At 49.1% G+C, this 131182-nt stretch overlaps 3 protein-coding genes and 2 non-coding genes across 22 annotated transcripts; 3 read left to right on the plus strand and 2 right to left on the minus strand.

The window, feature by feature from the left end:
• The first annotated feature begins 8100 nt into the window (after window positions 1-8100).
• On the plus strand, window positions 8101-34825 carry IL15RA (interleukin 15 receptor subunit alpha). 2 transcript variants are annotated; one of them, XM_053572209.1, is made up of 7 exons: window positions 8101-8420; window positions 24485-24679; window positions 26220-26315; window positions 28398-28496; window positions 29291-29323; window positions 32972-33047; window positions 33903-34825. In XM_053572209.1, exons 1-7 carry the CDS (start codon window positions 8333-8335, stop codon window positions 34009-34011), a joined length of 696 nt encoding a protein of 231 aa, XP_053428184.1. In that variant the 5' UTR covers window positions 8101-8332; the 3' UTR covers window positions 34012-34825. The 2 variants fall into 2 exon arrangements, with proteins under 2 accessions (XP_053428184.1, XP_053428185.1); XM_053572210.1 differs by lacking the exon at window positions 28398-28496 and having other exon boundaries at window positions 8104-8420.
• A 4522-nt stretch (window positions 34826-39347) lies between these two features.
• Window positions 39348-87903, minus strand: FBH1 (F-box DNA helicase 1). Of its 9 annotated transcripts, none has more exons than XM_053572217.1 (24): window positions 81158-83675; window positions 80125-80259; window positions 79562-79589; window positions 77075-77242; window positions 72425-72580; window positions 70302-70900; window positions 66084-66214; window positions 65866-66001; window positions 63678-63868; window positions 60524-60616; window positions 59881-59972; window positions 57992-58160; window positions 56794-57016; window positions 55997-56084; window positions 55829-55915; window positions 55132-55268; window positions 50721-50820; window positions 50505-50626; window positions 48261-48336; window positions 47514-47711; window positions 46898-47023; window positions 45812-45918; window positions 40317-40448; window positions 39348-39842 (listed from the first exon to the last, which is right to left on the minus strand). In XM_053572217.1, coding segments are annotated over exons 4-24 (3135 nt in total). In that variant the 5' UTR covers window positions 77076-77242; window positions 79562-79589; window positions 80125-80259; window positions 81158-83675; the 3' UTR covers window positions 39348-39671. The 9 variants fall into 9 exon arrangements, with proteins under 9 accessions (XP_053428192.1, XP_053428189.1, XP_053428190.1 ...); XM_053572214.1 differs by having other exon boundaries at window positions 79457-79589; XM_053572215.1 differs by lacking the exons at window positions 80125-80259; window positions 81158-83675 and adding an exon at window positions 87268-87295 and having other exon boundaries at window positions 79457-79589.
• On the minus strand, window positions 59293-59404 carry LOC128573195 (U6 spliceosomal RNA). Its single transcript, XR_008376358.1, has one exon. It is a non-coding gene; the product is annotated as a U6 spliceosomal RNA (small nuclear RNA).
• On the plus strand, window positions 87634-99649 carry ANKRD16 (ankyrin repeat domain 16). 9 transcript variants are annotated; one of them, XM_053572225.1, is made up of 8 exons: window positions 87634-87763; window positions 87908-88451; window positions 90019-90239; window positions 91695-91737; window positions 92887-92995; window positions 94092-94253; window positions 96038-96116; window positions 98389-99649. In XM_053572225.1, exons 2-8 carry the CDS (start codon window positions 88138-88140, stop codon window positions 98526-98528), a joined length of 1068 nt encoding a protein of 355 aa, XP_053428200.1. In that variant the 5' UTR covers window positions 87634-87763; window positions 87908-88137; the 3' UTR covers window positions 98529-99649. The 9 variants fall into 9 exon arrangements, 5 of the variants coding, with proteins under 5 accessions (XP_053428200.1, XP_053428198.1, XP_053428201.1 ...); XM_053572223.1 differs by having other exon boundaries at window positions 87638-87748; XM_053572226.1 differs by having other exon boundaries at window positions 87684-87724.
• On the plus strand, window positions 91869-91975 carry LOC128573286 (U6 spliceosomal RNA). Its single transcript, XR_008376428.1, has one exon. It is a non-coding gene; the product is annotated as a U6 spliceosomal RNA (small nuclear RNA).
• Window positions 99650-131182: the final 31533 nt, after the last annotated feature.

A 131182-nucleotide genomic window follows, 5' to 3' on the forward strand; every position in this document is an offset into this window, starting at 1 on the left:
CAGCAAGATCCCATCTCTTAAGGAAACAAAAAAAGATCTATTAGCCTTGAGCTACAGTTGTCCAGCTTTCTCATTCATCTTCTTGGTGGCCCAATCTGACATCTATGACCCCTGGCCTGGCCCCTCCCCAGCTCTGAGGACCCTCTGTCTTCACCCTGCCCACCCAGCCTATGCTGGAGACCCTGCTCCCAGGCCCTGTCTTTCCTGCCCACAGAGACACTTTCTCAACCTCAATGCTGCTCCGAGTGCTGACTACTGAGCAAATCCCACCTCTGCACAGGTCTCCTGAGAAGAGCCCAGAACAGGCTCTCATCTGGGTCTGCCCCAGTGGTGGGCATTCTGCCTAAGAAGCCAGCTGTTCAGAAGGCTACTCATTTCCCTTGGGCTGCGAAAATGGATGTTGGACTTTGTTCTCAAAAACAAAAATACCAGGGCAGCTCCTGTAGCTAAATGGGTAGGACGCCAGCCACATACACCCAGGCTGGCGGGTTCAAACACAGCCTGGGACTGCTAAACAACAATGACAACTGTAACAAGAATATAGCCGGGCCTTGTGGCAGGTGCCTGTAGGAACAGCTACTTGGGAAGCTGAGGCAAGAGAATCGCTTGAGCCCAAGAGTTTGAGGTTGCTATAAGCTGTGATGCCACGGCACTCTATTGAGGGCGACAAAGTGAGACTCTGTCTCAAAAAAATATATATATATATTGTTATGGGTTGAAATGTCTCCACCCTAAAATATATGTTGAAATCCTCGCCCCCAACCCTCAGAATGAGACCTCATTTGGAAAGAGGGTCTTTACACAAACAAGTTAAAATGAGGTCATTAGGATGAGCCCTAATCCAATGTGACCCTTGTCCTTGTAAGGAGAGGAGAGAGGACACAGTGGGAAGGCCCTGTGAAGAGACAGAGGGAGGCGCAGCCAAGTGGCTGGAGCAGTGCATCTGCCAGCTGAAGGATGCCAGGGATTTCCCACAAACCTCACGCTGGGAGAGGCCAGGAGGGACGCTCCCTGGAGATCTCAGAGAGCATGGTGCTGCCCGCAGCTTGATGTCAGCCTTCTAGAACCATGAGAAACCAAATCTTAGTTGTTTCAAGCCGTGCAGCTTCTGGTATTTTGTTAGAACCTTCCTAAGGTGCCCCAGAAGAGGAATACACACAGAAAGACACAGGGTTGTTGGGCTGTGGGTAGCAAATTCCAAAATTCTAAAGAGATACATTGATACCATTCATAAGAAGGAGCAAACAATTGATACATGCAATAGATTGAATGAATCTCAGGGGGATTACAGGAAGGAAAAAAGCTGACCTCTAAAGGCTACAGACTGGATGATTTCCATAACATTCTTTTGTTTGTTTGTTTTTTGAGACAGAGCCTCAAGCTGTCACCCTGGGTACAGTGCTGTGGCATCACAGCTCACCGCAACCTCCAACCCCTGGGCTTAGGTGATTCTCTTGCCTCAGCCTCCCATGTAGCTGGGACTACAGGCGGCGCTCTGCCATGATGCCTGGCTATTTTTTGGTTATAGTTGTCATTGTTGTTTGCCAGGCCTGGGCTGGATTCAAACCCACCAGCTCTGGTGTATGTGGCTGGCGCCTTAGCCACTTGAGCTATAGGTGCTGAGCCCATAACATTCTTGAAATGACAAAATTACAGAGACACAGAGCAGGTCACTGGCTGCCAGGAGAGGAGGGAGAGGCCGACAGCTGTACAATGGCAGCAGTGCTCAGATGTTTCAGGAGATGTTAAAAAGAAAACAAAACAACAACAAAAAAGATAACATGGCTTGTGTGACAGCTGTTCTGTATCCCTGATGTAGAGGCACCTTGCCCATCTACACATATGACCAAATTGCATAGAACTAAACACAAAGGGCAGCGCCTGTGGCTCAGTCGGTAAGGCGCCGGCCCCATATACCAAGGGTGGCGGGTTCAAACCCGGCCCCGGCCAAACTGCAACCAAAAAATAGCCGGGCGTTGTGGCGGGCGCCTGTAGTCCCAGCTACTCGGGAGGCTGAGGCAAGAGAATAGCTTAAGCCCAGGAGTTGGAGGTTGCTGTGAGCTGTGTGACGCCATGGCACTCTACCGAGGGCCATAAAGTGAGACTCTGTCTCTACAATAAAAAAAAAAACTAAACACAAAAATACGTATGAATGCGTGTCAAATGGGATAAGGGTTGTATCACTAGCAATTTCCTGGTTGTGACATTGCACTACGGTTACTCGAAATGTTTCCACTGGGGGAAACTGGGAGAAAGATTTATAGAATCTCTCTGAATCATTTCTTACAACTACAGGAAAATTTACAATGACATCAAATTAAAAGGTTTTATTTTTTTAAAAAGACATCAAGCTATATTAACATAATGCAAGAAAGTAGTCCCACAGAATATGAATGAAATTAAATGTAATTTCCAACTAAATACGATTGAAGGTGTTGGGTCCTTTTTTTAAGAGGTGGGGGGAAATCTGAAATAAAGTGTCCAGAATTAATCATGACCCCAAAATAAGAATATCCTTTGCAAAGAAAATTTGGGGGAAACGTCTTATGGGGCAGAGTAGCCCTGCCAGGGGGAAGGCATTCCAGAGCTACAACAACGGAAACTGTGCATACCGGTGAGAGACAAGGGTGGAAAACACACAAGAGAGTAAGTATCCCAGCAGCAGACTCGGTTGTCTAAAAGGAAGGAATTTATGGCAAAAGCATTTTTTTAAAGGTCACTACAGGGCGGCGCCTGTGGCTCAGTCGGTAAGGCGCCAGCCCCATATACCGAGGGTGGCGGGTTCAAACCCCGCCCCGGCTGAACTGCAACCAAAAAATAGCTGGGTGTTGTGGCGGGCGCCTGTAGTCCAGCTACTCGGGAGGCTGAGGCAAAAGAATCGCTTAAGCCCAGGAGTTGGAGGTTGCTGTGAGCTGTGTGAGGCCACGGCACTCTACCGAGGGCCATAAAGTGAGACTCTGTCTCTACAAAAAAAAAACACAGTCAAAAAAAAAAAAAAAGGTCACTACAAGCATATAAGTTAAAGATAGAATTCTAGATCAATAATTTGACTGACTTCTTTCTAGTTTCCTGTCAAACATTCACTTTATATAAAGAAAGAAAATGTGGACCCAGCACTTAACAACTCCCTGCAACTCCTAAGAGTTACAGCAGAAAACAGCAGAGTGCAGAGCGCAGGTCACCACCCGTGCAAGTCAAGGACATGCCACTGCGTGTATCCAAAAAGATCAACCTCACACACTTAGTGCTAGAGAAAAAAACAAGTTTTGGAATGATATTCTAGAACAAGTTGAGTATGTCTTATCTGAAATGCTTGGAATGAGAAGTGTTTGGATTTTAGATTTTTTTCAGATCTTCAAGTATTTGCATATACATACATAATGAGGTAAGTAGGGGATGGGCCCCAAGTCTAAACATGAGATCCATTTATGTTTCCCATGCACCTTACCCGCATAGCTTAACAGTAATTGCATACAAGATTTTCAATAATTTTGTTCCATAGAACCATTTGTGTACATTGAACCATGAGAAAGCAAAGGTGTCCGTCTCAGCTACCCGTGTGGACAGTCTGAGATTATTTCAATCATTCCTGATTCTGAATTTATGTATTTTCTTACATTTATTCATACAGAGGATCTAACAGTAAAAAAAAAACAAAAAACCATGACATACCTTCAATGTAGTGAAAAAATACTGTGTCCAGGGTGACTGGGTGCAGAGCAGCAGCCAGGAACACCTGGATGACCTTGGGGCAACAACAAAGGGCCCCACCTTCCGACTCCACCCACCAGGCTGCGCTGAGACTGAAAGGTTATTGTACCTGTATTTTTTTTTTTTTTTAGGTTACAAGAAACAACAGAAGCAATTGAGGGATCAGGAAGTGGGTCCTCTAGGAGGAGGAAGTGCTCTGTCGGCTTTTCAAAATATTTCCTCCCAGTCATCTGCCTCATTGACAGTGGCGTTTGTCTTTTTTAGAAGTCACTCCAATTATTTATAAATTGATATGATTTCTTTTCTTCCTCTTCTTTTTTTTTTTTAGACAGAGTCTCCCTGTCGCCCTGGGTAGAGTGCCGTGGCATCATTGTAGCTCACAACAACCTCAAACTCTTGAGTTTGAGCAATCCTCTTGCCTCACCCTCCCAAGTAGCCGGGACTACAGGCACCTACCACTACACCCTGCTAGTTTTTCTACATTCAGTAGAGACAGGATCCAGCCTTCACTCAGTCTGGCTGAAACTTCTGAGCTCAAGCAATCCACCCACCATGGCCTCCCAGAGGGCTGGGATTACAGGCATGAGCTACTGCGCCTGGACAACATGATTTCTTGTTCTGCGTGCATGCTGTCCCATGTGTATGCCGTTCCGTGTGCATGCTGTTACGTGCATGCTGTCCACTGGCCTGTGTGCATGCTGTTCCATGTGCATGCTGTTCTGAGTGCATGGTATTCAATATGTATGCTGTTCTATGTGCACAATGTTCTGAGTGCACACTGTTCCATGTACACACTGTTCATAGTGCACACTGTTTGAGTGCATGCCGTTCCTAGTACACGCTGTTCCAAGTGCACACTTTCCTGTGTACACACTATTCCCTGTACATGCTGTTCTGGGTGCACACTGTTCCATGTACACGCTATTCCATGTGCACACTTTCCCATGTACATGCCATTCCATGTGCACACTGTTCCATGTACACGCTGTTCCATGTGCACACTGTCCAGTGCATCCTTTTCTTCTCGCTTGACATATGGAATTCTTCAAAGTCACCACCTTTTTCATCATCATCACTGAACATGGTTGCAGGACAGAGGTTGTGTCAGGCATACACAACTGTGTCATTGGCCAGGGAGTTATAAGCCTTGAGAACAGCATGTCTGGCATCCTTCACACTGACTCCTTTTCCAGGCCTTCCACACTTATGCCTCTGTCCTCTGCTGCTCAAGAAAGTGTTTTTATGTTTACTCTTCACTGGTCTAAGGATACAACAGTCACATTGTTGCAGGAAGACAAGGCCCAATGGAGAGAAAGAGCACCCAAACACCACGTTTTTAAGAGGAAGGGCTTTATTCACCAGCTGGGAGCTTATGGCATTGAAGAATTCCAAATGGCCATGCTCCCTGACTCCTTTTTATTGACAGTCAAAAAGTTCCACGTCACAGGTACCCTTCTCATTGGCCAGTTTGAATCAAGTGGGAGATGCTATTCCTGCCCCCACAGAACTACAGGATTTCATAGAACTTGGAAATTTCCAAGTTTCAGGAAGTTGAGTTTACAAATTCCCAAGAGCTGAGTCACCATGGAGAGGACCCTGCAGGTGTATCCTTGTGGTCTCCTTGAGAAGACCTGTTCTTCTAGACCTCACCCTTCTTGGCTATCCTCTTTCAACATCGCTAATGAGGTCACATTTGAAAGAAAGTACATAGTAGAAACATTATTTTGGATGAGACTTTCAGCTGGAGGATGAGCGGAATAGCTGCTGAGAATAGACAGAATCTCAAGTCATCATCCAGTCCAGCTTCCCTGTTTTGAACATGAGCTGCTGATAAAAAAAAAAAAAGTTTGTGAAGCCAATCAGAAAAGATGTCCCTCGTAATCCATGCCTCTTTGTTAGCCTAACAAAGACGGGTAAGAAATTCACTCATTGAAAACACAAATTCTGCCTGTCACAGGAGCTTACTCTTAACCTGTCTGCTATACCAGCAAGACCCCACACCGTATTCTGTCCCTGGTACCCATCAGCCCCACGGAGCTGTCCCCTCAGCTGCAGTCACTGTGTTTTTGGAGCATTAACACAAAACAGTGATGCTGCCTCAGCATGACACACTTGTTCCGGTGTCAGATTTTCATCAGCGACGACCTTGGCAAACTCGTCGATGAATTTCTCTGCTGCTTTGTGATCAGCAGCTGCTTCATCACCACAAATCTTTAAAAATGGAATGCCGGGCGGCACCTGTAGCTCAGTGAGTAGGGCGCCGGCCCCATATGCCGAGGGTGGCGGGTTCAAACCCAGCCCCGGCCAAACGGCAACAAAAAAATAGCCGGGCGTTGTGGCGGGCGCCTGTAGTCCCAGCTGCTCGGGAGGCTGAGGCAAGAGAATCGCGTAAGCCCAAGAGTTAGAGGTTGCTGTGAGCCGTGTGACGCCACGGCACCCTACCTGAGGGCGGTACAGTGAGACTCTGTCTCTACAAAAAAAAAAAAAAAAATGGAATGCCGTGTCTTTCCTTAAATTCCCGCAACCAGCCTGTGGAACACCTACAGTCTCTTTCCCTTTTCAGCTCCTGTGATAAATGCTGACTTGCTTCATGATCACTTACCACGAAGGGGCATGTGCTCGCCCGGTGCCGACAGGTCCACTCTTTCAATACGTGCCCGAGAGCTTCCTTTTTTAGTTTTTATGCAGCGTTCTTCTAGCTTTCCTGAACATCTTATCAGTTTATCTTTCTGCTTCTTCAGGTCATGTTGACACCATCCTCTTCTCTAGGCTGTTTCACACTTAGATCGTCCTCTTTTCATCATCACTGCTACCCATACAGGCAACTGCAGCTCCTCTTGATATTTTCTTTTCTTTCTTTTTTTTTGCAGTTTTTGGCCCAGGCTGGGTTTGAACCTGCCACCTCTGGCATATGGGGCCGGTGCCCTACTCCTTTGAGCCACAGGCGCCGCCCCCACTTGGTATTTTCAATAATACCATTATACCACAGAGTAGAGAATAAGCAAAAAACCCAGGGAGGAAGCAGGGTGGTGGCTCATGCTGTAATCCCAGAACTCTGGGAGGCCAAGACAGGAGGATCGCCTGAGCTAACAGGTTGAACACCAGACTGAGCCAGAGCCAGCCTCCATCTCTAAAAATAGCGAGGCGTTGTGGCGGGGGCCTACAACGGGAGGCTGAGGTAAGAGAATTGCTTGAGCCCAAGAGTTTGAGGTTGCTGTGAGCTGTGACGGCATAGCACTCTACCAAGGGCGACAAAGTGAAACTCTGCGGAAAAAAAAAAAAGTAAGTAAATAAATACACTGAACCTGGAACACAGTGCTATGCACCTGTGTATGGAAGCATTTCTAAACACAGAAAAGGTGCAGTCAAAACACCTGTTGCTGCCTCAGGAAACCGCCAGGTGCACGCATGGGCTTTGGTCTCTTCCCACCGTATGTGAAGGGTACAATAACTTCCATTCTTACACCACTAAATTCCTGCGAAGAGAATTTTCAAGTATTATCTCACAGAGGCCTCACAGTAACACTGCGGTATTTTACGAAGCAGCAGACTGAAGCAGAAGACTCTCTGGCTGCGGTTGCTGGGGACCTGCGCCCGGGCAGAGCCATCGCGGATCCGGGAACTTCAGGCTTGATTTGAGATTGCAAGAAAGAAAATCCCCACCTGCCAGACAGGCGACGGAGGCCTGGGAAGACTGAAATGAAGCGGAGAGACCAAAGTGACGGCGGGTTCCTGTCCTCCTCCCCGCCGGCACTGTCTCGGGGAGGAAGCTGACGGGGGTGGGCAACCTGCGGCCCTCTGATTTCAAGATTGTTCTTTTGTAAGCACTGAAGGAGGCCCCCAAAAGCTTCATCTCTCTCTGCTGCGCCCCTTTTAATAAAAAGATTTGTTCCGGAAAATTGGATTCGGCCAAAAGGCTGTATTTGAGGACCTAGAATGCCCCACGGAGCCTTAAGGCCGCAGGTTCCCCACTCCCGCCCGGGAATCAGGCGAAGCGGCTCGGGCGCAGACGCGGGTGGCTGCCACGCGGGAGCGAGCAGGTGGCTGCGCCGCGCTCCTGCCCCAGGCCTGAGCGCACCAGGCAGGTGACCAGGCGCACAGTCCGCCAGCCGCACCGCGGCGACACCTCCGTGGTCACCACCCCGCTGGCCTCCGTTGGGAAACTTGGGAAGTTGCAGTGGGAGTTAATGGAGGAGACCAGCAGGGGAGGTGACAAGCGCGCGCCGAGCGGTAGGATGTCCTGGGAAGGCTGCTGTCGACGGCTGTGCCCGCTCCCTCTGCACTGGGGACGCTGGACACTAGGGACACTGGGGAGACTAGGAGCGAGGACGAGCACGGGGACGATCCCGGGCTTGCGCTGGTGAGGGCCGGGGGTCCCCGCTGAGCACGGCCGGCCGCGCGCCCGGGTGGGACGGGGTGGACTGGTGGGGCTCCCCCAGCAAGGGCGGGGATGCTGAGTCACGGATCTGTCACTGCTCCGCACCTCTCCGCAGCCCTCGGGGGCTAAAGCAAAAGTGAAAGTGGATGCGCCTGGCGGGGCGGCCGGTCCCACAGCCGCGCTCGCCACCTCCCCTGGTCCTCGGCGTCGGGGTGTCGGGCTGGCACTGCGGGGCGCGCGGCCATGACCTGGCTGCGGCCCCGCGGCGGCCCGGCCGACGCGCTCCCGGCACTGCTGCTGCTGCTGCTGCTCTGGCCGCCGGCGACTCGGGGTAGGAAGCGGCGCGCTCGGGGCGGGGCAGCGGGAGGGGGCCGGGGCGGCGCGCAGGACCGCACCGAGCGCCGCGCCTCCAGCGCCGGCTGGAGTCGGTCCCCGCAGGACCTCCGTGCGCGCCCGCTCGGGCTCGGGAGGGGCGGGGGATACGTGCGGTGGACACGTGCGGGGAGCCGGGCGAGGACAACTGGAGCTGCGCCGCCTGCGCCCGGCTCAGTTACGGTAGGGACCCGGGCGGCGGAGCTCGGACTCCGGCAGTCCGGGCGGGACCGCACTTCGGGACTTATGAGAAGCCGGCTGAGCCAGGTGGAGGTGCGTGCGTGCGCTTCTCCCCGCGCGCGGGGACAGCTGTGCGCGTGTCGCGCGGCACGCGGACCAGGGGTGGGCCCGGGAAACCCTCCGGCAAAGTCAGTCATTATAAATGGGTGTCTGTGAGGGTGGGGTAGGCACTGCGTCCCTGAGGAGAAAAACCCGAGTGGGGCAACTTGCACATCAACGGCGTGGAAACCACGGCCGATCCTTAAGCGAGCGGGGGACCCGGAGAGGGCGCGGAGACGGTGGGACAGCCGGGAGTCGACACTCTCAGGGAAAAGGGGAAGAAATCTGGTGACCGCCTGGTGTATCCCAAGAGGACTTGGGTCAAGGAGATGTCATCTCAATAGGGCAGAAGTGAGAATGACTCCTGCGGTTTGTCTTGGGAGCCAGGGGAAGGAGAAAGGGTAGACGGGTCTGGCTACCTTCTTGCTTAATCTTTTACAGCCAAGGAGCTCTTTGAGGGTCTGATGAAAACTATGAACCCTCTCCCTAGATAAATGCATGAATTCGCAAATGTACAAAATGCGCGCGGGATTCTGGGCACTGAAGTCCGTCCCTGGGGTCGCCATGACAGCATCTTCTTGCATTTTTAAGCAAGACCCCCAGTAATTTACATGCAGCTGGGCCAGTCTACCAGGAGGTGGTTAAAGCCCACTCCATCCACAGCTGCTGCTGCCTGGCCGGGTCAGAGCCTCCTCCATCCCCAGGGTTCCATAAAGTTTCATTTTCACCAGACTGATGCTTGGATTTCCCCAACTTCTGAGAAGCTGAGTTATGCCTGTGACCTGGTTAGTTCCTCCCACTAGCTGGCCAGGGTCATGCAGGAGGACAGGGACAGCTTCCTACACAGCAGGAAAGTGAGATGAGGTGTCTCCCCTGCAGCGCAGAGAGCCCAGAGGGGGATCTCCGGAGTGCAGGCTCCAGGGCCACACCAGTCCTGCTCTTCACCTTACAGAGTGTTGATGCCACCTGGCAACTCTGGTGTCTGGTTTTGGTTTTCCTTAACAGCCTTATTGACGTGTAATTGTCACACATGACCCCCTGAATATATTTAAATTGTACAATGTGATGAGTTTAGAGGTGAAGGCATTCACTCCTGAAACCATCACCACAACCAGGAGAGTAAACACACCTATCCCTGCCAGAAGTTGCCTCCCCCCCATTTCATCTTCACCATCCGTCTGTTTTCTGCCCCTGTAGATGTGTGGCACTTTCTAGAATTTATATAAATGGAGTCATACCACATATCCTCCCATCTCCTCCCTCTGTTTGGATCCTTTCCTTGTAGGAATTAGAATGTATCCAGTTTGTAATTTGTGTTCCTTTCTGTGGCTGGGTAGTATTCCCTGGTTTATGGACACTTGCCTTGTTTCCTGGTACCGGGATTGTTGACCAGTTTAGCTGTTACGTAGAAAGCTGTGATGAGCGTCTGCCTGCAGGTTTGGTGAGGTCACACACTGTCACTTCTCATGGTGAATGGTCAGGAGTGGAGCAGCCGGGTCATGAAGGGGCACGTTTCACTTTTTAGGAAGCCATCTCTCACAGTGGCCGCCCTATTGCGTACTCCCGCCTGTTCCTCCACACCCCGGTGCGCTCAGCATGCTGGATGTGATGCATTTTCTCACCTTTGCCCATTCCATTAGGTCTGCAGGGGTCTCTGATCATTTGTGTTTGTGTCTCCCTAGTGACGCTGGTGCTCAGCATCTTCTCCACGAGCTTATTTGCCATGTGTGTTTCTTCCCTGTGACGATCTGTCCACATCCTCGGCCCTCTTGAAAATACAGTTTTGTGTTACTGAGTTTTGAGATGTCTTTATTCTGGATACAATGCCTTTATCGGATGTATGATTTGCAAATATTTCCTCACATCATGTGGCTTGTCTTTTTGTTTATAAGACACCGTTAGGACAAATTTGTTTGTTTGGTTTTTGAGACAGAGCCTCAAGCTGTCACCCTGGGTAGAGTACTGTGGCATCACAGCTCACAGCAACCTCCAACTCCTGGGTTCAAGTGATTCTTCTGCCTCCGCCTCCCAAGTAGCTGGGACTACAGGCGCCTGCCACATGCCCAGCTATTTTTTGGTTGCAGCCGTCATTGTTGTTTGGTGGGCCTGGGCTGGATTCGAACCCTCCAGCTCTGGTGTATCTGGCTGTCACCTTAGCTACTTGAGCCACAGGCACTGGGCCAAGAGCACAAGTTTTTAATTTCAATAAAGTCCAATTTATTAATTTGTTTTTCCACGTCATACTTTTGGTGTCATATCTGAAAAACCTTTGCCTTACCTAAGTTTACAACAGTTTTCTGCTATGTGCTTCTCTAGAAGTTCTAAAGCATTAGGGCTTACATTTACGGCTGCAGTCCTTTGTGAGTTAATGTGTGTATAATGTGAAGTGTGGATTGGAAGTCATTTCCATTGACTTGCTTTTTACATCCGCTTATTCCAGCAGGATTTATTGAGATTATTTTCACTGATTTGCTTAGGCCTTTTGAACATCAGTTGTCCGTCATGTATGGGCTTATTGTAGTATACAAAGTGTTAAATATACAAAAACAAGTTGTATTTTTATGCACTCACAATGAATAATTGAAAATCAAAATTTTAAAACATCATTTGCAATAACACGAAAAGTATCAAATACCAAGGTATAAGCCTAACAAAAGATGTGAGATATTTGTATACTTAAAACCACACGCCACTGCTTAGAGAAATTAAAAACTAAATCAGTGGAGAGCAGCATCAGGTTCACAGGCTGGACAAATCAACATCACTAAGAGGTCAAGCCTCCCCAAATCAAAATTTTAACGGGATTTCTTTTTTTTTTTTTTTTGGTGGCAGTTTGGCCGGCGTTGGGTTTGAACCCGCCACCCTCGGCATATGGGGCCGGTGCCCCACTCACTGAGTCACAGGCGCCGCCCTTAACGGGATTTCTTATAGAAATTGACAAACTGATTCCAAAGATCACATGTAAATGCAAGAGACCTAGAGAGGCAAAGCGCCTTTTAGAAAGAGTAGAGCAAGAATAAGATTCGCTGATTGCAAGACTTATTATAAAGTGACAGTAATGCAGGTTGGTGTAAAAATGGACAGGGAGATCACAGAGCAGAGGACTCCTGAGGGTTTTAAGTGAGTTTGGAAGGGAAGTGGACCCAAGCTATAAATCTACCACTTGGTAGAATGAGAAAGGCTCATTCCTCATCAGTCACTGGGTAAATAACATTGTCTCCACTTTGTTCAAGCTGGTTCACCAGGTGGGCAGTGCCGCTAAGCACAGGAAGTTAGGAAGTTGTCCCGCCCATTCATAGTCAAAAGGCCTGATGTGAAGAGAAGTTAATCGTTTGAAGCAGAAGGTCATTTGCTTCCGGACATCAGTGAAATGTGAAAGGTCATTTGCTTCCAGACATCAGTGAAATGTGAAAGGTGATCTGGCCAAAAGCAGCTGGAGAGGATGACACGTGTGGAGGTGAACGTCGCAGTCCCAGTTTGGGTCTGCCTCTGTTGTACACAGCGTCATGCATTTGTGGGTGTTTTCACTTGATGTGTCTCTGTAGCATTTTTTTTTTTTTGTAGAGACAGAGTCTCACTGTACAGCCCTCGGGTAGAGTGCCGTGGCGTCACACGGCTCACAGCAACCTCTAACTCTTGGGCTTACGCGATTCTCCTGCCTCAGCCTCCTGAGCAGCTGGGACTACAGGCGCCCGCCACAACGCCCGGCTACTCTGTAGCATTTTTAAACCATTTTTCAGCATTTTGGAGGCTTTGCCCAAACCTTTTATTTTTTATTTTGAGTCAATTTTATCTAGATATTGCTATTTCTGTGCTGCTAGTGATAGCAAAAAAAAAGAAAAGAATGCTTAAAAACTTAAATGTACAAAATATGGGATTTGTTGAAATCAAATGTCTCAACTCAAGGATCAAACGAATAAAACGGAATTGCTTTCAAATAGTACACATCACGTGATTCACTTTTTACTAGAAGATCTGGGATTGATTAACAAGGTTTGCTCCAGGCACGTGTGCACGTATGCAGTTGTCTGCCTTTTCTGACCGTTATGCCATAATTTGAATTATTTTTTAATAAGAAGAGTAAGTGAATAAAGCCACAAAAGAGATATTGCAATCATGATCTAGAATTTTGCAGTTTTTTCCTAATTCATCTTTAATTAATTATAGCTGAACTCCCTGATGGGCAGTGTCTTCGTGACTTTGTAAGTTTTGCGAATTGGTCAAAATAAAGTTTTATTTTTACCTCTAACATTTGTACTTTACCAACACTTTGTAATCATGTACAACTTTTTTAAAGTAACTGTGTGGTTGGAGTTGTGGGCAGGCTTTCCTTAGCTCCTGATTGTTGGGTGTTTGTTTCAAAATGTTTGATGCTCTGAACTGCTCAGAGTGGGGTAAATGGGCGAAAGTGAGCCGTACAGAGAAGGGAAAAAAAGAAACGAAAGCAAAAACAAAGGGGAGCCCTCAAGGACCAAAAAAAGACTGATGTGTTTCTAGGGATGTTCTTTTTCAATCAATCATCATTTCAACTAACTTGTTTTGGGCTCTATCATGAGTGCCAAGCTGACCTTCTCAAATGGCAAGTAGCTCAATGAATAAATACACAAAATCCCTTGGTATCCAGTCCAGGAGTTGGGTCACGTGGTTGATGTGATTTGAACTTGGAAATTCGTGGTTCTCTTCTGTGCAGTGGGAGACCGCTGAGGGGTTCTGTGCAGGGAAATGTGGAACCGCATGGCGGGAAGGTTGTCCTTGTGAGGAGTGTGAGGAGGGGACTGCCACCAGGATCGCCTCAAGATAGTCCCCGTGAGTGAAACCCCATGCCCAGACAGTGTTGATGTAGGAGGCGGGAGAGGCCCGATATCTTCCCCAGTCCTGAAGGTCTATGTATTTCATTCTTTTCCTTTTGTTTGCTTGCTCTTCAATCTACGGCCCCTCAATTCTTTTTTTTTTTTTTTTTTTGCAGTTTTTGGCTGGGGCTGGGCTTGAACCCACCACCTCCAGCATATGGGGCCGGTGCCCTACTCCTTTGAGCCACAGGCACTGCCTGGCCCCTCAATTCTTGCCTCCAAAAATCATTATTCACAGATTCGAGCTGTGATGAAATTCATGCAGCGCGCACTCGCCTGGGTGGGGATGCTCAGATAAGCCTGAGAGGCAAAGAAAGGGATAGAAAGGGATGGATGCATTTTGGATTATGATCTGTGACAGTCTGTACTTAACGGTAAGCTGAAAAGGGAAGTGTGTTGGCTTGGCCGGCTTTTCCACTAGGAAAGTAAGGAAGGGAGGTGGGGGAGAGCCTTCACAGTGAGCTTCTGGAGCGCAGGAACAAGCGGTCACACTGCCTAGAATCCTGCCGCCCTTGGCAGGTGGCAGGCATTTGAATGGTGGAATAAGTAAAGGAACGCTGGGATGATTTCGGACTCTGCTTAAAAACAGGAGGGACACGCTAGCCTGGCTGATTCCGAACTGTAGGTCTGAGACCAGGCCGAGGTTGCTTACTCATGTTAGACTCTGTAAGTCAACCTGACAGGTAGATAAGGAAGTCTGAATCACGGGTGCTGGGAAGCAGAAAGGAGTGTGGCCCTGCCCACTATTTCGATGACCTCATTTGCATAGTCGTTAAGACTTGTTGCACATGGTTTTTGGCTACTTAAACGTTTTGAAAATCCAGAGTGGCACCTGTGGCTCAAAGGAGTAGGGCACCAGCCCCATAAGCCAGAGGTGACAGGTTCAAACCCCGTCCCGGCCCAAAACTGCAAAAAAAAAAAAAAAAAACTTTGAAAATCCAAGAACCTCACTTTACTCTAATTTCCAGTACTTCATCATTTCAGTGTATGTGTTTCATAAGCCACTAACTTCAGAAAATGCCTGTTGTGTACCTGGCTTAGCAACAGAGAACTGGGAAATATGCACGCTAACTTCCAGGGCATTATAGTATTGTAACCAAGGTGAGACTTGTTGACAGAGAATATCTAGGGAACACGAAAAACATACATAGAAATTATAGTTGAAGTATTGAAAGAGGCGATTAAGGTGTATGGAAATGAAAAGTTACTGCCATAATCGGATGTGTTATCTCCAACGTAGTTCTGAGATAGTCTAGCTTTGTAAACCAAGCACGGGCTCTGTTTAGCAGGTGGCTTTGGCTGCAGTATATCCTTGTCAACTCTGCATGGGTTTATCTTGGGTTAAGGACAGTTCACAGGGGAATGACCACTAGTAGACTTCCTTTATCAGCAAAATGACAAAAGAGGGTATTAAGAAAACCCTCCTGCTACAAAGTACCCAGAAATGATGGCTCATATAGCACAAATATCTTTTTAAATCCACAGGTGACAGAAGATAATCGGAATTTTGTTATTCTTACTTAAAGCAAAAATAATAACAATGTGTTGTGGGGGTGTATAACTTATGTACAAGAAAATGTGTGGCTACAGTGGCACAAAGGCTGAAAGAGAGGACGGAAGTCTGTTTTAGGTCTTACACCTTATATGTAAAGCAGGCGAATATCCCTTAAATGCTAAAACACTAAAGATATATTGTATGAGCCGTGAAGTAGCCCTCTAAACAATACAATGAGTTACAGTCACTAAGCCAACAAAGGGCATTAAATGGAATCATACGATGTAGTCAAAAATAACTCATGATGTGATTATCTTCATAGAAAATCATGTGGAATCTACAAAAATACTGTTAGACTCAGTGAGCTTAGCAAGGTAGCAGAATACACAATCAAATATACCAGAAAAGGAAAAATCAATATACAGAAAATTAACAACAGAATATTGAGATACAAATAATGCCATTTGTGTTGGCATCAAAATGTGTTAAATACTTAGGACTACATCACATCTGACAAAAGATGTGCAAAGCTGTCTCCCTGAAACTGAGCAGCATTTCTGAGAGAAACTACAGAAGACGGATGAATCAAGAGACAGACTGTGCGTGAGGGCTTGGACAAGACTCAATATTATTAAGGTGACAGTTTTTCCTCATACCAATCTGTAGATTTAATATGATTCCAATCAAAATTTTGGCAAGCTTTCATTGTTTTGGTAAAATCAATATCCTGCTTCTAACATTCTTCAGACGAGGACCTGGACGAGCAAACTCGACTTCTGAGATGACGCAAAGCAGAAGGATTTCCAGAACCTGACTTACGACTTCCTGCAAAGTTGTAGTGATCAGAACCAGGTGGTGCTAGTGTCGAGACACCAGCGGACGGGTCGCAGGCATGGAACGGGGAGTCCGGACATCCACTCACGCACACTCGGTCCTGGTCTCAGGGTCCTACACAGACACTACTGTGACCAGTGGCTGTTGGAAGAGGGCAGGAAACTTCCCCGACAAAGCTTGCTAAAGATACAAGGGAGGGAAGCAGCGAAATAACCAGAAGCTCAGACGGGAAACTGGCCCTGCCCACCTGCCCCCACAGGCAAGTGAGCACCTCATACCAGCGTGGCCGCCTCGGACCACAGCAGGTTGGGGAGGGTGGGAGAGTGTGGAGAGAGAGCCCTCTGTGGTTTAGACACGTGGAGGGCAGAAGATGAGGGAGGGAAAGAACATGGTGAAAAACCCTCTGAGCCCTGGCGGGAGAGCCTGGTGCTCCAAGGGTGACCATAGCAATGGCAACATCCAAGCCCATCCCCACAGCCCCCGCAGCCCCTGCACTGCCCCTCTAGCTGAAGACAGGTCCACATGGGGATGGGGAGTGGAGGTGACAGCTGTTGGACAACAAATGCCTGAGATGGAAAATGAACAGCGGACCCCCACTCTGACAGCAAAGAAAGCGCTGGGATGGGGGGGGTAAGGAGTGGGGGTGTTGAATTGGAAGAACAATCTGGAATTGGCGATTTCTCCCCCACCATCCCAGATTAAAGGGTATGCACAGCCCTCGCGGGAGTGGGAGGAGCCCTGGGGTAGGACCCTGAAAGGTCAGAAGCAAGAGCAGAGTCCACAGACTTGGAACAGGGATGTATTAGTTTCTTGTATGAACACAGGTGTGGCTTCTTGTGTGATTTACCTGTCATGTGCACTTTGCCCACGTCTGCCAGCGGTGGCTGCCTTTGTGTTGATTTTATAGGAGTTCTTTACATGCTGAAAGTCTTAACTCTCTGAGATTGGTTGCAAGTGTTTTCTTTGACTTGTCTTTTATAACTCTCTCATAAAATTTAACTCTTCCATTTACACCATTTTTTTCTTTATGGTTTCTCACTTTTTTATTGTGCCAAGAAAAGCTTTGCCCACCTTAAATTATTACTGAGACGTGTCTCCTGGATGTGCAAAGCTGTGACAATACGCTCGTCTCCCGTTTTGTGCGGCATTCCTGTACACCTGATAGGCACTCTTGCTTGCCTTTTGGTGAAAGAGGGGAGACTTGTCCCCAAACAGGCCTGGAGATTACCCATGTAGGGTTAGGATGGGAATGCGGAGAGATGAATAACTAATATTTAGGAAACCATGCCAGTACTAGGTTCTTGAAAAAAATTATAATGTTTTTAAGCATCATAGTGTGTTGTAAAACCAGGTGCAAGAGGTGAGTGGAGAGAGGGAAGAAGGCCTGAGGCCTGGAGTCTGGAGGGAGGGAGGGAGGGCTACAGGCAGGGGCTTGCCCCCTCTGTGAGGAGGACAGAAAGCTGCAGCAGGCCTCAGGTGCGGGGCCGCAGAACACGGGCAGAGCCAAGGTGCCGGTAGTGCACACAGAGAACAGGAAGGAGGAGAAAGCCTTCTCCTGCGGCCTCTGTCATCCTTCCTAACCGTCTCAGGCCTTCTGCTGGGCGGGCCCATGTGGAATGAGGTTGAACAGCCTGGATTCTGCACCATGTGTCTCAGGCAGTTGGTGGGTGATCTTGGCTATGACCCCTAAGTTTCTCTCCTGCGTTCTCGTACCCCCCAGCCACGGTGAGCACGATGATCATTCTCTGCAACCACTGGTCTGTGGCTGGCCATCGCTGGCCACCAACATCGCTGGCCACCAACGATGTGGTAGCACCCAGAGAGGGCCAGAGGTCCCAGATTAGTTCAGGCTCCCTGAGAAGAAAGAAACATTCTATCACAGAGCAGAGTCTAGTGTTTTTATGGGACTTTTCATTCCAATCTCTTGTCAGATGTTTCTAGAGCAGATTGGAGTTGATTTTTATGGTCATCCCTCTTAACCCCACCCAGCACTCCATCCCTATGTGTTTTCCCAGCCTTGTTAACGTAGGACAGAGCACCACAGATGCAGAGGTAAGGTTTTGGTGACGTGGCACTTAACCTATGTTGCTGCTAGGACAAACGCTTACACACACGCACACATGTACCCACACACACACGTGCACCCACATACACACAGGCACACACCTGCACATACACGGAGACGGGTTTGTGAAATAGAAGCAGGGGAATTAGATCCAATTAAAAATCATTAGGATAGGGCGGCGCCTGTGGCTCAGCGGGTAGGGTGCTGGTCCCATATGCCGGAGGTGGCGGGTTCAAACCCAGCCCCGGCCAAATTAAAAAAAAAAAAAAAAATCATTAGGATAACAACTTTGAAGAGTGTTTTCAAGAACGTGTGAAAGAAATCCTCACTGATGGCTGAGCCAGTAGCTCCCACCTATAATCACAGCCCTCTGGGAGGCCTAGGCGGGTGGATTTGTGACCAGCCTGAGTAAGAGTGAGATCCCATCTTTAAAATAGAAAAACTAGCTTGGCATGGTGACAGGCACCTGTAGTCCCAGATACTTGAGAGGCTGAGGCAGAAGGGATCAGTTGAATCCAAGAGTTTGAGGTTTCTGTGAGCTGTGATGATGCCCCTGAACCCTACTGAGGGTGACAGACTGAGACTCTGTCTCAAAAAAAAAAAAAAAGAAAAGATGGAAATCCTCATTGATGGATCAGTACCATGACCTAAAAAGGAGGTGAACAAGTTGTTATTGAGAACTTCAAAGAAATTTTAAATGAGTTCTAAAAAGTCAGTTGCTGTGACTTTGGCAAGGGTGGTGCCAAGAGCTAGGGAAAGCGTCACAGCGATTCAGGCAGTCATCCTGTGACATCCAGAGGAAGCCAGCACTAGGGAGTGCGGTGGGCCAGGCACTGCTCTAGGGAGGGACGATGGGCCACACCTGGGCAGTGAGTCTGGGTTCTTGTCCAGAAAACTGGTGCTTCTGACCAGAGAAGGCCCATCCCCCCAGAGCAGGTGAGCAGGAAAAAGCAAGCTGCTACCGGGGTCCCAAGCCCAGACACCACACACCGGAAGAAGGTTCGGATTGCCAGAAAGCAGGCACCGGAACCGCTAGGGTAAATCAAATAGGATCAGCTCATCTAAAAGATACAGAAGGAACCCAGCACCACAGGACACCCAGCTAAAGGACAGAGGCATTGCCAGGGCAGATGGGGACACTGGTTCCTACACACTGAAATCCTCCCCAGGACGGCCACAGCTGCGGGTAACCATCAGATTTCCCAGAATCCGCCCCCTCCAGCCCTGGCACAGTCTAACCTGGAAAGGTGTTGGACTGCCCGCGAGTTGTGTGTTCATAGGACTCTCTGGTCGACACATCTTGGGGGAGGATGCTGGTCCTAGCGCATTTCTGAGCTCCTGATGAGAGCCCAGAGGGAAGGCCCCACCGGCCCTGGGCTCTGGGCCGACAGGGTGCTCGGCCAGTCCCGGGTGTATCAGCAGGTGTACTGAGCACCCATCTGAGAAGGGGCGCCCCCAGAGTGGAACAGGACATGATCGGGAGGGCACCCGGATGGTGGTTTCAGCCATTAAGCTTCATATCAAAGAAAATCTTGTTCACATCTTTCAACTTCTAATTAGAAGGGGGAAAGGTTTAATAGTTTCATAGGTTAAAGAAAATTTCAATCTGATTCTAGATCTGGCTCTTAGCTTCTTTTGGTAACATTCTTTCTAATAAAACCTTTTTTTGTGTTTGTACCCGACATGCGCCTTTTCACCTGCACCAATCAGTTGGAGGTGACTTATGGGTTGTTCTCCAGAATCCTACCCGATGGCCTCACAGACCTTCTTGGTTTTGTTTTTACTCCCAGCTGTCTTCACTTGCTCAGAGTTGTTGTTCTAGGACCCCCTGCTTTTCTTAGTTTTATTTAACAGGAGACACCCAGTAATAAAAGCACCACACACCCTCTCCTGGCACAATTTAGTCCCCTCTCTGCCTGAGCGCCTCTGAGCTTGCTGACTTCCTTTAAAAGCCCCCTCCACCTTTTTTATTACAAAGAGTTTTGAATGTTAAAACATTACATAATCACATATGCATGGCTCTCACCAGTGTGGCCTGTCACCCTCCCTGGCATAGGGTAAGGCCAGCATTTACTGTGACTGCTGAGTTGAGTGGCACAGACTGTCAAATATTTTTATTTTATTTTATTATTATTATTATTTTTTTTTTTTTTTGGCCAGGGCTGGGTTTGAACTCGCCACCTCCAGCATATGGGACCGGCGCCCTACTCCTTGAGCCACAGGTGCTGCCCTTTTTAATTTTTTTTGACTGTCAAATATTTTGATTTCCACCCAGCACACATGTACTATATAAAGAAGAGTAATAAATGCCCATGTACATAACAGCTTAAGAAACAGAACATTAAAAAAAAAACTTTCAAAAGCATTTTTATTTTTATTTTATTTTTTGAGACAGAGTCTCACTCTCTAGCCCTCAGTAGAGTGCCATCATCATAGCTCACAGCAACCTCAAACTCTTGGGCTTGAACAATCCTCTGCCTCAGTCTCTCAAGTAGCTGGGACCACAGGCACCCGCCACAACACCCGGCTAGTTTTTCTATTTTTAGTAGAGACAGGGTCTCCCTCTTGCTCCACCTGGTCTTGAACTTGTGAGCACAAGGGTTCCACCTGCGTCGGCCTCCCAGATTGCCGGGATTGCAGACTTGAGCCACTGTGCCCAGCCTCAAAAGCATTTTGAATAGGTAAAACATTTGCACCATTAAAAATTCAAAGTAGAAAAAGGAATCTGGTGAAAAGTCATCCACCTGTGCTTTCAGCCACCCTGGCCCAACTGCTGTGAGCCTGGATCCTCTCAGAGATTTATGCAGAGATGAAAAGTTATATATACCTGTTTTTACTTTTTGCACAGATGGTAGCACAGGTGCACTGTATTCTGTTCCTTTTTTTTTTTTTTTTTGCAGTTTTTGGCCGGGGCCAGGTTTGAACCCGCTGCCTCCCGTATATGGGGTGGGCGCCCAGCCCCTTTCAGCCACAGGTGTTGCCCTCTGTTCCTTTTCTTTTCAACTTAACATTGCATCTTGGAGATCCCTCCACTTGGGTGCACAGAGAGCTTTTGAAGTCTCTGGTGGAACGCTGGGTTGTCTGGCATGGTGTGCCTGCACCATAACTTACTCAGTCTTCTGCGGATGACCTGGGAGATTATTTACAGAAGCCGGCTGTTATAATCGATACCTGTGGACAAATACACTGGTGTCTCTGTGAGATAAACTCTTAGAGGGGGAATTGCTGGGCTGAAGGGCACAAAGTGTAACAGTGTTTCCCGGGTATGCAGATAGATCTTTGAGATAGATTGCTACAAGGAGCGTTGTGGGGTCGGAAGCAGGTGAGGCTGTACTCTCTATAGAGAGTGAAAAATACACCCCACTACTGGTGCCTCGGCGATGCGAAAGTGCCTTTTGACCTACAAGAAATGTGGCTCAACTTTCAGTTCTTTTTCAACTTGGCGGCTGAACGTGCTGTCTCACGCAGCTTTATTTTACATTTCTTCCATGACCAATGTGCTCGAGCATCTTTTTCTATACTTACGAGCCATTTGTATTTACTTTTCTGTGAACTGCCTGTTTATAGCTTGTTCTTGTTTTCCCCCTGGGATTTGGTGACTTTTCATTGATTTTCAAGAGCTTTTGACATAGAGAGGAATTTGCCCTAGATGATACGAGATGCCATTTATTGCCATTTGATCCTTTGCCGTTGTTCTCATGGGTTTTGCCGTGCAGAAAGGTTTTTGTTTTCATATGGGCTAGATGACCTTCGGTAACCTCAGTTACCCTGTGTTCTGGCACCAGGTCTGTGCCGATGGACTGGGCAATTGGTCTCACTGACAAGTAGGACAGTTTGTTTAAAGGCTTCACAGAGCAGGGGTGGGCAGATCGTAAGTATTTTAGACTTTGAGGGCAATCAGGTCTCTGCTGCCACACACCTCTGCCACTGCAACGTGACAGCACCATTGACAGGAATGAATGAGTGAGGCTGCGTTCCAGAAACACTCTGTTTACAAAAATAAGTGGTTGGGCCAGGCACAGTGGCTCACACCTGTAAACCCTGCACTCTGGTAGCCCAGCACGGGTGGATGGCTTGAGCTCACAAGTTTGAGACCAGACTGAGCAAGAGAGAGACCCTGGCTCTAAAAAAACTAGCCGGGCGCTGTGGCGGGTGCCTGTAGTCCCAGCTACTCAGGAGGCTGAGGCAAAAGAATCACTTGAGCTCAAGAGTCTGAGGTTGCTGTGAGCTGTGACAGCATGGCATTCTACCCAGGGTGACAGAGTCTCACAAAAAAACATTTACAAAAATCAGTGGCGGGCTGGCTGGATGGGCCCATGGGCCATGGTTTGCCGACCCTTGGTGTAGAGGCAGTGAGGGGTCTTCCTCCTCCAGCCTGTGACTGCCATTGTATCGATCTGGTCTTCCCCTTAGTCTACCATTCTTGGTGGCAGAAAGATGGCTTCACTCAGCGCCTGGTCTGGGCTCAGGCCTTTCGCCTGCTGGTGTGCTGGCCACTGAGCAGGGACTTCCCAGAGTTTCCTAAACCCACAGATCCATCCCCCTGCAGCTGTGGGCAGGCCATTGACTTTTATGTTCTGCAGCTGCCTTGGTGACCCCGGCCTCTGCCCTGTGACCCACGCGGCACAAACACACACATGAATCATGGGGTCCTGGACACGTCCTTGCGGCCACCGGGACCACAGAACATGCTGCATTTCCCTCCAGAACAGGCCACCCTGAATCCCCTCCCTGACCAAACCAGGTCCTGCTCATCTCTCCTGTGCACAAGAAAACCTAACAATGGAGTGAATTAATAGGGAAAATAGGTTAAAAGGAAAAAAAATGTCATCCTGTTATTTCAAGTGCCTAAAGAAAAGTCTTTCCTTGTAATTTTAGTTGCAGTAGAACCTTTCCAGCATTGGCCAGAATCTCATCCTAGGCAAAGATGGACCAACTGCATTGGCTTGAAACATTAGCAGGCTCCTCACCTTTTAGGAACTAAGGACTCTTTGGGGGTTTCTTTATATGTGTAGAACCCCAATCTGCAGAACTGGTGCCAAATGGTGTCATTTTAACTGTTAGAGAAACTTGGAAAGAGTGTCCCTGGATCCTTCCCATTTCATATTGGGTGTAAGGTCAGCAGGAGCCATCTGAGTCATTTTTGTCTAGTGGGGGGAAAGTCAACTTGTCTTTTTTTTTTTTTTTTTCACAAGTTGTGTTGTTGCGCGGTGCCCCCGAATGGAAATGGTCGAAGTTTCACTCCCTCCTTTTCTTCTTAGGTCAAAACCCACTGATAGGGGTATTAACCTGTAAAACACGTTTCCACAAAGCAGAGCTCGTGCACCCTCTCCAGGTTTTTTAGCTCAAGTTTAGAGTCTGCATCTAGTTCCAGCTATCACAAAAAGAGACCCATCTGGGGCAATTCACCTTGCTTCTGGTTTCTTCTGGAAAGGAGAGAATCACCTGATAAGCTGGCTGCATGTGTAGAAAGAAACTGCATCAAACTCACTTAAAGGAGAAGCCAGACTCCAAGTGGCTGAGGAAGCTTCCAACCATCCACCCATTTGTTCCTGCAGCCTGTGTGTCCGGAGCACCTGCCGTGCCCACACACCGTGCAAAGCTTGAGGTGTCCCAAACATGGCCCCTACAGTGGGACAATTGGAAACTATAGCTAAATCTTCCTTTATTTGCCAAATATTCCTTACAAAATTTTACAAAGAGGTGGCCAGCACGTAGAGAATATTTTGTAAAATTTTGTAAGGAGTCCATTTAGCTACACTTGCCGTTTCCCTTATATGTGGTGACTTGAGGGGTGCTGTCCGGGACAGCCTGTAGTGTCAGCCAGACAAACTTGGCCCCTACTCTTCAATGGCTCAGACGCAGCCGTGAGACACACGTTAATTACCTAATCTCAACATCTTAGCTACTTAGCTACCAACCGCGGAAGAGGCCACACAGGGAGAGAGCTGAGTCTCGGGCCCTGGTCTCCTGGGGGAGGGTGATGCCGTGAGCTTGCGGGTGGCTTGTGCGTGAAGCGAGGGTGGGCAGCACAGGGGGTGGTGTGGGGGAGCTTGAGCCTGGCAGGAAGCTGGAGGGCCTGGCAGGGCCTTAAGACATCTTTAAAATTTCCGTTTTTATTATAAGAGCAGGGGCCAGGAAGAGCGATGTGGTCAAAGGTGCATTTCTAGAGATGGTGCTGGCTCAGATGGACAGAAGGCCTGTGGGGTGAGCACGCAGGTAGCCACATCTAGAGGGTGTTGCTGTCCAGCCAGAGACAGAGGCTTGGTCCAGAGCGGAGAGGGACCGAGGGCACGGGTTTCATCGCCATCTCTAGTTGTGCTGGCCGGCCCCACGGGCAAGGCTTCCCAAGCACAGAACTTGGGGGTTGTGCTAAAAGGCCGCTAGGATGTTACGGGCCCAGCCCCAAGGTTACTGACCACTGCCTCCACGTCCCTGGAGAACACCTCTTCATAGCAGCAGTCTTTTCACTTTCCCACCCTTCCCTTGCCCCTTTGTAGGCATGATCTGCCCTGCACCCACATCGGTGGAACACGCAGACATCCGTGTCAAGAGCTACACCGTGCACTCCAGGGAGCGATATGTCTGTAACACTGGCTTCAAGCGGAAAGCCGGCACGTCCAGCTTGACTGAATGCGTGTTCAACAACACAACAAACACCACCCACTGGACAACTCCCAACCTTAAGTGTATCAGTAAGTAGCCGGCCCCACACTGCCCGCCCCACCGGGGCTGCACAGACAGCAGAGAGGGTGTCAGGGGACCCTAAACAACTCCTTCTGGCCTTGGTACACGTGGGTTAGTGCCACATGATCCTGGGCTCGAATCCTGGCTCTGCCACCTACATCTATAAGGCTTTAGGCAAAGCCCTCGACCTGTTGGAACTTGGGTTGGTCATCTAGAAAATGGCCCTGATGCCAACACCGTGGGCTGTAGGCGGATAAGTGAAACCCGGTAACTACATGTATTAACCGTTATTACCATCAATGCTTACTTCTGAGATGATGGTGACAAGACAGCCTGCACAACATAGTGACACCCCACCCCCATAAAAATAATTAGCCGGGCATGATGGTGCACACTTATAGTCCTAGTCACTTGTGAGGCTGAAGCAGAAGGATTGCTTGACCCGGGAGTTCAAGGCTACAGTGAGTTATGGTGACACCATTGCACTCCAGCCTAGGTGACAGAGTGAGACCCTGTCTCAAAAGAAAAGAAAAGTGACAGTAGCAAGAGAATTTGGCCAGGCCCAGGGCGTGTGCTCACGGCCATGCCTGCATCCCAGAGAGCCTTCCAGACCCCTCACCAGGAGGCAGGTGCCGGGACCCGTGTGGAGGCCCATCAATGCTCAAGAGGAAGGATGAGGGAAGGTCAAGAATCCACGTCTTAGTTTAACCCTCCACAAGCAGATGGCATCCCAGAAGAAGCTGGACGCGGCCAGGCTGGGGCCATGCAGGGCTGTCTCCAGGAATACTCAAGCCCTCTCCCACGCCCTTCTTCCTTCTCAGATCATCCCGAGAACTCCCATCTAACAGTCTGTGTGCTCCCCTGTGGCTGCACTGTGGCCCTGCTCTGGCTCACCTGTCCCTGTCCTCCCCACCTGGGCGAGTCAGGCAGGGAGGAAGCCCTTCTTGAGGCTTGGTGGAGTTGCTGGGCTGAGGACGCAGCTCCTACCCAGGTGTGGAGACAAGTGAGGGGTAGCAGGCGTGGCTGGCTGACAGCACCCATGGGAACCAGGGAGTGTCTGTCTGTGCTCAGCCCTGATCCCTGCTGGAGCCCGAAATCCCTTTCCACTGTGTGGGGGTATGTCTCTGCAGAGCTCACCGGGCTGTCGGCTCTGCACAGGGCCAGGAGGGAGGCAGAGGACGAGAACCTGGAAGCAGGTTTTAGAGCCCAGCACCTGGGCAATCTTCAGGTTTCAAGTGGTCCAAAGGCTGAAAACCTCTGGCCACCAAAAACGCCCTTTATTTTTCCCCCAACCTCTTGTGCTTTGAGAGATTTTTTTTTTCTGCTAAACAAACAGAATCTATTGAGTGATCATTGGTTCTCAGTCTGTCTTTGCCCTTGGATCGGGAAGCATTCGCTGTGGATTATTTCCCAAGCTTCCCACCTCTCCCAGGAAGCCTGACCGCTCACTGTCATTTACGTGTTGATGTGGTCTACGTGTATCTAGTTTTAAGCTGCCCAGGTTCCACGCTCAGGATCATAAATGCTATGTGCTTATCCTCTCTCTAGGGGACCCCTCCCTGGCTCAGAAAAAGCTACCACCCTCCACAGCAGCAACGGCAGGGGTGACCCCACAGCCAGAGACCCCCTCCCCTTCTGGAAAAGGTAGGAATGTTGGAAACTTCTGAGGGCTCCTGTTCCCAATCCTCCCACTACCCAGGCGCGCCCCCCAATGCCACAGACCGACGGACCACCACTGGTGTGCCACTGCAGATGCAGGCACCGGCAGGAACTTTTTTATTAAAATCAAGAGTGGCTTAATTTTTGTTTTCAATCAAAGTTATTTGCTCTCTTCATATGAATATAATTCGTAGTGGCCTAAAATCCACTGTTAATTCATCAGATCATATTTAGTTGTAGACTCTCACCCTCAGGAAGAACCGGAAGTGATCTGAACTTTGACCTGACTTTGACCTGACTTACCCGCCACCGTTTCAAGCATCAGCGTATTTGTGTCAAGTCCCTCAGCCCCAAGACTGCAGGGGCAACGCGACTGGGCCTGGACAGATGCCTGACGGCCCAGCGGCTGCATTGCAGGAGAGGGAACCTGGGCTCCGGGCACCGGAATGTTTTATCATGGGCAGTGACCACAGCTGCTCTTTGCTCCAGAGGAAGGTGTCATCCCCACCTTCCCAGGCACTTCCCAGAAGCACCCTTGAGAAGTGTCCTGTCTGCAGAATGTGAAGGCCCGCAGAGCCATCCCCACCAGTCCTGCACACTAGCAAATTCATGGTGACTGCCCTATCCTAGAAGCATTGCCTAAAGCTGCCAATGTCTTAAGTGATCTTCTATCCCAATTTCCTCAGCACTTTCTTGATGTTAAGGAAATTTGAAACCGGGGATGCTGAATATCCTGAGATAATACACCTTGCATCCCCGACACCTTGTTAGCTTACGGTTTTCATGCCACGTCGCCAGATCTGTGGCTCTTCCAGGCTCTGAGTCTCCTGTCCCCAGGTCAGGCACACCTGTTGCCATCACTCTGCCACTCAGCTGGCCTTCCTGGAGCACCGGTTCCCAGTCTGCGTGTGCCCTGACATCACCACGGGTGTCCAGCTGGCCTGGGGATCTTGCTGGGAATCAGGGCCTCTCACAACCTCCTAGTTACTCTTGGGTGGCTGAGGCTGAGGATGGCACTTGAGGGAGGAGGGAGAGGCTGAGCTGAGGTTCCCCCTGGTGAGCGAGTGGCCCACATGCAAGGAACGAGGGGACTCAGGTGCGGGCTCCATCTAAACTTGGGACAATGTCAAAACTCTGAAGAGATGGAAACATCTAGGCAGCCTCTCCCAGCCCTGCCTCCATATCCTAAATACCTGATCACATGTCCCTTGCTGAGACAAAACTGCTATCAAGAGCTCAGATGTGAGAGAGCAGCCTTTCACAGGGGCTGGTGTGACCATGGGGACACTCTGTCTGCAGGGTGCCCCGGAGGGCTGGCAGCTGGGGTGGGGTCAGGTGCCTGGGGGGGTGACAGGACTAGGGAGTTGAGGGCTTCTCACAGCGTGTCTGGCTGGGGGGCTGTGGGAACCCCAGCTATGCTGGACCTTACACTCCCTGATTCTGGGTTTGCCACAATAGAAGGCCCGTTTCTCATGGAAAGGACACAGCAAGCCATTGTGCCACACCTGACAGCTTGGGGTGGCCACCTGCTGGGCCGCAGGCAGCCTCCCTTCCTGAGGTCGGAGCTGGATCAGGCTACTTTCCTAAAATACACCCATACACCCCATAAAGTTCAGGCGGGCCAGGTCTCAGACTTCCTGGTATTTCTAAAACATTGTGCCAACATTTAGACAATATTGTCAGCATCCGAGCTGTCTTCAGTGTCTGATGCACCTTCTCCAGCACGCAGGCCCGACCGTGCTCAGAGCTCCAAGGTCTTCTCTACACCTGCCGTGAGAAATCCTGTGTTCTGAAGGGCTGTCGCCGGTGCCCTGACCACTCCAGATGGGTGGATGTCTCACTCTTTTAAGGCAGCAGTTTGCTGGGGAGGGCTGGCCAGGGTGGACTCACTGGACCGGCTCCTGCGCCCTCCCTCTGCAGGAGTGGAGAAGAGACGAGCCAAACATTTATGTTCTCGCGTCTTGGAATTCCCTACAGAGCCAGCAGCTTCCTCTCCCAGGCCAGAGGCCACAGTGGGTGCAGAGACGGCTGTGGCACCGGGCACCCCCTCCAAACCTCCTTCCGCAGGACCCACGGGCACGGGCAGGCACACGTCCCCCCAGGCTCCCTCTCAGACAACTGCTGGGACCCCGCAAGGCACACCCTCTGCCTCCCACCAGCCACCAGGTCAGCATTCGCTCTGCACCAGGGAAGGCCACTCCCCAGGTCTGGGCCGAGCTGCAGTGCAAAACAACTGTGCCAGCTTCATGCTGACAGTGTCACCCCTAGTCAGGACTGGCCTTGCCTAGCCACCTTGCTGCTCTCTCTGTGCCTCACCACGTCTCTTAGTCCAGCAGGTAGCAAGAAAAGAAAGCCCACCCCCAGATATGAGCCTCCAGATGTGACCTCATGCCAGAGGCTGCGCCCAGACTCTGGGCACCATCTGCGTTCTTCCTGGTGCAGCGGACTGGAGTGCTCTGCAGTCTGCAGTGGCAATCTAGACCTTCCCTAGGGCAGATCCAATTTTTTTTTTTTTTTTGGAGACAGTCTCACTCTGTCACCCAGGCTAGCATGTAGTGGCAACATCATAGGTCACTACGACCGTCCTGGGCTCAAGCGATCCTCCTGCCTCAGCCTCCTGAGAAGCTGGGACTACAGGTGCCTGCCACAACACCTGGCTAATTATTCTATTTTTAGTAGCGACAGGGTGTCTTGCTCAGGGTGGTCCCAAACTCCTGGCCTGAAGAGATCTTCCTACCTCTTCCCAGAGTGCTGGGGTCACAGGCATGAGCCACTGCACCCGGCCTGATTCTTAAGTGTGACTCAGCACCTCAGTGAGTTACTCTGCCTATTCTGTGCTAAAATAAGTTTGCTTCTGCCTGCTGGAAATCTCCCAGGGTGCTAAGATGGGACCCAAGTTGTCCGGGATTTCTCCTGCCTCCGACCCTAGTTGTGACCGAGCTATTCTTTCTCCTCCACAGACGCTAATCCTTCCAGCTCCAGAGATGTCATCAGTAAGTATTTACCTTGGTCTGGTGTGTTTGTGGTTGGTGTGACCACTGTCCCTGATTTAATTCGATGGAAAATGGTAAACAATATATGCTCAAATAGTGCGTGAGTGACCAAATGAGTGACTTGGAAGGCTTTGACATTTTAATAAATTCTTAAGAAACCGAGGTCATAGTTTCGCCACTTGGCAGCCCTTTTTATGAATAACTTTACACAATTATTCTAATGTCTGATCTCCTGTCCCTCATGAGGCTGTCCTGGAGGACCAGATTTTTTTTTTTTTTTAAGAGACAGAGTCTCACTTTGTCCCCCTCCGTAGAGTGCTGTGGCATCACAGCTCACAGCAACCTCCAGCTCTTGGGCTTAGGCGATTCTCTTGCTTCAGCCTCCCGAGTAGCTAGGACTACAGGTGCCTGCCACAACGCCCGGCTATGGAAGACCAGATTATAAAATAGAAGGCAGGACGCTGTCCCCAGTGGCATTGACATGGCCATATCCATAGGGTGCTCCGGAGTGAGGAGCTCCCCAGTGCAGACAGGTGTCAATGTCTCTGGTCTTCCACATCTGAAATAAGTTTGCCTTGGTTGCTGTGCTCAGCCCTTGGAGGGAGCTGCCTGCATGTGGTATCATTCATCCCTCCACCAGGATTGACTTTGTCTTCCATCCCAGGTGCGGTCCTGAGCTCATGAGAAATGCAGATTCTTTATTAAAATGCAAATGTCACCTTAAGTTCACTACAGTTTGTGGTTTAATTCAATCCAGTAAGTACTTTTGAGTATCTACTCTGATCTCAGCTCTTAAGAGATAAGACAAGCAAGAAATCGCTGCTCAGAGTAATGACTCCATGCTCTTCCTTCAAAACCGCCTTCATCTGATGCCAGCCACAGTGATGCCAGGGCTGCCACCCCTGATTGGCCTGGTTGGTCAGGCTAGTGCTTAGGAATGGTCCCTGCTCGTTCCTGGAGGACAACTGTCATCCCCTGTACCAAGTATTGGCCACAGCTGTCTCTGCTGCCGTCTTTGGGTGCAGTGTTGCTGAAGGAGGAGTGGCCCCGAGAATAATCAGCCTAACTCCTCCCCTCCACCCCTCTTCTCGGTCTCACCAAAGCTCTCCCTCTGCCTTTTCCTCCAGTCTCTAACCTCATCCCCAGGAAACACAGAAATTCCTGCTGGGATTAGAGGGTCAAGGTTGCAAAGTGCTCTTGGGAAAGGGTGGAGAGCTGGGCAGGGATGTTAATTCGCGGTGGTGGTGACTCTGCTTTCAGTTTCCTTTCTAAATTGGACTGGATATAGTTGAGAAAGAGGCTAAGGGCTTGAATGCAAGTTGCTTTGTGTTGTTGGCAGGGCTCTTTTGATTCTGCAGTTTCTTATTCTCACTTAAAAAAGAAACAGGAGGGTGGCGCCTGTGGCTCAGTCGGTAAGGCGCCGGCCCCATATACCGAGGGTGGTGGGTTCAAACCCGGCCCCGGCCAAACTGCAACCAAAAAATAGCCGGGCGTTGTGGCGGGCACCTGTAGTCCCAGCTACTTGGGAGACTGAGGCAAGAGAATCGCTTAAGCCCAGGAGTTGGAGGTTGCTGTGAGCTGTGTGAGGCCACGGCACTCTACGGAGGGCCATAAAGTGAGACTCTGTCTCTACAAAAAAAATAAAAAATAAAAAAAAAGAAACAGGAAAGCCAGGCACGGTGGCTCACGCCTGTATCCTAGCACTCTGGGAGGCCGAGGTGGGTGGATTGCCCTGAGCTCAGGGGTTCAAGATCAGCCTGAGCCAGAGTGAGACCCCATCTCTACAAAAAATAGCCGGGTGTTGTGGCGGGTGCCTGTAGTCCCAGCTACTTGAGAGGCTGAGGCAAGAGAACCATCTAAGCCCAAGAGTTGGAGGTTGCTGTGAGCTGTGACCATTGCACTCTACCCTCTACTGAGGGCAACATAGTGAGACTGTCTCAATAAAAATAAATAAATAAATAAAAGAAAAAGAAAATTAAAAAAAACTTCAAACTAAGACAACTTAAAGCCAATTGAAAGCAAAATTTAAAAAAAGAAAAAGAAAGAAAAGAAACGAAGCAGCCGTGTGAAAGCACTTGCCCTTTCCAGTAAATCACGCCAAGGACGGCCAGGGCCCGCCACGCCCACTGGCTGCTGTCTTCACCTACTTTACCAGAGGGTGGATCTCAGCTAAAAGAGAACTCTGTTTTTAGTGATAACGTTTAAGGTTAATGTTAAGTCTGAAAACAGAATATTTTCCATTAATTTCTCATGTTTTCTGTTACTTATTTGACAATGACTTCTCGTGCATATTTTTATTTACTTCCCTACCAGTTGTTTTGTTTCATTTCTAGAATTTTACTGTTTTTTCTAATTACAATATCATGGCAAAAATATGAGAAAAATAGAAACATTTCTAAAATTGAAAATAAAGATATTTGGCACCTGTAGCTCAGTGGTTAGGTGCTGGCCACATGCACCAAGCTGGTGGGTTTGAACCCGGTCCAGGGCCTGCTAAACAACAATGACGACAACAACAAACAAAAAAGAAATAGCCGGGCATTGTGGCAAGTGCCTGTTGTCCCAGTTACTTGGGAGGCTGAGGCAATAGAATCACGTAAGCCCAAGAGTTGGAGGTTGCTGTGAGCTGTGATGCCACTGCACTCTGCCGAGGGCAACATGGTAAGACTCTGTCTCAAAAAAAAAGATTATCTACATGTACCCTATAAAGACCTACAACTATCTGTGCCATAATTAAAAGAAATATATATATATTAAAAAACTAAAGATTAAGGTGGCGCCAGTGGCTCAGTGGGTAAGGCGCCGGCCCCATATACCAAAGGTGGCGGGTTCGAACCTGGCCCTGACCAAACTGCAATAAAAATAGCCGGGCGTTGTGGCAGGCGCCTATAGTCCCAGGTACTCAGGAGGCTGAGGCAAGAGAATCACCTAAGCCCAAGAGCTGGAGGTTGCTATGAGCTGTAATGCCGCGGCACTCTACCGAGTGTAACAAAGTGAGACTCTGTCTCTAAAAAAAACAAATAAATAAAGATCATATAATCCCACCACTACTTGACACCTCGGTATGTATTTGTCAAGACTTTCTGTGCCTATGGTCACAAGCACAGTTTTTTTGAAGATTATCTTGGGTTCATTTTTATCTCAACCACCTTTTTTCATTTGTAATATTCATTTGTAGACTTCTTTCCATGTTAATAAATGTAAATCTTTTTCACAATTTTTAATTATCGGATAGTTTTCCATTATAGGGATATATACTACATTGTATTTAACTAGTTTTCTGTTGATACAAGAGTTAGATTAAGATCCTGAAAATTATTTCTCTGTATATATTCCTCTGTTCTCTTATGATATATTCCTGCTGGGATTAGAGGGTCAAGGTTGCAGAGTGCCCTTGGGAAAAGCTGCCCTAGTTCACGCTCCCAGCCTGTTCCCACACCCTCACACCCAGCTATGTCCAGCTGGAAGGCTGAGCGCTGGGGCAGTTATCCTAGTAGCTGCAGGAGGTGTGGGCTGGCTGCCTTGCACTGAAGGTCCCCCAAGCCCCCGTGGTCCAGCAGTGTGAGCATCAGGAAACGGCTTGGGAAGAGCGTCGGTGGTGAAGGACGTCCCCGCGCCGGGCTCTCAGTGTGGCCTGTTCTCTTATAGTGTCCTCCATCTCCGTGGTCATGCTCTGCGTGCTGATTGCAGTCCTCCCGCCACTATGTCGCATGATCAGATCAAGGTGAGTAGCACAAGAGGTGTGAGTGGCCAGAGCAAAGAGCCAGGTGGTGCTGATCCCAGGTGCTCCCTTGTCCCACAGCCCATCCACCAAAGGCCAACTCAGAAGGAAGATGGTACCAAATGTCTGAGGTGGTGAATGTGTAGCTGCGTCCACGTGCTCTGCCCGTCCACCGCTCTTGTTACTCGGGAGCTGATTCATCTATTTATCTGTGTATTTATTTAACATTTACTAAGTACTAAGAGCTGTTTTAAAGGCTCCAAGAATCCTAAATCATTTTTTTTTTTTTTTTAGAGACAGAGTTTCACTTTGTCGCCCTCAGTAGAGTGATGTGGCATCCGTCATAGCTCACAGCAACCTCCAACCTCCAGCTCTTGGGCTTAGGCGATTTCCCTGCCTCAGCCTCCTGAGCAGCTGGGACTACAGGTGCCCACCACAGCGCCTGGCTTTTTTGTTGCAATTTGGCTGGGGCAGGGTTCAAACCCGCCACCCTTGGTATATGGGGCTGGCGCCTACCCGTGAGCCACGGGCGCCACCCCTAAATCATTCTTATTAAGATGATCAAGTCTGGTCTGGCCAGGCTCCTGATCACTCTTGCCTCACTCATGTGTTAGAACATGTTTTGGGGAGAGGTTTGGCAGAGCCAGGTGTGGGGGGCGAGTTGCTCCCACGCACTGGGAAATCATTGGTGGATCCCAAACAGGATCTAGGCATCTAGATCTTCTCCACCTCTGAAGACAAGGCCTCTGTGTGCTAATGGGATCCACATGGTGCTGGACACACTGTTTAGGGGGAAGTTCTGTGACGTGTGGGCAACCGGCTCCTCTTTCCTAAGCCTGTGAATCATCTCCTTTGCAGGCAAACTCCCCGGCGGCGGCACAGTGTTGAAATTGAAACTGTGGAAGCTCTGCCAATGAACAACAGCAGAGAGGAAGACGACGGGGAAACCGGTCCACACAACCTCTGAAATGCAGGGAGACCAGCCTGCCTACATCTGGGGAGGAGCCGCCTTCACATTAGCTGCAAAGAACTGAGAAGACAGGCAGGGAGGTGGTACTGGGAACACGCTCACCAAGACAAGTCAGACACCTCTGGTGTGATCTTGCCAGCTGCGTCCGGCCCAGGCGCCTCTTGGGTGAGCAAAAAGGTTCTTCAGTGTTCGGGCAGATACCATCTGCCCACCTGCCCAGCACAGGCGACGGCTTCCCAAGGTTGAAGAAGCTAAAGCTCCCCCAGGAGAGGCTGAAGGTTTCAGGGCACGTTTTATTTCAGTGTGGAGAGGCTGAAGGCTTCAGGGCACATTTTATTTCGGTGTGACATGTATTCAGAACAGCTATCAGCATGCCTTGGTTTACAGAGAAAAGTAACACGTGTGCACCAGGCTCTCAGTCAGTTCAGAAGCCCCACCGCAGCTTGGGAGACGTCTTCAGGGAAGACCCAGGCACTGGAGTGCGCACCTTGCCCCCCACACCCCCACTGTGTTCAGCTGCTCGGTGTGCGCTGAAGGGGAGCCAGAGAGGCAGAAGAGACTCGGAGCCCAGGGAGTCCAGATCCAAAGGTCAGAAAGAACAGAAGGGAACTCACTGACACTTTGGATACATGCGCCTTTATATTTATACTTCCTTCTCTACAGTATCCACGTGTCGTGTGTGACTGGCATTTTGCAACTGTGCCTTGTGAAAACAAAATAAAGTATCTATTTTCAGTATTAAAAAAATGCACCGAGAGAATCACCAAGGAGAAATGTTCCACAAAGAAATAAAGAGGAGAAATCAGGAAACCAGAGCCGGTCATGACTGGGCCAGTCGGGTCTCTTTCCAGAAGCAGAGATGGTCTTGCCTGACGCTGGCTCAGACCACAGTTTGGGGGCATTTCCAACAGGATTTCCATGTGAAGAGAAGCAACATGGTTTATTCCATGCCGTGGCAGAGTCTGGCCCAGCTGTGCCTGTGCTGTCCCTTCCTTTCCTCTGCCTTCTCTTTTTCTTTCTTTGCTATTTTGACATTTATTTCTAAAGCCATAGGCCCTGTCCCACCTCCTCAGTTTACAGATGAGAAAATTGAGGACTGGAGAAGTTGAGCTGCCCACGGAGCTCAGTTGATGGCAGAACTTGATCAGAACTGGGGGGCGGGGGAGGGGAGCTGCCCCTACTGTGCACGACTTCCCCTCATACACCCGAGGTGAGGGGGAGCCCCCAAGAGCTCTTGGGAGGTGGGGCGTAGGCTCAGCGCCCAGTTAATGCCGATTCTCACTAACTTCTGCAAGTTGTCAGTTTAGATGTTTTCATCAAAGTCAAAGGAAGCTTCTCAAGTGGCTGCTTGGGCTTCCTCCCAGGATGGTGGTCTCGGACTAGTCAGAGAGACTGAAAGATAGAAACTGCCAGACTGCTGAAACCTAGGCTAGAAAGAGGTCTGCATCACTTCTGTGGCATTCTGTCCAAAGCAAGTCACAAGGCCAGCCCCGATTCAAGGGGAAGGGGCACAACAAAAAGAAAGGAAGGGCAACCAGTTTGATGCCCCTTCTCTTATATTGGAAGCTTTCCTATCTATCCTCTATAAACTATCGCTTTTGCTTAAAAAAAAAAAAAAAAGAGGGAAGGAGTGACCACTCTGCTGGTCCTCAGGTGGGAGCAGAGCAGCTTGGGGCACACAGGGTTCTCGGGAAGGTTCCTGTCATGGCGAGCCCCACCAGATGTCCAGCCCTCAGAGACTGTGTCGCCTCCTTCCTAAAATGGTACGGGCATGAGAAACACAACCCAGGGATGGGGGGCTCCTTTTAATGCCACTGAAACACTTGCAAAGAACGACAAGCTCAGATCTCTAAAGTCTCCGTTCACCATAGGCCGACACCAGAGACTTCCTCCAACAGGAGAGACCAGGACCAGGAGACTCGTAAACCCCCCCCACACTCCCACCCCAACTCTGAGACCTGAGCCTTCCTGCTGTGGGTGTCAGCCCCACCTGCTTCCCAGCTGAAAGGCAGGAAGCGACTGGACAGGGACATGGTCCCAACACTGGGATGAAAGTGTAGGGAGTCTAGAGGCGACTCAGCATCCTTTAGCCCTGCTCATCCTCGGAAGCAGCCCCCACCATTTTGTATGACGACATCCCTTCCTGGGCTGTCACCTTGCTAGAGGACAGGGAAGGGAGCCCCTCCCAAGTCTCCCAGTGAGACCCTCAGAGTCCCAGAAAGCAGCCTGTTCCTCTGGAGCGACACTCCCCACAGCCACACAGGGCCCTGCCCCATGCACCTCCACAGTGCTAACTCCCTGCACCCCAGGGATCGGCCATGGCCTCTTCCCAGGTCAGGCCCATGCGTCATTCCTTCACCATCCTCACTACCCCCAGCCTACCCTTTGAGACCCAGCTGCAGGTTATCTCCTCGGGAGCGGCACTAACTACTCACATGCTAAACTGTCCACCTCCAAGCCTCACCACATGTATTACCTGCTCTGTTAACGGAGCACCTGCTAGACATGCCTGGTGCCGTGGGGAGAATACAGGACTTAGCCCGGTCCATGCCGAACGTCCTTCTGCCACTTGGTGGCTCTGGGACGAGGCAGTGTCCGTCCATGTAGCTTGTCTCTACTGTGGGGGTGACCAACCAACCACATGTGACCTTTCTTCCAAAGGCATGAGATTGCATGAGACACTGGCAAGTGTGTCTCCATCTAGACAAAAGCAGGGCTGACACTTAAGACCGGGTACTTACCCTCAAGAATACATATCAAAACAAACATAGAACAAAACCTGACCCTACAGGTTAGCTGACTACATAGGGCGTAGTCTTGCATCTAGGTGGAAATCACTGGGAGGGCTGGATGCTGGAGGAGCAGTGATGGAGTGGGAAGGGCGGGTGGAATTTAGGTAATGGCGAGGGAGGGGTCTGCCTGGGGGGCCACACAGGCGAAGTGCAAACTGGAAAGCGAGTGGCAAGTCCAGGAAGGTGAGGGGTGTGGCCGTCGGCCCTCTGAACAGCCCGGCAGAGCCAGGCAAAGAAGCTGGCACTCTCCTGAGGGGCCCCAAATCAGTAGTTCTGGGAGGACGGCCCAGTAACTAGGTGTTACCCACGCCTGAAACAAGAGCAGAGGCTATGGGACAAACCCCACTCCACCCAGCCCCCCCCTCTGGTACATGTCCTCCTGGGGACATGGTGCTTCTCTTTCTAGAAGGCTGTTTCCTGTTTCTGGGCAGAAAGCCAAAGCCCAATCACAAAAGAACATGCTCTCCAAAACCCGGCTGAGGTAACGCAAGCCAGAGGCTGCCCAGGTGTCTCCAGGGCTACCCGGACTGCAGGTGGCCGTGCTGTTCCTGGGTGTTCCAAGAAGCTGGGGAGGCTCCAGAGACACATCAGGGCCTGAGGACAGCATGTGAGTGCCGGCCCATCCGGAAAAACCACAGCAGCTCACTTTTGAGGGGGGACAGAGGCTCACTCTAACACCCTTGGTAGAGTGCTGTGGCATCACAGCTCACAACCACCTCAAACTCCTGGGCTCAAGGGATCCTTCTGTCTCAGCCTCCCAAGTAGCTGGGACTACCGGTGCCTGCCATAATGCCTGTCTAGTTTTTCTATTTTTAGTAGAGACAGGGTCTCACTCTTGCTCAGACTGGTCGTGAACTCCTAGGCTTAAGGGATCCTTCTGCCTCAGCCTCTCAAGAGTGCTAGGATTACAGGTGTCAGGCATTGTGCCCAGCCAAGCACACTTTTTAATTATAAAATTTCGTTTAAAGAATTCCATGGCTAAGGACATCTGGAAGCTATGTTTTTTTAAAAAAAACATGATTGTTTTGAAGAGTTCTAATTCCAACTCTTTGCATGGTGGCAGTGGACACACCAAGGGTTTGGGGACTGAACATGGGTCTCCCCTGTGTGGTGCTGAGGGCGCTGTGCTGCCAGCCCAGCCCAGCCTCTTCAGAGGCTCTGATGCGTGTCTTTCTGTACAAGTGACCGATACAGCCAGAGTAAGTAAGGTATAGAGAGCAGCGCTCTGGAACCCATGCCAGAAGACTTCCTGGGGAGCTGGAGTGAAGAAAACACAGGCAGAGGTGGAGACAGGCCCGTGGGAGCCAGAGGCAGGGAAGAGGTCAAGAGCTATGGCAAATCTGTAACACTGTTGTTGGAAGCACCACCTGTCTCCAGCCTACCACTCAAGACCAGGACACAGGAGACAAAATACACAAGCCTCCTGATGGGGAGAAACACAGGGACACCACCTCCTGGACTTTCCTGGTGACTCACTTCCAGGGTGAACAATTGCCCCCAGGCCCCGGTCCTGGTGTCTACTTTAGTGTTTGCTGTCTGGGGCTGGGACTAGAAAGCTCTACTCCTGGCCAGGTCCCAGGTGCTGCTGCTGCTTCTCTGGAGACCCCACTTTGAGAACCGCCCTTCTCTGCATCTGGTGGTCCCACCAGCCTACCCACTGCCATTTCCTGCTAAGAGGACAATCGTTGACAACATGCCAAACTATACCCGGGATGATCTTTTAAAACAAAGCTTGTGGACTCTGCCTGGCTTGGCTCAGAGACTGACAGGGGGCTCGGCGCCTGTGGCTCAAGCGGCGCCAGCCATATACATCTGAGCTGGTGGGTTCAAATCCAGCCTGGGGCCAGCCAAACAACAATGGCAGCTGCAACCAAAAAAAAACAGCTGAGTGTTGTGGCAAGTGCCTGTAGTCCCAGCTACTTGGGAGGCTGAGGCAGGAGAATCGCCTAAGCCCAGGAGTTGGAGGTTGCTGTGAGCTGTGATGCCACAGCACTCTACCTAGGCAACAGCTTGAGGCTCTGTCGCAAAAAAAAAGAGACTGACAGGGTAAATTCTGAGTGACGCCCTGCGGAACCCCCTCTCCTGGCCATCAGCATCCTGAAACTGCTGAACGGAAAAAAATTTCAAATGCCAGATCCAAGGACATCTACATGATGTGTATTTTCAGTGGTGTTTTCTGTAGAAGTGTGTAACTTTATTACAACATCCTCCCTACTAGCACCCTGAGCCCAGCGCCAGGTACCGACCTCCTACGTCTCCTCTGCTGACCTCCCCCCCCCCCCCAGCCAGCCAGTGCCATGTTCCCTCTCCACAGGACAAGCGTAGCCACTGGCACTCTGCACTCATCTTGCTATGCATTCCGTGGCCTCCCCATAATGACAAAGGCACATGCTACACCACACACATGTAACCCCCATGGCCCCAGTCTGCTTCTGATGCACGATCGCTCATTGTCTCAGACTCTGCTCGGTGAGTCAAGTGAAGAGTGGCAGAGCCGCTGAAAAGACACAGAAAAAGAGAGCTGGAGACGGTTCAGGACCGTGCGGAAGCCAGATGCCACGCAGAGTCACACCAGTGCTACAACACCTGTTTAATTGAAATCTTGTAATAAAAGTTTAAATACATAAATTTTTTTTTTTTTTTTTATCAAAAGAACATCTCCCACTTGCCCAGCCTGATGTATACAGAGGACAGGCCGGCAGGAACTGGCTATCTGCGGGGAACAGAGAAATGGCGGGTCCGACACTGGTTGGCTTCTTCTTCCTCAGCAAAGGTCTATGAGTGGCCCCCAAGTCCCGGGGCAGGCACTGCAGCCCATGCTGGCTCTTTAGAACGCGGAGCAGTGGCGAGCTCCAAGCCTCGGCCTCAGAAGACGAGAAAGAGCAGGGCCTCGTGCCTGGGAAGCACAATGTTCTCCACTGTGCGCTCCATGGCGCGCACCTGCTCGGGGGATGCGGTCAGGAACGCCAAGGGCCCAATGCGCTGCTCCGCACACGAGTGGCACAGGTAGCCGCCCCTGTTCTCCTTCCTGTTGCTCTGCAGCGACAGGTAAGACAGACAGATAAGGGGACAATCAAAGAACAGGACTTTCCACCAAAACATGATGAATTATTGTCATAGCTGCCCAGGGACAATGCGGTTTCTCTGGTGTCCAATTTTCAGACACGTACAAACCCTCTGAGGTAATGCTTCCCGCAGCACTGACCTGTGATGGACTCATCGCTACCAATCTTCCTAAGAGCAGAAACCACAATCTACCCGGTCAAGATGACGAACCAGGAGGTGAACTGCGCTCTCCAGGGAAGCAGCTCTCCCCTCCGGTGTGTGAGCATAGACTCTTGCAATTGAGTTAGTATTACCTGTCCTGTCCCCTGACCCACAGGCCTCCCCCTTACCCCTCATGCCCAATGTGGAAAAAGTACTTCATCTCCCTCAACCACAACCCAGAAAAGCACACAGCCCACAGGCAAGAGAACGCAAAAGAGGGGGTTACGCTGGGGGGTCACGCACGTAGGTGATGGGCAGCTTCCTCATGGTGAGGGCCGTGTCCACCGGGATGGCGTTGCTGCACTGCCCCACGCAGCAGCAGACCACTCCTGTTTTCAACACGTTGCTGGTCAGCTCTGCTTGTAAGAAGTATTCCTGGAGAGGGAAGAGAGACAGGGAGTAACAGCAATGTCTCTGCTACCTCTACCCGGAACCTCCATCAGCAAAGGGGCTGCAAACACTCTTCTATGTCCCAGAAAAACATGACTGCCCCCTGCCCCCTTCGGCTTTTAGTCCCTGCCTCCAGAGCTTGTGGCAATACAACCGGCTTCTTGGTAAAATTCAAATAAAAAAAAAAAAAGATTGAATGGATAAACGTGAAACTATTGCCTCCAACCATACTTGAGGTTTCATCATATTCTAACCCGTCCCCAGCTGAATCATTAGCGAGTGATTTGCACGTTCACTGTGTTACCCAGGTAAGGGACACAGAGGGCCTTAGCAATCTTGGTCAAATCAACCCTGCACATGTCTGCCTTCCCATGCTGCTGGCTGTGCCACTGGGCCAATGACCTAACCTAGGTAAGCCTCAGGCTGTTCCTCTACGAAACGCAGATAACAGGACACCTGCTGGTGGTACCGTGGTTGCTGTTAAGGAATAAACACCACAGAACGTGGTGCTGCGTGCTCGTGCCCAGCACACGGCCAGCACCTGAATACGCCTTCTGGGCTGCAACACCACCGGACAGGGCGCGGTGGAGGCAGTGACCTCCGGGGCCGCGACACCACGGGACAGGGCGCGGTGGAGGCAGTGACCTCTTGGGCTGCGATCCCACAGGACAAGGTGCTATGGCTTCACACTGCCCTGCGAACTCCTCCTCATGCTGTAGGCAGTGGGCCACCAATGTGTGCCGCCCAGGGCCTCTGCGTCCATGCTTTCTGTACCATGACTGGCTATGAATCTAGTTTCTCTACAGTCTGAGCCCCACATGTTCATACGGTCGGTCTTGTCTCTTGCAGGACCTGTCTACCTACTACAGAAAACAAGAAAAAATATACACTCACGTTCTAGCCAATGGGTACTGACAACCAGCAGTATGTTTTTTTTAACATAAAACTGTGTTTTGTCGAAGGCCCTGGACTGTCATGCCCATGTCAGCACCGTGAGCTGGACACGGCTCCCCACCCTCGTGACACGGTATCTCGCTCACACATCCGTTTGGTAAGTGTCACACGGTGGTTCCCTCTCGGCTAGCTGCAAATTGTACTCAGCCACATCACTCTCTCAATGCGTTCACCCCTCCCGGTGGCGTGGACACTCACAGTGTTCCCACACCACTTCCAACAACACGGCCATAGACATGGTTGCACAAGTGTCCCCACCCAGGTACACACTGCTCGAGGGGCTCCAAACGCGTCAGACCCACTTCCCACTGCAGTTCTATGCACACGCCCGTAAGCAACGGGAATAAAGCTTTCACAAACCACTATTCACCTTTATGTGCAATGTATTCTGCTCTCTTTTAGATTTTATGCCGTTTCACTTTATGTAAAGCTCCACCAAATTAATTTCATAAACCATGAATGAACCACAGCTACCCCTGTGCTGTGCCACTCTGAGCAGCAACACACAACGTGCTGGGCTCAGGCTCCACAGGGCCAGACGCTGGGCACTAGAGAGGCCTCGTGTGAGTTAACATCTTCCACTTACGAAATTTAAACTAAGAAATTTTTAAAACATTAGTTCCTTAACAACAACAACAAAAAAAAACCAATAAACCAATTATACATTATCTTACTTTTACTTAAAACAACCATATTTTTAAAAAAAGATTTAGAAGAGTAGCCCCATTTTAGATTGTTGCAAATCCTTCTAGTATCTGGCACTTGGACGTTCATCTCTGCTTCTGGGCTCACAGAGGAAAGAAGGTGTGAGGAGAAAGTGAGGCGGCCTTGGGAGAGACCAAACTTGCCAATGCCTGGATCTGCGGCTTTGAGCCTCCAGAACTGCGGGAAATAAATTTCTGTTCCTTAAGCAGCCCCCAAATAAAGCTGCAGTGACACTGCACCTTAGGTGGCCTCTGGGGGCTCCACTGCACACTTGTGAGAGCATCAGGTGAATGACACATTATATGTGAAACATGTGCTGTGAACACAGACTATGTCGTATGTATGATGTACTTTGAACACGGGCTGTGACATGTGTAACATATACTGCAAACTGTTATATATGATATACCACAAACACTGTATGCTACCTGTATACCGTGTACGTGAACACACTGTGTGCTGCATGTACACCAGGGTTATGAATGGGGCATTACATGTATAACACACCATGAACACTCCATGTTATATGTATAACATGTACTGTGACCTGTGTGCATATGTATAAAACACACTGGGAACACTGTTACACAAATGACCTACATTGTGAACATGTGTGAGTTAGACACATGTACTGTAAACACGGTGTGAGTTATAGACACGTGCAGTGTGAACACGGTGTGAGCTACAGACACACGCAGTGTGAACACGGTGTGAGCTACAAACACACGTGGTGTGAACACAGTGTGACTTACAGATGCATGTGGTGTGAACGCGGTGTGAGCTACAGACGCATGCAGTGTGAACACAGTGTGAGCTACAAACACATGTGGTGTGAACACAGTATGACTTACAGATGCATGTGGTGTGAACACGGTGTGAGCTACAGACGCATACAGTGTGAACACGGTGTGAGCTACAGACACATGCAGTGTGAACACGGTGTGACTTACAGACACATGCAGTGTGAACACGGTGTGAGCTACAGATGCCACACGCACTGTGAATGTGGTGTAAGTTACAGTCACAACAAGTACTATGAACATGGTGTGAGTTACAGACGCCGCATGTACTGTGAACCTCGTGGCACTCTGGGAGGTAAATCTGACTGCACCAACAAGTCAAACCCCAAGGGGCAGAACAGCAGCTAACATTGACTAGGCTATGAAAACATCCTCTGAGAGCCAGTTACTGACATGATGCCAGTTTTACAGACAAAGACACCTGGGTGGCCTGGCCAGTGTGAGTAAGCCCCAGCCCAGGTCACAGAGGATGCTGCCATGAGATCTGGATTAAGAATCTGAGATCCTGGCTCAGCGCCTGTAGCTCAAGCGGCTAAGGCACCAGCCACATACACCAGAGCTGGCAGGTTCGAATTTAGCCCGGGCCTGTCAAACAATGACAATTATAACCAAAGAAAAATAGCCGGGTGTTGTGGCAGGTGCCTATAGTCCCAGCTACTTGGGAGGCTGAGGCAAGAGAATCACTTAAGCCCAGGAATTGGAGGTTGCTGGGAGCTGTGATGCCACAGCACTCTACCCAGGGCGACAGCTTGAGGCTTTGTCTCAAAAAAAAAAAAAAAAGAATCTGAGATCCTGGCTCAAAGCCCATAGCACAGTGGTTACAGTGCCAGCCACATACACCCAGGCTGACAGGTTCAAACCCAGCCTGGGACAGCTAAACAACAACATCAACTGCAACAAAAAATAGCCGGGCGTTGTGGCGGGCACCTGTAGTCCCAGCTACTTGGGAGGCTGAGGCAAGAGAATCGCTTAAGCTGAAGGGTTTGAGGATGCTGTGACCTGTGATGCCGCAGCACTCTACCGAGGGAAAAAAAAAAAAAAAAAAAAAGTCTGAGTTCTTGGAGCCTGACAGCTATCTCTGAGCACACAGAGCAACTTCAGCCAGGTCAGGATTTCCTCACTTCCTCACAACTTGAAGAAACACATAACCCGCCACCCCCGCCCCCAAAAAGGTTCTGGTGATTAGCTTGGCCAGCAGAAGAAAAGGAGGCTGCTTGCCCCACTCCTGGCTGTAGGGAGATGGAGTGGCTGCTGGTCCCAAGCAGGGAACCATGGCTACCCCATCACCACTCTCAGCACCTGCCACGTTCTCACCCACACACCAGCATCTTCAGCAGGGCCTTCCCTTCTGAGAAGAGGCCAGACTCAGATACTTCTGAAACAAGATGTCCCCAGATTCATTCACAGGCTGTGACTGGGGGCGCGGGGGGGAAGGCAGAAGTGCTTCACAGGCCTTAAAACATCTGTTCCCACAAGCAGGCAATTTTTCTGGGCGTCCTCAAAGTGATCCTGTGGGCAGAAAGATGTTTCCCTGCCCAGTCTCAGGAAGGGGGAAGTATTTCTCCTGACTCTGCATTCTTTTCTGCCAGGAGGAAAATATAAAATGTATGCAGCCCCAACTGACAATCTCCCAATTAGCTTTAAAAAGCCTATTCCACTCTTAAACGTGCCACTGGTAAGATAGTCTAAAGTGATACCATCTCCGTGAAGAATTTGGCGGCATCTAGAAAAATCACATTCCTCTTTATCTTTACCCAGCAATTCCATTTCTAGAAATACACCATGATGCACCAGAAGAAACAGAAAATCGTGTATGAGATTATTATTGACAGCAAAAGACGAGACATGACCCAAAGTCCACCAGGGAGGGCCTGTGTAGGTCATGCTGCATCCACACAAATACTGCCCCGCTATACCAGGAACGAGGAGGTTCTGTGAACCGATAAGAGGTTTCCAGTGTGCTTCTAAGTGACAAAGTGAGGTACACAGCAGTACACCACGGCTGCTACACGCCTCACCTCCTCGAGAGCAGGGCAATGTGGCACTGTCAATAAACCATCCCGCTATATACTTTGTTTTGGAGACAGCTAAGAAAGAAAGAGCACTTACATTAAATTGTGCGTTAAATGATAGGTTTCAGGATTAAGTATCTCGGGTGCAGGGAAAAGGGGACCAAGTAGTAAGTGTTAGCTCAAATTTCTCTTCTAGGCCAGGCGTGGTGCCTCACACCTATAATCCTGGAACTATGGAGGCTGAGGTGGGAGGAGGGCTTGAGTCCAAGAGTTCAAGCTTCAGTGAGCTGTGATCACACAACTGCACTCCAGCCTCAGCAATAGAGAGAAACCCCATCCCTGCCCCTCCCAGAAAGGTCTGTTCCAGTTTCTGACAGGTTTGAAAGACTAAATGGTTTATATTCTAGCTGTGAAAGGGATAAAATCGACAAAAGGTAAGAGAGAGGAAAGAAGGAGGTTTGGGGGAGAAGCGATCGGCCGGGGGCCCGAACACGCACCCCACTTGTGGACACACACCTCTGGGGAGCCTGCTTGGGGCAGCCGCAGCAGCCACTTCCAAAGGGACAAGACGACATCTAGAAGCAGAAAACATTTTTTCCCTAAGAGTGTTGAGAATTGAGCAAGGAAGAAATTAGGACATGTGTGGTATGAACACAGCTGATGTTTTAAACAGAATATTTAGATCAAATGAGGAAAGAACTTAGAAAAGGACGTTTTTGTTTCTTCTTGCACCAGTAATCGGCCTCTGTAGTTCAGGAAGGCTTTCTCTTCCTGCCCACCCAGACACCTGAGCTTCTGAAGACCTCAGGCTGGTCCCTCGTGCAGACCAAGTAAGACTCAAATGCTGCCAGAGTGGCTCAAGCTCCCTGCCTCTTACCCCAGCCAGAGTCAGAATGTTCTCTAGTGACTTGGTCATGACGAGGTGTTTCTTGGCACGAGTCACGGCAACATACAGAAGATTCCATTCATCCTCAGAAAATGACTCTAGGGAAAGTAGAGGGGGAAATCCACTCAAAAGCAGGCTTACGAAACTTACGCCTTCCTCTAAATGTTTACTGTCCCTCACCCACACCCCCACAAAAAACACAAAAGACCTGCTGCCTGTTTATATAAAATTTTCTATGAAGGCCAATTCCCAAAACAAACTAAAATCTCGCAGACCAGTGGCACAAAATACTGTGTTCCGTGCAGTCCTGCTGTGTGAATACTGGCCTTGCATTAGCTGTTTATCACAGCTGAGATGTGCCCAATGGATATTTACCTTCCTTATTCCAGTTCCTTACCCCTCATGACAAGCCTGTGAGGCCTATGGGGAAACTGAGGTTTAAAGGGGTTAAGTCACTAACATGAACAAGACCACAGCTCATCAAGGCCTGAGACTGGGTCCAGGTGCAGTGGCTCACGCCTGTAATCCTAGCACACCAGGAGGCCGAGGTGGGTGGATTGCTTGAGCAAGAGCTAGAACCATCTCTAAACACTAACCAGGTGCCTATAGTCCCAGCTACTTCAGAGGCTGAGACAAGAGGATCATTTGAGCCCAGAAGATGGATGCTGCCGTGAGCTATGACACCACAGCACTCTACTGAGGGTGACAAAGCGAGACTGTCTCAAAAAAAAGAAAAAAAAGAAAGAAGGTGCAGGGACTGGACCCAAGTCTGCTCGTGTCTCAAGACCACATTCGTCCCACCTCCTCAGGCCACCTCCTGGACTGAGTCCAGTCTGGAGGCCAGCTAGGTGGATCACGCCTACAACCCAGGCATCCTGGGAAGCTGAAGCAGGTGCATCACTTGAGCTCAGGAGTTGAAGACCAGCCTGAGCAAAAGCAAGACCCTGCCTCTACTAAAAATAGAAAAACTAGCCAGGCATTGTGTGAGGCACCTGCAGTCCCAGCTATTAAGGAGGCTGAAACAGGAGGATCTCTTGAGCCCACCCACTACTGAAATCAGAGGCCCAGCCTCCTTACCGACTCGGAAGTGGGGAAGCTGGGGCAGGTTATGCCTGGCACAAGGCACTTTCACGAAGTCATCCAGAACATGGACAGTATCAAACTCCAAGCCTTTGGCTTTGTGCACAGTGCCCAGAATGTACTCTAGAATAAAACACGGCACAGGTCACACGGGGGCTTCTCAGGGCATGAAACAAAAGAACAGAACAAGGCACGTGTCCTACTTGATTAAAACTGCAACTCAACTCTCCTGCCTAAGCGCAGCTTTGTGGGGAAAGGAGGCCAGAGGAAACTATAGTTGAAACAGAAAGAGAAAGAAAAAGAAAGAGGGGAAAAGTAGAAAATTATTAACAGTTGCAGGAGTCAGTGCTGCTCAGAATCATGTCCCTGAGGCCAAAGGGACTTTACCCACCCCTTTCCCCCACATGTGAAGGGACAGCGCCAGGGAGCAGGTGTACGGCCCGCCCAGAGTTACACGTGACAGAGCTGGGACTGGAAAAACCCTACTCAGAATAAAGAGCTCTGAGTAAGAACAAGCTGTTCCCTTTTCTCTCAAAGGACACCACCACCACAGACACCTCACAAAGGCAAGAGGCAGCTCTTGGTGGGAAGGGAAGAGCCGCCCACTTCTTACCCGCAAAGTCCCAATCTTCAATGTGACACCTCTGTATCCTTTCCACCAGCTCTGGGATCCTGATGTTATACTTTTCAACGACTGCGATCTTCGCTTCCAGCTCCTTGTCCTCGGCAGCGGTCACGTACCTCTTGAAGCCACTAAAGCCTTCTTTGTGCATCCATCTTCTGATGAATTTGTCCTTAATGACAAGGTTTCCTATGGAGAATACGCACCCAGGTTAACGCAGCACAGGTGACATGTGCCGGGGCAGCAGCAGCTGAGCCGGCCCTGCCAGTAGCAGGACAGCTGATGGTCTGGAAGCAGGAGGCCCAGGGACAGTCCCAGGCAAGTCACTAACTCGTGTGTGTACCTGGGCCAGGCAGCACGGTGGTACCTCCACCTCCCCAAGGACCAGAACCCTGGCTCAGAGCCTCACCTACTTCACAGGGATTTGAAATAGCGCCTTCAACAGGGAAAGAAAAACACTACAGAATCCTTAGGAGCTAAGGATTCTAGGGCCCCATGGGAGGGTCAGTGTGCAAGCCACCCAGCAGACAGAGGGGGCGGGGGAAACCAAACTGAGACTCCTAAGAGAAGGGGGGTGAAATTTGTTAGTATCTCGGAAGACAGGAGGCCTTAGGCACTCTATCTCCATGGGAAAGGGCATGGCCACTTGCTCCCCCTTACCACTCAGAGCTGGCCCTCCCTCTCCCGCCCCAACACCCAGGCACGTCCTACTGCTGACCATGGCAGGCAGGCACTCACGTTTCTTCCGCTCTTCCTCTGGCTGAAGGAGGATCCAAATATCAATGATTCTGTCCAATCCAAAAGATTTAATGCCCTGAAAAAGGTTTGTGGTGGGGTTTTCTTTTGCTGTTTTCTTCTTTTGTTTTGTGGTTGACATTTTAACAAACCAAACTACCCAATGTAGGAATGGGATTTTGGAATGAGATGGTTTCAAGGAAGTGAATCTCAAATCACACCCAAAGCATTAAGAGCAAATAGGAAACTTCATCAAGCACAAAGCACTGGGTTACCTGGTGCCTAAAACTCAGGAAGATCAAAGTCTGAGTTTTGGCTGCCACCCCCAACTCTTTCTATGTTTTAAAGAAAGGCAAGGCCAGCTTGGCACCTGTAGCACAGTGGTTACAGCGCCAGTTACATGCACCAAGGCTGGTGGGTTCGAACCCAGCCCAGGCCAGCTAAACAACAATGATGAGTGCAACAACAAAAAGAAATAGCCGGGGCTCCGCGCCTGTGGCTCAAGCGGCTAGGGCGCCAGCCACATACACCTGAGCGGCCCAGCACACGACTCACGGGACGAGGGCTCCAGACACCAGGGACCTGCCACCTTGTCAGAGGGACAGAGACTGAGGCCAGAAGCTGTGGCTCACTCCTGCAGTCCTAGCACTCCAGGAGGCTGAGGCAGGAAGAACACCTGAGCTCCAGAATTTGAGACCAGCCTGAGCAAGAGTGAGACCCTATCTCTACTAAAAATTAAGACAGCAGCTAGATGTGGTGGTGCACACATCTGTAGTCACAGCTACTCCAGAGGCTGAGGCAAGAGGATCACTTGAGTCCAGGAATTTCAAGTTGCTGTGAATTATGATTCCACTGCCCTCTAGCTGGGGTGACAGAACAAGACTCTGTCTCAAAAAATCGTTTTTTAAATTAATTTCCATCCTGGGCGGCGCCTGTGGCTCAGTCAGTAAGGCGCCGGCCCCATATACCGAGGGTGGCAGGTTCAAACCCGGCCCCGGCCAAACTGCAACCAAAAAATAGCCGGGCGTTGTGGCGGGCGCCTGTAGTCCCAGCTACTTGGGAGGCTCAGGCAAGAGAATCGCTTAGGCCCAGGAGTTGGAGGTTGCTGTGAGCTGTGTGAGGCCATGGCACTCTACCGAGGGCCATAAAGTGAGACTCTGTCTCTACAAAAAAAAAAAAAAAAAAAAATTAATTTCCATCCAAAGGGATGGAAATACAACAGTATCCATCATAATTCACAACCAGACATGTGAGCACATGTAATAATGGCACACACTACAGGTGACAGGTGGATGAGAAAGAAGAGAACAGCTTACTTCATAGTGTGCCCAGCAAAGGTGACATTCCAAAAATACTACTTTCTCACAATAATAAACACGGCTAAATTATGCTATATCTACTAGATAAAATGTTATAAGGTCATTGAAGTAGCAATGAAAGAAAGTAGCTTATGTTTCAGTGAAAAGTAGCACATTTTTTTTGCACTCTATCATTGCAATTATGCAAAAATACACTATAAAGCTAAAAGACAGAAATAACTAGCAAAAATGAAATTATATGAAATAGTGGGATTATGTGGGGTGCTTTTTAGTTTCCACAATTTCTATATTTCCAAAAATACATTTATATATAATCTTTATAAATAAAAAGAGGTAACATAAAACATATTTTGACCATAATTCAAAGTAAGCTTAGAAGGTATTTTTCCCACAAATGAGTACCTTTTAGTTATATAACTTTATTTCAGAGTTTAAAATGCCATCAATGTACTCTTTAATCCTCTGGCCTTCCTGTGAGACCGCTAAAGGAAAACATCCTTTTTATCTTAGAGATGGGGAGAAGGGAGCACACAGTTGTGACTCTCCTCAACCCACATGAAGTCAGTGATAGAACCAGATCTTGGCCCCAGGTCTCGGCTCCACGTGTGGTCAGCTAAGCTGCCCTCATACTGATGGACACATAGCCAGAAAAGCTCTAGGTGGCCTCGTCTGCAACATCAAGACATTCATTTTTAAAGAGTGGGGGAAAAGGTCCACAGTCCTCACTGGGTCTGCTTCATGGAAAGGTTCCATTAGCCCAAAAAGAGTGGCCTCAGAGAGAGACTTCAGTCATGGCACAGCCTGGTGAACGGAGCAACGCCCCAACACACCCTTGCACAGCGACCTAGCAAAGGTACATGTGTTCCTTGGTGTGTGAAGTACATGTGTTCCTTGGTGTGTGAAGCTATCAGCAGAAATCTCCTCTTACCCCAATCAGATGTATTCTGGAGGGCACTTCTCCTTCAGTCACTCGTACGGCCTCATCGAACACATTGGCATTGGTCCTCGACAGTAGGGCCACCTGCCCCTTTGCGTCACCTCTGATGCCACCTTTAGAGACAGAGCACAAACTCTACGGCAAATCATAATAAAGAGAAAAACTAATTTGTGTAACAAATAGAGGAAGAGTGACTGAAAGCCTTACTCTGATGGTTTCCTCCAACTAGAGTCTTTTTCCTCACTCTCTTGCAAACGTCCAAGATAGTAGCTCCCACATAAGCGATCTCCACTCCAAATCTAAAACTCTGTTGGAAAACAAGGGAACAAAAGCAGTCAGCAACCTGCCCTGACACACCTGGGCACATCGTCACTGCCAAGGCCTGGCCCTGCCAAACCCAACAGGTTACTTACTCCTAGACTTGTCCGACTTGGGAAAGGAGTTTCAGAAGCTTATTGTCAAGACCCTGCACCACCTGCACAGGCTTTATTTTCCCTAATACCAACAGTAAACGTGTTTTTTTTTGTTTGTTTGTTTGTTTTTTTAATTTTACATTCTTTTTTTTTTTTTTTTGAGACACAGTCTCACTACGTCACCCTCGGTAGAGTGCCATGGAGTCGCAGCTCACATGAAACCTCCTACTCTTGGGCTTAAGCGATTCTCTTGCCTCAGCCTCCCAAGTAGCTGGGACTACAAGCACTCGCCACAACACCCAGCTATGCTTTTGTTGCAGTTGTCATTTTTGTGTAGCAGGCCCAGGCTGGGCTCGAACCTGCCTGCCTCAGTGTATGTGGCTGGCACCCCAACCACTGAGCTACCGGCGCTGAGCCAACAGCAAACTTTTCTTTTAAGCAAATCTATCCTTTTTACCAAATCCAATCCAGCGAAATTTAAATTATACAGAAGATTAAGAGAGGGTAGGGAGGGGTTTCCCCCTTACCTTTGAGGACTGCTTGAACATTAACTTTAGAATCACTGGCCTTCACCTGCTGGCCACAAGCAGAATCATTGCAACCTGAGCGTTCCCTCCACAGCCCCTGCCCTGGCTCATGCTATTTTCTGCCTAGAACTCTTTTTTCTCTGTCAAAATCATTTCCTACCCTCCAAACCTCAGCCCAAGACCCTATACCTCCTCGACCTCTCTGGCTGAAAGACGCCCTTCTTCTCCCAGCTTGTGGCACTTACTGCCTCTCCCCCACATCTAGCTTCAGGCAATCAGGTTCTGTGTGAGTGGTTAATAGCAGTAACACAAACACTACTCTGTTACTGGCGCCTGTGGCTCAGTGAGTAGGGCGCCGGCCCCATATGCCGAGGGTGGCGGGTTCGGACCCAGCCCCGGCCAAACTGCAACAGAAAAATAGCTGGGCGTTGTGGCGGGCGCCTGTAGTCCCAGCTGCTCGGGAGGCTGAGGCAAGAGAATCGCGTAAACCCAAGAGTTAGAGGTTGCTGTGAGCCGTGTGACGCCACGGCACTCTACCCGAGGGCGGTACCGTGAGACTCTGTCTCTACAAAAAAAAATTCTTCTGGATGGACTGCAACCAAGATGACAAAACAAACCTCCATGAGCCCGTGTGAGACAGATCACTGGCTGATTGAACCAAGGGAAGGGAGACATTCCCCTCTGCAAATAATTCATATTATTCTTGCAACATGAGCTCCTCAAGAGTGGGCTGAGTCTAGAACTTCCTTCCAAAGCATACAAAGGCCGCATCAGCCAGGTGATGAAGGTCAACAGTTGACGGTCACAAACTACACCGACTGAGGATGCCCCTGGTATAGGGTGACAGAGACAGCACTTCCCATCTGTGGTCTTCCTCCCAGAACCCAGAACCTGAGTCCACCCAGGAGGAAAAACATGAGGCAAACGCCAGGACAGGGCATCCTGCAAAACAAAACACGTGGCCAGTCCTCCTCAAAACTGCCAAGGACATAAAAAGAAGCAGAGTCTAGGAAACTATCACAGCTAAGCAGAATCTAAGGAGACACAGCCACCGTAATGTGGCATAGGAATGGGATCCTAGAGTAGCAAAAGATATTATTTGAAAATTAGGCCAGGCATGGTAGTTCACACCTGTAATCCCAGCACTTTGGGAGGCCAAAATAGAAGGCTCATTTGAGGCCAGGAGTGCCACACAACATGGCAAGACTTTGTCACCACGAAAAAGTAAAATATCAGCTGGGCATGCAGGTGGTGGTGCCTGTAGTCCCAGTTACTCAGGAGGCCAAGGCAGGAGGATCACTTGAGCCCAGGAGCTCAAGGTTGCAGAGAGCTGCAATTTCCCCCACTGTACTCCAGCCTGGGTGACAGAGCAAGATCCTGTCCCTTAAACAAAAAGTTAAAGCACAAAAAACAAAACTTAGGAAATATGACTGAACCCTGGACTTCAGTTTATAATAATGTATCAAGGTCGGGCGCAGTGGCTCATGCCTGTAATTCTAGCACTTGGGAGGCCAAGGTGGGATTGTCAGAGCTCACGGGTTCAAGACCAGCTAAGCCAGAGCAAGACCTCGTCTCTAAAAAGCTGGGTGTTGTGGTGGGCACCTATAGTCCCAGCTACTTGGGAGGCTGAGACAAGAGAATATAGCTTGAGCCCAAGAGTTTGAGGTTGCTGTGAACTGTGACACGGGCACTCATACTGAGGGTGACAAAGTGAGACTCTGTCTCAAAAAAAAAAATAATAATAATAGCAATGATGTATCATTTCTGGTTCATTATTTGTGGCCAGTGTTCCACATTAATACAAGACATTACTAATAAAAGAACTAAGGACAGGTATATTGGAACGCTCCCCTCAATTTGTCAATAAATCTTGCTGTCCTAAAAATATATTGTCCATTAAAAGAAAGAAACTGGGCGGCGCCTGTGGCTCAGTCAGTAAGGCGCTGGCCCCATATACCGAGGGTGGCTGGTTCAAACCCGGCCCCGGCTGAACTGCAAATCAAAAACTAGCTGGGCGTTGTGGCGGGCGCCTGTAGTCCCAGCTACTCGGGAGGCTGAGGCAAGAGAATCGCTGAAGCCCAGGAGTTGGAGGTTGCTGTGAGCCGTGTGACACCACGGCACTCTACCGAGGGCGATAAAGTGAGACTCTGTCTCTACAAAAAAAAAAAAAAAAAAAAAAAAGAAAGAAACTACTCTGCGGGCAATGCCTGTGGCTCAGTGGATAGGGCGCCGGCCCCACATACCGAGGGTGGCGGGTTCAAACCCAGCCCTGGCCAAAGCGCAACAAAAAAATAGCCGGGCGTTGTAGCAGGCCCCTGTAGTTGGGCACCTGTAGTCCCAGCTGCTCAGGAGGCTGAGGCAAGATAATCACCTAAGCCCAGGAGTTGGAGGTTGCTGTGAGCTGTGTGTCACCACAGCACTCTACTGAAGGCGATAAAGTAAGACTGTCTCTACCAAAAAAAAAAAAAAAAAAAAGCTACTCTGAACTGAGGCCACTGTAAATAACCACTGCAGACAGAAATGATGAAGAGTCACAGGAGAGCCCACAGAACGTTCAATAACAAAACAAGGCATGAGTTATACTTTACTGCAGGTGACAAACACTAGATCCTCTACCTAGAAGCAAGTGTCTTCAAAGCAGTAGCTTTCAAACTAGCAGTTTGATGCCTTAGGATGCTTCACATTTAAAAATTACTGAGGTGGGCGGCGCTTGTGACTCAGTGAGTAGGGTGCTGCCCCATATACCAAGGGTGGCAGGTTCAAACCCACCCCAGCCAAACTGCAACAACAACAAAAAAACAGCCGGGTGTTATGGCGGGCACCTGTAGTTCCAGCTACTTGGGAAGCTGAGGTAGGAGAATCGCTGCAGCCCAAGAATTTGATGTTGCTGTGAGCTGTGATGCCACAGCACTCTACTGAGGGCAACATAGTGAGACTCTGTCTAAAAAAAAAAATTACTGAGGCCTCATAACAGTTTTTATTTACGTGAGCTTTATCTACCTACCTATCTATATTTATCATATTAGAAACTTTAATTCATTTAAATAATAACAAGCCACTTACATGATAGTATAAAGAATACAGCTCCTGAAACATAACTATAGTTCCAAGAACAAAAAAAATTTAACACAAAGAGGGGCACCATTGTACCTCTTTGCAAATCTCTGCAGTGCTTGGCTTAGTGGAAGGCAGCTGCATCCTTCCAGCTGGGGTCCTGGACACACATTTGCATCCCGTCTGCTGTGACACAGCCTCTGGGCTGAAGTGTGTGAAGAAAACTCAGCCTCACTGTGCAGATAGATAGGAGTTTGCCAAAATTCTAATTTGACTCGAAAGCAAAAATGTTACCTCTGACAATAAACACTGTTAGTCATTTTCTCTTAAGTCATAGCTCATTTCATCTACCTTGGAAAATACGCCAAGACTCCAAGTCTGAACAACCAGCACTGGTCTGAAATTGGCCTTCCGAGCCCAAGTGGGGCTCACGGCTCAGCTGCCACAGCGCTCTTCCTCACGCAACCGTCCTGCACATAGCGACCCTGGAACGGCCTGACTACAGGCCCCTAGGAGGCACTGCTGGGAGGCAAGGACGCCCTGTGTGCTGTGCGTCCAGTGCCGTGCCCTGCACAATCCCTGGGGGAACATACTGCCACCCTCAGCCACGGCGAGAACTCTCACCTGTGTGAGATAGAAGACGTGGGTGTGGGGCACTGTGAACAGAGCGTTGACAGCACCCCGGAAGGTGTAGATCTGCTGGTGTGGGTCCCCCACAAAGATCTTCCCACATGGCTGAGACAGAACGATGTTCATGATCGCTGTGAGCAACAAGAGAGAAAGTGAGAGATGCCAGGGCCCCAACCCACTCAGCAACAATGCTACCCAAGCCAGGGGACGCTGAGTGGCAAAGCTGCCTTTCCCTACAAGACACGCACACACGCAGTCAAAAGAAGCAATTTTATAATAGGCAGAAAAAAAAGTTTTATCCTGGGAATACAATTATTTCCAGTCATGGATAAATTAGTCAGTATAAGAAATTATAGAGGCAGAAATGAAGTGAGCCAAATTGTCTTCTAATAGTAACATAACACCCAAAATTGACTGACAAAAGTCACAGTGATAATACTGTCTGTTCTCCATGAGCCACTGAGAGACAACACAAATTTTCACTCTAAATTTACTCTTTTCCCACAGAGCATGAGGCCAGGTCCCCGTCATGACCCACATGAGTGCACAAACATTGACATCTTCAGTCTCACAAGAAGGACCATTTGCCCCTCTTCTGTATCACAAGTAAGAAACTTATTGCAGAGTCCTCTCAGGTAATCGCGATGCTGTTTCTACACGTGCAACTATGATGGCCAGAACAGCTGATCACCTGGGGTGCAGTCTTGGGCCTCATCCACGAAGATGGCATCGTAAGAGGCCAAAAGAGGCTTGCTCAGCTGCCAGAGTTTCAGGTAGCCTGGAAGAGGGGAGTGGCCAGAGTCATCACTACGGGAAAGCAGTCCCACAGGGCAGATGCCCACACACAGAGCCCACCTACCATCGTGCGTCATCTGGTAAGCCTCTTCTGTGCCCTCCCCCAGCTTCCGCATATTGTCCCAGAGGCGGCTGGCTTCAAGGACACCATTCTGGAAAGCAAAGGATACTGTACCCATAGTTGAAGTCCCTACAATCACACCTTCACCTCCCAGACAGGAGTGGGGGCAGAGGGGCCATCACAGGAGAGTGAGCGGCGCCTCCCCAGCCTCTGAGGCTCTGCGGCAGCCTTTTCACACCACAAAGGGTCCTGAGAGCTACTAGGTGAGGAAGCAGCTGGGGCAAGGCTGAGCCCCAACACTGGGTGAACCAGAAAAGGCTGGAACCTTTGTCTACACTGAAGACTGATACTTAACTCATAAAGAGAAGGATGGAAAAGATTTAATAAAAATAAGAAATAGCTTTTCCACTAGCAAAACTGATTCTACAGAACCAATAACCCAAAAAATTAGAAAAGGGAGTCCAGTCTTCAGATACAAGCAGATTCTGGGTCTAGAAGCACCGCCTCCAGCTCTGACCTGCCTTGGGCCGGCCACTCCATGTCTGCGTGTCCTGTTATCCAGAAGAACTACTCTGAGGATTAACGAGGCCTGTGAGTGCTGCTCAGGAGAGAAGACACCAGCTTCTGGTGTTCACTAACATTCACTATGCTGCGAGCTGCAGCCTCCCTGCCATCTTCAGCTAACTGCAAGTGGTTCTGAAGAAATGGAAGACAGAAATATCCCATCCCGTACCACCTGCATTCCTGGGGAAACCCTCTTACCTCCAGGTCCCTAATACGTAAGACAGGTGGATGCTCACCAGTTTTTCACTCTGTTCCACCATGACTCTCTGTCCTTGGCTGTTCTTACACCAGATAGGCACGTGATCAATGGTGAGCTCTTCGTCAGCGGAGGCAAAGAAGTTCTCTAAAGTCTTACACACCAGCTTGGCCCGGATGAACCCCCCCTTCCCTGCAGCAAGGACGGAATTGACCATGAAGGGTGTCAGCTTGAAAAGGTTCAGCTTCTTCTTCGACTGGTACCTGTAATGCACAACCATATTTGCCTTTTCTGGTCTTGCAGTATTTCATGTCTGCCCTATTCTCTATGGGGACACAACAAGGTAGCTCCAGGTGTCACCATAGTTGATATAGAATTTTTTTTGCAGTTTTTGGCTGGGGCTGGGTTTGAACCCGCCACCTCCAGTATACGGGGCTGGGGCCCTACTCCTTTGAGCTACAGGTGCTGCCCTGATACAGAATTTTTAAAAGCCAGCGAGGCAGGGAAGTTCCTGTGGCTCAGTGAACAGGGCGCTGGGCCCATATACTGAGGATGGTGGGTTCAAACCCAACCCTGGCCAAACTGCAACAAAAAATAGCCAGGCGTTGTGGTGGGCACCTCTGGACCCAGCTACTTGGGAGGCTAAGGAAAGAAGATCGCCTGAGCCAGGAGTTGGAGGTTGCTGTGAGCTGTGACACCACAGCACTCTACTGAGGGCGATAAAGTAAGACTCTGTCTCTTAAAAAAAAAAAAAAAAAAGCCACCGAGGTTCTGCAGGGTTCACGGCTGATCTAAAATGACATCATGCCCAGCTTTTAGGAACTCATACGTCACAACCCAAAAAAGGAATCAGTGACTGGCAGTGACTACTGCTCCAAGGTGTGGTCTGGGCTTTGAGAGGCCATCAAGGGGACAAAGTTTCTTAAAAGTACCACACCTGGGGTACGTGCGGTACCTCAGCTGAGTCTCTCCACCCACTCCACCCCTTTCCAAGGAAAGCCAAAAACTGCTCAGGACATGTAATATCCTAAACAAGGCACTTTGACCTCTGCACTTCCACTCCAGAAAAAATGCATATGCCCCTTATATGTGAACAATATATTTTACAGGACAAAGTACAAATCACTAAATCTGCAAGTGGAGATAAGGGCGTTACATTTTTGCAGGTGGGTGTGGTGTGAGGGTACAAGTGATCACAAGATCGTCACAGGAAAGACTAAGACAAGGGCAAGGCTCACTTGCGCCCAACGTGCCCATAGGCCATGGAGTGGAAGGTCTTGCAGGTGACGTTGCTGGGGAAGACGCGTTCGGCCTGCTTGGCAATGCTCTTGTTGAAGGTTACGTACAGAAACCTGCTCTGAGACCACTTCTCCGCGTACTTGACCAGGGTCGAGGTCTTTCCAGTGCCTGAGGAAGCCAAGAGGAAAGAGGTGAGCCTGTGACCAGGCAAAGTGTCCCACAGGACCCTAATTGAGTCTTGCCTAGCTCTGTCCTGCCTCTGGCTTGAGAGCAAGACAGTGGCAAGTTTTTCAGTTTTGGAAAGGGCTCGGCTCTGGCACTTTCCAGCTGAGGACCAAAGGTTGAGCCCCACCTCACTGAACTTCAGCTTGCTCCTCGGCATATGTGGGTGACACCTACCTGCAGGGTTTGTGAGGACAAAGATTACCAGGGGGGAAAGTGAATGAGAGGAAGGCATGTCTTTGCAGAGACACAGATCCAGCTTTATTGTTATTATTATTATTTTCTTTTTTTTGCAGTTTTTGGCAGGGGCTGGGTTTGAACCTGCCATCTCCGGCATACAGGGTCAGTGCCCTACTCCATTGAACCACAGGCGTCGCCCCACAGATCCAGTTTTAAAGTTTCCTTTACTCTCTTATTTAATCTGGGCCAAGTGTCTTAGAGCTTCAATTTCTCTACCTATAAGATAAGCGTTAACTAACCACCTTACAGATGCTGTCAAGTGAGCACCATGCAGGCATTTAATAAGCTGCTCTTAGCAGGATACTTAGCCAGGAAAGAAGTAGGATGGGATTCCAGGAGTTTTTTAATTTTTATTTCAGATTAATATAAACATACACACAATGAGGTTACATTGTTTACATTTGTTAGGACAAGTCTGTTGTATTTGAGTCCTTCCCCTAGGAAGTGTGCCATAAACCCCTACATTATAAATATGGAATGCAGGCCAGGAGTGGTAGCTCACACCTATAATCCTAGCACTCTGGGAGGCCGAGCCAGGTGGATTACTTGAGCTCAAGCATTTCAGACCAGCCTAAGCAAGAGCGAGACCCTATCTCTACTAAAAATGAAAAAACTGAGGCAAGAGGATCGTTTGAGGCCAAGAGTTCAAGGCTGCTGTGAGCTCTGATGCCACAGCACTCTACCCAGGACAACAGAGTGAGACCCTGTCTCAAAAAAAAAAAAAAAAAAACTGGGCGGCGCCTGTGGCTCAAAGGAGTAGGGCGCCAGCCCCATATGCCAGAGTTGGTGGGTCCAAACCCAGCCCCGGCCAAAAACTGCAACAACAACAACAACAACAAAAACCCTGAAACGCTTCACAAATTTGCATGTCATCTTTCCACAGAGGCCACACTAATCTTCTCTGCATTGTTTCAATTTGCTAAATATTTCCAGATTTTGACAAAAGAAAATGCACGAACACAGGCTGTGATAAAAGGACACTGTGAACAGCAGCTTGTCTTAGCTGGCGAGGCAGGACTACAGTAACTGGGGACCCGGGGGAGTCAAATGGGGGCAGGCCGTCTAGGTGTCACCATACAAAATCAGGAGCAACTGAAACCCTCTGTGCTGGAGATGACCACGGCCTCCCTGCCCAGAAGCCATCAGTGACTGAGCACGTGATGATGAGGATGATAGGCTCAACCAGCCCCGGGGATGCCCACTCCACAGCAAGTCCCTATGAGCCACCCGCACACCAGCAAGTCCAACGTGGATGTTCACTGGGGGTGTGAGAGAGGGCAAGCCTCCTGGGCTCTCCACTTTTGAGATTATCTGACTGGGGTAGTTCAAGGCTGATCAAGGTAAGCTGCCCTGGCAGGTAGCAGGCAGGGGACATGTGACAAAAGGCAGGAACACCACACCCAGAAGCTGACCTGAGTCCCCTCACCTGCAAAAGCCATGATCTTCACCACCTGGAGAGGCTCCATCTTGTGATTCAGAATCAGCTGCTGTTCATGCGTGAGCTGGATGGTTTTCTTGCTATAATCATTAAAGAAGAGAAATTAGAAAAATAAAAAGGAATTTAAAAGCTCAGGGGACAGACTGCTCAAAAACCAAACAAATGGGGTGAATGAAAGTTGACCCCAAAAAGGCCTCCCCATAGGAGGATAAACACGCTCTAAAAGTGAATTACAATGCCAGCTGCACAGCTCCGTAAATTTACTAAAAATGGCTGGATCATACTCTAAGATGAGTGAATTGGATTACAAAGTCAGCTGCACAGCTCCGTAAATTTACTAAAAATGGCTGGATCATACTCTAAGGTGGGTAAATTGGATTACAAAGCCAGCTGCACAGCTCCGTAAATTTGCTAAAAATGGCTGGATCATTCCCTAAAATGGGTGAACTGGATTACAATGCCAGCTGCACAGCTCTGTAAATTTGCTAAAAATGGCTGGATCATACTCTAAGATGGTGAATTTCCCGTGAGGCACTACATGCCTCCACACAGCTGTTAGTGAAACACTTCCCGCCAGAAGCACAGGATGGAGGGGAGAAAGGGAGGGGAGGCGCATCAACACCGCACTCACCCTGGCCAGACTGCCGCCTCCTCTCTGACCTCTGTGGCCTGAGCACAGGAATTCTCCTGAAGGTATAGGCAATAGAAAATGTTGTAGTGAATCCTGATAGGGAAAAAGGGAGATTTAGAGAGTTTCAAATTCAACTTACAATGTATATCTTATTTTTCCTCAAATGTGTTTAAACTCCTTACCAGTCCTAAAAAGAAAATACAATCGTTTTATGAGGGGAAAAAATAATTTAAACACATCTCCAGCTGGGCAGCGCCTATGGCTCAGTGGGTAGGGTTCCAGCCCCATATACTGAAGGTGACATGTTCAAACCTAGCCCCGGCCAAACCGCAACAAAAAAATAGCTGGGCGTTGCAGTGGGGCGCCTGTGGTCCCAGCTACTTGGGAGGCTGAGAATCACCTAAGCCCAGGAGTTGGAGGTTGCTACGAGCTGTGACGCCACAGCACTCTACCAAGGGCGATAAAGTGAGAGACTCTGTTTCTAAAAAATAAATAAATAGATAAAAAATAAACACATCTCCAGCTGACAACACTCCCGGAGGAACGATCCTGGGAGAGCTGCCTCATTTCTACACCGAAGGCCAGGAGGAAAAAGACCAAGAACAAGACACTAGCTGTGCCTCAGAGACAGACGACCAAAAATACGGTAAGAACCAGTGGGCAAAATTGTAAACTCTGTTTCTAGCAGAGATTCTTGTTTGAATAAGATAAAACTTAATGCCAGCCCCTTTCTAAGCCTCTACTGCCGACCTCTTGTGAAGAGCCTTCGTCTGGAAACACAAGTAACATTCTTTCAGAGTCAGAGAGAAAACCTGTGGCTCAAATGAGTAGGGTGCTGGCCCCATATGCCGGAAGTGGCGGGTTCAAACCCAGCCCCGGCCAAAACTGCAAAAAAAAAAGAAAAGGAAAAGTGCTACACAGGTAACAAGACATGACCACTGAGGATCAGAAAACAAGAGCCCCAGAGGGACCAAAGACAACAAGGTTCAATGAGCAGAAGCTCAGGACAGTCAGACAACCCAATACCTTGAGCATCCACACTGAGCCCAAACTCTTCCCCTGATGGCGGAATCCCCGTTATCAGGTACGCCTGCCCAGTCCCCAGAGGGAGACGAACGTGTCTCCAAGCATCCATCTCTTTGATGCAGCATATACCTCTGATGGTACATTTCAGTCTGTGGTCAAATTACCTCCCAGACAAAACAGAAAGAAATCCATACACACAACAGTAATCAACGCAGCACACTGCCACAGGCTGAGCTGCACGCCCCGAAACGTGTGAGTTGAAGCCTTAACCCCAAATATTTAAATGTTGGGAGTAAGGATGGGATGTAATGAAGGTTAAATGAGGTTATAAGGGTGGGGCCATGACCCAACAGGATTAGTGCCCAAGAAGTGACACTGGAGCTCTAATTCTCTGCCATGAAGGGACTCAGTGAGAAAGTGGCCACTTGCATGCCAGGAAGCTGGTTCCTACCCATGACAGGAATCTGCCAGCACCTTAAACTCAGACTTCCAGCCTCCGGAACTGTGAGAAAACAAGCACTGTTGGTTCAGCCCACAGGCCAGGGCATTGTTCTCCGAGTGAGGCATGCTGCCTGCTCTTCCTCTGTGTCCACACAAACGTGCAGATTATTTGCAGGTTAAGATTGGAATGTAAGGACATTATTCATCATTTCTGCACATGTCTTGTCCAAACCATAAAGCTCCTTGCCCTGATGCCACAGATTAGGAGAGAATAAACCACAGTTAACAAACTGACACACAGGTGGGGCGTGGGGGCTCACGCCTGAAGTCCCAGCACTCTGGGAGGCTAAAGTGGGTAGATGGCTTGAGCTCAGGAGTTCAAGACCAGCCTGAGCAAGAGCAAGACTTGTCTCCACTAAAAATAGAAAACTAGCCAGGTGTGGTCCCAACTACTTGGGAAGCTGAGGCAAGAGGATCACTTGAACCTAGGAGTTTGAGGTTCCTGTGAGCTAGGCTGATGCCACAGCACTCTACCCAGGGCACAGAGTGAGACTTTGCCTTAAAAAAAAAATAAAAAACTGACACACAAGTCAGAAACGCAGCAAGCCCTGAAGAATTCTGCAGACTCCTGTTCCCTCCTCTCACCTCGCCAAGGGGGACAGCACCCTCCCTCAGGGCTACCAGCCATGCTATCCTGGTGGCTCATCAGTTCCACTGGCTGCTGGAAAAGGGGAACCTTGCTGGCTTCTGCTCCTCCAGGACAGGCCATGTGACTGTACTGCCCGCCCCTCACCCCGGATCAGGGCTCGGGCCCTCCCTAGGTACCTAGCACACTTCGGATTTTATTCTAGCTGCCAACCGTGGCCTTGTCCCCCTCCATGATCCCGTATTAGCCTCCACTCAAACCACAATGGACTTCTCCTCTTCCTCACACATCCCAAATTCATTCCATCTTCAGGCCACGAACTGTTCTTCCTTCTACGATGCTCTCCCCCATTCCAAAGTGGTGGATCTTCTCAACACTCAGGCTCCCACAGGTGCTGCCCTCTCAGAGGCACTTCTGTGCCACCCAATGGTTAGCAGCCTCTCCCCCCACTCTGTCCTGTTTCCCTGCAATGCTCCTCCCTCACTACAACGCGCTCACTTCGCGGGTTTCCTTACACATCCCTCATCTGCCCTCACGAGCACAGGAGTCTTGTCCGACCTTTTCACAGTGACCTTGCTAGTGCTCAGACATCTCCCACACATGCAGCAGGTGCCCAGGGTTGGCCAAATGCCCACACCCTCTGCATGACAGCTCTCTGCCACTGAAGTGGAAAGCCACAGGTCGCAGCCGCTCTTACACCAAGAGGACAGGAAGGACAAGACTTCACCATAACCCTTACAGCCCTCAGGACGGTGAGAAATGGAGGAAGCAGATCCTAACGTTCCCCAGAAAACGCAGCCAGGTATGGATGAAGGAGACTTCAGGCAGGGGCTTTGCCAAAGGCTGCGGCACCTGTTAATGTCAACGCTGCCTCAGTGACGCCTCACGACCTCGCACGAAGTGCTGTTCCCTGTGTTCCACATCAGACCTCCCCACCCCTCCATCCTGCACAGAAGGGGCCTGGGCCGGAGCAGGGTGAGCACCACAGGCGCCCAATGTGCGTTGTCATCACAGGGTCCCCATCTTGCCCCTGGGTGTTACCTATTGCTAATGTTAATCCCCTTCTCCCGCATGGCGTAGAGCAGCACAGCTATGCAGTACAGCGTCTCAGTGACATCCGGCATGGTCACCGTGGAGCTGGGTCTCCTGAGGCAGAAGAGCAGTTGCTGGATGTCGTTCACGCTGCTGGAGAGGAGGACCACGGCCGTCACCAGGGCCCAGACGTTGACACCCTGCAAGCAGGAGGACAGGAGGGAGGAAGACCCACAGGCAAGCCCAAGAGAAAGCAGCGGGGGCGGCAAGCGTGGGGTCCAGCTGCTGCCACGGAGTGAACTGAGCTGAACTTCCCAAATGACATGGGGTAACGGAGCCTCTCCTTTTGTCCTGGACTCTTTTCTTCCTACCCCTTCTGGACCTGGGAGCTTGGTTTTCTTCAACTGAACAACATTTATAAAGTATCTCACACTGCACTTCCCTCAGGCAGTGTGAACTCCCAGGCCCACGTGCCCCCCAGGGTCAGAGCAGGACACCAGCAGAGCCTGCCTGGGGGATGGACAGAGTGACAGTAGGTGACAAGAGGAGACAGCAGTCTCTGGGGGACATCAAGACTGGCAACACCCTGGCTCGGCGCCCATAGCACGGTGGTTGCATTGCCAGCCACATGCACCAGTGATAGCGGGTTCAAACCCAATCCAGCTAAACAACTGCAACCAAAAATTAGTCGGTGCTATGGCAGGTGCCTGTAGTCCCAGCTGAGGGAGGGACTGAGCTGAGGGAGGCTGAGGCAAGAGAACTGCTTAAGCCCAACAGTTTGAGGTTGCTGTGAGCTGTGACACCATGGCACTCTACCGAGGGTGACATCATAGTGAAACTGTCTCAAAAAAAAAAAAAAAAAAAAACAACAACAGACTGGCAACTCCCTAGTATTATAGTACTCATTTACTAAGAAATAATTGATACTGGAGAAAGATCCTTATCACTCTACATTGCCACACTCTCCCTATTACAGACACATTCCAGGACAGGACAGTCCCAACCCCTGCTCATGGGCTCTGAAAGAAAAATCACTTCACCCACAGCAAGCCTTGCGCTCCGCTCCGGGGAGAGAAATGCAAATTCCTGATTTCCAACCCTCTGTAGCCTGCAGAGCAAAGGTAGGGACTGCATGCAGCTCCCAAGATAAAATCTGGGAGCCCCCCACCCCCCTCAGGAGCTACAGGACTGAGACTCAGGATACAGACGGCTCCTTCCAGCTCCTGGTGACCTCACTGTGTATCTGCAGCAAGACCCTTAATTTCTCTGACCCTTTCAAATAACCAACGTTGTCAATGATGGAATGGTGGTCTGATACAAAATCCTATTAAAGCGTTCGGGGGTGGCCTCCTTTCAGGAATATTTCAGAAAAGATTCAACAGAATGGGAAATTGGATTTGTGTGTGTGTGTGTGAGAGTCAGTCTTCATCTGTCACCCTGGGTAGAGTGCTGTGGCATCATAGCTCACAGCAACCTCAAACTCTTGGGCTTGAGCGATCCTCTTGCCTCAGCCTCCCAAGTAGCTGAACTACAGGCGCCCACCAAGACACTGGTTAGTTTTTATACTTTTAGCAGAGATGGAGTCTCACTCTTGCTCAGGCTAGCTGGATTAATTTATTAAAAATTCCTTCAGGCAGTGCCTATGGCTCAGTGAGTAGGGCGCCGGCCCCATATACCGAGAGTGTCGGGTTCAAACCTGGCCCCGGCCAAACTGCAATAAAAAAATAGCCAGGCGTTGTGGCAGGCACCTGTAGTCCCAGCTACTTGGGAGGCTGAGGAAGAGAATCACATAAGCCCAAGAGCTGGAGGTTGCTGTGAGCTGTGACGCCACAGCACTGTACCCTGTTTCCCCGAAAATAAGACATCCTCTAAAAATAAGACCTACTTACAGGAAAGATAAGACGTCCCCTGAAAATAAGACCTAGCACATCTTTGGAAGTACACCTTAAAATAAGACACTGTCTTATTTTTGGGGAAACAGGGTACCAAGGGTGACAAAGTGGTAAAAAAAAAAAAAAAATTCCTTCTAAACCTAGTGATATATAATTATATGACCTTTTATTTCTTTTATTTCTCCAGTGAATGAAGATCAATGTTTCCAAGAGTTCAGAGAATAAAGATTTTGAACATGAACATAAAGTGGTCCCCAGCAGGGTGAGTCAACAGTACACTCTCCTCCCACAGTCTCCGCACATACCCCCACGGCAGCATAGAGGTCAGGCAGCTGCTGCCGCACGCAGGCCTCCGCCTCAGGCAGCAGGGCATGGTCCCTCAGGCTCCACAGCACCCGCTCGGGATCGACACTGGGAGAGCACTTGGTGGTGGCTGTGTATCTGTAAAACATTCATGAAGAGTCCGTGAGAAGGGTGAGCTTGAGCACCACCTGTGTCCTTCCGGCAAAGAGCAGCAGCTCACCGTATGAGGTTCAGCACACACGAGTCCGACTCCTTCTCTATGCCGTAGCTCAACAGGATGCCGTCCACTTTGCTGACAGCTTGCTCTTCATTCATCAGGTATCGATGATACAGCTTTTTCCAAGGAATGAACTATATGGGTTAAGAAACCCAAAAGAACACGCAGACAATGGCTTCAGAAAGCAGACTGAGCCATACACATAGGTGACATTCTAACAACCGAAAAGCAATTACAGCTCACAATCGAAAAGCCTGCCAATCAGGTAGAAATACTATGTAAATTTTGGTTGGAAACCAGGGGAATTGGGTCTTGGTCCTGGTTCTAACACTGTTAAAGAATTTACAGAAAGCTAGAGCTTCAGTCTCGCTCTCTGAGATACCAGGACACTAGTAGCTCAGAATTTCAATGACAATAAAATGATATGAGAGCTGGGGCTACACTAACATCAGACAAAATGGCCTTTTAAGTCAAACATTGTTATAAGAGATAAAGAAAGATAATGAATAATGTCAATTCACCATATAACAATTATAAAAACATCTGCACCAAGTATCAGAGATCCTAAATATACGAAGCAAATATCAGAACTGAAGGGAGAAGCAGCATGACAGCAGAAGGGACTTCAGCACCCCAATATCCATGACGGACAGGACAAGCAGACAGACACGAGTGAGGGAACACGAGACTGTAAGCGGAGAGACTCCCGGGATCCCGCCGGCACACACAGAGGGTCCCACCCGACCACAGCAGAAGGGACATTCCTTCCAGTGTCCATCAAACTGTCTCCAGGAGAGATCATGTTAGGCCACAAAACAAGGCTTATAAAATTAAAAAGACCGAAGTTATACAAAGTGTCTTTTTCAATCACTAAGGAATGAGACCAGAAATTAATAGCAAATGGAAAACTGGAAAATCCACAAGGACATGGAAATTTAACATACTCTCTTATATATTTTTTTTTTTTTTGTAGAGACAGAGTCTCACCTTATCACCCTCGGTAGAGTGCCGTGGCGTCACACAGCTCACAGCAACCTCCAAATCCTTGGGCTTACACGATTCTCTTGCCTCAGCCTCCCGAGCAGCTGGGACTACAGGCGCCCGCCACAACGCCCGGCTATTTTTTTGTTGCAGTTTGGCCGGGGCTGGGTTTGAACCCACCACCCTCGGCATATGGGGCTGGCGCCTTACCGACTGAGCCACAGGCGCCGCCCATATACTCTCGGATAAAATAGCCAATGGGTCAAAGAAAAAAAAATGACACAGAAAATTAGAGAAGACTCTGAGACAAATGAAGATGAAAACACCAAATGCCCCAACTCCGGGGATGCAGGGAGCACAGTGCTCAGAGGGGAGTGCGGAGCCGCAAGGCTCACACTGAAGAGAAGCTCTGAAATCAACACCCCAACTACTACTTCGAGAAACTAGAAAAAGAACAAACTCAGTCAGAGTTAGAAGAAAGGAAATAATCAAGGTTAGAACAGAAATAAATCAAACCTAGAATAAAAGACAGGAGAAAAAAATTAATAAAGGCAAGAGTTGTTTTAAAATATAAAATCTAGGGGTGGCGCCTGTGGCTTAGTGAGTAGGGCACTGGCCTCATATACCTAGGCTGGTGGGTTCGAACCCGGCCCTGGCCAAATTGCAACAAAAAAACAGCCGGGCGTTGTGGCGGGCGCCTGTGGTCCCAGCTACGTGGGAGGCTGAGGCAAGAGAATCGCCTAAGCCCAGGAGTTGGAGGTTGCTATGAGCTGTGTGACATAACGGCACTCTACCGAGGGTGATAAAATGAGACTCTGTCTCTACAAAATTGAATAAATGAATAAATCTGGCTCTGCCCTGTAGCACAGCAGTAAGGGCACTGACCACATATACAGGGGCTGGCAGGTTCGAACCCAGCCTGGGCCTGCAAACAACAACTACAACAACAACAAAAAGTAGCTGAGTGTCGTGGTGGGCACCTGTAGTCCCATCTACTTGGGAGGCTGAGGCAAGAGGATCACTCTAAGCCCAAGAGTTTGAGGTTGCTGTGAGCTGTGACACTACAGCACTCTACCCAGGGCAACATAGTGAGACTCTGTCTCAAAAATAAAACAAAATAAAATTTTTTTTAAATCAATAAACCCTTACTAGATGAAGAAAAAGAGAGAGGGGACTCAAATAACTAAAGTCAGAAATAAAAGAAGGGATGGATGCTACAACTAATGCCATAGAAATAAAAGGACTGGCTCAGCGCTTGTGGCTCAAGCGGCTAAGGCGACAGCCACGTACACCTGAGCTGGCGGGTTCAAATCCAGCCCGGCCCACCGAACAACAATGACGGCTGCAACCAAAAAATAGCCGAGCATTGTGGTGGGCGCATGTAGTCCCAGCTGCTTGGGAGGCGGAGGCAGGAGAATCGCTTGAGCCCAGGAGTTGGAGTTTGCTGTGAGCTGTGATACCACAGCACTCTACCCAGGGTGACAGCTTGAGGCTCTGTCTCAAAAAAAGAAAAAGAAAGAAAGAAAAGGACTATAAGAGAATAATATGGGCTCCGCACCTGTAGCTCTGTGGCTAGGGCGCCAGCCACATACACCTGAGCTGGTGGGTTCGAACCCAGCCTGGGCCTGCCAAACAACAATGACAACTACAACCAAAAAATAGCCAGGCATTGTGGCAGCAGCCTGTAGTCCCAGCTACTTGGAAGGCTGGGGCAAGAGAATCAATTAAGCCCAAGACTTTGAGGTTGCTGTGAGCTGTGACACCATGGCTTTCTACCAAGGGCAACACAGTGAGACTGTCTACAAAAAGAAAAAAAAAAAAGAGAGAGACTATTATGAACAGATTGGATAACATAGACAAAAAGGATAAATTCCTAGAAACACAACCTACTAATACTGAATAATGAAGAAAGAAAATCTGAACAGACCAATGATGAGTAAGTAAGGGGAATGAATCCGTAACCAGAAACCTCCCAACAAAGACAAGCAGGGGACCAGATGGCTTCGCTGGGGAATCCAGCTGAACAATAACTACTGGAAAATCAACAGCATTTCCCCCTCACACTCTTCAAAAACAGTAAGGAGGGGACACTTCCACACCCACCCAAACCAGATAAAGATGCTACCAGTAACGAACACAAGCGCTGCAACAGATTTCTTGAGAATACTGACGCCATGTCCTCGGTGATGACAGAAATAGCACCGTCCTAGCATCTTAGCCAGGAAGCACAACCGGGACATGGTCTCCAAGATCCGCTCAAAGCAGAATGGAGAAAATCCTCACTTATTCCCTTGTGCGACCATTCAATTCACACGGGAGAGAGCACAACTCAGTGGCAGAAACACTGTGTCACAAACCAGGTTCACATGAAAAGGAAGAAAGACATTTCTCAGCCCCGAGGAGGCAGGACCCGAGCACAGAACGGGGCTGGAGTGACAGGAGATTTCCTCCCAAATCTTTTGTGCTGAGAAGAGAACTTTATAACATAAAGTCTTAAGATATCCATCTTGTACTCTGCCCCTAAGTTTGCAAGCTTCAATACAGCTGAAGGGAGATTCTCTCACTTATGCCCAGAGGCTCGTCTGAGGGATACTTAAGCTAGCTAAGCGTTGCCCGAGTGGGCAGGTTGACCTGAGAATGTGGACCCGGGACAGGAAGGAGCACAGTGGACGAGGGCAGGGGAGGGAGCTGGAGCAGCGATGAAAGGCGACACTCAGTTATTGATCACTCACTGTGTAAAAATCATAAGCACCATGGAGAATGCAAAAGCAAACGGACAGCCAGCCTGAAGAAGCAGGACAAGCAGCTGAAATCACTGGGCTCTGTCAAGGAGCTGGTCCTTTAAAGCGGGGAGGAGAACTGCAGTGAAGTGAGTAGCAAGTCCTACACGGGAGGGATGAACTGCTGCAGAAGAGACGCAGACTACCGCTGATGGAGCGAGAGGGGAAGGAGGGACAGGTCATATGAGGTAAGCCTGGAACAACAGGGCAGGTGTCCCCAGAGACACGAGGGGCCCTCTGGGTGTGGGTGGGGACTAGCGCAATCCATGGGTGAGGAGGGACACAGGGAGGAAGTGTTGACAGAAGTGAGTGGACACGCGTGACAGGTGGCCTGACATGGCGGGCAGGGTCTCAAAGCAGTGTGGAAGCCACTCTGAAGGCAAGTGGAAGCCGCCATCCCTGTGGTCAGGGCTGGTCGGCTGAGCTGCTCTGGGGCCCTTGGCTCTGGCACTTCACTCACCAGCGGGTCACGGACGATCTCCCTCCAGAGGCGGCACACCAAGCTCAGGTTCCAGTAGAGGTCCTCCACGGGCAGGAAGGCGAAGACGTGCCTCAGGACTTCGCTGGGTAGGCTGCAAATGTGGCTTGGAGCCTCCAGGCAGGGCGAGGTCCCCAGAAGCCCATAGTACGAGTCAGGAATGGGGTCAGGACCAATGTCCCCTATGTCAAGGTCAGTTTCTCCGGACTCCGTGGAGAGCCGTGAGCAGCAGTCCTCTGCTCCCCGCCGGGCTTCCCTCGGCCTCGGACAAGGCACAGACAGATGATGCCGCGGGGTTTTCTTAGAAACTCCGTCCCACCGGTTGGTCCCCGAGGCCTGATTACTCTCTTCCTCAAGGGACCAAGACCGCTTGGTGGGCAGGGGAGGCCGCGACGCACCCGACCTGGCTTCTCCATCATGCTCCTGAGGCAAGGCACAATTGCTCTCTGCAGCAAAGATCATGTTGCCCTCGGAGTCCTGACAGCCGTCCTCACCAACAGAACTGCTTTTGGCCATGTCATTGGTGCGTAGCTGCTTGCCAGCTAGGAAGAGCTCAAGGTTGTGTTTCTGCCATCCTTGAGCTGACAAGAGAATGCAAACAGAAGACACAAGAAGTGGACGATGGGCTCAGCGTCTGTAGCTCAAGCGGCTAAGGCGCCAGCCACATACACCAGAGGTGGCAGATTCAAATCCAGCCTGTAAAGCTGATATGTTAATGTATTTTTAAATAAAAAGGGAGAATTCAGAATTCTAATTATTAGAATTAATACTAATACCTGCCATACATTTATTCAACCAGCATTTACTATGATAATGCGACAAATAGAAAGAGACAAACGCTGTGTTCCCTGACCTCACAGACTTCTCAGGCACATAGGGAACCCACAATGGTGCCTTCACACATCACCACGGCATTTCCAAACTGCTAACAATTATTTTTAAATGCCAGTGAGATATTCAAACATCTTATCAATATATAACAACATACATGGTTCCTTTCTAAATGACGACAGGCAAAATTCTCACTCTGGAGATAAGAGAACGGACGAACACTAGGTTTGGTATTTAATAGACTTTATGAAACTGAAACTAATATTTTTTTCTATATTAGGGAAAAGAAAACAATTATAACCACTTCTGGGGAAATTTAATAGAAACGTAGAGTTTCAAAGTCAGTCTGGCCAGGGCTAATCCTGGCATTCCTAATTCTCAAACCCAGCTCCCCCCAGCTGTTCAGAGGCAGGCTCACAGTCCTCGTCAGGAAGAACTTACGGCACCGACCAGGCTCAGGCTTACACACACACAGACTAAATTCCAGACAGTACACAACTATGTTGGCATTGGCTGTGCTAGCTCTCCAAAGTGACAACCACATATGATATCTAAAGCCTAGTTACTATGTGAGGTGGACTCTGAAATGACACACAGGCACCTCAGAGGACAATAAGGCAAGCTGGATGACACCATGTACTCAGCAAGCGAGGAATTCACTTGGCATGAAAAGGGGGAACAAGAAAACCAAACTGCTAGGAGGGGCCTCTCATGTGCCAACAAGAACTGCGTGGTGACGACAAGCACAAGCCTGAGTCCCTCACAGCACCTGGGGTCCCTGAGAATGGGTGTGACACGACGGAAAACAACCATATCCAGGAAGAGCATCTTAACAACACAAGTCCCAGCTGATGTGGAAGAGAAGAAACCTGCAGTCCAGGAGAAGGTTCACTGCAGTGGTCTGGGTGCAACGAGGCAACAAACAGCTCAGAAAAATAATCACATGCAGACCTAGTGAGCAACTGGAAACAATGACAATGAGCACGCCAGCTACCCACACCTCTGGACTGGGACAACGTGAGGCTGTCTTCTATTGCTTTGTAATTTCACAAGCTAACAGGATTCATTCTATCACATTTTCCCAGGCTTTTACCAACTACCATGACTGGATGGAATTTTCATGGAAAACTCACAATTACTGAGCAAAGTGTCAATGCACCGCACTAGGACTATGAATCACAGCAGCAACACTGACAAACACTTAAACTGGGAGATACTCAATGGCTGCACACACCACAGATTTTCAAACGCAAGATACTTTTTGGAAGACATACCCCTGCTCCCTCTCTTGGTTCTGGGTTTAGGATAGAGTCCATGGTTCGGGTCTCTGCTTATCCATCTTTGACCAAAAGGCTGGGCCACAGACAAATGACTCGGAGCCAGATGCTGGCAGTCGATGGCTGTAAGATGCTTCCGCTTAAACAGTCTCACTGTTGGGAAGAAAAGGACACTCATTAGTTAACACCAATGCCAGAGAATTATCCTCAATTTTCTATATCGATGGGACCGATGATTCTGTGGATCACCCAGCCAGCCCGTTCCCTCTCCCCTATAAATCCACCAACTTTTAGTCATTTTACTGTTTCCTGACATTTCTTCCTTAGAATTTAAGAATCCCAAAATGACATTTTAAGATCCTAAAATGACATTTTTTTTTATTTATATCTTTTAGAAGTCTCGATCATGAAATGCTGCTGACTCGAAACTAAGCTGCCACTAGTAGAGAAATGGTGATTTGCCATCTTTTCCTTGGCTTTGTTCAGACCATTTATGTTCCTACAATAACCATGCATATTCAAGAAGTAACTACAGCTTTAAAAAATAAATTTGTATAACATTTTTTTGTCAAATGGTTAAAGGTTTTATCTTAAATTATAGTAAAAAACACGTAAAAGAGTTGGCACACCATCCCCTATACATACTAGCTTCTCCAAGTCTCAGAAGCAAAATGCAGTGACCTGGAAACAGGCTATAAATGCTTTGCAAGGAGGACCACGTTGTCTAGGCTCCCAGCCCCCGGTGTCTCAGTATCAAGAACTCTTATCAAGATACAAGCAAACCCTCCACCTCACGAGTGGAAGACTATCAAATGTCTTCTAGGACCTTCAGAGAAGGAATTTCATAGCCTTCCTTAGCAATATATTATAGCAACAATTGTGCCCAGAATTACGTTAAGAGTACTAAAATGTTTAGTTTTCTTTTTTAAATTTTTTGCAGACAGGGTAGGGTCTCTATTACCTGGGCTATATACTACGTACGGTACAGTGGCATCAGCATAACTCACTGCAACCTCAAACTCCTGAACTCAAGTGACCCTGCTGCTTCAGCCTCCTGAGGAGCTGATGGTATGCACCACTACACCTAGCTAATTTTTCTATTTTTTATAGAGATGGGGTCTTACAATACTGCTCAGGCTGGTCTCCAACTCCTGACCTCAAGCCATCCTCCCACCTCGGCCTCCCAAAGTGCTAGGATTACAGGGGTGAGCTGCTGTACCCAGCCTTCTTGTGCCTCCTCTGCGAGACAATTCTCTTCCATGTTTAACCCAGAATCTTTGCTTCTGTATCTGTTAGTGCATGTAACATCTAACCACTTCTTTATGGTGTCAAAGATTGAAATATAAATAGATATGCTTTTAAAAAAAAGAAATGTAAGATACCCTTGGGTGGCGCCTGTGGCTCAAAAGGATAGGGCGCCAGCCCCCTGTACTGGAAGTGGTAGGTTCGAACCCAGCCCCCAGCCAAAAACTGCAAAAAAAAAAAAAAGAAAAAAAAAAGTTACCCTTTGCAGGAGATGGTCAAGAAAGAATAAAATCAGTACTTGCCAGCACCATGTTTCACAGTCCCAAAAACACTCAAGTACGGGCGGCACCTGTGGCTCAGTGAGTAAGGCGTCAGCCCCATATACCAAGAGTGGCGGGTTCAAACCCCGCCCTGGCCAAACTGCAATAATAACAAAAAAAATAGCTGGGTATTGTGGTGGGCACCTGTAATCTCAGCTACTCGGGAGGCTGAGGCAAGAGAATCGCCTAAGCCCAAGAGCTGGAGGTTGCTGTGAGCTGTGATGCCACAGCACTCTACCAAGGTCAACAAAGTGAGACTTTATCTCAAAAAAAAAAAAAGAAAAAGAAACTCAAGTAAACCATGGTATCAAATGCCAGAATCTCACTTACCATCTCCTTTAAGCTTGAAAGTATCTAACACAATACGCAAATGAACACGACTCGTGCAGTCCATCCTTTCTACCACTAATGCTCAACAGCCTCCAGCTCTCTACAAATCACCCCTCCAAATGTCAGTCAAATATTTCAAGATTTAATAAAATATTTTTTTAAAATTTCATGAATATTTTAAGACTTAAAAAAAGGGCAGCGTCTGTGGCTCAGTGAGTAGGGCACTGGCCCCATATACCGAGGGTGGCAGGTTTGAACCCGGCCCCGGCCAAACAGCAACAAAAAATAGCCAGGCATTGTGGTGGGCGCCTGTAGCCCCAGCTACTCCGGAGGCTGAGGGAAGAGAATCAGCTAAGCCCAAGAGCTGGAGGTTGCTGTGAGCTGTGACACCACAGCACTCTACCAAGGGTGACAAAGTGAGACTCTGTCTCTTAAAAAAAAAAGACGACGACTTAAAAAGAATAATTCAAAAATAGAAACCCCTCTGGGTGGTGCCTATGGCTCAAGGAATAAGGCACCAGCCCCATATATTGGAGGTGGCAGGATCAAACCTGGCCCCAGCCAAAAAAAAAACCTTCAAAAATAAAAATAGAAACCCCTCTAAGATGGATATCTTACAAGTACCTGAGTCCTGCAGGAGAAGCATGACATGGGGGCGCCGGGCAGCAGCATTCAGGAGAACACTCACTCTGAGGCCAACAGCTTAGCAGCTCAGCACCTGAGCACCTACCAGGAGGACAGGGCCTGGCCCTCAGCTGGCCACATGCAAGGCTATGACTTCAGGTCACCTCACTTTCTTAGAGGTGTCATCAGGAGTACATGAGGAAATATACCCCAAATGATTGTCCAACTATAAACCCGATGCAAAAACACATATCTGCTTTCTCTCTGTAATAAGGCTCATCTGACTAACTTGCATGAAACACTGAAATATCTCTCAGATTATAGAGATGCATCTAACAGCAAGACAGAAAATACAAAAGCAGCCCAACTGTAGTCAGTTCTGAGCTACTGGAAATATCTTTAAGAAACAATAGCTCGGTGCCCATAGCTCAATGAGTAGGGCGCCAGCCACGTACATCAAAGCTGGTGGGTTCTGCCAGAGCCCCCTAAACAATGATGACAATTGCAACAAGAAAAGAAAAATAGCTGGGTGTTGTGGTGGGCACCTGTAGTCCAAGCTACTCAAGAGGCTAAGGCAAGAGAATCACTTAAGCTCAGGAGTTTGAGGTTGCTATGAGCTGTGATGCCCCAGCACTCTACCGAGGGTGACAAAGTGAGACTCTGCTCTGTCTCAAAAAAAAAAAAAAAAAAAAGAAAAGAAAAGAAAAAATAAATAATAAGTAACATGCCTCCGCTACTTACTATGAATGGAAATCCAATGCCCTGCCCCCCACTGTAATGATTCTGTAATGCTGGAAAGCAGTTTCTCTAAACACTAAGTCTTATTCACGCAGAGGCAAAATATGGATGTAAAGTTCTTCTACGTTAAAAAACAAATTTGAGGGCGGTGCCTGTGGCTCAAAGGGATAGGGCGCCAGTCCCATATGCTGGAGGTGGTGGGTTCAAACCCAGCCTCGGCCAAAAACCACAAAAAAAAAAAAAAAAAAAAATTTGAAATTCTTCTATATTGAAAGAAAACATAAGCTTAAAGTCTGATCCTTCTCTTTTAAAAAATAAGACATAAGGGTGGTGCCTGTGGCTCAACGGAGTAGGGCACCAGCCCCATATGCTGGAGGTAGCAGGTTCAAACCCATCCCTGGCCAAAAACTGCAAAAAAAAAAAAAAAATTAAGACATAAGGTCAGGTGCTGTGGCTCAAATGGTAATCCTAGTACTTTGGGAAGCTGAGGTGTGAGAATTGCTTGAGCTCAGGAGTTCAAGAACAGCCTGAGTAAGAGTGAGATCCTGTCTCAATAAGAATAGAAAACTAGCTAGGTGTAGTGGTGGACACTTGTAGCCCCAGCTACTTGGAGGCTAATGTGGGAGGATCGCTTGAGCCCAAGAGTTTGAGGTTGCTGTGAGCTGTGATGATGCTATAGCAGGGTGACAGAGTGAGGCTCTGTCACAAGAAAAAAAAAAAAATTTTTTTTAAGACGTTAGGTCAGGCACAATGGCTCACACTTGTAATCCCAGCACACTGGGAGACTGAGGCATGAGGATCATGTGGGACCAGGAGTTCAAAATCAGCCTGGGCAACATAGCAAGACCCTACCTCTAAAAAAACTTAGAAAAAAATTTGCTAGGCACAGTGGTTGGTGCCTCTTTAGTCCTAGCTACTGGGGAGGCTGAGGCAGGAGAATTGCTTGAGCTCTGGAGAATTAGGCTGCAGAGAACTCAGTGAGCTATGATCACACCACTGCATCCCCATCTTGCATAACAAAGTTAAGACTTTGTCTCTAAAATTAAATTAAAATTTTAAAAATTGAAAATAAGACATGAAATTTTATTTTTCTGTTTAAAACCTTTCCTATTACAAATGTAACTCAATTACCATTTTGCACAAACGGGGACCTCTGGTCATACTAGCAAGAGAGATAATGTAAAGCTACAAGAGGTCGTGCAGATTACAGGCAGCTCCTCAGTGAGGTGTGCACACACACTTGGTTTACACAGGAGCAAGACAGCAGCAGACTGACAGCTGCTTTTGCTCCCTCTTCACATATCCCCAGTCACTTCAGAGCTGGCAAGTACAAACTCCATAATTAGAATTAGAGATGTTAGAGTAAAGTTACCAACAGAGAATGTCTCACTTAAACAGGAGGTAGACGTCTATCGCCAAACTGGCCTGGAGGAGACTTCATGAATAAAATCACCAAGGAGCAAGATCAGCATGGAGCCCTCAAGTTATGCTATCCAGGATCTTGGGCTGGCCACAGGCTGCTTGACTGACCGATGCGTCAGGTCACAGAAGGAGGCATCTGAAAGCAAATGGAGACACACGTCACAGTGAAAACACCAGGCTCAGCTGAGGGCTCCGATGCTCCTAAGATCCTAATCTAAGATCTGCTCCTAAATTTAGAAATCATTACACAGAAGCAGCTGTCAGGTTTGTGTGGAAGTTACTGACATGTGCAGGATGAACCTAGGAGCTTTTTCTGCGAAGTACGTTAAGAAAGGCTTTACCCTAGCCTCCCCCAACCAACGAACTACAGGCAGCGGAGCCCTTGTTAGAAAACCAAAGCACTGACAATGACCACCAACTTGATGTCTTAATCACACGCCTAGGAGTCAGATGGATGGTGAGTGCACGCCATAATAAGGAACTAAGCCACCACGATCACAGCTACACCCTCTGCACACAGCACAGGACCTGTCACGCAGTATGTGGTGTGGACTGAACACTTGTGTCCCCAAAAATTCATATGACAAAATCTTCACCCTTCCCACAAAGTGAAGGTATTAGGAGGTGAAGATTTGGGGAGGTGATTAGGTCATAAGGGTAGAGCCCCCTTAGAAAAGAGGCCCCAGCGAGCTCTGTCGCCTACCACACCAGGACAGCATTTACAATCCAGGAGGTGGACTCCCAGCAAATGTGGACTCTGCCGGCACCCTGGTACTGGACTTCAAGCCTCCAGAACTGTGGGACAGGATGTCTGTTATCTGTAAGCTACCTAGTTGGGGAGGATGTCTGTTATCTGTAAGCTACCTAGTTAGGGTGCTTTGTTACAGCAGCCCACATACCCTAGACAGCTCAGATTCAACAAATGCTGAATGAGTAAGTAAGGCTGACAAGGACAGCAAGTGGAAGCATCAGGCTGTGAGGGGCAGGAGCCTGTGCCCTGGATCACCAGGATCGCACTGCAGGTCTGCTCTCACATGAAACTCAGGAAGGGCAGACCCAAAGGGGGACGTCCCCAAATGTAACCACACCAGACAGACAGGAAGATCAAAAGATGGTTCCGGCCTATGATCCCAGCACTCTGGGAGGCTGAGATGGGTGGATCGCTTGAGCTCAGGAGTTCAAGAGCATCCTGAGCAAGAGTGAGACCCCATCTCTACTAAAAATAGAAAATGTAACCAGGTGCAGTCATGTGCACCCACAATCCCAGCTACTCAGGAGGCTGAGGCAGGAGGATCCTTTGAGCCTTGTAGTTGAAGGTTACAGAACTATTACTGGCCACTGCACTCCAACCTCAGAAACAGAGCAAGACTCTGTCTCCCCCCCCCAAAAAAAGTTCAGGCCCCAAAGAAACTGTTTTGAAAAAGCAGGTAACATGCACAGAATAGACTTTTATTTATTTCACAATATATACCTCAATCTATAATGCTTTTTGAAAAGATTAAATGTTTGCAGAAATCTAACAAAAGCACAGGAGTGAAAGGAAAAGCTAATGGGAGTGTTGGAGCATAATGTTCTGCCCCCAGAGAGTTCTGGTATATTCCAGTGTGTTCTGGAAGGAACTAAGGTTAAGATTGGCAGAGGGGGGGCTTCAACTGGGAGAGCTGGCTTCTATATGCTAACGTAAGCTGTCTATGTCACACACCTGGACAGGGCTACCTGAGCCACAACGTGGCTGGGAGGCAGGGCTGGAGCTTTTATTTACACATCAAAAATAACTTTTCTAACTTGACCTAGAGTTGGGAAAACTGAATTTTAGGTCTCCAAGAGATAAGGGCAGTGAAGCACTGGGAGCCAGGAGCCCTGTGTCTACCTCCCCCAGAGTTACCTGAGTCACTTAATGTCCCCTTAAGCCCACAGGGATATGGGGTGCACTGGGCTGCCTACACCTACCAGGTATACTCAACACCAAAGCCCTGATCAATCCCTGGCCTATAAAAATGGGGACTGTTAATAACCTGCCACCCAAATTCACAGAATGAGATGATAGAAGTACTCATGACACCCAGGCTGAGGGTGACAACACCTATCTCTATGCCTGTATCAATACCGAGCAAGGGAAATACCAGAATTGTGTGACTATCACATCAATCTGAGTGTCTCCTAAAAGCAACATCAGTTTTATTTTAATAGCATTAATGTTCTTGCTAAAAGGTCCAAAAAAACCACTATACTGAAATTCTAATCGCACTTATTAATATGCCTTTTTAAAAAGAAAGCAGTTCAAATTTAACTTTATCAAAATAAAGATACTCAAATACGTCTTCCACAAAATCTCTCCTCCCTGAGTCACCCAATCCTGACAGCATTCCTCCCTCTGCACAGGGCACTTATTGTTAGAAGCTGTGTGTGACTCTTCAGGGAGCAAAGTAAAGACTGTGGCGTGAGGAACACTCACGAAGGGCAGCTGCGTCCAGACCAGGTTCCTGTGTGAGCAAAGAGACTGGAATCGCTAATGGGGCTGCCAAACCGTAAAGAGGTGCCAACAGACCCTCCCCACCAACTCGGGCCTCTGTGCCCCTCTCTGAAACACTCTCCCACAGTGACCAAGAGGAATGCGCTAGAGCCCTCAGGGGTCAGACCAAGAACGCACAAAACCATTTGCCAAAACAGAATGCTGCCCGGGCTCAAGAGAGGCCACTCACACACCACCTTTTATGTCACAATTGTCTTTTGGTGTGACTCCTCTCTGCCCCTCACCCCAGTGGGCCCCCTCCCAGGACCCACGTCTCTCTGCTAAGCCTCAGCTCTCACCCCCTGATGAGCAAACTGGTACCTCAGGTTCCCAGGCGTCGCTGACTCCAAGGTAGTCAGTGCCTGGAGCGTGGCCCTGCACCAATCCCCAAGTCCCCTGACCCTGCTCGCTCTGGCCCACTCCACTCCCTCGCCAGGTCCCCTGGTGGAGATCAGACCAGCCCCTGGACTACAGCCCTCATTAAAACTCCACTATTGGACACTAACAGACAGGAGCACTCAGCATGACACTTCACGAATAACAGGGGTTCAGTCACTTGAAGAAGTACGTGGTTGTGACCCTTCCATTAGGCGTTCATTTCCCTGGCTTCACTTTTTTAATCTTCTTTACTGAAAAACAACCTTTAAAACAAGTCGGAGAAAGTGAACCTGAGTACTTCCCCCGGAGCACACAGCCAGCCTCTACTGCCCCATCCTGTGCACACCTGCACACACCCCGAGACCAACCCCCAGGCTGTGAGTAAAGGGCCTCCTGCAGGCCCTTCCTCTACCCCTCTCATCTTCTAGTTAAGTAGGAGCTGATTCTCAGGATGTTGTTGAAGCCACATGTTCAAAATGGAAGACCTGGAGCGGCCTCGGTCCTCCAATCACTGTTTTAAAGACACCCCCAGCCCAAACACACCACCCAGCACCTTCACAGACTGTCACAGGATTGAGAAGTAAATTTCTATTTTAAGGTCACTACATGTTTGGATCTACAGGGTATCCCAAAAGTTGTCCCTGAAGTCGTCAGAAGTCATCATACACAGGGAAAATGTGAAATTGCAGCTAAATGTGCCTCTATTTACAAAAAGATGGCCAACACATTGAAAATACTTTGTAAAATGTTGTAAACAACAGTATAGTTAGCTACAATTTCCCATTTTCCCTATGTGTGCTAACTGCAAGGACACCCTGTATTTGTTACTGTAGCACAGCCTACCCTAACTGTTCCAAGGTCACTTGAAATTGACCCAAACAATTTCCTTTATTCTCCTTTGCTCATCAGAATTCAGAGAGTTTTTTTGGCCAGGGCCAGGTTTGCACCAGCCACTTCCAGTGTATGAGGCCGGTGCCCTACTCCTTTGAGCCATAGGCGCCACCCACTCATCAGAATTCATATCAAAAAAATCCTCTAGAACTCATAGGTACAGACCCAAATGGACAACATGAAGACAGAGAGTATCTAGAAATCCTGGAAGATCACTAAACATCTGCTTTAAAAAAAACAAACTCAAGTTGCCTCTCCAATCCAAAGTACCTGACTAGAGCACGCTCATTAACACGGCTCCTGCTGGATGAAGGCCCACGGCACGCAGCTCTGCTGGTGTATAATTTGCAGCCACCCAACCTCCCCAGACGCCCTGGTCAGTTTCCCCACAGGCCTCTGCCTTCTCTGGGGGTGGGCTCTGCAAGATTAGCAGTGGACTCTTGGCGTCTGGTGTCTCCTGTGGAGGGGACAGAATGCATGGCAGTGGTGCCCACATTACAAAGCTCCAGCTGCTCCATCAGCCTGACCGCAGCCTGTGACCCCGACAGCCCACCCTCTAGTTAACTGTGTCCCCAGAGCTGCAGAAAGGACCCTCTCAAGCCAGGAAGCACCTCCCAGTAGTCAAACCACCCTGTACAGAGAGATACTTGCAATAATTCCTTGTAGGAGTATGTATTTAATGTGCGTCTCATACAAATTGTTCAATATACTTTTTGGAGAGAGTCTCATTTTGTCACCCTTGGTAGAGTGCTGTGGCATCACAGCTCACAGCAACCTCAAACTCTTGGGCTCAAGTGATCTTCTTGCCTCAGCCTCCCAAGGAGCTGGGACTACAGGTGCCCACCACAACACCCAGCTATTTTTCAAGACAAGGTCTTGCTCTGGGCTCAAGCTGGTCTTGAACCTGTGAGCTCAGGTGATCCATCCTCCTTGACCTCCCAAGTGCTAGAATTACAGGTGTGAGCCACTGCACCCGTCCATTTTATCTTATTTTATAACATCACATAAATAACAATTACTTGTATGAGTAACACATCTTCTGTCCTGGACTAAAAGCCCTATCAACTACTTGTACTGTGAAGGGGGACAAGGGGCTTACGCCCAGCAATCCTGCTTCCTGAGTAACTGCTAAGCAGGCACCTGCAGCAGCCCTCCTGAAGGTCAGGCCATCTCCCTCGCTTTGAAGCTCTATGCTGATAGCTCCTAAGTGTCCCACAGCTTCTGCAGTTCCTTCTCATATTCTTGTGTGATCTTCACAGCAATCCTGCCACCATCAAACTGGGCTCAGAGAAGACTCGCCTGCAGTTATATCACAGCTCACAGGTGACAGTGCTGACACCAGAACTTAGGTCTTCTGATTCCCCAAGTCCAGTGAACTTCCTACTGTAACATCCTTTCCTCTATGGCTGGAAGGATTTAAAACATGTTCTAAAAAACCTCAAGTTTAATTTCTTTATCCCTTTTTTTTTTTGTACAGTCTCACTCTATCACCCTCAGTAGAGTGCCGTGGCGTCACAGAGCTCACAGCAACCTCCAACTCCTGGGCTTAGGTGATTCTCTTGCCTCAGCCTCCCGAGTAGCTGGGACTCTGGGTGCCTGCCACAAATGCCTGGCTATTTTTTTGTTGCAGTTTGGCCGGGGCTGGGTTTGAACCTGCCACCCTCGGTATATGGGGCCGGCGCCCTACCCACTGAACCAGAGGTGCTGCCCTTTATCCCTTTTTCTTAATCAGTGTGAAATATCAGAACAAAAGAAATTTAATAACAATAGAAAACATTAGAAAAACATCACTAAGTTATGTAGACTAAAAATGGAAAAACTGTAAAATATTTTGCCCCCCGCCAGGCACAGTGGCTCACGCCTGCAATCCTGGCACTCTGGGAGGCCAAAGTGGGTAGACTGCTTGAGCTCCAGGAGTTCAAGATGAGCCCGAGCCAGAGCCAGAGCCAGAGCCAGACCCCGTCTCTAATAGCCGGGCATCGTGGCAGGCGCCTAGAAACCCAGCTACTCAGGAGGCTAAGGCAAGAGAATTGCTGGAGCCTAAGAGTTTGAGGCTGCTGTAAGCTATGACACCACAGCATTCAGAGGGTGACCAAGTTGATACTCTGTCTCAAAAAAATGTTTTGCTGCCATTAGCTGTAAGAAACAAACACAGAAAGAAAGCATATTACAGCTCTAGCTCCTCCCGGGTATGTACTCTCCACCAAGAGCCAGGCCCCTCCCAGCCGCCACACCATGCTTCTCTGCGAACCCAAAAGGCCCAAGTCAGCTGTGTCATTCTCCCCTGGGTCCTCAGACACCCTGAAATACCACCTATTCCCTTGGAGACAGCACTCATTTCCAAGAGCAAGGACGGGTGAGGCTTCTCACACTGTTTCTCACAGGAAATAAAAAAGAAAAACAATACTATTTACTGTCTGGAATATATTTTGTATATTTAAAAGACTTTTTATACAGTCAATTCATTCCACAGTCACTTCTAAGTATCCACTGTGTCCCAGATTCATTGTAACTCCATGAGGGATTTCTCTTGTGGTATTCTTGGGGCTAAATGCTATTTTAGACACTGACAGTACAAAAATGAATTAGCCCACCCGAAAGGCAGCTACCAAAACAAAAACAAATTACTATCCATAAGGCAATATGAATACAGCATAAAGGCATGCGCCAAGTGCCGTGATAGTAAAGACAAGTCGACAGACTTGGGAAAGTTGAAAGAGGCTTTTTATGAACCTTGAGAGATTAATGGGATCCTATAAGGCAGAAGAAACAATAAAAACACACAGGCCTAACAACACACTGGTGTGGACGGGGAAATGACAGAAGGCAAGGCTGGAGAAGGAACCTGGAACGACAGACCGCAAAGGCCCTTAAACAAAATCGGGCATTTTGAATCCTAGTCAAGAAAAGAAAAAAAACTGGACTTGACTGTGCAGACAGTTCTGGGAATTACCCAGTTTTTAAGCAGCATCATTATGTAATCAAATGTGCACTAAAACAGTGACTCTGGAGGTATGCTGGAGGATAAACAGACAAGGAGATTGTCAGGAAAACAAATCAGAAAGCCTCTACCTAGGAGAGAGCTGGCCAAGACCCCAGAGCAGCAGAGACCGGGCAGAGAGAGCAGGTGGATATCCAGAAGAGCTTTTTTTTTTTATTTTTAGACAGACTCTCATTATGTCACCCTCAGTAGAGTGCTGTAATGTCACAGCTCACAGCAACCTCAAACTCTTGGGCTTAAGCAATTCTCTTGCCTCAGCCTCCCAAGGCAAGAGACTACAGACACCTGCCACAATGCCTGGCTATTTTTTTTTTTTTTTTTATTGTAGTTGTCATTGTTTAGCAGGCCTGGGCTGGGCTCAAACCCACAGCCCCAGTGTATGTGGCTGGCACCGAAACCACTGAGCTACAGGTACTGAGTCCCAAGAAGGGTTTTGAAAGGAGTGGAAGAGAAAGAAGAGACAGAGTGGTAAGGATAGCTGACATTTCTAGCAGAACATTCAGAGAGATGCTGACGTCATTACCCATGGCAAGGAGTAAAGGAGAAAGTGGTTTTGTTTTAATCACTTTTTTCTGGAATGAGGGGTCAGCCTAAAGTTTCAGTTTGGAAATTAATTTTGTTTTTTTTTTTTTTTTTTGAGACAGTCTCACTATGTTGCCCTCGGTAGAGTGCTGTAGCGTCATAGCTCACAGCAACCTCAAACTCTTGGGCTTAAGTGATTCTCTTGCCTCAGTCTCCCAAGTAGGTGGGACTACAGGCCCCAGCCACAACACCCAGCTATTTTTTTGTTGTAGTTGTCATTGTTGTTCAGCAGACTGGGTTTGAACCTGCCAGACCAATGTACGTGGCCCGCGCCCTAACCACTAAGCTATGGCACCAAGCCTGGAAATTAATTTTTTGTTTTGATTTTCAGTTACCTGTGGAACACCAAGTTAAGCTCCAGGAGGTACTCTGAAATATGAGACTGTTCTTCAAAAGGTACCAGGATATCAGCTGAAGAGATGAAATTTGAGATGATTAGGTGATAAATTTCTGGGAGGAGGTAATTTCATACGCAGAAGAGCAAAGACAGAATCCAAATTCAGTTTCTAAATAAAATCAGCCTGGGAAGGATAGAGGGATGGGATAAACAAAAGATGATGTCAAGGGATCTGAAATTAGAATTCTCACACCAGTAGTTTCGTGTCTACACACACAATTCGCAAAACACGCCAAATGATCAATGTATAGATGAGTATGACTGAATCCCCCATAACCATAAAATAATGAGAAAAAGGAAACACAACCAGGTAGCAAATCACAATGTCAGTGACAACTACATGGGAAGCTCATAAAAGGCCACACCACAAACTCCAACAAAACTCTGCACAAAACCAACAGGCAACCGGACCAGGAAAACACGAGACCCCAGAAACAGCTCTACCTGTCAGCTTACTGTGTAGCTCCCACTGTTGTACACTGTGCTTTTCCTCCAGAAAAACCACAGGACTGGGGAACAGATCCATATACATTACCTAGTTATCCAAAATAAGTACTTAAAGAAGACAAAAGAGGTAGAATTGGATTTAGAACATCAATTAAGGCCTGGCACAGGGCTCACGCCTGTAACCCAGCACTCTGGGAGGCTGAGACAGGTGGACTGCCTGAGCTCACAAGTTCGAGACCAGCCTGAGCAAGAGCAAGAACCCCATCTCTAAAAAAGCGGCGCCTGTGGCTCAGTGAGGAGGGCGCCGGCCCCATACCGAGGGTGGCGGGTTCAAACCCGGCCCCGGCCAAACTGCAACCAAAAAATAGCCGGGCGCTGTGGCGGGTGCCTGTAGTCCCAGCTGCTCGGGAGGCTGAGGCAAGAGAATCGCGTAAGCCCAAGAGTTAGAGGTTGCTGTGAGCCGTGTGACGCCACGGCACTCTACCCGAGGGCAGTACAGTGAGACTCTGTCTCTACAAAAAAAAAAAAAATAGCCGGGCATTGTGGCAGGAACCTATAGTCCCAGCTACTTCCGAGGTTGAAGCAAGAGGATCACTTGAACTCAAGAGTTTGAGGTTGCTGTGAGCCGTGACACCACAGCACTCTACTGAGGGTAACAAAGTGAGACTCTGTCTCAAGATAAAAAAAAGAACATCAATTAAGCAGCCAATTATCCTGGATTCAAAAATCCCATCCTATTGTAATCCACACGTCCCAATTATGTTTAAATGAAGAGGGAAAACTACAGATGTAACACAAAATAAGCTGTCATCTGGAACCCGGTTGGGGGAGAGTGGAGAGAAGAGCAAAGAGTTTGAACCTACCAGATGCCTCAACTTCCAGTTTGTACCCATTCAAACACTACTCCCCACGCTCGGAACTTTTGTCCATTTCAAAGCACTTTTATGCTGTCCTTTCTTTTTTTTTGAATGACAAAAGACAATGGCAAACAATGCTAGCAAAGCTGATACGTGGACCTAGTTCTGTTTCCAATGACAATCCTTACAAGTTACCTTAATCAAACTGAACCTGCTCACTAATAAAGTGGGCTAATTTTCATGGGCTCACACCACAGGTCTTTTTTTATTCTATCTCAGCTTCTGCACAGTGTCAGGCACTAGCAGACAGTCAATAGATGCTACCATCCTTCCCTGCAGAAGACTTTCCCCATACTTCCACGGGAAAATCACCAACTTCATTAGGCCTCAATGTCCCCACCTGTAAAAGCAGAATGCTGTCTTAGAGGGTGTGTGGATTAAAGTGCTCTGTAAACCCCAGAGTACAATATAAGATATAAAGGGTAATTGCTTTTAGACCTGGCAAACAATAGCGACTCCCACTTCACCCTTAAAGAATAGTAAGACACCAAGAGTTTAAGTGACTAACACCTAGCAAGGTCGGGTAAGGAGCCCACATCTACCCTAACTGCTTCCCCCAACTTGCTAGGGTCTCAGATACCCTCCAAAAGTTCCAGGCCTTCCCACACCTCCTTGGTCCCCTTATGTTCAGGTAAGACGGAGGAAGGCTGCAAATGAAAGGGGGGCAGAGGGCAGCATAAAATGACTCGCCCAAGGTCAAACACGAGAGCGGACAGGAAAGCCCGGCTCAGCCTCCGCGGAGGCCGCGTCCACTGTGCGTCTCCTGCAGCCCCGGAGAAAAGACAAGCGACTCGTCCTGGATCTTGGGGAGCAGCGCGGGGCCGCGCCCGGCTCGAACTCGGCGGGCACCGGCCTGCCCACACCCTCTGCCTGCCCGCGACCGGCCGGGCCCCCACCGTCACGCTCGGCCCCCGCGGCCCAGCCCCGCGCCGGGACCCCAGAGCAGGACCCCCAGAAGGCTGAGTTTCCCACGCGGCGGCGCCCCGCCCGCGCTGCCTGCCACGTCTGCGGCCTTCCGCACTACTGCGCTCCGCACCCGGGCCCCGCCGCCGCCGCCTCCACCGCCTCCACCGCCTCCACCGTCGTCGGGCCAGCGCCGCCGCCGGCCGCCCAGCCCAGCGTCCCCCGGCAGCTAGCTCCGCCTTGCCCGGACCGCCAGCCCGACACGGCCGCCGACTTCCTCCGCGAGCTCCGCCCCACTGTAGGCCCGGGAAGTGCCCGCAGCCGGAACGGGTGGACGAACGGATGCCACAGCCAATCGGAATGCACAACCGGAGGGACGTGCTGACAGACGTCCCCTATGACCAATAGAAATGCATTACAAGAGGGGGTGCGGCCACTTCCATCGAGCCACGCCCCACCCGTGCTTCCGCTAAGCCAAGGCGGTGAGGGAAAACTTTCCCAGAGTTCCTCGGAGCTCCCCCGGTGCCCGCGGGGCTGCAGAGGTCAAGAGGCGGGGAGGGGCGGCGGGCAACCCTGTGAGAAGGGACTGCGTAGGGAAGGCGGCGGCCAACCCTGTGAGAAGGGACTGTGTGAGGAAGGCGTACCTGGGGCGGCCTCGGGCCAGGGGAGGGGAGCGGGCACTGGGCGGTCGCGGACCCGGGGTCCCTTCCCCGGTGGGACGCGGGGCGCGAGCTGGGCGATGTCGAGCAGCCATCCCACCCTGTTGTTTACAGCCCCAGACCACACCGGTACGGGGGTAGCTCCCGAAATTAGACACGCCCTCTCACTCGGAGCTGTCCGCCGAGACTGCCCGGAACGCGCTTCTGCAGCGCCCTGGTCCCCGACTGCCCAGTCCCCTGAGGGTCACGCGCAGGAAGCGGAAGCCGGACCTACCCTCGGCCTCTCCCAGCCTGAAGTCTGTGTCCCTTCTACCTGCGAGCGGCGCTGCCCGCCCGCCGTGGGGATGGCCCCGCCAGGGAACCCGCGGCGCCTCTGCAAGCTGGTGCAGGAGGGCCGGCTGTGCGCCCTGCAGAACGAGCTGCGGGCGGCCGGGGGCTGCCCGGAGATAGTCGGGGACACCCTCCTGCACTACGCCGCCCGCCACGGCCGCCGGGACATCCTGGTCTATCTGACCGAGGCCTGGGGCATGGACATTGAAGCCACCAACCGAGACTACAAGCGGCCTCTGCACGAGGCTGCCTCCATGGGCCATCGAGACTGCGTGCTCTACCTGCTAGGTCGAGGAGCGGCTGTGGACTGCCTGAAGAAGGCCGACTGGTAGGTTGTGGGGTCCAGCAAGACACCTCATCTCCCCACTACATGCAGATTCGTGGGCATTTCCGTGTACTGTGTACGTCCCCTTTGACACCATGGAGTTTTCTCTGCTCCTAGTTCTCCCCCTGCAAGGCCTGCTCCGTGGCAGGTGGTCCTACCTCTACCTTCCCCTGAGGTGCAGATGACCTGCACTGTACTTTCTTTCTGCCCTTGTGTGTTAACAGGTGCAGGCAGTCACTTCCCTTTTTAAGGCAGGGACCAGTCAGCAGGGCGACAGCCACATACACCTACGGTGATGGGTTGGAACCCAGACCTGGGTCTGCTAAGCAGCAATGACAACTGCAAGCAAAAAATAGCCGGGCATTGTGGAGAGCACCTGTAGTCCCAGCTGATTGGGAGGCTGAGGCAAGAGAATCACTTAAGCCCAAGAGTTTGAGGTTGCTGTGAGCTGTGATGCCACTGCACTCTACCATGGGCGACAGCTTGAGACTCTGTCTCAAAAAAAAAAAAAAAAAAAACACTTAATTTTGTGAAGGCAAAAAGTGGAAGCCTAATGAATGCGTATATATGAGAAAATTAAAAAAAAAAAAAGTCAGGGACCAATGTAGAATATAATCAAACAATGGATTGTGTGTACTCTATCTATCCTGGAGATTTCTAGCTAAATTACTACTTCACCAATTGTATTATTTTAATTGACATTGCTACAATGGGTGTCCTTATTAAGATTTCATCAGTTACACATGCATTTGTGTGTGTAGAGCACTGTACGATTTTGTCACCTAAGCACCCTTGAGTAGCCATCACCACCACAATAAAGATGCTTTACCGCACCATCACAGGGACTAGTTACATTTTGTTTTTTAGATTGACATTTTTTTTATTTTAATTTCACTTTTTCTAAAGACAGGGTCTTAATGTATTGCCCAGGCTGGAGTCAGTAGTGAATGGGAGCTCACTTCAACCTCAAACTCCCAAGCTCAGGCAATTCTCCTGCCTCAGCCTCCCAAGTAGCTGGGACCATGGGTATGCACCAACACAACTAGCTAACTTTTTTTTTTGTTTTAGGGGTGGGGTCTTGCTATATTGCCCAGGCTGGTCTCCTTTTCCTGACCTCAAGTAATCCTCCTGCCTCAGCCTCCTAAGTGCTGAGATTATAGGCGTAACCCACCATGCCAGGGCATTGTGTTTTATTGTAGTGCTTACTATGTGGGGTTTCTTAGACGTGAACCTCTTAAGCTTCAGGAGCATACTCAGACATCCTCCCTACTTGGTCAGGGTATGGACCTGGGTATCCAGTTCACTGCTATCCATGACCTAGCGCATACTTGGCTTGACCTCCCAAGAACTGCCTTCCTGGAGGTGCACATTCATCACAATTGTTTTCCCCTTGTTATTTCTCCCAGGGTCCTCACAGCAGGCAGAGAAACTGCCAAAGCTGCTGCCTCCCAGACCCCTGAGCCCTATAGGTTTTCTGTCCGTGCCAAGGATATGCATTTTCAGAAGACCTGGCCCTCACTTTTCATGTCCCAGCTGCTTGCATCTGACAGCTCATCCTGGTTGGCCTTAGGACTCCTCTGATGATGGCCTGCACAAGGAAGAATCTCGAGGTGATCCAGGACCTTGTGAGACATGGTGCCAATCCGCTCCTAAAGAACAAAGATGGCTGGAACAGTTTCCACATTGCCAGTCGAGAAGGTGACCCTCTGATCCTCCAGTATTTACTCACTGTTTGCCCAGATGCCTGGAAGACGGAGAGCAAAATTAGAAGAACCCCTCTGCACACCGCAGGTACAGCTTACAGCTTGCAGGCATGCAGGGATGTGTGTGGCCTGCTTTACCCACACTGCCAGAAACTCATCATATGCAAGTCACTCCCAGCAAACAGAATTTTGGAAAATAGAGAGCAGGAAATTAGAGCATCTTGGGGCCTTTTGTCATACAGTTAGTTTCTTTTTTTTTTTCCGAGACAGACTCTCACTTTGTCACCCTTGGTAGAGTACCATGGCATCATAGCTCACAGTAACCTCAAACTCTTGGGCTCAAGTGATTCTCTTGCCTCAGCCTCCCAAGTAGCTAGAACTACAGGCTCCTGCTATAACATCCAGCTGTTTTTAGAGATAGGATCTCACTCTGGTCTTGAACTCCTGAGCTCAGAGGATCCACCTGCCTTGGCTTCCCAGAGTGCTGGGATTACAGGTGTGAGCTACCTCGCCCAGCTCATATAGTTAGTTTGTAAAGCTAACGTAACTTGGCTACCATGCTCTTCTGGTATCAGTTCACTTTTCATGTCTGTCTGTCTTGTCCTCCTTAGTTACTTAGCTGGTAAGCTGATTTATTCCTTACAAAGTTCCTTAGGCAAGAAAATCAGTCTATCTCATTGGCAAAATAATGATGGTAGGCAGGCATGGTGGCTCAAGCCTCTAAGCCTAGTACTCTTGGAGGCCGAGGCAGGTGGATTGCTTGAGCTCAGAACTTCAAGACCAGCCTGAGTGAGAGCGAGACCCTATCTCTACTAAAAATAGAAAAATGGGTCAAACATAGTGGCAGGCACCTGTAGTCCCAGCTACTTGGGAGGCTGAGACAGGAGAATTGCCTGAACCCAAGAGTTTGAGGTTGCTGTGAGTTATGATGCCACAGTACTCTACCCAGGTGCAAAAACGAGACTCTGTCTCAAATAAATAAATTAAATAATAAAATAAAACAAAAAACTAGCCGGGCATTGTGATGACTCCTGGAGTCCCAGCTACTTGGGAGGCTGAGGCAAGAGGATTGCTCAAGCCCAGAAGTTAAGAGATTGCTGTGTGTTATGATGATACCATGGTACTCTAGCTTGGACCAACAGAGTGAGACTCTTGTCTCAAAATAATAGTAAGAAGAATTACTCCTTGTAAGTCATAACTAAAAAAGAGAGAGAAGGGCGGTGCCTCTGGCTCAGTGGGTAGGGTGCCAGCACCATATACCAAGGGTGGCAGGTTCAAACCCGGCCCCAGCCAAACTGCAACAAAAAAAATAGCTGGGCATTGTGACGGGCGCCTGTGGTCCCAGGTACTGGGGAGGCTGAGGCAAGAGAATCACCTAAGCGCAGGAGTTGTAGGTTGCTGTGAGCTGTGATAGTACAGCACTCTATTGAGGGTGATAAAGTAAGCCTGTCTCTACAAAAAAAGAATGAAGGAAGAGCAGAATCCATAAGAAAGAAACATTTTATATGCGCACTAAAAGCTCTCATTCTCTACTCTCTTCTAGCAATGCATGGCCATTTAGAAGCAGTAAAGGTGCTTCTTAAGAGGTAAGCACAATACAGCAAATTGGGGAAAATATTTGATAATTATGTCAGTTATTAACACATAATTATGATAATCGAGTTAATATCAATGCTATGTAAAGAGCTCAGACACACTGTTAAGAAAGACACTAAACGTGCTCGCTTCGGCAGCACATATACTGAAATTGGAACGATACAGAGAAGATTAGCATGACCCCTGCGCAAGGATGACACGCAAATTCGTGAAGCGGTCCATATTTAAAAAAAAAAAGAAAGACACTAAACAATAATCCACACACCTATAGTTCCAGCTACCTGGGAGACCAAGGTGGAAGGATCACTTGAGCCCAGGAGTTCCAGGCCAACCCAACCTGGGCATCATAACAAGACGCTATTTCTAAAAAAAAAACCTTTGGGTGGGGAGAAAGAACCATTGAAGGGTTTTAAGCAGAAGAAGGATCATAAGAAATTTGTAGTTTTCAAAGATCCTCAATCCTGTAGTTGTAGAATAAAGGGTGGATTGGCTGGAGGGTGCTGCATGGAATAGGAGAGAAATACTAATGGCTGAACTGGGGAGAGGCAGGGGAAAGTTGGAAAGGTTTAAGGAGAAGATTCCAAAGGGCCTGGTGAATAATCCTCACACAAGAAATAAAGAGGTTCGAGGAGAAGGAGAAGTCAGGATGTCTTTCAGGTGTCTAGCACCTGGGTGGCAGGGCTAGTGCCACTCAGAGTGTCTTAAGAGTGAAGGAAGAGGCTCGGCACCTGTAGCTCAAGCAGCTAAGGTACCAGCCACATACACCAGAGCTGGCAGGTTCGAATCCAGCCCAGGCCCACCAAACAACAATGACAACTGCAACCAAAAAATACCTGGGCATGGTGGCAGGCGCCTATAGTCCCAGCTACTTGGGAGGCAGAAGCAGGAGAATCGCTTGAGCCCAGGAGCTGGAGGTTACTGTGAGCTGTGATGCCATGGCACTCTACCCAGGGTGACAGCTTGAGGCTTTATCTCAAAAAAAAAAAGCAGCAGCAGGTTTGCCAGGGAAGGAAGCTCTGTGCAGAGCACTCCACGCTGCCCTGGCACACAGTCTACCTGCAGGTGATCAGGTGTCACCTGTCTCCTGGGTTTGAAGCAGTGAATTGCTCAGCTCTTTTACGTGGGGGGTTTGGCTCCAGGTGCCGATATGAACCTGACTGCAAAGACAATTGTGGCATCACCCCCTTTATGGACGCAATTCAATGTGGTCACGTCGACGTCGCCAGGCTGCTCCTTGAAAAACACGAGGTATAAAATGGTTTTGTTTGATTCTTTTTGGCTTTTCCCACAAATTTTAGAGCTTAGCATAAGTAGAATACATTGTTATTTATACTGTGGATTCAAGGCCATCCTTCCCCTGTGACCTCTTTAACATTCGTCTCCCAATCTGTAAAATGGAGACAAATTTAATTTCTTTAGAACGTTCCCACAAAGATTAAATAATCCACATAAAGCAGTTAGCAAAGTAAATGTTCAATAAATAGTAGCCATTTGGTAGTAGTAAGGACAAACTGTCTCTGCCAACTACTTTTGGCACTATACCCTGGGGCACTGAATCTTTTTATTGTTGGGGGTTTTTTTTGGGGGGGGTTGTTTTGTTTTTTTGTTTTTGAGACAGAGTCTCACTCTGTCACCCTGGGTAAAATGCTATGGTGTCGTTATAGCTCACAGCAACCTCAAACTCCTGGGCCTACACAATCCTGTTACCTCAGCCTCCTAAGTAGCTAGGACTACAGATGCCCGCTACAATACCCAGCTTGTTTTCCTATTTTTAGCAGAGACGGGATCTCACTCTTGCTCAGGCTGCTGTTGAACTCCTGGGCTCAAGCAATCCACCAGCCTTGGCCTCCCAGGGTGCCAGGATTACAGGTGTGAGCCACCATGCCTGGCCCGGAACATTAAATCTTAACCATTTTTTGGTTAGGAGGTTTTTTTTTTTTTTTTTATTGTTGGGGATTCATTGAGGGTACAATAAGCCAGTTACACTGATTATAATTGTTAGGTAAAGTACCTCTTGCAATCGTGTCTTGCCCCCATAAAGTGTGACACACACTAAGGCCCCACCCCCCTCCCTCCATCCCTCTTTCTGCTTCCCCCCCCATAACCTTAATTGTCATTAATTGTCCTCATATCAAGATTGAGTACATAGGATTCATGCTTCTCCATTCTTGTGATGCTTTACTAAGAATAATGTCTTCCACTTCCATCCAGGTTAATACGGTTAGGAGGTTTTTTGACAATGGACAAAAGCTACATATCTTCCAAGTTTTGCTTAAATATCAGCAGGTGCCCAGACCCAGACTTCTCTCCTTCTCATCTTTGTCCCCTCTCCTCTGTCCGCTAGGCTTACCTGTCAGCTGAGGACAGCCTCGGTGCCCAGGCCTTGCACAGGGCAGCAGTCACTGGGCAGGATGAAGCCATCCAGTTCTTGGTCTCTGAACTTGGCATTGATGTGGATGTGAGAGCAGCATCAACCCGCCTCACGGCGCTGCTGTGTGCTGCTAAGGTTTGCTTCCTCTCAGCACAGCATCCCCGCTTCCCAGGCACGCCCGGCTCCGTGATGGCAGCTCCACAGTCCTGCTTTTGCTGGATCCATTTCTATGGAAGAAATTGCCCATGATGTACTCCTGAAATATTCATGATTCTGAAGCCCTTTATCCCTTTAAATAGAAACCTGACTTTATTTTGTTTCTAGGCAAAACCCAAAAAAAGCCTTTTACTCCATACAGTGCCAGCCTGGGCTTCACGTCTCCTCTCTCCCTATTTTTTTGTATTCAGGAGTAATGTTCTTTGAAGCCATAGATATCTATTGTATGAAATTCCTAGCTCTCTTTTATTTTGGATTTCAGAAGTTAGTATCTTTTTTTTTGAGTCAGTTGCCCTGGGTAGAGTACCATGGCATCATAACTCACAGCAGCCTCCAACTCTTGGGCTCAAGTGATCTTCTTGCCTCAGTATTTTCTATTTTTAGTAGAGACGGGAGTCTCAGTTTTGCTCAGGCTGGTCTCAAACTCATAAGCTCAAGCAATCCACCCACCTGGGTCTCCCAGAGTGCTAGGATTACAGGCATGAGCCACTGCACCCAGCCAAGAAGTTAAGATCCTTTTAAATGGAGCAGAGCCTGTAGCTTAGTGGGTAGGGCACCAGCCCCATATACCAAGGATGGTGGTTTCAAACCCAGCCCCGGCCAAACCAACAAAAAAATAGCCAGGTATTGTAGTGGGCACCTGTAGTCCCAGCTACTCCAGAGGCTGAGGCAGGAGAATCACCTGAGCCCAAAAGTTGGAGATTGCTGTGAGCTGTGACGCCACAGCACTCTACCGAGTGATAAAATGAAACTGTCTCTAAAAACAAACAAACAAAAAAGATCCTTTTAACTGGCTCTCTGATGTATAAAATATTGAAGATAAGTAAAAATTTTTCACTAGAAAAGTAGACATTTTCAATGCCAAGAGCCTTTTGCTTTTTATCTTTAACTTTTATTGAGCAGTTATGAGCACTTCTAGTTTACCTTTGTCCTGAAGATTTTTGCACTTTTTGTGGATCCTGTATAAATCACAAGATCTGCAGTGCTCACACTAATGGAAACCCAAATGCATCGTGTCAGTAATTTAATCCACAGAGTCGATCACCTATATTCTATCATTAAATGTCACCAGAAATTTTATTGAGTGACTTATACTAGAATTTTTTTTTTTTTTTTTTTTTTTTTTTGGTAGAGACAGAGTCTCACTTTATGGCCCTTGGGTAGAGTGCCGTGGCCTCACCCAGCTCACAGCAACCTCCAACTCCTGGGCCTAAGCGGTTCTCTTGCCTCAGCCTCCCGCGCAGCTGGGACTACAGGCGCCCGCCACAACGCCCGGCTATTTTTTGGTTGCAGTTTGGCCGGGGCCGGGTTTGAACCTGCCACCCTCGGTATATGGGGCCGGCGCCTTACCGACTGAGCCACAGGCACCGCCCGACTTATACTAGAATTTAATGAATCTTCCTTGAGATACGAAAATTCAGTATTAGCAATTGACTTTTTTTTAACTTTTTTTTCAAAAATATTTTCCTTTAATATTTAGTTGACTTTTTATTTATTTAGTTTTTTTTTTTGGAGTTCCTGGCCAGGGCTGGGTTTCAACCCACCACCTCTAGCATATGGGGCTGGCGCCCTACCCCTTTGAGCCACAGGCGCTACCCAGCAGTTGACTATTTTAGAAAATGTACCTAATATGCATTAGAGTTTGTGTTGAAGGGTTTGCTTTTTTTTCATCACAGTGATATTGAGTTTATTTCAACACTCAGGAAGGACATACAAGCACAGTTCAGACTCTCTTATCCCTGGGTGCTGACATCAGCTCTAAAGATGAAAGAAATCGATCAGGTATGACTTAACTTTTACATACGTTTTGAAAATAATTAGTAAATTGGCCGGCACAGTGGCTCATACTTATAATCCTAGCATTCTGGGAGGCTGAGGCAGGTGGATTGCTTGAGCTCACAGGTTTGAGACCAGGCTGAGCCAAAGAGAGACCTTGTCTCTAAAAATTGCCGGGCATTGTCACAGCCACCTGTAGTCCCAGCTACTTGGGAGGCTGAGACAAGAGAATTGCTTAAACCCAAGAGTTTGAGGTTGCTGTGAGCTGTGACGCCACAACACTAATATTGAGGACAACAAAGTGAGACTCTGTCTCCAAAAAATATATAAATAAATAAATGAAAATAATTAGTAAATTGAATGCAACCAAAACATGTACTTTAGTATTTAAAACATTGGTTTTAATGTTATTCTTCTAATAGTTCAGCAACTTTTCCTCCATTCTCAAAGCCATGGAACTATTGTTCCTCCCATGACAGTGATGTTGACTACCACTGTCACAGTTACTGTTGTTGTTACTTTAAACTAGAACAAGGAATGTGTCATAAAAGCACTTTCTATCTAGTCCATTATGACACTTGCAATCCAGGTATTATACAGATTTTTTTTTTTTTTTTTTTTGAGACAGAGCCTCAAGCTGTCACCCTGGGTAGAGTGCTGTGGCATCACAGCTCACAGCAACCTCCAACTCCTGGGCTCAAGCCATTCTCCTGCCTCCACCTCCCAAGTAGCTGGAACTATAGGCAACTGCCACAACGCCCGGCTATTTTTTTTGGTTGCAGCCATCATTGTTGTTTGGCGGGCCCGGGCAAGATTCGAACCCGCCAGCTCAGGTGTATGTGGCTGCCTCCTTAGCCGCTTGAGCCACAGGTGCCAAGCCTATTATACAGATTTTTCACAGGTCATCTGTCTTTGGGGTATATTTAGAAACTAAATGCACTATAATTGTTTAAATCTAGTGCTTGAAATAATATTCTCAGAGCTAATTCTTTAGATTTGGACTTCAGAATAAACCCTCAAATTAAGGAGGTTTAGCCATCTTACAAGGCTTTGCTGGGACCTTGAACATGTTTCAAAGACTCACAGGTAAATAACTGCTCACTCTGAGGGTGGAAAGGCAGCCACCCAGCCCAGGAAGGGACACAGCCACTACTGGTAGACAGCAGAACCGTGATGCTCTCAGACTCTGAGCACTAATTTCTGCACCTGGAATAGGAGAACTGGTCAACAGTTTTTCTTTTTGTCACATCATTCTTTTTTATTTTTCTTTGAGACACAGTGTCACCCTGGGTAGAGTGCTGTGTCATCACAGTTCACAGCAACCTCAAACTCTTAGGCTTACATGATTCTCTTGCCTCAGCAGCACCCACACAGGCACCCACCATACCACCTGGCTAGTTTTTTTCTAATTTTAGTAGAGACGGGGTCTCACTCTTGCTCAGGCTAACCTCAAACTCCTGAGCTCAAGCAATTTACCTGCCTCAGCCTCCCAGAGTGCTAGGATTACGGGCATGAGCCACCATGCCCAGGCCCCATCATTCTTATTCATGGTGATCTTTTACTTATAAAGTGGATTTAACAAAACTTTGAAAACGTTTTCTGTACCCCTTAAAATATGTTTCTATAGTAGTCAAAAGTGCGTACAATGGCGGCGCCAGTAGCTCGGTGGGTAGGGTGCCAGCCACATACGCTGGGGCTAGCCGTTCGATCCCAGCCCGGGCCTGCTGGGGCAACAATGACAACTGCAGCAGAAAGGTGGCCGGGCATTGGTGGTGGGCACCTGTGGTCCCGGCAACAATGACAACTGCAACAGAAAGGTGGCCGGGCATTGGTGGTGGGCACCTGTGGTCCCGGCTGCTTGGGAGGCTGAGGTAAGACAATCACTTAAGCCCAAGAGTTTGAGGTTGCTGTGGGCTATGACGCCACAACACTCTACCGAAGGTGACATAGTGAGACTCTGTCTCAAAAAAGAAAAAAAAAAGTGCATACCAGGGGGACGCCTCCTGTTTCTCATTAACTTTCTCTGTGGCTTTAGACAAATTTTTTAAATCTTCCCTAACTGGTATTATCTTTAATACAATACTATTTTCAATGCAATCTGGTTAAAAAGAAAAATATGTTGACCCAATATAAGCAAAGTCATAGGGATGGATGATGACAGCATAAAATCTGTATAATTGAAAGAATCAATGTTTCTATGGGGCACAGTTGACTCCCAGGGTCAGCATTGCTCCAGGGGTCATGCAGTCTGAGTCTGTGTGGTTTTTGTCACCCTCAGCCCTGCATCTGGCCTGTGCAGGTCAGCACGTGGCCTGTGCCCAGTTTCTCCTGCAGTTGGGGCTGAAGGATTCCGAAGACGTGACAGGCACCCTGGCTCAGGAGCTCACAGCGAGAGCAGCTCTGCCTAGAAGGCAGTGACCTATGGATGTTTCTAAGGAGGCAATAAGGTGCATGGTAATTTCTATCCTGCTTCTTCAGTCACTCACGGATTCGGTGAAACCAGTCGGTAGCCACTTTTCCATCTCCTCCTCCTGGTGAAGATTTCCCAAGGCTCAGGAGGTTGGGTTCCTAGAGCCTGATGGCAAACTATGGAACCCTGAACACAGTCATAATCTTCCCATAGTCCAAATTTCACTTTTTGTACCCTTAAAGTAGAATTAGATGTGTATGAAATCAGTCTCTGGAATCCTTAGAGGAGGTGCATGAATATGATGTGCTCTATATAACTTTTACAAATACCTGAAATATCTTGTAATAATTAGCATATGGAAAGGCAGTGATAATATTTAAAATGTAACGTAAATTTCTAGTTTGAGCTTTTTTTTTTTTTACCTTAGACAGAGTCTCACTCTGTTGCCCTGGGTAGTGTGTTATGGCATCTCATAGCTCATAGCAACCTTAAATTCTTGGGCTCCAGCAATCCTCTTGTCTCCGTCTCCTGAGTAGCTTGGGACTATAGGCATGTAACCACCATGCCTAGCTAGTTTTTTGGGGAATTCTTTTTTTTTTTTTTTTTTTTTGGTTTTTGGCCGGGGCTAGGTTTGAACCCGCCGCCTCCGGCATATGGGACTGGCGCCCTACTCCTTGAGCCACAGGCACCGCCCAAGGGAATTCTTTTTTTTCTAAAAATAATAGAGGATTGAACGTTATGCCTGCTATAACAGTCACCAATTTCAGAACTCATCTGAGGAATTCCTGAGAACAAGACATTTTCCTAGGAAGCCTTCAAATCTCTTGTGACTTGGAAGACAAGCCACCAAGTAACTCAGTAATCCCAGAGGAGCAAAGATCAGTCCTACAGTAGTAAGGCTGATATTAACATCAAGCATTTTATGACAGTTCCTTGAAGGATTAGTGGGAGAAAATCACATGTAGTCTTTTTTTTTTTTTTTTTGAGACAGAGTCTCAAGCTGTCACCCTGGGTAGAGTGCTATGGCATCACAGCTCACAACAACCTCCAACTCCTGGGCTTAAGCAATTCTCTTGCCTCCACCTCCCAAGTAGCTGAGACTACAGGAGCCCGCCACAACACCCAGCTATTTTTTTTTTGGTTGCAGCCGTCATTGTTTGGTGGGCCTGGGCTAGATTCAAACCCGCCAGCTCAGGTGTATGTGGCTGGCACCTTAGCCGCTTGAGCCACAGGTGCTGAGCCTGCATGTAGTCTTTTTGGAAATCATTTCCTTGAGTACATAACTTTTTACCACCTTTTGTTCACTCATATGAGATCATTTTCTTGAGCACGTTGTCTCTAAAGCACATGGTCCCTGGGCATGCAGCCCCTGCCTGTCTTTTCTTAGTAATCTTTCTGCCCATTATGTTTCTTCTCAATAAAAGGACTCTGTGAGAAGTGCTCGGGGCTGTCCTGCACCTATGGTTAGCCTCACCTCTTGCAGCTCATACTGTCAATATGTGTCTCGCGTGATCATTTATGTGGTCGCCACATGTATTTTTAGTAGAGACAAGATCTGGCTCTTGCTCAGGCTGGTCTTGAACTCCTGAGGTCAAGCAATTCACCACCTCCACCTCCCAGAGAGCTAGGATTACAGTCGTGAGCCACCTCACCCTGCCTAAACTTTGAAGTTTTAATCTTGAAGTTTTGTTTGTTTGTTTCAATAGATTAGTTCAGTATTGGCCCACTTCCAGTAATAAATACACCTGCAAAATGTAACTAAGGTATTTTCAAAACTTTTCTGTCCGCCTGAGTTGAAGAATTAAGTTTTGTTCATAAAACATACAGGTTACAGTTCCTGTCCCGTCCCATCCACCCACCAAAGCCTCTATTAAGGAATAAAGCCGTCACCACGGTAAGTTCTAAAAATACTGTAGCCTCTTAAAACAGATCAGTGAATAACATGAGTCTTCCTGCTCGTGGACTATTTTTTTCTGGCTTTTTCCTTTTCTTTCTTTTTTGATCATTTTTTCTGAACTGCTATGAGTTATCATTAATCCAAATCTGTCTTTTGAAAAATTGTATGCATCACAAGCAAGATTGAACCTTCTTATTCATCGTGACCCAGCACGTCCTTATTACACACCCACCTTACTCTCAATGTCTATGTTCAGCTTGGTAAAGAGCAAGAGTTTCCAGTTCCTCTGGTAATTCCCAGATGGCGTTGGCTGATTTCTCTCCCTGAACTCCAAATAGATGTGGTAGAAACACCATCGATGCTCTCTCCGTCTGCAGTGAGACATGGTCACCGCTTTCCTGTTGCTCCAGAGATACCTTTGCACAGAGATGCGCTTTGGGTCTAAAGATGACGCTGTTGTGTGGATATTCCATATGTGCCAGTGGGGCCTGGAGATCAGCCTGGGATGACCTGTTCCCTGTGCCACACACATAAGGCAGTTTCTGCCCATACAAGCCAGACAAGGACTATGGCACATCCAGTTACACTTTGGTTCCCTGGAGTTGCAGATCCCATGCACCTTTGGAATGTAAACCTTTGGCTACTAGACGCTGCTGCTGAAACTACTCAACATCCAGAATTGGCAGTGATTTTAGTAACAACCTTAGTTGTGACAAAGAGAACAGCAATAATAAATTTCTGGAAAAATAATCCATTAAGAATGCTAATGATAGTGATATAATAATATTTTTCCATCATTCCTGATTATAGCTATTTTCCTACTTCTTTGGTCTTCACCTGAAAGTCATCTTACTGAGGCCTGCCCAGGCCTCTTTCTCTAAAATTTGATTTTTTTTTTCCTTTGGACAGTCTCTCTATGCCACCCTCAGTAGGGTGCTGTAGCATCACAACTCACAGCAACCTCAAACTCTTGGGCTTAAGCGATTCTCTTGCCTCGGCCTCCCAAGTAGCTGGGACTATAGGCGCCCACCACAACACCCAGCTATTTTTTTTGTTGTTGCAGTTGTCATTGTTGTTTAGCTGGCTCAGGCTGAGTTCGAACCAGCCAGCCAGGGTGTATGTAGCCGGAGCCCTATCCACTGAGCTACAGGTGCCCCCCTAATTTTTTTTGTTGTTTTTTTTTTTTTTTGAGACAGAGTCTCAAGCTGTCACCCTGGGTAGAGTGCCATGGCATCACAGCTCATAGCAACCTCAAACTCTTGGGCTTAAGCAATTCTCTTGCCTCAGCCTCCCAAGTAGCTGGGACTATAGGCACCCACCACAATGCCCAGCTATTTTTTGTTGCAGTTGTCGTTTAACTGGCCCAGGCCAGTTTCAAACACGCCAACCTCAATGTACGTGGCTGGTGCTGTAACCACTGTGCTACAGGCACAGAGCCTAAAATTTCATTCTTATCTTCAACATTTGATATCTTCTTTCCTTAGTTTATTTTTTCTCCCTAGCATTTACCACTAGCAGATACACAGGCAGTCCCTTGTTACGAACAAGATACTTTCTGAAGTTGAATCTGTATGTGAGTTGGAACGGATACATAAGTCAGACATTTGTTACTGGGGGACTGCATGTACCATACAGTTTGAGTTATTTTCTTTTGTCTATTGTCTTTCTCCCACTTGGTATGCAAGCTCCTTGGGCAGGAATTTTTGTCTCCCTTGTTCAATTATAATAATACCTGCAGGGCCTAGAACAATCCCTGGCACAGAGTTAAAGTTTTAAAATGATTATCTAGGATGTCTCAGCGCCTGTAGCTCAAGTGGCTAAGGCGCCAGCCACATACACCAGAGCTGGGGGGTTCAAATCCAGCCCAGGCCCGCCAAACAACAAGGACAACTACAACCAAAAAATAGCTTGGTGTTGTGGCAGGCGCCTGTAGTCCCAGCTACTTGGGAGGCTGAGGCAAGAGAATCACTTAAGCCCAGGAGTTGGAGGTTTCTGTGAGCTGTGACACCACAGCATTCTACCCAGGTTGACAGCTTGAGGCTCTGTCTCAAAAAAAAAAAAAAAAAGATTATCTAAGGCCCCGCATGGCGGCTCATGCCTATAATTCTAGCACTCGGAGAGGCCAAGGCGGATGGGTTGCCTGAGCTCACAGGTTTGAGACTAACGTGAGCAAGAACGGGACCCCATCTCTAAAAATAGCCAGAAGTTGTGGTGGGCGCCTGTAGCCCCAGCTCTGGAGGCTGAGGTAAGAAAATTGCCCAAGGGCGGCGCCTGTGGCTCAGTTGGTAAGGCTCTGGCCCCATATACCGAGGGTGGCGGGTTCAGACCCGGCCCCGGCTGAACTGCAACCAAAAAATAGCTGGGCGTTGTGGCGGGCGCCTATAGTCCCAGCTACTCGGGAGGCTGAGGCAAGAGAATCGCTTAAGCCCAGGAGTTGGAGGTTGCTGTGAACTGTGTGATGCCACGGCACTCTACCAAGGGCCATAAAGTGAGACTGTGTCTCTACAAAAAAAAATTTAAAAGAAAAAAAAAAGAAAATTGCCCAAAAGTTTGAGGTTGTTGTGAGTTGTGATGCCACAGCACTCTACCGAGGGTGACAAAATAAGACTGTATCTCGGGCGGCGCCTGTGGCTCAGTGAGGAGGGCGCCGGCCCCATATACCGAGGTTGGCGGGTTCGAACCCGGCCCCGGCCAAACTGCAACCAAAAAATAGCCGGGCGTTGTGGCGGGCGCCTGTAGTCCCAGCTGCTTGGGAGGCTGAGGCAAGAGAATCGCTTAAGCCCAGGAGTTGGAGGTTGCTGCTGTGAGCCGTGTGACGCCACGGTACTCTACCCGAGGGCGGTACAGTGAGACTCTGTCTCTACAAAAAAAAAAAAATAAAAATAAGACTATCTCAAAAAATAAAATAATATCTGGTGAATGAATGGAGGATAGTAAAATTTTTGACCACTGAACACTCACTGGTGCTGGACACTGTGCTGGGTACATTACCTGGGCCACCTCGTGATGTCCTGGTGCTGGACACTGTGCTGGGTACATTACCTGGGCCACCTCGTGATGTCCTGGTGCTGGACACCTTACCGGGGCACCCCACATGGGCCATCTCATGTTCTGGTGCTGGACACTGCTCAGCACCTTACCTGGGTCGTCTTGTGATGCTGTGGTGCTGGACACTGTGCTGGTCACCTTACCTGGGCCATCTCTGTCCTGGCACCCTGCAGCCCTTGTAGTCGCTACTCCACTTCTCTTTTTTTTTTTTTGTAGAGACAGAGTGTCACTGTACCGCCCTCGGTAGAGTGCCGTGGCGTCACATGGCTCACAGCAACCTCTAACTCTTGGGCTTAGGCGATTCTCTTGCCTCAGCCTCCCGAGCAGCTGAGACTACAGGCGCCCGCCACAACACCCGGCTATTTTTTTGTTGCAGTTTGGCCGGGGCTGAGGTTTGAACCCGCCACCCTCGGCATATGGGGCCGGCGCCCTACTCACTGAGCCACAGGCGCTGCCCACTACTCCACTTCTCAACACACCCCTGAGAAGAGTCCGTGTGATGCCCTCAGCCCACAGTCACCACTCCCCGCCTGCACCTGGCTTCTCGGCCACCCTGTGCAGACCAGTCAGTCAGGTTGCCAGTGACTTCCTCCTTGCCAGATGAAGCCATCACATTACTGATCATTTCAGTTCCTTCATCCGTCACTTCTGCCTCTGGACTCACAGCATCTGTGCCAATGCACTGTGGGGTTTTCTTTCTGACTTTTCCTCTCTCTCCACGTCCTCCTCTGCTAGAGCCTGCCCCAGCTTCTGTCTCGAGCTCACCCTTCCCTAGTCTGTGTTTGCTCCTGAAACTCTCAGCCATCCTCTGGTTTCAGCTGCACCCTGACTTCAGCACTGCTCAGACACCTCCTTGCCCACCTTCCTCCCACTGCCGGCTGTGCACTTCTGCATGGCCGTCCCCCACCTGTCTCACACCGTTTACGCAGAGCCCAGCCTTCCCGTGACCCACTCACACGCAGGCTCGTGTTCTTCCCCTAGTTGTGGCACCACAGTTCACCTGACCACCATGGGCAGCCTGGGGGTCACTCACGACTGCGCCCCCCCCACCCCGTGAGAGGCCCTGTGGAGAGTGGCACTCACCTCTTACACTCTGTCTCTGCCACAGCTCCTGCCCTCACGTTGTCACCATAGGCCACAATAGCAGCGGCCTCCTCCTACCCTCGCGTCCCCTCAAATCTGCTCCCCTGAACAGTCACAGCTGACGGAGGCCCTCACCAATCTGACAGCGCTGACTGACCAGAGGTCCAGCATGTCTCCCCTCCAAAGCACGCACTGTGCTCTCAACAGGGTTTCTTTCTTTTTTTTTCTTTTTTTTTTTTTATAGAGACAGAGTCTCACTTTATCACCCTCGGTAGAGTGCCGTGGCCTCACACAGCTCACAGCAACCTCCAACTCCTGGGCTTAAATGATTCTCTTGCCTCAGCCTCCCAAGTAGCTGGGACTACAGGCGCCCACCACAACGCCTGGCTATTTTTTGGTTTGCAGTTCAGCCGGGGCCAGGTTTGAACCCGCCACCCTCGGTATATGGGGCCGGCGCCCTACCGACTGAGCCACAGGTGCCTCCCAACAGGGTTTCTTTCTTTTTTTTTTTTTTAGAGACAGAGTCTCACTTTATTGTCCTCAGTAGAGTGCTGTAAAATCACAGCTCACAGCAACCTCCAACTCCTGGGTTTAGGTGATTCTCTTGCCTTCAGCAGGGTTTCTGAGGCCTCCACTGAGACCCGCTTCCTCAAAAGGCGTCAGCTGACCCCAACCAACAGCGCACCTGCTCTGTGGTTGTGCGTGAGCTCCGTCAGGGCAGAAGTCACTGCACAGGCAGGCAAAGAGGTCAGAAACTGCAGTCTCTTGAAAATAAGACCTGTTATATGTTACCGAAAGAATTATACAAGAAAGTATTGGGCAGCGCCTGTGGCTCAAGGAGTAGGGCGCTGGTCCCATATGCCGGAGGTGGTGGGTTCAAACCTAGCCCTGGCCAAAAACCAAAAAAAAAAAGAAAGTATTTACAGGACAAAATTGAAAAATAATTACCAGCTAGAAAGAAATGGGAAAACCCAGGCTAAAGAAACGAGAGAGAATGTTGCAGTGGGCACACAAGTGGTTGGGAAGAGGAGGATCAGGCTCTGAATTTGTTTGTTTCAGTCACGTGCCAGGGCGTCATAGCTCACAGCAACCTCAAACTCCTGGGCTCAAGCGATTCTTTTGCTTCAGCCTCTGGAGTATCTGGACTATAGGTGCCCTCCACAACACCCGGCTATTTTTAGAGGCAGGATCTCACTCTTGCTCAGGCTGGTCTCGATTCTGTGTGCTCAGGCAATCCACCCACCTCAGCCTCCCGGGCTCTGAATTTAACTTTACCTGGGGCGTTTCTGGGACTCACCAGCAGATGGCAGGCCAGAGTGAGTTCCCTTTTATGTCTAAGTCTAAGTACATACAGTTGAGATGATGCTGTACGTGTGGTCTGTCCCTTACATTATATTACAAGCAAATCGTAAAAACTGTGTGAACTTTGATGGGGTTTTTTTTTGCAGTTTTTGCAGTTTTGAGCTGGAGCTGGGTTTGAACCCACCACCTCCAGCATATGGGGCCGGCGCCCTACTCCATTGAGCCACAGGCACTGCCCTGAACTTTGTTTTTAATGGCTGGCTGATGATACTCAGGTTGCCACTATTGGTTTTTTGTTATCTGTTTCCGCCCCACCCCCACCCAGAGGGCGAGAGGGCTGCATGTGGGCTGCCTTGGTCCTGAGAGCCTGAGGCGCCGGGAGCAGCCGCCTAAGAGCTGCATGGTCCACGTCCGTGAGGCTCCATGTCCTCCACTTCTCCACCATAGTGCAGAGAGGGACAGAGTAGGCGGAAAGTTAGATGTCACCAAAACAGGGGCTTCCCAGGTAAACAGCAAAGGGTCATGACACAGTGTCCAGGACGCAGCACACGCTCAAAAAAGTTATTTGGGGTGCAGGAGTCCCCCTGGTGACTGTATGGCCTGTGGCCAGCAGACCTGCCTCTAGCTGGGGGACCCTGACCTAACTCTTCCTTTACAGAGTTGCTGGGAGCTTTAAATAAGACTCTGCTGGATGGCACCTGTGGCTCACTGGGTAGGGCGCCAGCCCCATATGCTGAGGGTGGTGGGTTCAAACACGCCCCAGCCAAACTGCAACAACAACAACAACCAAAAAATAGCCGGGCGTTGTGGCGGGTGCCTGTAGTCCCAGCTACTCGGGAGGTTGAGGCAAGAGAATCGCCTAAGCCCAGGAGTTGGAGGTTGCTGCGAGCTGTGTGACGCCACGGCACTCTACCGAGGGCAATAAGGTGAGATTCTGTCTCTACAAAAAATAAATAAATAAATAAAATAAGACTCTGCTTCTGAGCCACTTAGCGCTGTCTCTGGCAAGTAGCAAACAATGAATGTCAGCTGACCTCAAAGACTACAGAGAAAGAGGCCATTAGCGATTAGAGCTTGGGGCAGGGGCGCAGTGGCTCAGGTTTGTAATCCCAGCACTCTGGGAGGCCAAGGCGGCTGGATTGCTTGAGCTCCTGTGTTCACAACTGAACAAAAAGCGAGAGCCCGTCTCTACTAAAAATAGAAAAACTGAGGCAAGAGGATCGCTTGAGCCAAAGTTAGAGGTTGCTGTGAGCTATGACGCCTCGGCACTCTCTCCAGGGCGACAGGTTGAGTCTCTATCTCAAAAAAATAAAATAAAATTAGCTCTTGGTGTGTTCTCTGCTCATTCAAGCCCAGCAAAGCATCAACATCTTCCAGATTCACACTCAGAAGTAATTCCTCGTCCTCTGTTGTTGCTTTACACTTTGTAGCAATGGTTTGCCTTATGTTAGGACTATTTTTATAGATATGTATATTTAGAACTTATATATGTATATATGTAAATATAGATAGATACAGCAATCAGGACCACTAAACCTTGCAGGATAATTTTTATTGAGTCTTTATTCTAAAAGTAATACTTGCTCATAATGAAAAATAATTCAAACATGCCGGGCACTGGCTCACACCTATAATCCCAGCACTCTGGGAGGCCGAGGCAGGTGGATTGCCTGAGCTCACAGGTTCAAGACCAGCCTGAGCCAGAGCAAGACCTCGTCTCTAAAAAATTGCTGGGCGTTGTGGTGGGCACCTGTAGTCCCATCTACTTGGGAGGCTCAGGCAAGAGAATTGCTTGAGCCCGTGAGTTTGAGGTTGCTGTGAGCTGTGATGTCACAGCACTCTACCGTGGGTAACAAAGTGAGACTCTGTCTCAAAAAAAAAAAAAAGAAAAAGAAAAATAATACAAATAGATATCAGATATAGCCCAACGCCTGTAGCTCAAACGGCAAAGGCTCCAGCCACATACACCTGAGCTGGCAGGTTTGAATCCAGCCTGGGCCTGCCAAACAAAAATGACAACTACAACCAAAAAATAGCCGGGCGTTGTGGCAGGCGCCTATAGTCTAAGCTACTCGGGAGGCTGAGGCTGAGAACCGCTTACACCCAGGAGTTGGAGGTTGCTATGAGCTGTGATGCCACGGCACTCTCCCCAGGGTGACAGCTTGAGGCTCTGTCTCAAAACAACAACAAGAAAGAAATCAGAAAAATACTCTATATAGGATCACACGACACATCCTCTTGCAATATTTTTGGTGGAATTTTTTTTTTTTTTTGAAGACAGAGCCTCGAGCTGTCGCCCTGAGTAGAGTGCTATGACATCACAGCTCACAGCATCCTCCAACTCCTGGGCTCAAGGGATTCTCCTCCCTCCCTAAAATTTATGGACATTTTAGGATGCTTCTGGGTTTTTTTACGGTAGTGGGGTTTTTTTGTTTTGTTTTTTGTAGAGACAGAGTCTCACTTTATCGCCCTTGGTAGAGTGCCCTGGAGTCACACAGCTCATAGCAACCTCCAACTCCTGGGTTTAGGCGATTATCTTGCCTCAGCCTCCCAGGTAGCTGGGACTACTGGCACCTGCCACAACGCCCAGCTATTTTTGTTGTTTTTTTTTTTTTTGTGGTTTTTGGCCGGGGCTAGGTTTGAACCTGCCACCTCCGGCATATGGGACCGGCACCCTACTCCTTGAGCCACAGGCGCCGCCCTTGTTGTTGTTGTTGTTGCAGTTTGGCTGGGGTCAGGTTTGCACCCGCCACCCTCCGTATATGAGGCCGGAGCCCTCCTCACTGAGCCACAGGCGCCGCCCTAACGTAGTGTTTTAAAACAATGGTGCAATTGGGTGGCACCTGTGGCTCAGTTGGTACGGCGCCGGCCCCATATACCGAGGGTGGCAGGTTCAAACCTGGCCCCGGCCAAAACTGCAACCAAAAAATAGCCGGGTGTTGTGGCAGGCGCCTGTAGTCCCAGCTACTCGGGAGGCTGAGGCAAGATAATCGCCTAAACCCAGGAGTTGGAGGTTGCTGTGAGCTGTGTGACGCCACGGCACTCTACCGTGGGCCATAAAGTGAGACTCTGTCTCTACAAAAAAAAAAAAAAAACAGTGGTGCAATAAGCACATATCTTTGAGTCCTTCTCTGACTAGAAGATACATTCCTAGAAGCAGATTAAGGAGCTATGGATGTTTTTGTTACTGTCTCCTTACAGTTCCTTTAGCAGAGAACAGCATGCATTTCAGCTAGCTTAACTACCAGGAGATTTCATGATAGGCACAATTGCCTGGAAGGCTCCAGAAGAGATCTAGGTTGAATCTTCAGGGATGATTTCCAGAGCAACACTGCAGACCCAGGCACCAAAAACAACTACCTTTCCGAGGAGGAAAATACTTTGGGAGGCTGAGGTGGCATGATTGCTTGAGGCCAGGAGTTCTAGTCTAGCCTGGGCAGCATAAGCAAGACCTTGTCTCTACAAAAAAACAAAAAAAATAATAAAAATTAGGCTGGGCACAGTGGCTCACGCCTGTGATCCTAGCATTCTGTGAAGCCAAAGCAGTGGATTGCTTCAGGAGTTCAAGAGCAGCCTGAGTGGGAGCAAGACTGTCTGCATTAGGGCGGCGCCTGTGGCTCAGTCGGTAAGGCGCCGGCCCCATATTCCGAGGGTGGCAGGTTCAAACCCGGCACCGGCTGAACTGCAACCAAAAAATAGCTGGGCTTGTGGCGGGTGCCTGTAGTCCCAGCTACTCGGGAGGCTGAGGCAAGAGAATCGCTTAAGCCCAGGAGTTGGAGGTTGCTGTGAGCTGTGTGATGCCATGGCACTCTACCGAGGGCCATAAAGTGAGACTCTGTCTCTACAAAAAAAAAAAAGACTGTCTGCACTAAAAATAGAAAAATTAGCTAGGTGGTGGGCCCCTGAGTCCCAGCTACTTGGGAGGCTGAAGCAGGAGGATCGCTTGAGCCCAAGAGTTTGAGGTTGCTATGAGGTATGAGGATGGCACAGCACTCTAGCCTGGAAAACAAAATGAGGGAGACTGTCTCAAAAAAATAAGAAGTTTGGAAAAAGAATTAGCCAGGCCTAGTGGTCCCCGTAGTCCTAGCGACTTAAGAGAATGAGGCATGGAGATGTCCTCAGCCCAGGAGTTTGAGGTTGTAGTGATGAAATAAAATTAAAATACTAAATTAAAACAAAAATCACTCAGTAAGATACTTCTGCAGATAAAAAAGACATACTCCAAAAAGCAAAGAAAAATTGATCATCTTCTCCATTCTTGTGGCTACCATATTTTCTCCAAATTCTCCACTTCCCTGTTTATATACAGGCCGACATGTCCACACAGATGCAGGTGGGGGGGGGGGGTTGACACAAATGTTTTCACATAGAATCATTCTTCTTTTTTTTTTTTTTGAGACAAAGTCTCATAATGTCGCCCTCAATAGAGTGCGGTGGCGTCACAGCTCACAGCAACCTCAAACTCTTGGGCTCAAGCGATTCTCTTGCCTCAGCCTCCTGAGTAGCTGGGACTACAGGTGCCCACCACAACGCCAGACTAGTTTTTGTTGCATTGTTGTTTAGCAGGCCTGGGCTGGGTTCGAATCCGCCACCCTTGGTGTATGTGGCTGGCACCGTAACCACTGAGCTGTGGGTGCCGAGCTACATACAATCATTGTTTTCTGAGTTTCCACAGCACTCTGTCCACACCTCCTTCGTGGTCCACATAAGTTCATCTATGAATTCTCCTGCTATGACTAAGGCCGAAAACAAGAGTGGCGTAAACCAAAGAGCATTTTCTCTGCACATGAGAGTCTGGGCGTAACCAAGTGCAGGTTAGTTCAGCAGAGCCTGGGTGTCATATGCATTTATGTTTAGAGACAGCGTCTCTGCTGTCTGACAACCCCAGTTCCTCTCCTGTGGCCTCTTCCCGAGGGCCCTGCGTATGGGCTGGTGTGAGGTTACTGAGAGATGGTGCGTCAGGCAAGGCCTAGCTCCAAAAGCCACACACCATCACTTCCCCACATCTTGTCAAGGCAGTCCTCTCCCCCAGGTTCAAGGGGAGGGACACAGCGTCCGCCTCTCGATGGGGCATCATGGCAAAGTTTTAGGAGAATATGAGAAGGACAAACAGCATGAGCACACCTGTCAAGGACAGAGTGCCACCTTGCTATGGCCTTAATTACGGGGTGGTGTCGTCCCTGGACTTGCTACTCCCATTGTGGTACTTTCTTTTTTTTTTTTTTTTTTGTAGAGACAGAGTCTCACTTTATGGCCCTCGGTAGAGTGCCGTGGCCTCACACAGCTCACAGCAACCTCCAACTCCTGGGCTTAAGCGATTCTCTTGCCTCAGCCTCCCGAGTAGCTGAGACTACAGGCGCCTGCCACAACACCCGGCTATTTTTTGGTTGCAGTTTGGCCGGGGCCAGGTTTGAACCCGCCACTGTGGTACTTTCACTCCCATGATTCTCACAGAGCGGCCTGGAAAAAGCACCTAACAGATTAGACGGTCTCCCTGGCTCCAGCTCCTTCCCTCAGGATGGAATCCAGCCCTGCTGGCCCCGAAGCCTGGGGTGGAGGCCTAGGGTGGCCAGCCCCACAGCCCCTCCCTCCCTCGCTGCAGACCCTCCGTCCCTCTGGCCACCCCCAGGGCACAGGCCTCTTTTCAGTCCCTCCAACAAAACCCCTTATTTCCTCCCCCTCTCATTGCCTTCCTGGAAATCCATTTTCTCATTTTGCCCTGTGGTTGCCTGTTGTTCATCCTTTGGGCCCCAGCCTGACGCTGCTGCGGACTTGCCTATGCCGGACACCTCCTGTAAACGGAATCACGTAACCTGGTCTTTTGAGTCCAGATTCTTTAATTTAGTGCAGAGTTTTCAGGGTCCATCATGTTACAGCATGTTGGAGCTTCACTCCTTTCCATGGCCAAATAATACTCCACTGTGCGGACAGATCACGCCTCGTGTGGACAGATCATGCCTAGCGCATCCATTCATGTCTGTGGACACTCGGGTTTTCGTCTTGATTAATGTTGCTGTAAACATTCTTTCGCAAGTTTTTTCTGATATATGTTTTCTTTCTTTCTTTCTTTTTGAGACAGAGTCTCACTATGTCACCCTCGGTAGAGTGCTGTGGCATCACAGCTCACAGCAACCTCCAACTCTTGGACCTAAGCAATTCTCTTGTCTCAGCCTCCAAATAGCTGGGACTATAGGCACCAGCCACAGTGCTGGGCTATTTTTTGGTTGGAGTTATTATTGTTTAGCAGGGCCGGGCCAGGCTCAAACCCGCCAGCCTCAGGGTATGTGGCTGGTGCCCTGCTCACTGAGCTATGGGCACCGAGCCTAACTGGGTTATTTCTTAAATTTATTTATTTATTTATTTTGAGAAAGGGTGTCATTCTGTCGCCCAAGCTGGAGTGCAGTGGTGTCATCATAGCTTACTGTCATCAAACCTCAAACTTCTAAGCTCAAGGAATTCTCCTGCTTTAGCTCTGGAGTAGCTAGGAGAGTCACCATGCCCAGCTTATTTTTCAATTTTCTGTAGAGACAGCACAGCACTCTACCGAGGGTAGTGAAGTGAGACTCCGTCTAAATAAATAAACAATAAATAAATAAAATAAAAAACCGTAACTCATGAGTCTGGGTCTTATCTGGCCGCCAACCCGCTGTTCACCTTGACCCAGTCCCCACCTCCCTCAAGCGGTCTCCTCATCTGCACAGCAGACATAGCAACACCTGCTTTATGTGCACTAAGTGGGCCGGCACGTGTTAAACACCTGCTTTATGTGCACTAAGTGGGCCGGCACGTGTTCAACACCTGCTTTATGTGCACTAAGTGGGCCGGCACGTGTTCAACACCTGCTTTATGTGCACTAAGTGGGCCGGCACGTGTTCAACACCTGCTTTATGTGCACTAAGTGGGCCGGCACGTGTTCAACACCTGCTTTATGTGCACTAAGTGGGCCGGCACGTGTTAAACACCTGCTTTATGTGCACTATGTGGGCCGGCATGTGTTCAACACCTGCTTTATGTGCACTATGTGGGCCGGCACGTGTTCAACACCTGCTTTATGTGCACTATGTGGGCCGGCACGTGTTCAACACCTGCTTTATGTGCACTATGTGGGCCGGCACGTGTTCAACACCTGCTTTATGTGCACTATGTGGGCCGGCACGTGTTCAACACCTGCTTTATGTGCACTATGTGGGCCGGCACGTGTTCAACACCTGCTTTATGTGCACTATGTGGGCCGGCACGTGTTCAACACCTGCTTTATGTGCACTATGTGGGCCGGCACGTGTTCAACACCTGTTTTATGTGCACTATGTGGGCCGGCACGTGTTCAACACCTGCTTTATGTGCACTATGTGGGCCGGCACGTGTTCAACACCTGCTTTATGTGCACTATGTGGGCCGGCACGTGTTCAACACCTGCTTTATGTGCACTATGTGGGCCGGCATGTGTTAAACACCTGCTTTATGTGCACTAAGTGGGCCGGCATGTGTTCAACACCTGCTTTATGTGCACTAAGTGGGCCGGCATGTGTTCAACACCTGCTTTATGTGCACTAAGTGGGCCGGCATGTGTTAAACACCTGCTTTATGTGCACTAAGTGGGCCGGCATGTGTTCAACACCTCATTCACGCCAGCCAAAGCGGAGCAGCTCAATACAGTAGTTTGAATTTGACTCACAGGACCTTGACAGGACCGAACCGGGCTGGGAACACATGGTAACAATATCAGGGAAGGAACTGGGAGGGGCCTGGTGTTTATTAGAAGGCATCAGAGTTAGGGCCTTCCCCCAAGTGAGGAAATGCCAGAAATAAGAGGAGAAATGCATGCGCATGAGGCCTGAGGACAGGTCAGCCTGAAGGCACAGCCCTGGGGGCAGCCGGGGGCTGAAGCCTCTTTGTGCTGCTGTCTGCCCCAGCCTCCCGCAGTAAGCAAGGTCTTCCAGGGACACACGGGGTGAGCTCTGTGAACTCCCCTGCTGTGGGCCTTTTTGTGACTCTCCATCATCACCGCGGGGATTTCTGGAGAGCCGGGACAAGGTAGGTGTGTGTGAATGCTGGAGCACCTAAACGTGGCCTAAGCAGGCGGAGGGGACCTGAGAGGAAGCTGCTGCCCCCGACCCTCAGCAAGACAGAGGTACTCTAAGAAGAGGGAGTACGTGGCTTGCTGCCTTGTGGCACCAGCGGAGAAAAACCACTGTAAGTGCCGTATCCACACAACAATGGCACTCCCGTCCTGTCCTGCAAGCTTGTTGCCTCCAGGGTGCTGTCCAGGCCCAGAGCATCAGGCCAGAACGTGCAGTCCTCTGATAATCGCCCTTTATCCTGGCCTCTAACCCAAAACAGCAGCACCAGATGCTGCCTCCAGCAAACACAGACAGAGCTCTGAGGCCTGACCTGCGATGGGGACGGGAGGGAAGTGCCCTTCCTGTGGGCCACATGGTCAGGGGACTCGAGCTGTGGGTCCCGCACACTCTGCACTCACCTCAGCAGCTCAGACCAAGTGATCCGGGAAAGCTGAGTCACCAGAAAGGCATTCCTGACCCTGAGAGGTGGCTAATCAGCCCCTCTGCGCTTTCAGCAGCTTATGTACAACTTCGTCCATCTTTTGGGGTTTTTTTGAGGTGAAATTCATACTCCATAAAATGAACCACTTAAAGCCAGCAATGCAGTGGCACTTAGCTAATTAAAAAAAAAAATTGTACATGGGCGGCACCTGTGGCTCAGTTGGTAAGGCGCCGGCCCCAGATACCGAGGGTGGCGGGTTCAAACCTGGCCCCGGCCGAACTGCAACAAAAAAATAGCCGGGTGTTGTGGCGGGCGCCTGTAGTCCCAGCTGCTCGGGAGGCTGAGGCAAGAGAATCACTTAAGCCCAGGAGTTGGAGGTTGCTGTGAGCTGTGTGAGGCCACGGCACTCTACCAAGGGCCATAAAGTGAGACTCTGTCTCTGCAAAAAAAAAAAAAAAATTGTACAGAATGGGTCTCAATGCATTCCCTAGGCTGGTCTCAAACTCCTGGCCTCAAGAGATCCCCCTGCCTGGGCTGTGAGCCACTGCACATGGCCCGCTTTTTAATATTATAGCCATCCTAGTGGGTATGAAATGTTATCTCATTGTGGTTTTGGTTTGCGTTTCCCTAATGACTTGTGTTGTTGAACATCTTTTCATGTGCTTTTTGACCATTGATATATCTTCTTTGGATTGGAGAATTGTCTATTTGTGTTTTTGTTTGTTTGTTTGTTTTTGCAGTTTTTTTTTTTTTTTTGGCGAGGGCTGGGTTCAAACCTGCCACTTCCGGCATATGGGGCCGGCGTCCCACTCCTTTGAGCCACAGGTGCCATATCTGTTTTTTAATTGGGTTGTCTATCTTGTTGAATTACAAGAGTTCTTTATATATGGTGGATGTGTTCATATTCATCTGTTGCTCTTATCACACTCTGATTTCTTACATGTTTCTTTCTTCTTCTAGACAGAGAGCTCCTTAAGAGCAGAGCCTGTGCCTTTGTTAAAAAAATCTTTCAGTCCCAGGGCTGAGGACATTGCCTGGCCCAGAGTAGCTCAAGAAATGTGCACAGAACACCTTGTGGAATGAATAAATACGCGTTGTTAGGTGAGCAGTGCACAGAAGGGGTCACCCACACTGCACTGCTCTCTTGCCTGCTAAGACTCTCGGGCTCACAGAGTGCCAGAGCACAGCAGACGGAGGCCAGCCTGGACAGGCAGTGCCACGGGGAGCAGGGCGGGTCACCGCTGTAACAGTGACATCCTGCCTGCTCGGCACCCTGCCTCTCTGCCGGCAGCAGAGTTCTCTCTCCTGTGGGCAGCAGGTGCCACCTGGGTGACCAGAGGCTCCCTAAGGGGTTTGGTGATGGGCATGTGACCACAACAAGGTCAGCCACAAAAGATGGTCTCTCAGCGAGGCAAATGGTCTGGCTCTGGGGAGAGCCTATACAACATCTGCAGAGAAGGACACAGCCCCAGTGATGTTATCTTAGCCTCTGGATTCAGCCATGGTTGAAGCCTACACTTAGAGGTTAAGATTCTGCGACCCTCAAAACATCTCTTTCTTGTTTAAGATGATTTAAGTTAGAGTTGTATAATATTCAACAAAAAGATAAAAGATGGTGGCTCATGCCTATAATCCCAGCACTCTGGGAAGCTGAGGCAATAGATCTCCTGAGGTCAGGAGTTTGAGACCAGCCTGAGCAAGAGCCAGACACCCCCACTGCATCTCTACTAAAAATAGAAAGACTAGCGGGACATGGTGGCAGGTGCCTGTAGTCCCAGCTACTCGGGAGGCTGACCCAGGAGGCTCTCTTGAGCCCAAGAGACTGAAGTTGCTGTGAGCTATGATGATCCCATGGTACACTACTCAGCGGGACAGAGTGAGAGACTCTGTGTCAAAAAATAAAAGATAAAAGAGCCCATACATTCATCAGTGGTGTGACCGTGAGCAAGGTATTTAGCCTCTCAAGCCTTGTCTTCAGGGTGGGGACGATTGTGAAGCCCACCCCACCCGGGCACCCAAGAGAACACACGAGTGTATGGGGACTGTGAGCATGGCCAAGCATCTGCTGTCACAGCCCCTGTGACACACATGCCATTTCCAATTGCTTGTGCAGTGTCTGGCTGTCATGCTAGACTGTGGGCCCCACGGAGGCAGGGTCCCCCTCGTCATCACAGTCCCTGGCACAGCGTAGTCAGGTGGTGGTAGCTGAACAACGCACTTCCCCACTCACTGAGTGACTGTAGCCACTGCTCACTTGACACGGGCCTTGAAGTCCATGTGTCCATAAGGAAGGTCGCACTGAGTGGTGGGTGGAATCCCAGTGGACCTAAAAGTCACTTGGTTTGGGCCGGCGCCTGAGGTTCAAAGGAGTAGGGCGCCAGTCCCATATGCCAGAGGTGGTGGGTTCAAACCCAGCCCCGGCCAAAAACTGCAAAAAAAAAAAAAAGGAAAGAAAAAAAAAGAAAGTCAGTTGGTTTGCCTTCCCACCCCCCACCCCCATCTTATCCCATGAAAACTTATAGCTGCCCATCCTGGAATAGCCGAGGTTCCCCCCAGTCCCTCCTGAAGAGCATTATCCATGTCCGATTAGGATTGCATAATTCCTAAATTGGGAATCTCCTGCGGTCGCCCTCACTAGCCACCTGAAGGTGGTCCCTGCTTTCACGGAGAAGCCTGGAGGCATTGTTCCCCCACTCAGGCGAAATAAGTGCCCACGTGGCCAGGCAGGCACAGCGGCAGGTATGTAGGGGCCTGGCGTGTAACCAAACTTCTGTTGGCAGTAAATGTCCTCAGAGCCCAGAGCTCAGAGCACAGCTCTTCCCTCTGCAGATAACAAAATGTGGTTCTCAGGCTGTTTTGGCCTTCAAGGGGCCACCCCTGGGATGAAGTGAAGTCCCCTTTGGCAAGGAAAGGATTGCAAGGAGAGTGCAGTCCCAGCTGACGCCTGAATTCCTTAGAGCTCAATCTCTTTGCTTTAAGGCACTGATCTCTATCAGAATGTCAGTACCCAAGGAAACCTCTATCTCTCTGGACTGTCACATCATAAAATGAAAGGAGGACCGGGACACAGGCTAGGCGCAGCTCACTGAGAAATTCCATTTCCCTTTCATCTGAGGCTCTCAAGGAAGTTGTCCATTCCACACCCCACGCTGCCTGTCCACAGCCCTTAGCCTGTGCACACCTGCCCTCCAGCGCCTCATGGACCCTCAGCACCTGTGGCCACAGCTGCTGATTGGCCTGGTGTGGTTGGGGCTGTCCTGGTCCCACCACTTCTCAGTCAGCAGATTCTGGTGGTGCTGTCACTGCTATGGTGGGGGAGAAGGCAGGGTGAGGCGAGAGTCCTAGAGTCACTACTAGGTCCCATCAGCACATGTGTAACCCGACATTGGTGGGGAGCGTGGTGCTGTGGTGCAGAGCGGGGTGCTGTGGTGGAGAGTGGGGTGCTGTGGTGGAGAGCGGGGTGCTGTGGTGGAGAGTGGGGTGCTATGGTGGGGAGCAGGGTGCTGTGGTCGGGAGTGGGGTGCGATGGTGGGGAGAGGGGTTTTCTGTTAGGTTTTATTAGACAACCAGCATTTTTACGTTCAGCCCTGGCTGGTGAGGAGTACAGTCTAGAGAGCACGATGCTTACCTCAAGGCGCATCAGGCCTTCTGGAGAAACAAAACAAACACATGGGCATGCAGCCAGGTGGGTCACGGGCGTCCCCACCGTCACAGGGAGGCCAGGTTCCTTGGCTCCTCCAAGACACCCTGGGCTGGCCTGAGGATGGGCTTCCTGAGTGCAGAAGGAAGTGGTGATAGGAAGGGTGCTGTCCCAGCCCGTGGCGTCTGGTGGGCATTGGTTTGCTGGCCTGGCAGCGCTCTCCTGCCCTGTTAGGTGTAGCTGGACCTCTCCTGCCTCTAAACAGATGGCCCAGCTGGAGCTGAGCCCCACAGGGCCGACCAGAGCCTTTCCCAGCAGGACCTGGCAGAACAGTCTGGTTTCTCCGGTGGTGGGGTCCTGTGGGCCTGTGCTGCCTCACCCATGCTGCCCACCAGTAGGTCCCTATCCAGGATGGGCTGGAGACAGTGTTTAGCAGGCAGGGGTTATCAGGAAGTGTCTTGGGCCCCAAGACAGGGCAAAGACTTCCCCTGGATTGGATGAGAAGGCCCGGGAGGCCATGGGTAGCCCTGTAGGAGCTGGAGAGAGTAGGAGAGTCCTTCAGAGCAGGCAGGGCAGAGCCTGGGGGCTTGTCCTTCTGGGGTCATCAGTGAATGCTGTGGCCTGGGAAAGGCATGTCCTGGCGAGAGCCTCTCTGCAGCCGTGTTCCAGCCTCTCTACAGCACATCCTAGAGCCTAGCACTGTGCCTTTGCCTAAGCCATTTTTTTTCTTTTTTTTTTTTTGAGACAGTCTCAATTTGTTGCCCTCCATAGAGTGCTGTGATGTCATAGCTCACAGCAACTTCAAACTCCTAGGCTCAAGCAATTCTCTTGCCTCAGCCTCCCGAGTAGCTGGGACTACAGGCATCCACCACACACCTGGCTATTTTTTAGAGGTGGGAGTCTTGCTCTTACTTGGGCTGTTCTCAAACCTGTGAGCTCAGGCAATCCACATGCCTTAGCCTCCCAGGTGCTGGGATCACAGGTGTGAGCCACCACTCCTGGCTTCTCTGTGTTATTTTAATATCAAAAATTAAGCAATAGGTTGGGTGCAGTGGTGCACGCCTGTAATCCTAGCACTCTGGGAGGCCAAGGCCAGTGGATTGCATGAGCTTGCAGGTTCAAGACCAGCCTGAGCCAGAGCAAGACCCTGTCTCTAAAAAAAAAATAACGGGTGGGAAAAAAAAAAAAAAAGCCTAGCTGGGTGTCATGGTGGGCTCTGCTACAATGTCCCAGCTACTTGGGAGGCTGAGGCAAGAGAATCACTTAAACCCAAGAGTTTGAGTTTGCTGTGAGCTATGATGCCATGGCACTCTACCAAGGGCTACATAGTGAGACTCTGTCTCAAAATAAATAAATAAATAAAATAATAAAAATATATAGGGGTGGCGCCTGTGGCTCAGTGAGTAGGGTGCCGGCCCCATATGCCGAGGGTGGCGGGTTCAAACCCAGCCCCAGCCAAACTGCAGAAAATAGCCGGGCGTTGTGGCGGGCACCTGTAGTCCCAGCTACTCGGGAGGCTGAGGCAGGAGAATCGCCTAAGCCTAGGAGTTGGAGGTTGCTGTGAGCTGTGTGACGCCATGGTACTCTACTGAGGGCGGTATAGTGAGACTCTGTCTCTACAAAAAAAAAAAAAAAAAAAAAAATATATATATATATATATAATCTTGACAACAATGTGAATTTTCTTTTTTTTTTTTTTTTTGTAGAGACAGAGTCTCACTTTCTGGCCCTCGGTAGAGTGCTGTGGCCTCACACAGCTCACAGCAACCTCCAACTCCTGGGCTTAAGCGATTCTGTTGCCTCAGCCTCCCGAGTAGCTGGGACTACAGGCACCCGCCACAATGCTCAGCTATTTTTTGTTTGCAGTTTGGCCGGGGCCGGGTTTGAACCCGCCACCCTCGGTATATGGGGCCGGCGCCTTACCAACTGAGCCACAGGCGCCGCCCAACAATGTGAATTTTCTAACATTATAGAAACATTGGAGTCTGAGTCCAAAGAGGTCCTCCTGTCACCAGGCTGAGTCACAGAGCTCATCAGGGTGGCTTTAGGTGTCCAGTAAAGGGAAGGATGGTCTCTGTGCCCAGAGGCTTCCCAGGTGCTTCCCACAGAGGAGATTGTGCCCGCTGACCTCACCAGCCAGGATCTGGTCCCCAGAGAGTTGCCCTGGGGGACACTCGGAAGCTGAGCTGAAGAAAGGCCTGATGCAAGCCCCACCAAGCCACATTCCATGACACTTACCCTGCACCCTGAAGATTCTGGGGCACTGGGGTGAGCAAACCCTGGAAAAACAGAGTTCTGACAAGCCCACTCTTTGTGGAACTGGGTCACCTGGAAGGTAGGGAACTCCCTGCACCAGCGGACAGGTGGAGACCCCTGATGGCATCTGCAGATGGCATGCCTTTGCAGACAGCAGTCCAGCCAGCGGACAGGTGGAGACCCCTGATGGCATCTGCAGATGGCATGCCTTTGCAGACAGCAGTCCAGCCAGCGGACAGGTGGAGACCCCTGATGGCATCTGCAGATGGCATGCCTTTGCAGACAGCAGTCCAGCCAGCGGACAGGTGGAGACCCCTGATGGCATCTGCAGATGGCATGCCTTTGCAGACAGCAGTCCAGCCAGCGGACAGATGGAGACCCCTCATGGCATCTGCAGATGGCATGCCTTTGCAGACAGCAGTCCAGCCAGCGGACAGGTGGAGACCCCTGATGGCATCTGCAGATGGCATGCCTTTGCAGACAGCAGTCCAGCCAGCGGACAGGTGGAGACCACTGATGGCATCTGCAGATGGCATGCCTTTGCAGACAGCAGTCCAGCCAGCGGACAGGTGGAGACCCCTGATGGCATCTGCAGATGGCATGCCTTTGCAGACAGCAGTCCAGCCAGCGGACAGGTGGAGACCCCTGATGGCATCTGCAGATGGCATGCCTTTGCAGACAGCAGTCCAGCCAGCGGACAGGTGGAGACCCCTGATGGCATCTGCAGATGGCATGCCTTTGCAGACAGCAGTCCAGCCAGCGGACAGGTGGAGACCCCTGATGGCATCTGCAGATGGCATGCCTTTGCAGACAGCAGTCCAGCCAGCGGACAGGTGGAGACCCCTGATGGCATCTGCAGATGGCATGCCTTTGCAGACAGCAGTCCAGCCAGCGGACAGGTGGAGACCCCTGATGGCATCTGCAGATGGCATGCCTTTGCAGACAGCAGTCCAGCCAGCGGACAGGTGGAGACCCCTGATGGCATCTGCAGATGGCATGCCTTTGCAGACAGCAGTCCAGCCAGCGGACAGGTGGAGACCCCTGATGGCATCTGCAGATGGCATGCCTTTGCAGACAGCAGTCCAGCCAGCGGACAGGTGGAGACCACTGATGGCATCTGCAGATGGCATGCCTTTGCAGACAGCAGTCCAGCCAGCGGACAGGTGGAGACCCCTCATGGCATCTGCAGATGGCATGCCTTTGCAGACAGCAGTCCAGCCAGCGGACAGGTGGAGACCCCTGATGGCATCTGCAGATGGCATGCCTTTGCAGACAGCAGTCCAGCCAGCGGACAGGTGGAGACCCCTGATGGCATCTGCAGATGGCATGCCTTTGCAGACAGCAGTCCAGCCAGCGGACAGGTGGAGACCCCTGATGGCATCTGCAGATGGCATGCCTTTGCAGACAGCAGTCCAGCCAGCGGACAGGTGGAGACCCCTGATGGCATCTGCAGATGGCATGCCTTTGCAGACAGCAGTCCAGCCAGCGGTACAGGTGGGACAGATGCTGGGGCTGGGGGAGGAAAGGCCCAAGACACAGGGGCAGAAGGAAGGCAAGAACAATAGGGAGAAGGGAGGAGAAGGTGAAGTGAGGATCTGCTTCAGCGACCCACGGCAATCTGTGTGGCCCACTGACCTGTCTGCTAACCTCCTGGCCATCTGCTCCTGCCAGGCGCTGCCGCTTACACGCTTGCATGAAAAATAAAATATTGCTTAATTATTATAAAAGAATGCTGGGTGGCGCCTGAGGTTCAAAGGAGTAGGGCACCGGCCCCATATGCCAGAGGTGGTGGGTTCAAACCCAGCCCTGGCCAAAAACTGAAAAAAAAAGAATAATAACAATAATAATAATTGCCGTCCCAAAAGCCTTAGGCATGGAATGTACAGAGTGAGTGCATATTAACTTATGTTTTTGCTGTGCCAACCAATAAGATAATGGGTGAAGCACATGAGCAAGTTGGGCAAGCCCACCAGCCCAGTTTCCCCCAAAGAAAAAGCTTTTCACTGTGAACAGCATGTCTGAAGTCAGAGGGCTGAATGTCGAAGCAATTCTCTGGACCTAATTTACAATCTTCAAAACATCAAGTGAGGTGTCACAAAAACATGCAATGCTGACAGGATCCCAGCAGAAGAAAAATGTCATCAAATCAACCCAGAGGTGACAGTTAATAGTACAAGTTATTCTAACTTTCCTAGCCAAAGTTTCATTTCATAAAATGGGGAGATGAAGCGGGAGCTCGGAGGTCCCTTCCACTCTCATCCTACAGCCCAATGGTTTCTAAACTGAGGATTTTTGAGTAGAGAGGTGAGCTGGGAGCAGCAATGCTTTACAAGCCAGCTCTGCCACCACGTCAGGGGATAACTCACCCAAGTGTGGAAAAGGGCCCACATGGAATGGCCACAGCTTAGGCCCACGGGCTTACGCAAAGGACTTCAAGCAAGTCTTTGAAATTAACACAGGCACCATCAGCCGGGGTCTGGAAGTTGTTCTCATTGCCGTGCAAGAGAGGTGTCTTGTTTGGGGCCTCAAGGAAGAAGAGAAGCGGGGTGTGCTCCTCTGGCCACGGAATGGGGGCGAAGCCAGGAGCCCTCAGGCCAGGCCCTCAGGGTGCTCCCTGCTGCGTACGCCCCTCTCCACCCTAGTGCCCCAGCGCTGTGCCTTCTTCCCTCTACCTCTGGAGCTCCAGGACCCAGGGCCTGTCTGACTCAGCCTCTTCATGCCAATGGCCACCTTCTGGGGGCCACCCCTTGCCCACACCTTTAGCCAGCTCCACCTCCCTCCCAGCTCGTGTCTGCCCTGGGCTTCTCTGGAGTCCTACAGCTCCAAGGAGCTCACTTCTGAGTCACTCACCTCTGCAGTCAGTATAGCTAACACTTTGCTTTTGATCATTCAAGATTCCTTCAACTTTCAACTACTAAATCTCCCTTTCTATTCTCTTTGAACTCGTGGGGTTTTTTGTTGTCACCCTCGGTAGAGTCCCGTAGCGTCACAGCTCACAGCAACCTCCAACTCCTGGGCTTAGGCGATTCTTTTGCCTCAGGCTCCCGAGTAGCTGGGACTACAGGCGCCTACCACAATGCCCAGCTATTTTTTTGTTGCAGTTTGGCTGGGGCTGGGTTTGAACTTGACATCCTCCATATATGGGGCCAATGCCCTACCCTACTGAGCCACAGGTGCCGCCCTGAACTTGTGGATTTTTTTTAATTTCTTTTTTTTTTCTTTTTCTTTCTTTCTTTCTTTTTTTTTTTTGAGACAGAATCTCAAGCTGTTGCCCTGGGTAGAGTGCCATGGCATCATAGCTCACAGCAACCTCCAATTTGGACTCAAGCAATCCTCTGCCTCAGTTTTTCTACTTTTAGTAGAGACAGAGTCTTGATTTTGCTAAGGCTGGTCTTGAACTTGTGAGCTCAAGCAATCCACCTGCCTCATCCTCCCAGAGTGCTGAGATTACAGATGTGAGCCACCATGCCTGGCTCTTTATTTTTTCTTTAATTTTTTTTCTTTGTTATTTATTTATTTTATTTATTTAATTTTTTTTTTTTGCAGTTTTTGGCCGGGGCTGGGTTTGAATCCACCACCTCCAGCATTTGGGGCTGGCGCCCTACTCCTTCGAGCCACAGGCGCCGCCCTTTTTTCTTTTTTAGAGAAGAGTCTCACTCTGTCGCCCTGGGTAGAGTGCTGTGGTGTCACCATAGCTCACAGGAACCTCAAACTCCTGGGCTCAAGAGCTCCTCTTGTCAGGTAGCTGGGACTATAGGTGCCCACCACAACAACCAGGTTGGTTTTCTATTTTTATTTTATTATTTATTTATTTATTTATTTATTTTTTTGGCAGGGGCTGGGTTTGAACCCACCACCTCCGGCATATGGGACCGGCGCCCTACCCGCTGAGCCACAGGAGCCGCCCTTTTTTATTTATTTATTTTTTTTGTAGAGACAGAGTCTCACTGTACAACCCTCGGTAGATGCCGTGGCGTCACACGGCTCACAGCAACCTCCAACTCTTGGGCTTACGCGATTCTCTTGCCTCAGCCTCCCGAGTAGCTGGGACTACAGGCGCCCGCCATAACGCCCGGCTATTTTTTTTGTTGCATTTTGGCCGGGGCTGGGTTTGAACCCGCCACCCTCGGCATATGGGGCCGGCGCCCTACTCACTGAGCCACAGGCGCTGCCCTTTATTTTATTTTATTTATTTTATTATTTTTTTCTGCGTTCTTTTTTTTTTTTTTTTGTAGAGACAATTCTCTTGCTTCAGCCTCTTGAGTAGCTGGGACCACAGGCACCCGCCACAATGCTCGGCTATTTTTTTGTTGCAGTTTGGCCAAGGCTGGGTTTGAATCTGCCATCCTTGGTATATGGGGCTGGCACCCTACCCACTGAGTGACAGGTGCCGCCCTATTTTTTTTTTTTTTTTTTTGAGAAAGAGCCTCAAGCTGTCACCCTGGGTAGAGTGCTGTGGCATCACAGCTCACAGCAACCTCCAATTCCTGGGCTCAAGTGATTCTTCTGCCTCCGCCTCCCAAATAGCTGGGACTACAGGCGCCCACCACAAGGCCTGGCTATTTTTTGGTTGCGGCTGTCATTGTTGTTTAGTGGGCCTGGGCTGGATTTGAACCCGCCAGCTCAGGTGTATGTGGCTGGCGCTTTAGCTGCTTGAGCCATAGACACCAAGCCCTAGTTTTCTATTTTTAGTAGATATGGAGTCTCACTCTTGCTCAAGACTCTGGTCTTGAACTCCTACGCTCAAGTGATCCACCTGCATTGGCCTTCCAAGTGCTAGGATTACAGGCATGGGTCACCACACTGGGCCTTTAATTCCTGTAATAGATTTTTGCAGATTTGGGAGAGAATCAAGATAAAGGCATGCATTCAATCTGTGAAATGGCACCTTAAATTCAGTCTTTTATGTTTTCCATCCCACTCTCCCAACCCCCAGCCATGCACCACCAATGCCTTTACAATTCAATTTTACTCTTGTGTGGAAATACATGTATATTTTGAACATTGTATTAGAGATATGTGTTTTTAAATTTGACAACTATAGTACTGTATATAAATCTCATTCTGATTCTTACTTGTCTCAACAACCATTTTCTAGCTTTCTCTGCATTGCTATGTTGTAGTTTAGCCCTTTTGATTGCTGCATTACAATTTCATAAACATTTAGGCCTGTGGCTCAGTGGGCAGGGTGCCAGCCCCATATACCAAGGGTGGTGGGCTCAAACACGGTCCCAGCCAAACTGCAACAAAAAAATAGCCAGGCATTGTGGCGGGTGCTTATAGTCCCCGCTGCTCAGAAGGCTGAGGCAAGAGAATCGCTTAAGGCCAAGAGTTGGGGAGGTTGCTATGAGCTCAATGGCAATAAAGTGAGACTCAGTCTCAAAAAAAAAAAAACAAAAAAAAACATTTTAGCAAGTTGTCTTATGTAACGATTTGCTACATACATTCTTTAGCTACATTTGCAGGATAGACTGCTGGGACATAGGATTCACACATTTATTAAATTTATTAAATATTACCATTTTGGGGTGGCACCTGTGGTGGCTCAGTGGGTAAGGGCACCAGCCCCATATACCAAGGGTGGCAGGTTCAAACCCAGCCCTGGCCAGCTAAAACAGCAATGACAACTGCAGAAAAAAAAAAAAAAATATATATATATATATATATATATATAATTACCATTTTTTTTTCAAAACAGCAGTTACAATGTAAAATTCTCAGAATCCCTAACGACATTTTAATCGGCATTGGCATTGTGACCTTCGTAGAGACAGAGTCTCACTCTATCGCCCTTGGTAGAGTGCCTGCCATGATCACATGGCTCACAGCAACCTCCAGCTCTTGGGCTTAGGCGATTCTCTTGCTTCAGCCTCCTGAGTAGCTGGTACTACAGGCACCCGCCACAACACCCAGCTATTTTTTTGGTTGCAATTTGGCTGGGGCCGGGTTTGAACCCACCACCCTCAGTATATGGGGCTGGTTGCCCTACTCACTGAGCCACAGGCGCTGCCCACAGGAATAATTTCTATTCTTTTAAATGTGTTGAGGTAAGACTTGTGTCCTAAGATTTGATCAATTTTGGAGGATGATCCGTGGGCTAATCCTCATTTTTTTTTGTTTTTTTTTTTTTTTTAGAGACAGAGTCTCACTTTGTCACTCTCCGTAGACTGCTGTGGGGCCACAGCTCACAGCAACCTCCAACTCTTGGGCTTAGGCGACTCTCCTGCCTCAGCCCCCCGAGTGGCTGGGACTACAGGTGCCGGCCACAACCCCTGGCTATTTTTTTTTTTTTTAATTTTTTTTTATTTTTAATTTCAGTGTGCTTGTTCATGTTTGTTTGAAGTACTCCTTTTTTGTTGATTTTCTTCCTTCTCCTGTTTTTGATGTTGTTGGTAGAGATGGGGTCTTACTCTGGCTGACTGCTGCTCATATGGGGTTTGAACCTCTGAGCTCAGGCAATCCACCCGCCTCGGCCTCCCACAGCGCTGGGACTACAGGCGTGAGCCACCACGCCCGGCCAACACCTGGCTATTTTTATATTGCAGTTTGGCCAGGGCCGGATTTGAACCTGCCACCCTCAGTATATGGGGTGGGTGCTCTACTCACTGAGCCACAGGTGCTTCCCTGGATTCAGTTTTATTAGGATGGAATGTTCTGTAGATGTCGGTTAAGTCCTTTTGTTCTAGGGTTAAGTCTGTTATTTGTTTGTTTAGTCTCTTCTTGGAGGATCTATCCAGAACTGACAGAGGGGTGTTAAAATCTCCAACTATTATAGCGCAGGAGAATATCAAGTTGTTCATATCCATTAGGGTTTATTTTATAAATTGAACATTCAGGTAGGGTGCATAAATGTCAATTATTGAAATCTTGGGCCTGCGAAGGTGGCTCATGCCTGTAATCCTAGCATCGTGAGAGGCTGAGGCAGGTGGATTGCCTGAGTTCATGGGTTTGAGACCAGCCTGAGCAAGAGTGAGACCCCATCTCTAAAAATAGCCCAGGGTGGCGCCTGTGGCTCAAAGGGGTAGGGTGCAGCCCCATATGCCGGAGATGGTGGGTTCAAACCCAGCCCCAGCCAGAAACTGCAAAAATAAATAAATAAATAAATAAATAAAAATAGCCCAGCATTGGGCGGTGCCTGTGGCTCAGTGGGTAGGGTGCTGGCACCATATACTAAGGGTGGCAGGTTCAAACCAGCCCTGGCCAAACTGCAACAAAAAATATCTGGGCATTGTGGCAGGTGCCTGTGGGCCCAGCTGCTTGGGAAGCTGAGGCAAAAGAATCATTTAAGCCCAGGAGTCTGAGATTGCTGTGAGCTATGATGATGCCAAACACTCTACCGAGGGCAACAGAGTGAGACTCTGCCTCAAAAAAAAAGTTTGTGCAGAGTGCCAGTCATCTGTCTGGTGGCTTTCATCCCCATTGCTGAAATGGAGCCATTTCCTCTGCATTGTAGGGGCTGAAGTCTGCAAATCACAGTGCTTAGATCCTGTGGCCAACTGGCATCTGGCCAGGTGTGCCAATGGAAAGCACAGGGGTGGGGAGGCTGGAGGAAGGAAAAGTTGTGCACCCTGGTTTGGTGGCATTGTCACTATTGGCAGCATAGGGGCCCCCTGCGTTCAAACAACAGCTGTGGCAGTGTCACTTCAGCAGCTTTGAGATGAGGGGCTCTGGCAACAGCAGTGGTGGCAGTGGCTGACTTGAAGGTCCATCAGATGCTGCAGCACAGGCATTGGTACCACCACCACTGCGCGCTGGGTGACACCAGGTTCCCTCTGGCTCCAGCCTAGCGTTTCAGGCAGTTCCGGATCTCTGGGCAGGTCGCCTTATCTTTTTGCCTTTCCAGCCCTTTCAAGTGTTTTGAAATCAATTCCCTGTATTGTCATATACTGCCTCTGTGTAAAATACCTGGAGTGGTTTCCATCTTTCAGACAGACAATACAAGGAGCAGGTGTGGCCCCATGTGCCTCTAATCCCAGCTGCTCAGGAGGCTGAGGCGGAGAGTCTCTTGTAGCCAGGAATTCAAGTCCAGCCTGGACAACATAGCAAGACCTCATCTCTTAAAAGGGGGGATGGTGGTAGAGAAAATATGATAAAGAGTGGGGGAGGGTTGTGGTGAGAGATGTGGCGAAATAGGTAAGTCAGGGCCAGATCATTCAAGCTCATGTTAAGTAATGACCAGGTTTATCCTAACAGCAGGGAAGACCAATGAAAGATGTTGAAGACAAGGTCATCTTGGTCACTTTTTTCTTCTTTTTATTGTTAAGAGATACGTTTCTACCCTGTTACCCTTGTTGGAATGCTGTCATAGCTCAGTCCAGTCTCAAGTTCCCAGACTCAAGTGATCCTCCTACCCTCAGCCTCCCACAGTGATGTGATTATAGGTGCAAGCCAACACCTGGCCTGTACTTTAGATTTTTCATAAAGATACTTGGGCTATAATATAGAGAACAGGTGTGAGCCACCTGAACTGAGGACCAGGTATCTAATTAGGAAGGTGTGTTGCAGTGACCTAGGAAAGAAGGTGGTGTTGAAACTAGGGTAGTGGAGGTGCCGCTGAAGAGAAGGAATTTTCGGCAGTGTCTTTAGCTCAGTGGGTAGGGCACTAGCCACATGCACTGAGGCTGGTGAGTTTGAACCCAGCTCAGGCCAGCTAAAGCAACAATGAAAACTACAACAACAAAAAAATAGCCAGGCGTTGTGGCAGGCACCTGTAGTCCCAGCTGCTTGAGAGGCTGAGGCAAGAGAATTGCTTAAGCCCTAGAGTTTGAGGTTGCTGTGAGTTGTGACCCCACGGCACTCTATCCAGGGTGACAGCTTGAGACTCTGTCTCAAAAAAAAAAAAAAAAAAAAGGGAAGGAATTTTGGAGGTGGAGTAGCCAATACCCAGAACTTAATGGGGTGTTGTAGCAGATTAAAGACGGCTACAAACTCACTGATACTCTTCCCACAGAGGGATACATTCTTTAGCTTCTCTTTTGAATTTGGGCGTGCTCTGTAACTGTGGTGACAAATAAAATAAGTCAGAAGTGACACCATGCCAGTTTCTGGGCCCAGACCTTAAGAGATGGGCATTTCTCACTCCTTGGAACATGTACTCTGGAAGCACAAGCACTTTGAGACGTATATGCCAGATGGAAAGGCCACACATGCCTAGCTGCTGTGCTGACAGCTAAATGGTCAGCCTCAACTGTCAGCCACTAAGTTTAGGGGTGGTTTGTTATACAACAATAGAAAATCAGAATGGATGTGGAAGGGGAGAAAGAAGGCAGAATCAAGGATGAGAGCTAGAATCCTAGTTTGGGCAGAGACAGAGACTGGGAGTAGATGAACAGTCTCCCGCTGGGATGCGTGTGAGTAAATGACCTGTTGGAAGACAGGAGATACATATTTTCGGAACTATATATTTTTTTCTCTAGATATCCCCTTAGGTCTTCTCTGCAGCATTAGCTATCCAGGTTTTAAACAGATTGGTATTTTGCAGTGATTTGCAGGTGCTTGGCACTGTTCCAGGTGTCATGGCATAGTTGTGGACAAGACAGATGATATTCCTGCCCTCATGGAGTTAACATTTCAACTTGGGGGCCAGGCGAGGTGGTTCACACCTGTAATCACAGCACTCTGGGGGAGGCCAAGGCAGGTGGACTGCCTAAGCTCACAGGGGCCAGACCAGCCTGAGCCAGAATGAGACCCCCGTCTCTAAAAATGGCCAGGCATTGTGGCAGACTCCTATAGTCCCAGCTACTTGGGAGGCTGAGGCAAGAGAATCACTTGAGCCCAACAGTTTGGGGTTGCTGTGAGCTGTGAAGCCATGGCACTCTACTGAGGGCGACAAAGTGAGACTCTGTCTCAAAAACAAACAAACAACAAAAAACATGGCAGACAAACAAAAATAGGGAAGAAAACAGTTACAAATTTGACAAAAACAGTGAGAGAAATAGTGGGGTGCTGACACAGAATGATGGTTGGGAGAACCTACGAAGAGATCAGGGAAGATTTTTAAGCCAAAAGCTAAGGGAGTGAGAGAGTGAGAAGAGCTACTTGTGTCAGGAGGTGGGGTGGGGCGGGGTGGGGAGGAAGTGAGGGTTGGTGGCTATGGAACCAGGAAGATTGCAAAGGCCTTTTGGTGGTTAAAAGTTTGACCAGATTCTGGAACTGAAAGACAAGTGTGTGTGGAGGGGAGTATCAAGGAGTCAAGCAGCAGCATAGACCGAGTTGGAGGGAGAAGCAGAGGCCAGATTAAGTAATACCTTGCATGTCAAATTAAGAGATTTGCATTTTACTCTAAATGCAAAAGATACACCGAGGCACTGTGATCCGATTTACATTTTAAGAAGACACTGGCCATAGTAGATTAAGAGAGGAAAGCTGCTGAGAAACTGCTGGAGAGAGAGCCCTCTCCTGCACTGAGGTTCACTCTGTTTCTCTTTCCTTAGACTCAATGTCTTCCTTTGAAAAGTAAGGATGCAACCAGTAGAAAGAGATCGGCAAATTATTCTCAAGTGCCCAAGTGTAAATAAGATGACCACCAACTCCTGTTTTGGGTAAAGATTTGAAATATTTTCAAGATGATTTTCCACCGCCCAACCTAGTTCCCCTAAACCTAAGGTTTCACTCTAACAGGAACTACGCTTTGCTCTGCAATCCACTGAACCTATTTGTAGCTTTCAAGCTTCACCATAAACAGTATGTGTTGTCTACAAGTTCCTTGGCAACTGGAATGGGTGGGGTGGACGATCCAAGAACAGGTATAGGATTTGGGGTGGATTCAGGCTGTAGTCTGTTGAAGATCAGTCCAGGTTATTTTTGTTTGTTTTCTGTCCTTCAGTGTAAGGGATCTTTATTAGACTTAAATTCAATTCCCTCTCTCAATGCCTTTACATGTCTCAGTAGCTCTGGGTATTCATGAAATATCCTTCACTTAAAATATGGTAACA

Source organism: Nycticebus coucang, chromosome 20 (genome assembly GCF_027406575.1).
Source record: "Nycticebus coucang isolate mNycCou1 chromosome 20, mNycCou1.pri, whole genome shotgun sequence".
NCBI lineage: Eukaryota > Metazoa > Chordata > Mammalia > Primates > Lorisidae > Nycticebus > Nycticebus coucang.

What these genes read in the sequence shown, in the direction of transcription:
- ANKRD16 (XM_053572221.1), top strand. Translation starts at nt 87,874, where the DNA reads ATGTCGAGCAGCCATCCCACCCTGTTGTTTACAGCCCCAGACCACACC. An exon ending in GTAAAGGTGCTTCTTAAGAG is followed by an intron (nt 91,738 to 92,886) that starts GTAAGCACAATA and finishes GTTTGGCTCCAG; the next exon opens with GTGCCGATATGAACCTGACT. An exon ending in TGCTCCTTGAAAAACACGAG is followed by an intron (nt 92,996 to 94,091) that starts GTATAAAATGGT and finishes TCTGTCCGCTAG; the next exon opens with GCTTACCTGTCAGCTGAGGA.
- IL15RA (XM_053572209.1), top strand. Translation starts at nt 8,333, where the DNA reads ATGACCTGGCTGCGGCCCCGCGGCGGCCCGGCCGACGCGCTCCCGGCA. An exon ending in TGCCTCCCACCAGCCACCAG is followed by an intron (nt 28,497 to 29,290) that starts GTCAGCATTCGC and finishes TCTCCTCCACAG; the next exon opens with ACGCTAATCCTTCCAGCTCC. An exon ending in TGTCGCATGATCAGATCAAG is followed by an intron (nt 33,048 to 33,902) that starts GTGAGTAGCACA and finishes TCTCCTTTGCAG; the next exon opens with GCAAACTCCCCGGCGGCGGC.
- FBH1 (XM_053572220.1), bottom strand. An exon ending in ACCTCTATGCTGCCGTGGGG is followed by an intron (nt 63,869 to 65,865) that starts GTATGTGCGGAG and finishes TCCTGCTTGCAG; the next exon opens with GGTGTCAACGTCTGGGCCCT. An exon ending in AGAGGAAGAGCGGAAGAAAC is followed by an intron (nt 47,712 to 48,260) that starts GTGAGTGCCTGC and finishes TATTCTCCATAG; the next exon opens with GAAACCTTGTCATTAAGGAC.